This window comes from Mauremys reevesii, linkage group 1, assembly GCF_016161935.1.
Source record: "Mauremys reevesii isolate NIE-2019 linkage group 1, ASM1616193v1, whole genome shotgun sequence".
In the NCBI taxonomy this organism is placed as follows: Eukaryota; Metazoa; Chordata; order Testudines; family Geoemydidae; genus Mauremys; species Mauremys reevesii.
Window position 1 is genome coordinate 64,637,270 of NC_052623.1, and position 120,741 is coordinate 64,758,010.

The window sequence follows — 120,741 nt, forward strand, 5'->3', positions numbered from 1 at the left end:
CTTCAAGGGTTTCCTTATAATATGGAGATATACCTATCTCATAAAACTGCAAAGGACCTTGAATTGAGTCCAGTCCCCTACCTTCATGAGCAGGACCAAAGACTGATTTTGCCCCAGATCCCTAAATGGCCCCCTCAAGGATTGAACTCACAACCCTGGGTTTAGCAGGCCAATGCTCAAACCACTGAGCTATCCCTCACCCCATATGAAATTCTTCCTTAAATGGAAAAGTAAGTCTACTACATGTTACAATAGCAAAAATCAAGGGTTAAAATTTCTAAAGGGCTGAGCTCTGGCCTCTCTTTTTGCAGGTGTAATTTTTGCCTGCAAAATTTGCACTTGCAAAATGAACTGTGGGCACCTATCTCAATATTTGCACCTCGAACTGTGTGATTTACTCTTGCAACTAGTTAGAGGCTTCATTGCTCTGATTTGTGCCTGCAATTCAATTCCAGATGCAAAGTGTATGTGCAAAATGAGAGGCTGACCTTCTGAATATTAGGCCCTAAATTACTCCCAGCTTCTCTTGCATTTAATTTCACATTTATGATAAAATAGATATGGAACTCTGCTCATTACTATAATATATAATCATGGATAACTCACCCCTTTAGATCTCTGAATGAGCTGACACGTAGTCTTTCTGCATTCCAACGAAATGGCATCTCCATCATAATACAAGGAGAGGAAGGGAGAGATGAGTGGAGTAGCCAACCAAATCAGGAAAAGCAAGCTGCTAAATTGAGTGCTTAAATTGAGTAATCTAATGCATTTAAGTCATACTCAATAAAGCTTGCCAACGATCCCTGTCCTTTGTGCTGAAAGACCACAGCAGCATCCAGTTAGAATAATGTGCATCTCCTGAAATCCTGTTTTAGAAAGATGTTCATTCTAAACAACCGGGATCATGTTATGGCTTCTGAAAGGTGCCGTGGGATGTCAATGGCCTCACAGCTGCCCAGGGGGTGTCTCCAAAAGTAATCTACCAGTCTAGAAAACTTACCAAAGTGGCACAGGCAAAAAAAACAAAAACAAAAAACAACAAAAACCCTGATAATTCCTTTATTTTGGTTTATTTTTGAGACATTTTGGAAGCAATCTTTGACTGTGAAACCTCAATGATATGTTGTAAAGTAGGCCCAACTCCTGCAACACATACTCCAATGTGTAATCCTTACTCACACTAGTAGTTCTACTTGCCTCAACAAGGCTGTTTGCCTGAGTAAGTATGAACCACTGACTGCAGGTGTTCAATTGTATTTATTTCCAAGAAGAATCTGGTTTTCTTACCGACTTTAGTAGCTAGTGTCTGTGTCAGTTAGCAATAGTCCGTATTTACAGCTTGGGCAGAGCTAAAATTGCAGAAGCTGTCTGGCAAGATTGCGTGAGTGGCTTAGTCCTTTGCTCTCTTTCCCCATGGCTCGTCAACTCCAATATTGGGGCAAATGAGGTGAGAGGAATCCAGAATAGGGGTTTTGCTCATGCGTTGTATTTTACATATCGTGTGTCATGCTGCTAGAAAGGCCAAGAAACTCAGATCCTTTCAGTCTATGGGAGAAAGTGAGTTCTGGAGTCTAGGGCCCTCCATTGAACAGACCCCACCCACAGCTCCAGCCATGCAAATCTAGGAACAATCAGATCAGGCACCCCAGCTGACAACAACTGCTGAGCTCAGACTTCTTTACAGTAGTGTTGTATTAATTTTAATGGACTAAATGGGCCCAGAGAATCAAAGGTGTTAACATGACCCTGTCACCGCACAACAGTAACAGTTTTAAACCAGATTTGGGGTTCCAAGTCCAGAGACTCAGCCTGCTTAGTACTATAGCAAACACCTTTAAAAATCCTTTTAACCTTTTATTAAAGATGCAGAAAGAGGAGGAAAACCAGTTAAAACATTTGAAATGTACAGTATTAACTAAGGCTTCCATTTTCACAATATCTGTTGCCATTAGCTGTACAGCATTTTTAGACGATACAAGCTCTTTTGACTGGCGTTTAGATGGTATTAAAGATGGTAATAACTCTCCCTTTGCAGTGGGGGCAGAAGAGAAAGAGTTAGTTGAGCTGGGCTGGAGCTGCTGTTGTTAAAGTCTGAGCCCACTTTCCTTAAAGACAAAACAACAAACACACAAAAGTGAAGACAAAAAGAACAGCAAAGAGAGAAAATGCAGTTTCTGTCTCTGGTGTTGACTCGGTCTACACTGCAGAGTTAGGTCGACATAAGACAGCTTATGTCGGCCTAACTCTGTAAGAGTCTACATTACAGTGTTGCTCCTGCCAATGTAAGTTGCCCATTACACCGACCTAATAACTTCACCTTCACAAGAGGCACAGCAATTAAGTCGATGTAGTTAGGGCAACGCAGTGTCTGTGTAGACACTGTGTTACTCACATTGCCTGTTGGCTGTCAGCCCCCACACGTGACGGGGCTGACAGCTCAGGGCAAGGGGCTCCAGCTATGAGCTATGAGGGGATGACAGCTCGGGGGTGGGGCGGCTCCAGATGTGACCCCCCCCTTTCCCTCCCATGCATGGCTGACAGTTCCAGCTGTCAGCCCCAGGGCGGGGGTAGGTCCCAGCTGTGAGCCCTGTGTGCGGCTGACAGCTCAGGCTGTCAGTCCTCCCCCTTAAGTCGGTGCAAGCGCTCGTGGTGTGGACACACACTACCAGCAGAAGGAGAATAGTGTGGACATGAACAGCGGCTGTAGGTTGACCTAACTTAGGTTGACTCAATTTTGTAGTGTAGATAAGGCCTTACTTGCAGCCTCCCCGCTGAAGAAATGCAGGCACAGCATCAGGCAGTTTAGGGCATTGCTTTGTGCTACCTTTCTGGTCACAGGCTTACAGCAGTGTTGCAAAATTTTTTAGTCTTGGCTGGCTAAACCCGAGTCTGATTAGACAGAAGGCAAAAGGAGAAGAAAGAGAAGTGATAAGGTGGGGAAAGATAAGGGGACACATGGGGATGATGGTGACAGAAACCAAAGTCTCACATCCCAGGTGATGTTCAGGATTCAGCAGAGGATAGTGGAGATTTTTATGCAGTCAGAACTGTTTTTTGTTTAGAAAATGTCAAAACAACTATTTGACTTTTCCTTTCAAAGCAATATTTCATTTTGAAATGTAGCTACATATGTTTACAAAAAAAATTTAACATAGTAAAAAAAAACCCACCCAAAACCATAAAAAACCCAAATGTATTTCAAATCAAACAAATTGTTTTGTTCAAAATTATTTTTCTTAAAATGTGTGTGTGTGGAAACTGAAAAGCGACAGTTTTGGTTTGACTCAAAAAAGATTTATTTTTTTTCAGTTCAACCTCTGACCCAAAAACTCAGTTATTTGCTCAGCTCTAATCCTGAATTCTAACCCAATTATGAAAATGACTTGTGTGTGTCCTGGGGCAAATCATTTAACCTCTTTATGCCTCAGTTTCCTCATCTGCAAAATCAGGACAATATTTGTTAGGAATAGTTTGTTAATGTTTTCAAAGCATTGTACAAACATTAGGAGCTAAATACACCATCTAGATTTACTCTATAATTACTGGGGATCAGAATCTAAAACACAGTGTGACATACACTCTTTTGGACCAACAATTATCCCTTATAATGCACACACTTAGTCCTGAAATTGGCCTATTTCAAGTGGTGCTGGTTTGCACAAAGGGCACAGATTTCAAAAAGGGCATGTTCACTATGATTTCAGGCCAGCCACGGCCCACCCACTCCAGCCCCCGACCCCTGAACCCCTCCAGGAGGAAGCCAAAAACCTAGCAAGGAAGCCAGCCTTCCCTGGAGGAAAATTCCTTCTTCCCTCCCCCCTCCTTGGCGGCCCAGCCTGAACCCAGGCCCCAGCAACCCCTCTCCCAAGCACCCCTCCAAACCCTCTGGAACATACCAGGAACATCATCATCATACATACTGACCCTCCATCCAAGCATCTAGCCCATCCTTAAATTCTTATAGTCCTTTCTGTCTTACTGAGGGTCTAACCTCACTGTTTTCCGTATTGCACTCCCTCAGTATTGCACTCTCCTGGGTTAGGCCTGACGCCTAATTTTTCTTCTCTGAATTTTGACTGACAGTTTATATATTGTCACATTAGCATCCGTCATTCCTAGCTGCTTGAATCCTTCTTCTCTCTCCCTCCCTATTATTTATCCCTGTATATTATTTCCTCTAATCCTATATCCTCTCATCCCTCTTCTCTTTAAGGAAAAAAAACCCTTCGAGCTCCTCAACTCCTTTTCCATCTTCATCCATTTCCTTCTTTCATTCTTTTTCTCCTCTCTTCTTCTAGTTTGCCTTTCTTTCCTTCTAAAACTGCACACCAAAGACAAAACACAATACTCCAACCAAAAATGAGGTCTCACCTTATATATATACTTGGACTACCCTCCTCCTCCCCTACCCTCCTAACCCCTACTAATGCCAAGAGACCCAAGACGCTTTTTTTTTAACACCACACACACACATCTACTTCTCACATTGTCATCATCAATCAACCTCCTCTCTCTCTCCCTCCTCTCTCCTCCTTCTAACTCTCCCAGCTTATCCCCAGCTTAAAAGTACTTATAACTAAATTCCCATCCATGCAAAACTTACACTCAATTGAATTTCTCATTGTTACTAATACTCCAGTTTACAAGGTCATCCAAATCTCTCTCTCTCCCTCTCGATCCTCCTTCGAATTGACAACCCCCCTCAACTGTCATCCATGTCAAACAAACTTTATCCCACCTCTCCTCTTGGTTCCCAGGTCAGCAATAATAAGATTGAAAAAAAAATCCCAAAAACGAGCCTGAGGGACTCCCACTGGTAACCTCCCTCCAACCGGACAGTTCCCCCTTCAATACTACCCTCTGCAGTCTCCCCTTTAACCAGCTCCTTATCCACCTCTGGATTTTCACTTCGATCTCCATCTTTTCCAATTTAACCAGATTTTAAGAGGTTTATTTTGAATAGCAGAGCATGGCAAAGTTGTAAGAAAGTCTGATGGTAGCTGATAGAGCTGACAGCTGAAAGAGTCAAAATTTCTTTCCTGGATTGCTCCATCACAGCTATGCGTTGCCTTTCAGGCCTTGTCTATACTACAGAGTTTTGTCAACAAAAGGCAACTGTTGTCAATAAAACTGTGGATGCGTATAAACTACAATGTCACTTTTGGTGACAAAATAAAACCACCCCCATGGGAGACATAAGGCATTATGAGCAAAACTTTGGTTGACAAAGTACCAACGTAGACACTGTGCTTGATTTTATTGCATTAATTGGCCTCCCAGAGGTGCCCCACGATGCCCATCCTGACTGCTCTGGTCAGCAGTTTGAATTCCACTGCCCTGCAGCCAGATAAACAACCATCTGCCTCTCCTGTTTTAAAGCCCCAGGAATTTTAGAAATTCCATTTCCTGTGTGCTCAGTGTGGAGCAGTCTTGTCACATCTTACCAGGTGACCATGGCGGCTTCATGCAGCAAATGCTCTCACACTTGGACCGCTGCGGATCTGCTGAGTATTGGGGAGAGGAGGCTGTGCAGTCCCAGCTGCGCTTGAGCCATAGGAATTTGGATACCTGCAGGCAGATTTCTCGAGGCTTGTGTGAAAAGGGCTATGATTGGGACACACTGCAGTGCAGAGCGAAGATAAAGGAGCTGAAGCAGGTGTACCATAAGGCAAGGGAGGCAAACCAGTGCTCTGGTGCTGCACCCAAGACCTGCCGGTTCTATAAGAAGCTGGATGCTATCCTCAGTGGAGACCCCACCTCCACTGCCAAGAGCCCTGTGGATACTTTGGTGGTCCTGGAAGCAGCAGAAAGACGACCTGACCTGGAGGACAAAGTCATCGATGAAGAGGTGGAGTTAGATGACGATGTTGAGCCGGGTCGCCCGGTGAGGCAGGCAGCCAGGAACTGTTCACCACTCTAGAGGTGTCTAGCCAGTCTCAGCAGTTGCTCTCCAGTGAGCAAAAAGCAGTAGAGGGGACACCTGGTAAGTGGCTGTGGTTTGTGTAGTGCGGAGGTGGGTTCAGAGTATAGAAATGTATAGGACTGGCTGTGTTTCTGTGCATCAGACATTTCTCTGTGCAGTTAATCAGTATGGCGGAACAGGGTGTTGATGCATGCTGAGATCGCACGGGAATCCTCCAGAGAGATCTTTAGGAAACGTTCTTCTGCCGAAGGTTCCTTAGCAGAACTGCTTTGTTCCTCCCACCATTGTAGGAAACTTTCCCGCGCCATTCAGCAATCACTTGTGCAGGGACCAAAGCAGCACACAGGCGAGCAGCATAGGGACCAGAGCGGAATGCACAAGTGTGTAGTAGATGTGCCCTTGCTTCCCTGCTTACCCTCAGCAGTGAGAGATCTACTGCAATGATCCCCGGCTGTGGAAAAATGTGGGAAATTTTTAGAATTTTTTCCCTAGTCAGCTGTACTGCAACCCTTACAGCATGCTCTTTTCCCCATGTAGAGCACACACACACCCACACCCCGAAGCCAACACTCACTATGCTTTGGGTGTTCACCGAGATGTGCATTTGCCAAGGGTCAGTGAGAAAGTGATGTTATGCTACCAGAAGTGTATTTTACTGAAATGTTTCAGTGCTGTGCATGAACTTAACAATCATGCTTCTGTACATTGTTTCTTGTGCTTCTGCAGATGTGATCTTGAGAGACACCCTACACGCACTGAAAGAGTGTCTCTGTCAGAGAAAAAAGTGCTCAAGCAAAGAAGACATGTTCCGGGAGGTACTGGAGTTCTCCAATGCAGAGAAAAGGGAACGCAGAAAGTGGAGAAAAGCCGCAAGGCAGGACAGAAAAGAAAATCAGGAGCTCATTAAGGATGCTACTGTGCGGATGATTAAAGTCATGGAGGAGCAAATGCAGCTGCTGAAGTCCTTAATAATGCTGCAGACTGAGCAGATGCATGCCCTCCCTCCCCTGAAGCACATTCAGAACTCTTTTCTGTGCCCCCCTCCCTCAAATTTCAAATGCACATTCCTTTCCGCTTTCCGGAAGTTCTCGGTTTCCTGTTCACTCCACCCCCCTTGGACAACTTTCAGAATGATAGCTGAACCTACACACAGCTGTGAAAGTCTGCTCCTCCCTGGTATCTCCTTTCCCACCAAGCATGTTTGTGTGTGTGTGCGTTGTTTTTTCTGAAATAAAAGCAACATTTTTGAACTATAACTAATCTTCATTTGTGTCTTACAGATTGAGATAGCAGGCACTACCAAGACACATACAGGCAGTTTAATCATTTGCTAACTGGAATTTAAGACCCCAAATGTCACCATTATTTCCCAGGAAAACTACATGTACTGTAACATTGCAGCACCAATCACAGAGATATACATTACTGGTTCTCATTTTCAAAGTGTTGCCTCAAAGCCTCCCTGATTCATATTGCCCCCCTCTGGGCTCCTGTGATATCGCTGGTATCTGGCTGGAGCAGCCAGATGGTCTACCTCAGCACTCCACCCCTGAGCAAACCTTTCACCTTTAGCTTCACAAAGATTATGCAACATACAACACACAACTATGGCCCTGGGTATATCACCCTCATTGAGGTCTAACCTGCCATAAAGGCGTCACCAGTGCGCCTTTAATCTTCCAAAGGCACATTCCATGGTTGTTGAACTGCTCCTTACTGCTGTCCAGGTGACCCATGTAAGGTTTCATGAGCCATGGTTGTAAGGGGAATGCCAGGTCTCCCAAGATCACTATGGGCATTTCAACATCCCTCACTGTAATCTTCTGGTCTGGAAAGAAAGTCCCTGCTTGCAGCTTTCTATACAGCTTTCTATTCCTGAAGATGCATGCCTCATGCACCTTCCCGGACCACTCCACGTTAATGTCAGTGAAATGCCCACAGTGATCCACAAGCACCTGCAACACCATGGAGAAGTACCCCTTCCTATTGATGTACTCCATCGCAAGGTGGTCTGGTGCCAAAATTGGAATATGTGTGCCATCTATCATCCCTCCACAGTTAGGGAAACCTAATTCTGCAAAGCCATCCACTATTTCACACACATTTCCCAGGCATGGTCCTTCATCGCAGGATGCGATTAATTGCCCTGCAGGTTTGTATTGGTGCAGCCCCAATGGTCGATTTCCCGACTTGAAACTGAATCATGACCGACCAGTAGCAGTCTGGAGTCGCAAGCTTCCACACTGCAATTGCCACACACTTCTCTACTGATAGAGCAGCTCTCATTCTGTTGCCCTTGAGCCGCAGTGCTGGGGCGAGCTCCGCACACTGTTCAAGGAAGGTGGCTTTCCGCATCCAAAAGTTCTATAGCCACTCCTAGTCATCCCAAACCTGCATGACAATGCAATCCCACCATTCAGTGCTTGTTTCCTGAGCCCAAAAGCGACTTGTGCAGCTGTTCAGTGAATGCCAAAAGCAATCTAAAGTTGCTCCTACCCATATCACACACCAGGTCAGGCAACTGTGAGTCTTGTTCATTTAGGATTAACTGCACTCAGCTAGAGCGAATGGCCCAGGATAGAAGACTATGGAGATCTGTTGTTGGCGGCCCATACCCCGGTTGGGGTGACGGGCATGAATGAATGAATGAATGATGCACTGCCATTCACGATGTGTTAATGACAGTTATCAGAGCACAAGAGAGCAGTGCGGGATCCATCCCTTCAGATGCTGAGATGCACAGCAAACAAGGGCCATTGAAATATGCTGCGAAAGAAAGACAGAAAGACAGAAGCCCATGGGACGGAAAACAATGCATCAGGGGTCACTGAGCCAGGTCCCAAGATGCACTGCGATCCGCTTCACCTTCCCACAACACCTAGCGGCAGAAGGTGTCAAGCTGCACTGTGGGATAGGTACCCACAGTGCATTGCTCACAATCGATGATAGTGCCCCAACTGTGGATGCGCTCTGCCGACAGAGGGAGCGAGTGTGAACATGCAATACCGATTTTTATTATAGCGCTTTTTGAGTGTCAACATAACTTTTGCCGACAAAACTCTGTAGTGCAAACAAGGCCTTACTGTGGGCTAGGAGAAATGTCCCAATGTAGGGATGTAGCCCTTGGTAATATCCCTTCTACATTGTATTGGGAACTAAAATAGTACCACTAGATCTTCCCTCATGACATTAAAGTAAATTTAAGAGCCTGTTTCTGATGTAAATTCAGAGTAACTCCACTAAATCAGCGTAAATGGAATCCAGTCTAGCCCAGATGAGCTCCTTTGTCAAATGCTCATTTGTGGTGCCCATGAACTCCTTTGTTATTTAAAATTAAGACAAGAATAGCTTTGGGTTATGAGTACTTGAACCTTTTTTCTTCTCCAAGAGTAGTTTAGGAAACACAACATGTTTTCATCATTTTATTCCTGATCTCTCTAATCTTTTACAATTTTGGCAGTGGAAAGCAAAATAGACCAGAAAATGATTACTATTCAGAAATAAGCTGTTGAAATAAAATGCCATTAAGCAAAAAAGCTTGCAGATAATTTAGTGCTGACCTCATCAGCTGCAGTTTTTTTTTATTTGTAAGTGAATTCATGAACTATAATTATTGATCTGTGACAGCAATCAGAGAACACATTTTGTGCTATACAAACAGCAAGGCCACAAATGGAATCGTTGCCTGTCTTAAAAAATCAGAAAGCTTTTTGTTCAAAATAAATGTTATAGCCTTCTTGCTATTTTAAGAATTTTCTCCACGCTTTGTCCTTTGACAATCTAATACCACCTTCCTTTCACTATTTGTGGTACATTCACATCTGCCACAACAATGTAGTTTTTGAAAATGTCTTACCTGACTTTTAACAGATGGATGTTAATGGGATATTTATTTACAGAATAAAATTAAATCAAAGCTGAATCTTAATGTGTAATTTACATAATCAGCTTTGTTCTGAGCTGATGAGCTGTTTTCCCCAACACTTGGGACCCTTCAGTCACAGCTGCATCAAAGAAACAGCCACTGAGAATGGAGATTAAACAATTTCCTAAAGCTAGAAGTCTTGATGAGAATCTATTATTCCATATTAGAATCCCATAATTTCTCCAGACACTGCCACAGGATCAAAGATGTATGTTAGAGCTCTGGCATAGCCCAGGATCAAAAGAAAGAGATGTTCAATTTGCATTTTGAAAACATTTCTGTCATTTATAATTTTCTAAAAATGGATAGTTCTGAGTGTTTACATTATAACACCCTTGCCCCAACACCAACACCTCCACCCCCTATTAGCCCAGAGGCACGAAAGCTTTAAAAGAGCAAACATGAATATGTTTGCAATTATTTTGACAGATTTGGTTACGATATTTAGGCACATACAAACATGCAGCCCAATCTGTTCCCATTGAAGTCAGAGGGAATTTTGTGATTGCTTTCAATGGGAGCAAGATCAGACCAATAGGTCTGAATATGGAATGGGTTTCAACAAGGCATATCTATAATCCCACAGGTATAGTGGGAGAAATGAGTATATGCAATTTCTATAAACATTTAGAACCAGATTTTTATCTAAATGTGTGGTAACTTCATTAGCTACAGTACGGTTATTCTGAATTTGCACTAGAGTATCTGATATCAGAATCATCAGCCTGTCTGAGGCACACTGAATGCTTGAAGTTCTGGTAAGTTATCTACTAGGGTGGGAAGGATGGTCTAATGGGGTGGGCCCTGGCCTAATCACCATTGAGTCTCAATTTCCCATCTGTAAAATGAGGTTAGTACTTCCCTTCCTCGCAGGGGTTTTGAGAGGCTAAATATTTTAAAGATTGTCAGGTGCTCAAATGCTATGGTAATGGGGCACACATAAGTAGATAGATATCTGTTTAAAACGGTCTCTCTATGTAAATTTTTATACAAATAATTTATAGTTAAGAATTCCCGACTCACCTTCTCTGCATTTCTCTGGACATTACCTATGTATGAGAATAATATCATGAATACCATGGAATAGGGAAGTCTGCTTTAGAACCAGAATGTCACAGACAGAGGAAAGTTACTAGTTACACCCCCCAGTTCAGCAAGGTACTTACGCACATGCATAGCTTTAAGAACATGAATAGTTCCACTGAACTCAATGGGACTATTCACATGCTTAAGTATCTTGTGGAATCAGGGCCTTTATTTGGAGCATTGAAATTGGTGGCTCAGATTCTGAGAGACCCTACAATGGAAGGAGATCGTGGATTGTCTCTAGTGACCTAACAACAGAATTTATTTCATATGGCCTGATGCTGCTCCCATTGAAATCAATGACAAAACTCTCATTTACTTAAATGAGAGCAGAAGCAGGCCGGTCTAAAGGGAGGGCCAAAGAGCCTTGAACATACTTTTAGCTGTCATTTCCCCTCTGCTGCGAGATAGCTGGAAAGAAGATGTATGTGTGTTTTCAGAGAGATGCGTAAAAAGACGACCTGAGTTACATCTGAATGAAGAATCCATAGCAGACCATCCTATAAGAACATGAAAGTCAGGACTCATACCTAGCCCTGCTATTGTCAATAATCTAGTTTACCAAAAGTTGGCCTTTCAAACAGCTAAGAGAGTGATGGTGACCTACTGTCTCTTGGCTTTCCAAAAGTGTTACACAAGATGAACAGTGGAAAAAATAAGATGCTAATCAGCTACAATATGAACAGGCAAACAGATATATTTTCTCTCTGTAAAGAGTACATTGCATAGATAAGTATCATATCAGCACACTTCAGAAAAGGACAGCTTCCAGGAACATTCAAATCAATAAGCAACTTAGGTACCATTAAAATGAAAAAAAAAATTACCCACAATTTTCCCCAAGCCTGCCTTAGTCTTATCAATGAGCTGTTCCTACAAATATCTGTCTCTACGTGAACCTTGCACCATTCTTCCATTCACACGATTAGCAAACTAAAGGCATTGCAGCTCCTGCATTCTCCTCAGCCCTCCCTACCTTATGGTAAACAAGAGGGTAAACAAGATGGAGCCCTGTGGAACACATGTTAGCACCAACAGATGAAGAACAATTGTTCAGCATCACTAGCTGTGAACATTCACCATGGCAATAATGGGTGCCATCCAAGAGTTGCCTCACCCACTCCAGTTGCACTTTGCAGGTAAGTCAGCAAAACCACACAATTAACAAAATTGACGGCAGCTGATAGACTTACTTGCATGAACACTGATCTTTGTCCATCAGCAGGAAGAGACACTCTGTTAAATGTCTGTCCAGGTGTAACGATGCTGGTTCTGGCAGGTCCCAACTGAGAGTACCAGTTCAGGACACATTGCTTAAAACAGGGCAGTTACAGCTCAAGGCTGGGGTTTTTCCACCTCTAAGGCAAACCAAACCAGCCAGACAAAGAGGACTTTGGTCTCACCCCACTGGCTAACCACAAGTCACACAAGCAATTCCCTTAAACACTCCAGTTTCCCAGTTTCACCACCAGTGCGACTCGTTGGGGGGGAAATGGTTATGAAAACCAATACCCCAGTAAAAGAAAGAAGGTTCTCTTGATCCCAAAGGACCAAGCCCCAGACCCAGGTCAATATACAAATCAGATCTTACCCACAAATCACGCTGTTGCCAATCCTTTAGAATCTAAAATCTAAAGGTTTATTCATAAAGGGAAAAAGATATAGATGAGAGCTAGAATTGATTAAATGGAATCAATTACATACAATAATGGCAAAGTCTTGGTTCAGGCTTGTAGCAGAGATAGACTAAACTGCAGGTTCAAATCAAGTCTCTGGAGTACATCCACAGCTGGGATGGTCATTCAGTCTTTGTGTAGAGCTTCCATTTGTAGCAAAGTCCCTCCAGAGGTAAGAAGCAGGATTGAAGACCAGATGGAGATGAGGCATTAGTCTTTTCCAGGTGTAAGAACACCTCTTTGTTCTTACTGTGGAAAATTATAGCAAAACGGAGTCTGGAGTCACATGGGCAAGTCCCTGCATACTTTGCTGAGTTACAAGGCGTATCCGCCTTCTCATAATGGGTCAATTGTATAGTTGATGGTCCTTAATGGGCCATCAAGCAGGCTAGGCAGAGCTGACACCAACTTGTCTGGGATGTCACCCAGAAGCATAGCATAAGTTTGAAATACAGACAGTATAGAGCCAATATGCATAACTTCAACTACAAACATGATACACACATACAGAGAGCATAATCATAACCAGCCAACCATAACCTTGTCTTAGGGCACGTTTACACTTACCTGCTGGGTCGACGCGGCAAGTTCGACTGCTCGGAGTTCGAACTATCACGTCTGATCTAGACGCGATAGTTCGAACCCCGGAAGCGCTAGTTCGAACTCCGGTACTCCACCGCGGCAGGAGGAGTTGCCGGAGTCGACCTTGGAGCCGCGGAGTTCGCTTCCGCGGCGTCTGGACGGGTAAGTGAGTCGAACTAGGGTAGTTCGAATTCAGCTACGTTATTCACGTAGCTGAATTCGCGTACCCTAGTTCGACCCCCGACCTTAGTGTAGACCAGGGCATAGACACCTCATTTGACCCCCTTTATACAAGATTTGGTGCCACTACAGGACCTTGTTTGCAATCATGTTCCATACAGTCCCAGTTCAAATCAATAATGTGACACCAGGTTTTTACCTTGATAGCTGAGGATCAAAGGGTCTTGAGACATCTTGGTACTTGGGGAGCTAGTGCACCACAAACTTCTCTGTAATCTTAACCAAAGAGAGAAGAATAGTCACTGAACAATAGTTATCCAGACTGTCAGAAGCAAGCACTGGTTCCAAGAGCAAAGGCTGCACAACAGCTTCCTTAAAACAAGCTGCCCTCCCTCTTCCCCTGAGTCCCCGCCCCCCGCACCTCTTTACAAAATACACCAATGATTTCCACCAGCAATGGACACAGTTGTTCCCTACAGGCTTTCATCAGCCAAGCAGGACACAGAGCCAAAGAACTGGTCATGGGATGAAAGGGTCCAACACCTCTAATACCTCTATGTAATGGACCAGGGTATAAGCAGTCTAGCCTAGCAGTCACAGCTGGGCTGGTGCCAGTGGTTTCCCCAGGAATTGAAATTAGGGGGGGAGTTCGAATTTACAAGGGGGATGTCAGGACCAATGAGATATATAAAAGAGATATGAATAAAGTAAATGTTTTGTTAGGATTATGCAAATTTAACATAAGGAAAATGCAAGTTACACCAAAACACATAACACATCTAGATTTCTAAAAAAAAATATAATTAAAAAAAAAAGTATTTAATTTAAATTGACTTTTGAAAAGTAAGCCATCATGGGGTAAGAGGAAAGTCCTCTCATGGATCAGTAACTGGTTAAAAGATGGGAAACAAAGGGTAGGAATAAATTATCAGTTTTCAGAACAGAGAGAGATAAATAGTGGTATCCTTGAGGGGTCAGTACTGGGACCAGTCCTATTCAACATATTCATCTGGAAAAATGGGTAAACAGTGAGGTGGCAAAATTTGCAGATGATACAAAACTATTCAAGATAGTTAAGTCCCAGGCAGACTGCGAAGAGCTACAAAGGGATCTCACAAAACTGGGTGACTGGGCAACAAAATGGCAAATTAAATTCAATGTTGATAAATGCAAAGTAATGCACATTGGAAAGCAATCTCAACTATACATACAAAATGATGGCATCTGAATTAGCTGTTAACACTCAAGGAAGAGATCTTGGAGTCATTGTGGATAGTCCACTCCATGTGCAGCAACAGTCACAAAAGCAAACAATGTTGGGAATCATTAAGAAAGGGATAGATAATAAGACAGAAAATATCATATTGCCTCTATATAAATCCATGGTACGTGCACACCTTGAATAGTGTGTGTAGATCTGGTCACCCATCCTAAAAAATATATATTGGAATTGGAAAAGGTACAGAGATGGGCAACTAAAATGATGAGGGGTATGAAACAGGAGGAGAGATTAAAGTAACTGGGAATTTTCAGCTTAGAAAAGAGATGACTAATGGGGATATGATAGAGGTCTACAAAATCTTGACTGGTGTGAAGGAAGTGAATAAGGAAATTTTATTTAATCCTTCACATAAAACAAGAACTAGCAGTCACCCAATGAAATTAATAGGCAGCAGATTTTAAAAAAAACAAAAGGAAGTATTTCTTCACACAATATAAAGTCAACCCAGGGAACTCTTTGCCAGGGGATGCTGTGAAGACCAAAACTATAACAGGATTTTCAAAAGAACTAGATAAATTCCTGGAGAACAGGTCCATCTGTGGCTATTAGCCAGGATGAGAGGGATGCAACGCCATGCTCTGAGTGTCCCTTAGCCTGTTTGCCAGAAGCTGGGAATGGGCAACAGGGGATGGATCACTTGATGATTCCCTGTTCTATTCATTCCCTCTGAAGCACCTGGCCTTCACCACTGTTGTAAGACAAGGTACTGGGCTATATGGACCATGGGTCTGACCCAGTATGGCCATTCTTATGTAAAAATTAATTATAATAAAAATGTTTAGTACAGAAACTCCCCAACATAATGACCTCTCAAGATAGCAACAATGTAGATAACAACCTTGGCAAATACTGCATTTTAAAAATCTTGGCCTACTGGGAAACATATTTATATAAGTTTCCATTCCCAGTCACAAATCTAGCATTCTGGAGCAAAGTGACTAAAATATAGTCCAACAAACAAATGTTTATTTAACATGCCCCTCACTTTTCCCTCCACCACACTCCACTCACCGGTGTTGTCCTTGGTCAGTGGAGACTCAGAGTTCAGAGGTACTTTCACGTGAGTACACCTTCCAGGTGGGGGACAAAAAGGCACAGTTCACTCTGGCCACGGCTGTTCGTTGTGCCACAGTTCACTCCACCACTCTGTTGCTAATGGCCCTGCACAGTCACCTTCTGCTGTCACCTACCACTGTGATCTCTGCAAGTTGGTCTCTTGAGGTTCCACCAGCTCTCAGTGATTTCAGCTGAGCCCTCAGTGCGGGAACCTCGCTGCTAGTGCAGTCTAGGCTGTCTCTTACACAAAAACACTGTACCCACAGGAACACTGTCCCCACAACAGGACTAAGTACTTAGACCTGATTGTCAGTGATTTCAGCTGCAGTGGTCACTTAACAGAACAAAAGACTATCTATGGAGCCTAATCAGCTCTGTCTTTAAACAGTGGAGAGGGACAGGTCCCCACCCTCTCTCGATGCCTTCAAATCATCACAGACTAAGTACAGTTCTACTGCCCTTTACTCATACAATAAGAACAACATTTCATCCCCCTTTCCCCCACATTCAAGTGGTTTGTAACCCAACCCCAGCCAAAATCTATCACTTGGACAACACAGCTCTGTTTGCTGGATACCTACGTAGATTAGGTGTGAATGTAAATATAATCTGGCCCTGAAGCCTTAGCCCCCAGCTCATCACTAGCTGTCAGGGAGAACTCATTTAGACTTTGCTTGCAAATCATTTGAAATTATTTGGTTGGCCAACATCACCGAAATGAATGCACTGACATCATAAAAAACAGCTGTATAAGGAAGCAAGGAAGCTAGTCTATGTTCATACTTTTCAAATCTATTATACTTTTTCAGATACACATATTTTATCATACACTGTATAAGCTTTTAAAGTGTGTATTAATGTTTCAGTTTAAATTCAGATTTCCAAACAGTCACTAAATTGGTATGTAACTAGCTCACAAAACTGGGGGGGGGGGTGTTGGGAAAATTCAGGGGGGGTGTACACCCCCCCTGGGGGGGGTGTAGGGAAATCACTGGCTGGTGCCCACAAGTCAAGGAGGGCCTTGAGGCGGTAGTCAGTAAGCAGGAATCGGAGTAATCACTATAGCCAGGATCACTAAGCAAGAGTCAGACTCAGGCCAAGGTCAGAGAGCAGAGACCAGAAGTAGTTACCAGGCTGGAATCAGGAGACAAGGGTCAGAGTCAGACTGGAGTCACAGACTGGAGATCAGAAAGCAAGCTGCAGTCTGGAGTCACAGCAGGCCAGAAATCTGTGTTGTTGCCAAGATAACTTCCTGGGGTAGCCTCCTGGGTGAAATAATGTGGCTGGCCAATCAGAGGGCCTCAGAGTGCTGTCACTCTTGACCCTTCAGGTGGTACTTCCTGCAGTGCCTAATCTCCTTAGATACAGCTCTGCATGGGCTCAGGTTGGTGATGTGGGAATGTCAGTTGTCTCAGGTTCTAGTCCCATGGATCTTTACACTCTGAGAGCATTGCCAACCTAAACTATCATTTTTCCCTCCTGGTCCTGCCCTGCATCCATGAATACTGACATCCCTGCCTGAATCCACTGTAAAGCTGTTCACCACAAAAAACAAATCCACTGTCTGAGATTTATTGCGTAAGGTAACAAGCTGATCTGAAATCTCCCACCCCTTGTGTTAAGTTTCCTTGCATTTCAGAATCTGATAAAGAGATCCTTCCACTCAAGTCTTTCCATGGACTTATCAAACAAAAAATCTTATGGATATCTGAACTTCAGCATTTTCTTTTCCTTCTGTTTGTTCCATCTCAGAATGAGTCAGCTTCTGACACCCTGGTGTGAGACACATGTCATGAGAAATCACAGAAAGAGTCAATTTTTTTCTAACACTGAACAAAGAACTTTATAAAAATATGAAAAACAATATTAACTTTAAAACTTCTCTGTCTCTGCTTCACTCTAGAGCTTCTGCCTTCAACCTTCCCCAGCCCCCGCTGTGACCTGGCTTCCTGCTAGAGTTTTAAAAAACATTATTCATACTCAGAGACACCAAAATATAAATAATAAAGAAAGAAATAACGAGAGAGAGAGAGAGAGAGAGAGAGAACGAGCAAGCAGAGAGTGAGTGTCTCTGAGGAGACATAGACATAAACATGATCCTCAGCGTGCAAATGAGGTGTTTAGCTACATGCTCCCCTTTTTAGCTATGCTACTGTCACTAGGCAGGAGCAACCTGGTGGCTCATCCTCATTAAAATAGGATGATTTCCCAGTCCCTCCCCTCACTTTTTACCTGGCAATTCTATATGTAATACTGCATACCTGCATTCTGCAGAGCCAAATCCTGTATCTTCAACCATGAGGTAATTTTCCTCTCAACATTTAGATGTCCTAAAAGCAAAAGCTGATGCTCTATCCTTAGTACTTTGAAATAAACAGTTTTTACTGGTATTTGGCCAGGTGTTATCTGAGCAAAATATGAGGTGAAAGATCATTCATCCTTTCAGTAATTTGATGGTTAATCATTTAGAGACTTATAAACTGTAGTGACAAGATGTTTCTCAGGCCGCCCTGCAAGATGTAACTCTTGCTGTGACCTTTCCTTTTCTCTCTAATGACGCTACCTTCAATTACATTGCAGAAACCTTCTTGCTGCTGTCTTGTTAGATTATCTAAAGGTTTCAGTGTTCTGTCTGAAAGATTTTGCCAAATTGCTCTGCATCACAGGAGTCCGAGAGAGAGAGAGAAATACATTTCCAGGTTTTCTAGTCATACCAGTTGTGAGAATAGGTCCAGTTTTCAAACATGGAGGTTTTGTTTGGATGCCCACATCCTGTATGTGGATAACTCAAATTGGCAATTGGATACATAAAATGGGCATTTACACACCTACGTCCTAGTTTGAGATGTGGGATTTGAAATCCAGCTAAACATCTTCTGGAGACTTGGGGTGAAGGAGTTCACACTCCTTGTGGCTGTTCTAGGGCTTAGCTCTTGGCAGGTCTGGCACCCTTTTCCATCAGTTACTCAAGCTGTGACCCCTCTCTTTCGCTTCATAATTCAGGGTGTTCCCTCTTTGTGACTCAACCATATTGTCAGTTCACTCTATAGTCATCCCCTTCAGGGGTTACAAAGTCTCTCCGGACCAGCTCTCTGGTAGGCATCTCCAGTGCTCCTATGCCATTTCCCAGTGGCTGCCAGGGGAACTGAGGCCTGTCCTCTACACTAGGCTCAAGCCCACAGACCCTATAACAAGCAGCCAAGGTCTGCACAGGCCTACCCCTTGCTGCTGTTTCCTTGGACTTCTTCCTACCTAGCCCTCTCAGGCTTCCTTTCCCCACAACTCCTCTGGGGTTGACCCTTCTTCCAGGGCTAGAATCCCAGGGCTTATTCTCCCTCTTAGGTTTTCTCCTCCTGTCCTATCTGGTCTCAGAGAGTGACTACAGACACTCTCCCTGCAGCCCTTTTCTGCAGCAAACTTCCTGGCTTTATAATCCCCGCCCCTCGGGGACTTCTGCAGCTGGCAAGTGTGACTGACCCCAGGGCTGCCTGAGCTTGGGCAGCCCCGGGGCCAGCAGCACCCCCCTCCCACAACAGTGGTGGTCCTGGACCATCCCCCTCACCAGCTGTGGTTGGAGTCCCAGGCCACCCCCCACCAACAGCAGCAGGGCAGTCCCAGGCTGCCCCCCCGACAGCAGCAGCTGCCATGATCCCAGGCTGACGGGGCTGCTCCCTGCCAGTAGCAGCTGCAGCTGCTGCGGTCCTGGGCTGGCAGGGCAGTCCCCTGTCAGCAGCAATGGTGGCAGTCCCATGCCCCCCCCCACCCCTCTCCAGCACCAGCTGGACTCCCAGAGCCCCAAGCACGAATGGACACCTTGAAGCCCCCATCCTGATCACCAGAGGGCACCCTGGAACCCCCCACCCCCAATACCAGCAGGTGCCCCAGAGGCCCCCGCCACCATACCAGCCCGTGCCCCAGAGCTTCCCCTCCAGAACAGCAGCTGCATCCCCGAAGTCCCCCAGAACACCAAAGACTTAGTCAGGGGTATATAGTACAAGTCATGGACAGGTCACTGGGATGTGAATTTTTGTTTATTGCCTGTGACCTGACCATGACTTTTACTAAAAATACGCATGACTAAATCTTAGCCTTAATGATAAGAGGTAGAAATGGCATCCTTGTCATTACAATTGTCATGGCACTTCTCACAAGAAAAGGAATATGAGGTGTGAAGTCTGATTGTATTCCGAATACCTAGATCTCTCTTGTCTCTTTGTTTGTATATGGGAAGAGGTGGAGAAGAATGACTGAAAATTTTCTGCAAACATTTAATTGAATTCTGAATAATTTTTGACTTTATGCATTTGCCAGCCTTTTCTTCACTTTTCCACAAATGTGCGAGTTTTCTGATTATTTTTTGTTGTTGCATAATTTGCTTAAATGTGATGGCTAGCTTGTACACAATGAATAGCTCAGTCAGCTTTAGATATAGATCTTTTTCACTTCTTGTCCTGAACTATTAGGATAGTTTGAGAGCCCTTCTCCTCTAGCTCCTCACAGAAGATTGCATCAGAGACAAGGTTCATTTACCATATCAATTCTTATAAAACTTTTTCCTCTAAAGAATCATAACATCCTGATATACTTGGGATATAGCACTGTTAGTCATTCAGGAACAGAATTATCCATTATCTGTACCTGGTGATTTTAAAATGTCTAACTTCAGTAGCTGCTGTTTAACATCCTCCCAAGATATGAATGGACTGAAAAGAGTGTTATCATCATTATATATTAAGACTATAACATCTGTTTTTTCCTAAAAATGGAACAAATATTTATTGAATACTTGTGCCTTTTCTGCATTATTGATAATTCTGTCACTTCCATTAAGTAATGAACCAATATCATTGTCAGGATTCTTTTTGCTCCTAATACACTTTAAAAATGCCTTCTGATTGTCCTTAAATCTGCAATTGTCCTTAAATCTGCTTGCCACTGATTTCTCCTACTGTCCCTTTGCTTCCCTTATCAATATTTTATAATTCCTAGATTCTGATATATATTCATTACTATCAACATCCTTTTCTTTCATTTTTTTTAGCTGCCTTTACTTCCCCTCTAAACCAGATTTTTTTTTAAACCAGTACAAACTACTTCCTTGATTATGTGATTGTGGCTTTTGGGGTATCTAGTAAAAAGTGTTGTTAAACGATTCTCAATTATAATTCACATTTTTCTGATTAATTTTTTCCTCGCAGCTGATTTGGCTCCTAATTGTTTTCAGCTTTGTGAAAATGGCCCCTTTAGAGCAGTGTGTGTGTGTGTGTGTGTGTGTGTGTGTGTGTGTGTGTGTGTGTGTGTGTGTGTGTGTGTAAAGGTGTTGTGTCAGCCATATTTCCTAGCCTCACATAAGCAAAAATTTCATTCGCGAGGGATTGATAGATTTGAACTCTTAGGAGATCATGGGATTACCAACCAAGTGGTTTTTTAAAAACCGTAATTCTAAGGATAAATAATAAGGCCTAAACGTGGCTTGTGATCCTGGGTGTCTAACATGAGACGCCTTAAAGGGTCTTAAAGGGTCAGAATAAAGCCAAAACCAGCCTCTATATATATACACTTGTACCTATATATAGATATAGATATATATAGAGAGAGAGAGGCTGGTTTTGGCTTTATTCTGTTAGAACATTATAAATATGATCAAGTCATGATCACTTGTACCTCTGTTACCATTCATTTTTAGTTCTGTGATCCATTCTTCAATCAATCAAGATGAGGTCTTAGATAGAATTCCCTTGTGTTGGATGGAACTTGAGTTAGGAAATTATCATCTATAATATATAGAAATTCTTGGAAGGACCCTGATTTTCAGAAAGTGTTGAGCAGTCATCCTCTATAAAACAAGACCCTTTAAGGCGTCTCATGTTAGACACCCAGGATCACAAGCCACGTTTAGGCCTTATTATTTATCCTTAGAATTACGGTTTTAAAAAAACCACTTGGTTGGTAATCCCATGATCTCCTAAGAGTTCAAATCTATCAATCCCTCGCGAATGAAATTTTTGCTTATGTGAGGCTAGGAAATATGGCTGACACAGCAACTTCATGACACACACCAAAATGCATGTTATCACAGGAGGAAACAAAGAAGATAAAATAAAGCAATACATGCAAGTCTCAGAATAAAGCAATATTCCCCCAATCTGTTTTTTTCTGAATCTCCACCAGGACTTTATTAGAAACGAGGAGAGAGCTTTTTCATCAAATGTGATCTAGCAGGTCTTTAGCACCAAGCTGCACATTTCTTCTTGCTGATACTCATTTACCAGCACCTGTCTGGCTTCCTCATCTCATTACACTGCACAGGAGAAAGGGCACTGAGCTCTTTTTGCAGTATTTCCATCCGGGCCATAATCTCTGACACTATGCCTTTCACTACAGTTAGCTGCAGCTTCAACTTATTGTTCTCTTCCCAGAAGACTTTGTTCTCTTCCTGAAGAGCCTGGATTGCCTTTTTCTCTTCCAGAAGAGTCTGGTTCTCTTTTAGCAGGGCCTGGAGGGTTTGGTTTAGCTTCTGGACAGCCTGGAGAGCCACATTTTCCTCCTGGATGCCTGGGGCAGCCTTGTTCTCCTCCTGAACTGGGACAGCTTTGCTTTCTTCCCAGATGTCCTGGACAGAATTACTCTTTTTCTGGAGGGCTGAGCCAGCCTTGCTCTCATCTTGGATTGGGTTAGCTTTACTGTCCTCCTGGAAGGCAGGGACATCATCCTTGCTCTCCTCTTTGATTGGGGTAGCTTTGGTCTCCTTCTGGAAGACTGGGACAGCTTGGGTCTCCTCCCGGAGTACCTGTAAAGCCATATTCTTTTCTCGAACAACCTGAAGGGCCTTGTTCTCTTGGCTGACCTGGAAGCCTATGTTCCTTTCTTGGAAGATTGGGAAGGGCTTGTTCTCCTTCTGGAGAACCTGCTGGAGGGTCTCATCATAAATAACCTGGATGGCTTTGTTCTGTGTCCGGAGGCACTGGAGAGTTTTGTTCTCCTCCCTGAGGGCCTTGTTTTCAATACGGAGGGCCTTGTTCTCTTCCCAGAGTGCTTTGTTCTCCTCCCACAGAGTCCAGTCATTCTGCATCTTCTTGTTGTAATGTTTCTGTTGGGAAGCAAAAGGTGGCTGATTATAGGTCTCACTCACCCATTTGCCATCTACAAAGACAAATGTCTCATCACTTAGCTTGACCCGTGGGGGAATGTAATCCATATCTGGTTCTGCCCGTTGCATCTGGTGATTCATCAGATCAAAAGTAAGCGTGGGCTGACTTAGCGAAGTGAAGAAGTCTGTGTGAAAAGGTTTTCTTCAGTAATTATATAGTAGACTGTTTTCCTTAGCAAGGAGTAGATAGAACAGGGTCTGTGGAAAGGCTCAGTCAGGGCTGCTGGAATATGGAATACAAACAAACAGAATTAGTTATGAAGTTCAAAGACAGAACTGAACTCAGCTGACAAGAAATAAGTGAATTCTCAAAGTCTGTTCATTGATCAGCCTCTATCAGAATGGGTGTGTTGGCTGAAAACAATTTTTCAGGCACTGGCAAAACTAATACTACTATATCGACCAGCTTTTTTGTGCACAATACAGCTTCATCCTGAGCAAAGTTAAGGGGCTAAAAGACAGGACTCTAGCTCCCTATGCTATTTCATCCCCAGCCTATTCACAAGCAAATGAGTTATCAGATGTTATAGGTTTAGGCCCAATTTTCAAAAGTACCTTAGCAGGTTAGATGTCTGACTCCTATTGATATCGGTGGGAGTCAGGCACCTAACTCGCTCAGTGGGCTTTTCAAAAGCAGCTGTCTGCATTTTTATGCACCTAAATACCTTTGAAAATTCAGTCCTTGGTGCAGAAATTACTAGGTGAATTTCTGTGGCCTGTATTATGCAGGAGGTGAGACTGAATCAAAAAATGTATAAATCTCTGAAGATTTAGAGCACAGAATGGTATAACATGCACACAGAAAATGAGAAAAAACAGAACAAAAAAGATGGCACTGAACCACAGCACCGGCTTCTGGTTTTTCATAGATGATCCTCTTGCATGTTCTGCCACCATCTCAAAAATAGTCATTCTAAAAAAGAATTCCTTATGTTTCCTTCCGATCCCTCTTCATTCTGTTCCTTTGTCTGGATCCATTGGCAGTGCTACCGGTCTTCCTGTCCCCCAGACTTACAGTTTCGGTATTATATTTGACTCTTAAGCTTCCCCTCTCCCCAGTTCTTGTTTCTTGCTAATAAGTCCTATTGCTTCCTTCTTTTTCACATAACCAAAACCCATGTTTCCTTACTACTCCCACTGCTTGACCACAACTTAAGCACAGAAACTTGAGACAATCCGCTCCTCCTCTTACTTTTCCTCCTTCACTTGGACCAAATTTTGCTGCTCATGTCACCTTCCTCTTGCAACCCTCCTTGTACCCACCAGCTGGCTTCCTGTCACTTACTGCATCCAATTCCGTCTATTCAGCTTGTGTGCAGGGCCCTTGTCTGCCTCTAAGGTGCTACAAACACTTTTGGCAAAAGATACATAACTCACCTTCAAACCCATATAATATCTCACCTCCCCACACCTCTGTCCTCATTTTCAACTATGACTCCTCCATCTGTGCACTCTTCCCAATCTGCTCAGTCCTTCTCTTCTACTCTCCTTTGCATCTTCTAGCAGGTTATCTCATGTGTTGCCAGACAGCCTCTCTCTTGATTCCTTCAAATTCCTCTGTGAAACCCACTTCTTCTAGGGATACTCCCTACCTTCTTCTAGTCTCCAAAACCTCAACACTTCTTCCTGATGAACTTTTTGTCTTATCTTATAAGCCATTTGGAGCAGGGAACATCTCTGTGTATGTTTGTAAGCCACATATGGAGCAAGGACTCACGCAGTCTGGCTTAAGGCCCATCTGCTGTATCAGTTTACCTTCCATTTCACAAGTGGAGCTCTGTATTGACACAGATTTCACAAAGAATTCTGGCCAAGATTTTCAAAAGTGAAAGCCTAGAATTAGGTGTTTACCTCCATATTTAGGCATCAGATATATAAATGGCCTCATTTTCAGAATTGCTCTACTCTCACAAATGCCACCGAAGTCAGTAGGAGCTAGGACTGCTCGGCACCTCTGAAAACCTGGCCCATTTCTATTTCAGTGCCTGCATGTAGATTCAGGACCTAATGTTAAGCATCCAAGTTTGAAAATGTTGGCCCTGGCTGTGTCCCTTTCCAGGAAGTTTCTAAAAATCACACCTACCGCACTGAGTTCTCTTTGCAATCAAGAAAAAGAAAATATGCTCATTTTTAGCTTTTCAGTGGTCCATACTGCTGCTTCCAGTGGGAATTAAGATCAGCAAAATTACTCCTCCAGCAGCAATACAAACTTGGCATAATTTTTGAGAAAGAGCCCAGAGCGTGTCACCCTGGTCAAACCTGAGCTGTGGGACTAGTCATGTCTGGGTATTGGCAAGAAAATTCCCAGCACAACTTTTCATCATTTTGACTTATGTCTGGGGAGAGTGAGTTAAACCACTTTTTATGGAGAGGTGTTATTGTAGGCTTTAAAAACTTTAGCTCAGCTAATTCTGACATAATTCTACTAGGCTTTACATTGCTTCAGTTAACAACAATATAACTGCTCGTGATGCTGTCTGGGAATCAAAAGATCCTAATAATTTAGCTTCTTTCACATAATCTCTGTTAACTCTTCCCCCCCCCCCCCATTGGTTTCTCCTTCACTAAGACTATCCACAATTACCTCATAAATTACTGGAGTTCCTTTGACTTCTGAGGCTGCACCCTCTTTTTTCTAATAAGTTCCTGAATCTATTACTAATTCATGTCTTTTCTATATATTACTTAATTTTCTTAACTTTGTACACGCCTCAATTTTTTTACTTAACCTCTTGTGTGCCTCAGCTAAGAGTTGAGTCTCTGCTTTTTGTCTAACTGATCATTTAATAAGAATGCAGTGATCTCAACATCAGAGAGCAAAGATAGGGGTCATTGATTCATGGCTAATTATCTCTAGTGTAGCATAAACACGTTACCAAAGTTCAGGGTGGATTCTCCATCTCTGACAATTTTTAAATCAAGATCAGATCTTTTTCTAAAGATCTGATCTAGGAATTATTTGGGGGGTAAATTCTATGGCCTGTATTATACAGGAGGGCATCTTAGATTACGATGGTCCATTCTGGCCTTGGAATCTAAGAATCTACTATATATACACTAAGCCTCCAAGTCAAATTCACTGCTATTCTCTCTGTGTCATTGATTGACATTTTCCAATCTCTTTTCAAATCTCAATCAGTAACTCCATGGAAATCAAGGTAAAACTGGAGTAACACAGTGGTAAATCAGTCCCATGTAAAATGAGATTTGAAAAGAGATTGTCAGAGAAGAGATTGACCAGAAAAATGAGTAATGACCAAAAAAGAGATTGACCAGAGTAATGTCAAGTGATGAACCACACCCATCTTTTCTTTCTTGCAGAGGCCTTTTAATTTCTCTTAATCTCAGTTATTATTTTCATTTAGGTCTGGATTAAGCAATCCTGTAAGCAGTTTGGGGGTACAGTTTGCATGAGCAAAGCTATTTAAAATCAAGTTGAATAGTATTCTTCAGTAGTAGTAGGTGCATCTGCTCACCTCTGTTTAAAAGATAATAAGTTTAGCAATGTCCTGTTTCTTTTCTCTTTATCTTCTCCAAACACACAGTTGGTTTATAACTATAGTGCATCCAATGCTGAGGCCCAATGCCAGAAGCTGCCTCAGCCTCTCCCTCCTCAAAACTGATTTTCAACATGGCCAGAGACAGGACCTGGTTTTCAAACTGAGGCATGTAACAAGAAGGAAATGTGTCAGCTCCATTATGACATAGACACAGTATCAAAGCGCATCCAGAGTAACAGCACAATTGATGTAGGTGAAAAGTATCTGCTCCCCAGGCCTGTTAGACTTCAGTAGGATCTCAAGTGTTTTCCATCAAAAGTTTCCTAATACTGTACTGTATTCTCACAACTTAATCTCTATTGTTCCCACTACAATCTCTGAAGAATATGTTTTTTCCCTCAGATCTGTATGTGAATTTTTTTTAAAATAGAAGATACCTCTTTTTCCTTATAACAAGTAGCTCATTCTCAAGATTCTTCCTGAATCAAGTCCTTCTTCTGTCTTCCATCCTCACGTGTGATCTTAGAAGCAGTTCAAATGAATTCTTTTTCTAGTACTTCGTTTTTAGAGAACATGATTTGTTCCATCCCAGAAATTCTGCTGAACTGATACTGAAATTAACAAAACACCTTCCTCTTATCCGGTATGAGGCCTGGAGTAATTTTCCAAAACTAATGTTGAGGTTGGTGGGTTTTGGGTGGTGGTGGTTGTTTTTTTACTACAAATGAAAAGAGCTAGGATATCACCGAATCCTGTTAATAAAACAATAGACTGCAGAGAGTATCCGGGCATTAAAGCTAATGTCATTATCCAAAGCAGCTATTTGCATTTTCACATCTTTCCATTATTAATGATCTCTTCCTACTTCTTATTTGCTGCATCTTTAAAAGTAGAATAAAGTGTTTTCTAATTCGAGTGTTCCTAAATCACAAACACTACAGTTAATTTCTTCTCAGGTGAAAATATTAAACTTGGCCTTAGCCCTAAGGTAATTGTGATTCTTTTGGGAAGTTCGAGGTAAACCCATTCAGCTATTTTTGAGTTATGCAAGGATGATAAACCTAGGCATACAAATTCTCACTGTAATTTTTCCCCCCACTTCTATTTAATCTCAGACAACACTAAAGCATTACTAGTCACTATGGCAACTCCCTGGAGAGCATTCTGTTTACTTTCTAATTCAAGTATTCTACAGTGGAGAGCAGGAAAATCAGTTTCTTGCAGGGAGTTTGTCCACTGATAGAAGGGGATTGAAGTTTGCTTACTGGTGGAAGGGAGCTTTAGGAAAGGTGATTGTTGAACTGGTGATCCTCCTCAACTCCTGGAGAACCAAGGGGGTGCAATATACTAAAGCAGACTTTGGTAGAAAAGCTTAAGGGCTCAGTAACTTACTGGAGCCAAAGTTAGTGAAGATCAGAACAATCCAGTAATAAATACTGATCAAAAGAGAAAAAAATCTGATTCTTCCAGAGTAAAGTTTGTGGTTTATGTTTATTTTTCTATATCATATTTTCCTGCCTTTATTCATATCTGTACAAACTGGTGTGAATGAATCATCATTCTTTATGCTACCCCAGGATTTAAGGCTTGATCCACACCGGACCAAAGTCTGCGGAAAGACTGATACATACTTCAATGGGCTTTGCATCAGCTTCAGAACTGGTTAATTGAGAGAGGTACAGCAAGGTATTTGTAGCGTATTTTGTCTGTGTTCATGGCATGCTAATTGATCAGAAAGAGTTACCGGGGGATATCAAAGAATTCCTTCTGCTCTGAAAAGGACACAAGTGAATTGGGATGGCAGTGTATAAATTAGGGCTGTAAATTAATTGCAGTTAACTCAGCAATTATCTCAAAACAAATTAATCACGATTAAAATAATCAATCAAGATTAATCGCAGTTTTGATTGCACAGTTAGTACTAAATGTTGTTACCTTTTCTTGAATATTCCATTATTTTGCAACATCCAAGAAATGCTCTACACATGTTTCAGCATACAGTCTCTCTTCAGAATGCTTTACTGTTAAAGCAAACGACTGCAGTGTCCATGTAGCATCAGTCAGGTGTGCCATGACTCCAAGATAGCTGTGATCGCTCAAAGATGTACAGTTAAAGCATCAGCTAGTGCATTTTTCAGATGCTCCAACTTTGTACTCTTCTCATTGTGATCATAGGTGCTGATTTTTGATTTTGCCGATGGGTGCCCCAGCCCAGCTCCACCCCCTCCCCTGAGGCCCTGCCGCACTCTGGCCCCGAGGTCCTGCACCCATTCTGCCACCTCCCCCTAGGCTCTGTCCCCTGAGCACCTCCCACCCACTGCTTGCTCCCTTCTGCCCCTTCCTGCCTTAAGGCAAGATGTGTGTGTTTGGGGGGGCTGCCCACCCACCTGCCCAGTCCCAGCCCCCTATGACTAGCCCAAAGCTGCCCACCCAGACTGTCTCCCCCCAGCCCCCTGCAGCCAGTCCAGAAGCTGCCTGCCTACCCTGTTTCCCCCAGTCCCCTGTGACCAGCTGAGAAGCTGCCTGTGCCTTTACTTGCCCGCCCCTCACCAACTGGGCTCCCTCTGCCCTGGAAAAGGAATCACCTGCTGCAGTGGGAGCTGAGTTGGGAGATGCAGCAGCCACACACGCTGGGAAACAGATCCTGGCTGCATGCATACAGCTGATATGTGGCTTCATGCCAAAGAGCTGATTGGCTGGATGGGAAACAGCTGATTGGCTTCAGTGCAGCAAACAGCTTATAGGGGCTGTGCAAGCAATATATATGATTGGTAGCTGAGCACACATTTTTTTTCCAGGGGTGCTCCAGATCCGAAGCACCCATGGAGTCAGCACCTATGGTTGTGATGGTTTAGTCTTCCTGTATAGGCTCCCCCTTTACCAAAAGTTTCCCCAGTTCCTAATAAATCTAAACCCCTCCTCCCTACACTATCATCTCATCCATGCATTGAGAACCTCCAGTTCTGCCTGTCTAACTGGCCCTGCATGTGGAACTGGAAGTATTTCAGAGAATACTACCATGGAGGTCCTGGACTTCAATCTCTTACCTAGCAGCCTAAATTTGGCCTTCAGGACATCTCTCCTATCCTTCCCTATATCACTGGTACCTACATGTACCATAACCATCAGCTCCTCCCCAGCACTACACATAAGTCTATCTAGATGTCTTGAGAGACCCATAACCTTCATATGAGGCAGGCAAGTTACCATGTGGTTCTTCCAGTCATCACAAACCCAGCTATCTGTGATTCTAAATAGCTGAGGGATAGTTCAGTGGTTTGAGCATTGGTATGCTAAACCCATGGTTATGAGTTCAGTCCTTGAGGGGGCCACTCAGGAATCTGGGGCAAAAATTGGTTCTGCTAGTGAAGGCAGGGGGCTGGACTTGATGACCTTTTGGTCCCTTCCAGTTCTAGGAGATTGGTATATCTCCAATTATTACCTTTTAATAATCGAATCCCCCATAACTATTACTTGTCTCTTCCTAATAACTGGAGTTCCCTCCCTCAGAGAGGTATCCTCAGAGTGAAAGGATACCACATCATCATCTGGAAAGAAGGTCCCAACTCTGTGATCATTTCCCTCTGCTCCTGGTGGATGTTCTCCTACCCTGAGACTTTCATCCTCTGCAAAAGCACAGAGGCTAAAAGATGAGACTTTCCAGGACACTCCCAGTCTATGTACTTCTCTGTCTCCCTTAGCTCCTCCAGTTCAGCCACTCTGGTCTCCAAAGCCCGCACATGATCTCTGAGGGCCAGGAACTCCTTGCCCCAAATGCACACATACACCACCTGCCCATAGGCCAGGTAATCATACATGCTGCAGTGGGTCCAACAAACTGGATAGCCCCCACTCTGTTGCTGGACATCTGCCTGCATCCTCATTTTACTCCTGCAGCTGGTTCCTTTGTCGATGTTTTGTTTGCATCAGAGAGTGTTTTTGGCTTTTATGATCAAGGACTGTTAAGTGTACCCAGCTCCCCCGCAAACACCCCCTCTACAAACTCCTTGCAAAACTCCCCTGTTAGCCACCCCTGTTTCCTAGCTCCTCTGGTCACTTAGGGGTGCCTGCTTTAAAGCCCTGCCTCCTGGTTAAGGGTTGATGGGTGCTAAAGGACATAAGGATCAAAGCCTCTTTAAGAAGCTTTTAGCCTTCCCTAGCACGCCACTAGGCTCAGCACACGGTCCCCCAAACAAACAGACCACACAGTTTATTTCAGTCAAGCAGCAAGCACACCACAAACACACGCATTACTGACAACAAACATGCTCCAAGGGTCAAGTCATCACTCCACCTTCACATTGAGAACTCCTCATAAAACTCAGAGCTCCCCTCTCTCCCTCACATTTATCCATCGGAAGTATTTATAGAGAACAATCATACCTCCACCACAGCCTTCATTTTCTTAGGCTAAACAAGCCAAGATACTTATGTCTCTTCCTGTAAGACAGTTTCTCCATTCCTCTGATGATCCTTGCAGCTCTTCTCTAACCTGTTCCAATTTAAAATCATCTTTCTTAAACTTGGGAGATCACAATTGCCCGTGATATTGCAGATGAGGTGTGGTAATAACACTTCCCCATCTCGACTAGAAGTACCATGGCTGATGCATCCTCTGAGTCAATTAGACTTTTTCACAGCTGTATCACATTCGCAACTTATAGTCATCAACCAATACACCCAGGTTTCACTGAATCTATGCCACTCGCAACTGAGAACTCACCATTACCTTTCACTTTCCACTAGCACTATAAATAGAGGATTAATTCACAGAACAATTGATGTGTTATAATTTAAAAGAGCTAATCCCACTCCAAGACACCAGGAAACTGGAAGCCAGAACCCAAAAATCTCAAGGTGGCAGAAAGGTGGGAAACCCAATGACAGAGTTCTAGTATTTTAAGTGAAGATATGTTAAAAAAAAATAAAAAAACTCACTACTAACTAAGGTACATTCCCATCTTTTTTCCCATCAGGCTCGCAAGAAGAGGAATCTCACAACAGGCCTCAGCGCTACTGGCAAGCGCACAGGCTTTCACTGACACTTCTTCTCCAGCTGGCTTGGGTGCCTGTCTTTGGCTGCCAAAGGACAGCAGGTACCTGGACGTCCTGCTTGCTTGGCTGCAATGGCAAAGCTGTAGGACCCCTCCTCCTCGCTGCCACTCAGAAGGGAACCTTGGTCTTGAGCCTTCTCTTCTTTTTGAGGGGGGTGGGGGTCAGATGACTGAGTTATTGCTCTGGGCCTTTCCTCCCGCTCCCAGGCACCAACGCAAAAGAAGGACCTTACGCGGCCATGGGCCCAGCAGGTTTGCGCCAGCCGGGACTCGAACCTGGCTCACAGGAATGGGAACCCTGCATGATACCTCTACACCACTGGCACGCTGGCAGCCTGCTCTTCCTAAGGCGTCTCATCCTGCGTCGGGCGGCCTGCGTCGGCCGATCAAAGGAGAGCCGGTGTCCCGGGGCGGCCTTTGAGGTGGCCGAGAGGTTAAGGCGATGGACTGCTAATCCATTGTGCTCTGCACGCGTGGCTTCGAATCCCACCTTCGTCGTCGCCCTTCCCTTGCCATTTTGGCTACGGGGTCCTTCCTCCCGGCAACTTCTGCCCGTTGCCGCCCAAGCGACTCCTAGAACGAACAAGAGAAGCCCACCCGCCAGGAAAGCGGATCCTTGTGTCAAAAGAGAAGGGGCTCACTGGTCTGAGGACACAAGTTCCAGACCAGTTCAGCGTAGCCTGACGCGCTATGCTTTCGATCTGGATCTTAACGGTGTCCCGGAACGTTTCCTTGAAAAACTGAGACCTCCCCGATCCTTGCCCGCTGCTGTACGCCCCCGGTGTGTATGAAGAGTTCCGGCTAGAGACCGGAATGATGACTGCAATGTCGTGAAGCAAGGGGAGTCGGGAAAAGAAGTCTGCCCTAGGCAAAGGAAACCGTTTGCTTCTCTGAGCAGCCCGCTCGCCAGGCAGAGAGAATCAAGGGTCATTGACGTAGGAGGTAGAGAAAGCTCTCAAGCTAACAAGCAGAAGAGGAGACGAGAGCATGGCGTCTCCACCCAGCAGGAGAGAGAAGCTTGGTCTGGGTTTTACTTTGCATTGCCAAGGCTGACTGGTCTAGAAAGACGGGGGTCTGAACTTCAAGTCATGAAGAACTGACTCAACTGATTGTATCAGATAGTACTGTAGTCTGAAAGGGTATTGAGCAAGGTCTTTTCTGGAAGCCTCTCGCACACTGGTGATGAATATCCTGGTGAAATGGAGGTCTTACCACTAGCTGAGGAATTAGGAAGACTCCCTGATCTTCTGCTTTACAGCCTGGGAGCAAAGCAAGGGAGAAGCAGGCTTTCCCCCCAAACAGGAGGGAAGGCAGCTAGCTCCCTGTCTCCAAAGAAATGGAGTAAGGGGGGGAGGCAAAGCCAGGGAAGCCTCATTTCCATAGAAATCAGCAGGGGGCTGGGAAGCGCAGAGGAAGGGAAGAAGAGCAGAAGGTCATCCTGCCCCTTGAAAGAAGGTGCTGGAACTTTGGAGGAGAGAAGCCATCTTTGGCATCCATCACTAGACAGCCACAAGGCGCCAGAGCGCTCGCAAGCTGAGCCCTTCAAGCAAGGAAGGCTTGAAGTCTCTGGGAAGTGAAGCTAGGTGAGAAGCCTGGTAAGGCAAAGCTCTTTCACCTAGGAAGAGAAGGGAAAGCCAGCTCCTTGTACTGTTCTGTGGAAGGGCCTGGGCAAGAGGTGACCCAAGCGGGACAACGCCACAGTGCCTCTCGGGCCAGCCGGGTCTCCCGTCAGGCTCGCAAGAAGAGGAATCTCACAACAGGCCTCAGCGCTACTGGCAAGCGCACAGGCTTTCACTGACACTTCTTCTCCAGCTGGCTTGGGTGCCTGTCTTTGGCTGCCAAAGGACAGCAGGTACCTGGACGTCCTGCTTGCTTGGCTGCAATGGCAAAGCTGTAGGACCCCTCCTCCTCGCTGCCACTCAGAAGGGAACCTTGGTCTTGAGCCTTCTCTTTTTTTGAGGGGGGGTGGGGGTCAGATGACTGAGTTATTGCTCTGGGCCTTTCCTCCCGCTCCCAGGCACCAACGCAAGAGAAGGACCTTACGCGGCCATGGGCCCAGCAGGTTTGCGCCAGCCGGGACTCGAACCCGGCTCGCAGGAATGGGAATCCTGCATGATGCCTCTACACCACTGGCGCGCTGGCAGCCTGCTCTTCCTAAGGCGTCTCATCCTGCGTCGGGCGGCCTGCGTCGGCCGATCAAAGGAGAGCCGGTATCCCGGGGCGGCCTTTGAGGTGGCCGAGAGGTTAAGGCAATGGACTGCTAATCCATTGTGCTCTGCACGCGTGGGTTCAAATCCCACCTTCGTCGTCTCCCTTCCCTTGCCATTTTGGCTACGGGGTCCTTCCTCCCGGCAACTTCTGCCCGTTGCCGCCCAAGCGACTCCTAGAACGAACAAGAGAAGCCCACCCGCCAGGAAAGCGGATCCTTGTGCCAAAAGAGAAGGGGCTCACTGGTCTGAGGACACAAGTTCCAGACCAGTTCAGCGTAGCCTGACGCGCTATGCTTTCGATCTGGATCTTAACGGTGTCCCGGAACGTTTCCTTGAAAAACTGAGACCTCCCCGATCCTTGCCCGCTGCTGTACGCCCCCGGTGTGTATGAAGAGTCCCGGCTAGAGGCCGGAATGATGACTGCAATGTCTTGAAGCCAGGCGAGTCGGGAAAAGAGGTCTGCCCTAGGCAAAGGAAACCGTTTGCTTCTCTGAGCAGCCCGCTCGCCAGGCAGAGAGAATCAAGGGTCATTGACGTAGGAGGTAGAGAAAGCTCTCAAGCTAACAAGCAGAAGAGGAGACGAGAGCATGGCGTCTCCACCCAGCAGGAGAGAGAAGCTTGGTCTGGGTTTTACTTTGCATTGCCAAGGCTGACTGGTCTAGAAAGACGGGGGTCTGAACTTCAAGTCATGAAGAACTGACTCAACTGATTGTATCAGATAGTACTGTAGTCTGAAAGGGTATTGAGCAAGGTCTTTTCTGGAAGCCTCTCGCACACTGGTGATGAATATCCTGGTGAAATGGAGGTCTTACCACTAGCTGAGGAATTAGGAAGACTCCCTGATCTTCTGCTTTACAGCCTGGGAGCAAAGCAAGGGAGAAGCAGGCTTTCCCCCCAAACAGGAGGGAAGGCAGCTAGCTCCCTGTCTCCAAAGAAATGGAGTAAGGGGGGGAGGCAAAGCCAGGGAAGCCTCGTTTCCATAGAAATCAGCAGGGGGCTGGGAAGCGCAGAGGAAGGGAAGAAGAGCAGAAGGTCATCCTGCCCCTTGAAAGAAGGTGCTGGAACTTTGGAGGAGAGAAGCCATCTTTGGCATCCATCACTAGACAGCCACAAGGCGCCAGAGCGCTCGCAAGCTGAGCCCTTCAAGCAAGGAAGGCTTGAAGTCTCTGGGAAGTGAAGCTAGGTGAGAAGCCTGGTAAGGCAAAGCTCTTTCACCTAGGAAGAGAAGGGAAAGCCAGCTCCTTGTACTGTTCTGTGGAAGGGCCTGGGCAAGAGGTGACCCAAGCGACAACGCCACAGTGCCTCTCGGGCCAGCCGGGTCTCCGTCAGGCTCGCAAGAAGAGGAATCTCACAACAGGCCTCAGCGCTACTGGCAAGCGCACAGGCTTTCACTGACACTTCTTCTCCAGCTGGCTTGGGTGCCTGTCTTTGGCTGCCAAAGGACAGCAGGTACCTGGACGTCCTGCTTGCTTGGCTGCAATGGCAAAGCTGTAGGACCCCTCCTCGCTGCCACTCAGAAGGGAACCTTGGTCTTGAGCCTTCTCTTCTTTTTGAGGGGGTGGGGTCAGATGACTGAGTTATTGCTCTGGGCCTTTCCTCCCGCCTCCCAGGCACCAACGCAAGAGAAGGACCTTACGCGGCCACGGGCCCAGCAGGTTTGCGCCAGCCGGGACTCGAACCCGGCTCGCAGGAATGGGAATCCTGCATGATGCCTCTACACCACTGGCGCGCTGGCAGCCTGCTCTTCCTAAGGCGTCCTCATCCTGCGCCGGGCGCCCGCGCCGGCCGATCAAAGGAGAGCCGGTGTCCCGGGGCGGCCTTTCAGCTGACGAGGTGGCCGAGAGGTTAAGGCGATGGACTGCTAATCCATTGTGCTCTGCACGCGTGGGTTCGAATCCCACCTTCGTCGCCGCCCTTCCCTTGCCATTTTGGCTACGGGTCCTTCCTCCCGCAACTTCTGCCCGCTGCCGCCCAAGCGACTCCTAGAACGAACAAGAGAAGCCCACCCGCCAGGAAAGCGGATCCTTGTGCCAAAAGAGAAGGGGCTCACTGGTCTGAGGACACAAGTTCCAGACCAGTTCAGCGTAGCCTGACGCGCTATGCTTTCGATCTGGATCTTAACGGTGTCCCGAACGCTTTCCTTGAAAAACTGAGACCTCCCGATCCTTGCCCGCTGCTGTACGCCCCGGTGTGTATGAAGAGTTCGCCAGAGGCCGGAATGATGACTGCAATGTCTTGAAGCCAGGCGAGTCGGGAAAAGAGGTCTGCCCTAGGCAAAGGAAACCGTTTGCTTCTCTGAGCAGCCCGCCGCCAGGCAGAGAGAATCAAGGGTCATTGACGTAGGAGGTAGAGAAAGCTCTCAAGCTAACAAGCAGAAGAGGAGACGAGAGCATGGCGTCTCCACCCAGCAGGAGAGAGAAGCTTGGTCTGGGTTTTACTTTGCATTGCCAAGGCTGACTGGTCTAGAAAGACGGGGGTCTGAACTTCAAGTCATGAAGAACTGACTCAACTGATTGTATCAGATAGTACTGTAGTCTGAAAGGGTATTGAGCAAGGTCTTTTCTGGAAGCCTCTCGCACACTGGTGATGAATATCCTGGTGAAATGGAGGTCTTACCACTAGCTGAGGAATTAGGAAGACTCCCTGATCTTCTGCTTTACAGCCTGGGAGCAAAGCAAGGGAGAAGCAGGCTTTCCCCCCAAACAGGAGGGAAGGCAGCTAGCTCCCTGTCTCCAAAGAAATGGAGTAAGGGGGGGAGGCAAAGCCAGGGAAGCCTCGTTTCCATAGAAATCAGCAGGGGGCTGGGAAGCGCAGAGGAAGGGAAGAAGAGCAGAAGGTCATCCTGCCCCTTGAAAGAAGGTGCTGGAACTTTGGAGGAGAGAAGCCATCTTTGGCATCCATCACTAGACAGCCACAAGGCGCCAGAGCGCTATAAGCTGAGCCCTTCAAGCAAGGAAGGCTTGAAGTCTCTGGGAAGTGAAGCTAGGTGAGAAGCCTGGTAAGGCAAAGCTCTTTCACCTAGGAAGAGAAGGGAAAGCCAGCTCCTTGTACTGTTCTGTGGAAGGGCCTGGGCAAGAGGTGACCCAAGCGGGACAACGCCACAGTGCCTCTCGGGCCAGCCGGGTCTCCCGTCAGGCTCGCAAGAAGAGGAATCTCACAACAGGCCTCAGCGCTACTGGCAAGCGCACAGGCTTTCACTGACACTTCTTCTCCAGCTGGCTTGGGTGCCTGTCTTTGGCTGCCAAAGGACAGCAGGTACCTGGACGTCCTGCTTGCTTGGCTGCAATGGCAAAGCTGTAGGACCCTCCTCCTCGCTGCCACTCAGAAGGGAACCTTGGTCTTGAGCCTTCTCTTCTTTTTGAGGGGGGTGGGGGTCAGATGACTGAGTTATTGCTCTGGGCCTTTCCTCCCGCTCCCAGGCACCAACGCAAGAGAAGGACCTTACGCGGCCACGGGCCCAGCAGGTTTGCGCCAGCCGACTCGAACCCGGCTCGCAGGAATGGGAATCCTGCATGATGCCTCTACACCACTGGCGCGCTGGCAGCCTGCTCTTCCTAAGGCGCCTCATCCTGCGCCGGGCGGCCCGCGCCGGCCGATCAAAGGAGAGCCGGTGTCCCGGGCGGCCTTTCAGCTGACGAGGTGGCCGAGAGGTTAAGGCGATGGACTGCTAATCCATTGTGCTCTGCACGCTGGGTTCGAATCCCACCTTCGTCGTCGCCCTTCCCTTGCCATTTTGGCTACGGGGTCCTTCCTCCCGGCAACTTCTGCCCGTTGCCGCCCAAGCGACTCCTAGAACGAACAAGAGAAGCCCACCCGCCAGGAAAGCGGATCCTTGTGCCAAAAGAGAAGGGGCTCACTGGTCTGAGGACACAAGTTCCAGACCAGTTCAGCGTAGCCTGACGCGCTATGCTTTCGATCTGGATCTTAACGGTGTCCCGGAACGTTTCCTTGAAAAACTGAGACCTCCCCGATCCTTGCCCGCTGCTGTACGCCCCCGGTGTGTATGAAGAGTTCCGGCTAGAGGCCGGAATGATGACTGCAATGTCTTGAAGCCAGGCGAGTCGGGAAAAGAGGTCTGCCCTAGGCAAAGGAAACCGTTTGCTTCTCTGAGCAGCCCGCTCGCCAGGCAGAGAGAATCAAGGGTCATTGACGTAGGAGGTAGAGAAAGCTCTCAAGCTAACAAGCAGAAGAGGAGACGAGAGCATGGCGTCTCCACCCAGCAGGAGAGAGAAGCTTGGTCTGGGTTTTACTTTGCATTGCCAAGGCTGACTGGTCTAGAAAGACGGGGGTCTGAACTTCAAGTCATGAAGAACTGACTCAACTGATTGTATCAGATAGTACTGTAGTCTGAAAGGGTATTGAGCAAGGTCTTTTCTGGAAGCCTCTCGCACACTGGTGATGAATATCCTGGTGAAATGGAGGTCTTACCACTAGCTGAGGAATTAGGAAGACTCCCTGATCTTCTGCTTTACAGCCTGGGAGCAAAGCAAGGGAGAAGCAGGCTTTCCCCCCAAACAGGAGGGAAGGCAGCTAGCTCCCTGTCTCCAAAGAAATGGAGTAAGGGGGGGAGGCAAAGCCAGGGAAGCCTCGTTTCCATAGAAATCAGCAGGGGGCTGGGAAGCGCAGAGGAAGGGAAGAAGAGCAGAAGGTCATCCTGCCCCTTGAAAGAAGGTGCTGGAACTTTGGAGGAGAGAAGCCATCTTTGGCATCCATCACTAGACAGCCACAAGGCGCCAGAGCGCTCGCAAGCTGAGCCCTTCAAGCAAGGAAGGCTTGAAGTCTCTGGGAAGTGAAGCTAGGTGAGAAGCCTGGTAAGGCAAAGCTCTTTCACCTAGGAAGAGAAGGGAAAGCCAGCTCCTTGTACTGTTCTGTGGAAGGGCCTGGGCAAGAGGTGACCCAAGCGGGACAACGCCACAGTGCCTCTCGGGCCAGCCGGGTCTCCCGTCAGGCTCGCAAGAAGAGGAATCTCACAACAGGCCTCAGCGCTACTGGCAAGCGCACAGGCTTTCACTGACACTTCTTCTCCAGCTGGCTTGGGTGCCTGTCTTTGGCTGCCAAAGGACAGCAGGTACCTGGACGTCCTGCTTGCTTGGCTGCAATGGCAAAGCTGTAGGACCCCTCCTCCTCGCTGCCACTCAGAAGGGAACCTTGGTCTTGAGCCTTCTCTTCTTTTTGAGGGGGGTGGGGGTCAGATGACTGAGTTATTGCTCTGGGCCTTTCCTCCCGCTCCCAGGCACCAACGCAAGAGAAGGACCTTACGCGGCCACGGGCCCAGCAGGTTTGCGCCAGCCGACTCGAACCCGGCTCGCAGGAATGGGAATCCTGCATGATGCCTCTACACCACTGGCGCGCTGGCAGCCTGCTCTTCCTAAGGCGCCTCATCCTGCGCCGGGCGGCCCGCGCCGGCCGATCAAAGGAGAGCCGGTGTCCCGGGCAGCCTTTCAGCTGACGAGGTGGCCGAGAGGTTAAGGCGATGGACTGCTAATCCATTGTGCTCTGCACGCGTGGGTTCGAATCCCACCTTCGTCGTCGCCCTTCCCTTGCCATTTTGGCTACGGGGTCCTTCCTCCCGGCAACTTCTGCCCGTTGCCGCCCAAGCGACTCCTAGAACGAACAAGAGAAGCCCACCCGCCAGGAAAGCGGATCCTTGTGCCAAAAGAGAAGGGGCTCACTGGTCTGAGGACACAAGTTCCAGACCAGTTCAGCGTAGCCTGACGCGCTATGCTTTCGATCTGGATCTTAACGGTGTCCCGGAACGTTTCCTTGAAAAACTGAGACCTCCCCGATCCTTGCCCGCTGCTGTACGCCCCCGGTGTGTATGAAGAGTTCCGGCTAGAGGCCGGAATGATGACTGCAATGTCTTGAAGCCAGGCGAGTCGGGAAAAGAGGTCTGCCCTAGGCAAAGGAAACCGTTTGCTTCTCTGAGCAGCCCGCTCGCCAGGCAGAGAGAATCAAGGGTCATTGACGTAGGAGGTAGAGAAAGCTCTCAAGCTAACAAGCAGAAGAGGAGACGAGAGCATGGCGTCTCCACCCAGCAGGAGAGAGAAGCTTGGTCTGGGTTTTACTTTGCATTGCCAAGGCTGACTGGTCTAGAAAGACGGGGGTCTGAACTTCAAGTCATGAAGAACTGACTCAACTGATTGTATCAGATAGTACTGTAGTCTGAAAGGGTATTGAGCAAGGTCTTTTCTGGAAGCCTCTCGCACACTGGTGATGAATATCCTGGTGAAATGGAGGTCTTACCACTAGCTGAGGAATTAGGAAGACTCCCTGATCTTCTGCTTTACAGCCTGGGAGCAAAGCAAGGGAGAAGCAGGCTTTCCCCCCAAACAGGAGGGAAGGCAGCTAGCTCCTGTCTCCAAAGAAATGGAGTAAGGGGGGGAGGCAAAGCCAGGGAAGCCTCGTTTCCATAGAAATCAGCAGGGGGCTGGGAAGCGCAGAGGAAGGGAAGAAGAGCAGAAGGTCATCCTGCCCCTTGAAAGAAGGTGCTGGAACTTTGGAGGAGAGAAGCCATCTTTGGCATCCATCACTAGACAGCCACAAGGCGCCAGAGCGCCATAAGCTGAGCCCTTCAAGCAAGGAAGGCTTGAAGTCTCTGGGAAGTGAAGCTAGGTGAGAAGCCTGGTAAGGCAAAGCTCTTTCACCTAGGAAGAGAAGGGAAAGCCAGCTCCTTGTACTGTTCTGTGGAAGGGCCTGGGCAAGAGGTGACCCAAGCGGGACAACGCCACAGTGCCTCTCGGGCCAGCCGGGTCTCCCGTCAGGCTCGCAAGAAGAGGAATCTCACAACAGGCCTCAGCGCTACTGGCAAGCGCACAGGCTTTCACTGACACTTCTTCTCCAGCTGGCTTGGGTGCCTGTCTTTGGCTGCCAAAGGACAGCAGGTACCTGGACGTCCTGCTTGCTTGGCTGCAATGGCAAAGCTGTAGGACCCCTCCTCCTCGCTGCCACTCAGAAGGGAACCTTGGTCTTGAGCCTTCTCTTCTTTTTGAGGGGGGTGGGGGTCAGATGACTGAGTTATTGCTCTGGGCCTTTCCTCCCGCTCCCAGGCACCAACGCAAGAGAAGGACCTTACGCGGCCACGGGCCCAGCAGGTTTGCGCCAGCCGACTCGAACCCGGCTCGCAGGAATGGGAATCCTGCATGATGCCTCTACACCACTGGCGGGCTGGCAGCCTGCTCTTCCTAAGGCGCCTCATCCTGCGCCGGGCGCCCGCGCCGGCCGATCAAAGGAGAGCCGGTGTCCCGGGCGCCTTTCAGCTGACGAGGTGGCCGAGAGGTTAAGGCGATGGACTGCTAATCCATTGTGCTCTGCACGTGGGTTCGAATCCCACCTTCGTCGCCCTTCCCTTGCCATTTTGGCTACGGGGTCCTTCCTCGGCAACTTCTGCCCGTTGCCGCCAAGCGACTCCTAGAACGAACAAGAGAAGCCCACCCGCCAGGAAAGCGGATCCTTGTGCCAAAAGAGAAGGGCTCACTGGTCTGAGGACACAAGTTCCAGACCAGTTCAGCGTAGCCTGACGCGCTATGCTTTCGATCTGGATCTTAACGGTGTCCCGGAACGTTTCCTTGAAAAACTGAGACCTCCCCGATCCTTGCCCGCTGCTGTACGCCCCCGGTGTGTATGAAGAGTTCCGGCTAGAGGCCGGAATGATGACTGCAATGTCTTGAAGCCAGGCGAGTCGGGAAAAGAGGTCTGCCCTAGGCAAAGGAAACCGTTTGCTTCTCTGAGCAGCCCGCTCGCCAGGCAGAGAGAATCAAGGGTCATTGACGTAGGAGGTAGAGAAAGCTCTCAAGCTAACAAGCAGAAGAGGAGACGAGAGCATGGCGTCTCCACCCAGCAGGAGAGAGAAGCTTGGTCTGGGTTTTACTTTGCATTGCCAAGGCTGACTGGTCTAGAAAGACGGGGGTCTGAACTTCAAGTCATGAAGAACTGACTCAACTGATTGTATCAGATAGTACTGTAGTCTGAAAGGGTATTGAGCAAGGTCTTTTCTGGAAGCCTCTCGCACACTGGTGATGAATATCCTGGTGAAATGGAGGTCTTACCACTAGCTGAGGAATTAGGAAGACTCCCTGATCTTCTGCTTTACAGCCTGGGAGCAAAGCAAGGGAGAAGCAGGCTTTCCCCCCAAACAGGAGGGAAGGCAGCTAGCTCCCTGTCTCCAAAGAAATGGAGTAAGGGGGGGAGGCAAAGCCAGGGAAGCCTCGTTTCCATAGAAATCAGCAGGGGGCTGGGAAGCGCAGAGGAAGGGAAGAAGAGCAGAAGGTCATCCTGCCCCTTGAAAGAAGGTGCTGGAACTTTGGAGGAGAGAAGCCATCTTTGGCATCCATCACTAGACAGCCACAAGGCGCCAGAGCGCTCGCAAGCTGAGCCCTTCAAGCAAGGAAGGCTTGAAGTCTCTGGGAAGTGAAGCTAGGTGAGAAGCCTGGTAAGGCAAAGCTCTTTCACCTAGGAAGAGAAGGAAAGCCAGCTCCTTGTACTGTTCTGTGGAAGGGCCTGGGCAAGAGGTGACCCAAGCGGGACAACCCCCCAGTGCCTCTCGGGCCAGCCGGGTCTCCGTCAGGCTCGCAAGAAGAGGAATCTCACAACAGGCCTCAGCGCTACTGGCAAGCGCACAGGCTTTCACTGACACTTCTTCTCCAGCTGGCTTGGGTGCCTGTCTTTGGCTGCCAAAGGACAGCAGGTACCTGGACGTCCTGCTTGCTTGGCTGCAATGGCAAAGCTGTAGGACCCCTCCTCGCTGCCACTCAGAAGGGAACCTTGGTCTTGAGCCTTCTCTTCTTTTTGAGGGGGGTGGGGGTCAGATGACTGAGTTATTGCTCTGGGCCTTTCCTCCCGCTCCCAGGCACCAACGCAAGAGAAGGACCTTACGCGCCACGGGCCCAGCAGGTTTGCGCCAGCCGACTCGAACCCGGCTCGCAGGAATGGGAATCCTGCATGATGCCTCTACACCACTGGCGCGCTGGCAGCCTGCTCTTCCTAAGGCGTCTCATCCTGCGTCGGGCGGCCTGCGTCGGCCGATCAAAGGAGAGCCGGTGTCCCGGGGCGGCCTTTCAGCTGACGAGGTGGCCGAGAGGTTAAGGCGATGGACTGCTAATCCATTGTGCTCTGCACGCGTGGGTTCGAATCCCACCTTCGTCGTCGCCCTTCCCTTGCCATTTTGGCTACGGGGTCCTTCCTCCCGGCAACTTCTGCCCGTTGCCCAAGCGACTCCTAGAACGAACAAGAGAAGCCCACCCGCCAGGAAAGCGGATCCTTGTGCCAAAAGAGAAGGGGCTCACTGGTCTGAGGACACAAGTTCCAGACCAGTTCAGCGTAGCCTGACGCGCTATGCTTTCGATCTGGATCTTAACGGTGTCCCGAACGTTTCCTTGAAAAACTGAGACCTCCCCGATCCTTGCCCGCTGCTGTACGCCCCCGGTGTGTATGAAGAGTTCCGGCTAGAGGCCGGAATGATGACTGCAATGTCTTGAAGCCAGGCGAGTCGGGAAAAGAGGTCTGCCCTAGGCAAAGGAAACCGTTTGCTTCTCTGAGCAGCCCGCTCGCCAGGCAGAGAGAATCAAGGGTCATTGACGTAGGAGGTAGAGAAAGCTCTCAAGCTAACAAGCAGAAGAGGAGACGAGAGCATGGCGTCTCCACCCAGCAGGAGAGAGAAGCTTGGTCTGGGTTTTACTTTGCATTGCCAAGGCTGACTGGTCTAGAAAGACGGGGGTCTGAACTTCAAGTCATGAAGAACTGACTCAACTGATTGTATCAGATAGTACTGTAGTCTGAAAGGGTATTGAGCAAGGTCTTTTCTGGAAGCCTCTCGCACACTGGTGATGAATATCCTGGTGAAATGGAGGTCTTACCACTAGCTGAGGAATTAGGAAGACTCCCTGATCTTCTGCTTTACAGCCTGGGAGCAAAGCAAGGGAGAAGCAGGCTTTCCCCCCAAACAGGAGGGAAGGCAGCTAGCTCCCTGTCTCCAAAGAAATGGAGTAAGGGGAGGCAAAGCCAGGAAGCCTCGTTTCCATAGAAATCAGCAGGGGCTGGGAAGCGCAGAGGAAGGGAAGAAGAGCAGAAGGTCATCCTGCCCCTTGAAAGAAGGTGCTGGAACTTTGGAGGAGAGAAGCCATCTTTGGCATCCATCACTAGACAGCCACAAGGCGCCAGAGCGCTCCCAAGCTGAGCCCTTCAAGCAAGGAAGGCTTGAAGTCTCTGGGACGGGAACCTAGGTGAGAAGCCTGGTCAGGCCAAGCTCTTTCACCTAGGAAGAGAAGGAAAGCCAGCTCCTTGTACTGTTCTGTGGAAGGGCCTGGGCAAGAGGTGACCCAAGCGGGACAACGCCACAGTGCCTCTCGGGCCAGCCGGGTCTCCCGTCAGGCTCGCAAGAAGAGGAATCTCACAACAGGCCTCAGCGCTACTGGCAAGCGCACAGGCTTTCACTGACACTTCTTCTCCAGCTGGCTTGGGTGCCTGTCTTTGGCTGCCAAAGGACAGCAGGTACCTGGACGTCCTGCTTGCTTGGCTGCAATGGCAAAGCTGTAGGACCCCTCCTCCTCGCTGCCACTCAGAAGGGAACCTTGGTCTTGAGCCTTCTCTTCTTTTTGAGGGGGGTGGGGGTCAGATGACTGAGTTATTGCTCTGGGCCTTTCCTCCCGCCTCCCAGGCACCAACGCAAGAGAAGGACCTTACGCGCCACGGGCCCAGCAGGTTTGCGCCAGCCGACTCGAACCCGGCTCGCAGGAATGGGAATCCTGCATGATGCCTCTACACCACTGGCGCGCTGGCAGCCTGCTCTTCCTAAGGCGTCTCATCCTGCGTCGGGCGGCCTGCGTCGGCCGATCAAAGGAGAGCCGGTGTCCCGGGGCGGCCTTTCAGCTGACGAGGTGGCCGAGAGGTTAAGGCGATGGACTGCTAATCCATTGTGCTCTGCACGCGTGGGTTCGAATCCCACCTTCGTCGTCGCCCTTCCCTTGCCATTTTGGCTACGGGGTCCTTCCTCCCGGCAACTTCTGCCCGTTGCCGCCCAAGCGACTCCTAGAACGAACAAGAGAAGCCCACCCGCCAGGAAAGCGGATCCTTGTGCCAAAAGAGAAGGGGCTCACTGGTCTGAGGACACAAGTTCCAGACCAGTTCAGCGTAGCCTGACGCGCTATGCTTTCGATCTGGATCTTAACGGTGTCCCGGAACGTTTCCTTGAAAAACTGAGACCTCCCCGATCCTTGCCCGCTGCTGTACGCCCCCGGTGTGTATGAAGAGTTCCGGCTAGAGGCCGGAATGATGACTGCAATGTCTTGAAGCCAGGCGAGTCGGGAAAAGAGGTCTGCCCTAGGCAAAGGAAACCGTTTGCTTCTCTGAGCAGCCCGCTCGCCAGGCAGAGAGAATCAAGGGTCATTGACGTAGGAGGTAGAGAAAGCTCTCAAGCTAACAAGCAGAAGAGGAGACGAGAGCATGGCGTCTCCACCCAGCAGGAGAGAGAAGCTTGGTCTGGGTTTTACTTTGCATTGCCAAGGCTGACTGGTCTAGAAAGACGGGGGTCTGAACTTCAAGTCATGAAGAACTGACTCAACTGATTGTATCAGATAGTACTGTAGTCTGAAAGGGTATTGAGCAAGGTCTTTTCTGGAAGCCTCTCGCACACTGGTGATGAATATCCTGGTGAAATGGAGGTCTTACCACTAGCTGAGGAATTAGGAAGACTCCCTGATCTTCTGCTTTACAGCCTGGGAGCAAAGCAAGGGAGAAGCAGGCTTTCCCCAAACAGGAGGGAAGGCAGCTAGCTCCTGTCTCCAAAGAAATGGAGTAAGGGGAGGCAAAGCCAGGAAGCCTCGTTTCCATAGAAATCAGCAGGGGCTGGGAAGCGCAGAGGAAGGGAAGAAGAGCAGAAGGTCATCCTGCCCCTTGAAAGAAGGTGCTGGAACTTTGGAGGAGAGAAGCCATCTTTGGCATCCATCACTAGACAGCCACAAGGCGCCAGAGCGCTCGCAAGCTGAGGCCTTCTAGCAAGGAAGGCTTGAAGTCTCTTGGAAGTGAAGCTAGGTGAGAAGCCTGGTAAGGCAAAGCTCTTTCACCTAGGAAGAGAAGGAAAGCCAGCTCCTTGTACTGTTCTGTGGAAGGGCCTGGGCAAGAGGTGACCCAAGCGGGACAACGCCACAGTGCCTCTCGGGCCAGCCGGGTCTCCCGTCAGGCTCGCAAGAAGAGGAATCTCACAACAGGCCTCAGCGCTACTGGCAAGCGCACAGGCTTTCACTGACACTTCTTCTCCAGCTGGCTTGGGTGCCTGTCTTTGGCTGCCAAAGGACAGCAGGTACCTGGACGTCCTGCTTGCTTGGCTGCAATGGCAAAGCTGTAGGACCCCTCCTCCTCGCTGCCACTCAGAAGGGAACCTTGGTCTTGAGCCTTCTCTTCTTTTTGAGGGGGGTGGGGGTCAGATGACTGAGTTATTGCTCTGGGCCTTTCCTCCCGCTCCCAGGCACCAACGCAAGAGAAGGACCTTACGCGGCCACGGGCCCAGCAGGTTTGCGCCAGCCGGGACTCGAACCCGGCTCGCAGGAATGGGAATCCTGCATGATGCCTCTACACCACTGGCGCGCTGGCAGCCTGCTCTTCCTAAGGCGTCTCATCCTGCGTCGGGCGGCCTGCGTCGGCCGATCAAAGGAGAGCGGTGTCCCGGGGCGGCCTTTCAGCTGACGAGGTGGCCGAGAGGTTAAGGCGATGGACTGCTAATCCATTGTGCTCTGCACGCGTGGGTTCGAATCCCACCTTCGTCGTCGCCCTTCCCTTGCCATTTTGGCTACGGGGTCCTTCCTCGGCAACTTCTGCCCGTTGCCGCCCAAGCGACTCCTAGAACGAACAAGAGAAGCCCACCCGCCAGGAAAGCGGATCCTTGTGCCAAAAGAGAAGGGGCTCACTGGTCTGAGGACACAAGTTCCAGACCAGTTCAGCGTAGCCTGACGCGCTATGCTTTCGATCTGGATCTTAACGGTGTCCCGGAACGTTTCCTTGAAAAACTGAGACCTCCCCGATCCTTGCCCGCTGCTGTACGCCCCCGGTGTGTATGAAGAGTTCCGGCTAGAGGCCGGAATGATGACTGCAATGTCTTGAAGCCAGGCGAGTCGGGAAAAGAGGTCTGCCCTAGGCAAAGGAAACCGTTTGCTTCTCTGAGCAGCCCGCTCGCCAGGCAGAGAGAATCAAGGGTCATTGACGTAGGAGGTAGAGAAAGCTCTCAAGCTAACAAGCAGAAGAGGAGACGAGAGCATGGCGTCTCCACCCAGCAGGAGAGAGAAGCTTGGTCTGGGTTTTACTTTGCATTGCCAAGGCTGACTGGTCTAGAAAGACGGGGGTCTGAACTTCAAGTCATGAAGAACTGACTCAACTGATTGTATCAGATAGTACTGTAGTCTGAAAGGGTATTGAGCAAGGTCTTTTCTGGAAGCCTCTCGCACACTGGTGATGAATATCCTGGTGAAATGGAGGTCTTACCACTAGCTGAGGAATTAGGAAGACTCCCTGATCTTCTGCTTTACAGCCTGGGAGCAAAGCAAGGGAGAAGCAGGCTTTCCCCCCAAACAGGAGGGAAGGCAGCTAGCTCCCTGTCTCCAAAGAAATGGAGTAAGGGGAGGCAAAGCCAGGGAAGCCTCGTTTCCATAGAAATCAGCAGGGGGCTGGGAAGCGCAGAGGAAGGGAAGAAGAGCAGAAGGTCATCCTGCCCCTTGAAAGAAGGTGCTGGAACTTTGGAGGAGAGAAGCCATCTTTGGCATCCATCACTAGACAGCCACAAGGCGCCAGAGCGCTTGCAAGCTGAGCCCTTCAAGCAAGGAAGGCTTGAAGTCTCTGGGAAGTGAAGCTAGGTGAGAAGCCTGGTAAGGCAAAGCTCTTTCACCTAGGAAGAGAAGGGAAAGCCAGCTCCTTGTACTGTTCTGTGGAAGGGCCTGGGCAAGAGGTGACCCAAGCGGGACAACGCCACAGTGCCTCTCGGGCCAGCCGGGTCTCCCGTCAGGCTCGCAAGAAGAGGAATCTCACAACAGGCCTCAGCGCTACTGGCAAGCGCACAGGCTTTCACTGACACTTCTTCTCCAGCTGGCTTGGGTGCCTGTCTTTGGCTGCCAAAGGACAGCAGGTACCTGGACGTCCTGCTTGCTTGGCTGCAATGGCAAAGCTGTAGGACCCCTCCTCCTCGCTGCCACTCAGAAGGGAACCTTGGTCTTGAGCCTTCTCTTCTTTTTGAGGGGGGTGGGGGTCAGATGACTGAGTTATTGCTCTGGGCCTTTCCTCCCGCTCCCAGGCACCAACGCAAGAGAAGGACCTTACGCGGCCACGGGCCCAGCAGGTTTGCGCCAGCCGGGACTCGAACCCGGCTCGCAGGAATGGGAATCCTGCATGATGCCTCTACACCACTGGCGCGCTGGCAGCCTGCTCTTCCTAAGGCGTCTCATCCTGCGTCGGGCGGCCTGCGTCGGCCGATCAAAGGAGAGCCGGTGTCCCGGGGCGGCCTTTCAGCTGACGAGGTGGCCGAGAGGTTAAGGCGATGGACTGCTAATCCATTGTGCTCTGCACGCGTGGGTTCGAATCCCACCTTCGTCGTCGCCCTTCCCTTGCCATTTTGGCTACGGGTCCTTCCTCCCGGCAACTTCTGCCCGTTGCCGCCCAAGCGACTCCTAGAACGAACAAGAGAAGCCCACCCGCCAGGAAAGCGGATCCTTGTGCCAAAAGAGAAGGGGCTCACTGGTCTGAGGACACAAGTTCCAGACCAGTTCAGCGTAGCCTGACGCGCTATGCTTTCGATCTGGATCTTAACGGTGTCCCGGAACGTTTCCTTGAAAAACTGAGACCTCCCCGATCCTTGCCCGCTGCTGTACGCCCCCGGTGTGTATGAAGAGTTCCGGCTAGAGGCCGGAATGATGACTGCAATGTCTTGAAGCCAGGCGAGTCGGGAAAGAGGTCTGCCCTAGGCAAAGAAACCGTTTGCTTCTCTGAGCAGCCCGCTCGCCAGGCAGAGAGAATCAAGGGTCATTGACGTAGGAGGTAGAGAAAGCTCTCAAGCTAACAAGCAGAAGAGGAGACGAGAGCATGGCGTCTCCACCCAGCAGGAGAGAGAAGCTTGGTCTGGGTTTTACTTTGCATTGCCAAGGCTGACTGGTCTAGAAAGACGGGGGTCTGAACTTCAAGTCATGAAGAACTGACTCAACTGATTGTATCAGATAGTACTGTAGTCTGAAAGGGTATTGAGCAAGGTCTTTTCTGGAAGCCTCTCGCACACTGGTGATGAATATCCTGGTGAAATGGAGGTCTTACCACTAGCTGAGGAATTAGGAAGACTCCCTGATCTTCTGCTTTACAGCCTGGGAGCAAAGCAAGGGAGAAGCAGGCTTTCCCCCCAAACAGGAGGGAAGGCAGCTAGCTCCCTGTCTCCAAAGAAATGGAGTAAGGGGAGGCAAAGCCAGGGAAGCCTCGTTTCCATAGAAATCAGCAGGGGCTGGGAAGCGCAGAGGAAGGGAAGAAGAGCAGAAGGTCATCCTGCCCCTTGAAAGAAGGTGCTGGAACTTTGGAGGAGAGAAGCCATCTTTGGCATCCATCACTAGACAGCCACTAGGCGCCAGAGCGCTCACACGCTGAGCCCTTCATGCAAGGAAGGCTTGTAGTCTCTGGGAAGTGAAGCTAGGTGAGAAGCCTGGTAAGGCAAAGCTCTTTCACCTAGGAAGAGAAGGAAAGCCAGCTCCTTGTACTGTTCTGTGGAAGGGCCTGGGCAAGAGGTGACCCAAGCGGGACAACGCCACAGTGCCTCTCGGGCCAGCCGGGTCTCCGTCAGGCTCGCAAGAAGAGGAATCTCACAACAGGCCTCAGCGCTACTGGCAAGCGCACAGGCTTTCACTGACACTTCTTCTCCAGCTGGCTTGGGTGCCTGTCTTTGGCTGCCAAAGGACAGCAGGTACCAGGACGTCCTGCTTGCTTGGCTGCAATGGCAAAGCTGTAGGACCTCCTCCTCGCTGCCACTCAGAAGGAACCTTGGTCTTGAGCCTTCTCTTCTTTTGGCGGGGGGTGGGGGTCAGATGACGGAGTTATTGCTCTGGGCCTTTCCTCCCGCTCCCAGGCACCAACGCAAGAGAAGGACCTTACGCGGCCACGGGCCCAGCAGGTTTGCGCCAGCCGACTCGAACCCGGCTCGCAGGAATGGGAATCCTGCATGATGCCTCTACACCACTGGCGCGCTGGCAGCCTGCTCTTCCTAAGGCGTCTCATCCTGCGTCGGGCGGCCTCGTCGGCCGATCAAAGGAGAGCGGTGTCCCGGGCGGCCTTTCAGCTGACGAGGTGGCCGAGAGGTTAAGGCGATGGACTGCTAATCCATTGTGCTCTGCACGCGTGGGTTCGAATCCCACCTTCGTCGCCCTTCCCTTGCCATTTTGGCTACGGGGTCCTTCCTCCCGGCAACTTCTGCCCGTTGCCGCCCAGCGACTCCTAGAACGAACAAGAGAAGCCCACCCGCCAGGAAAGCGGATCCTTGTGCCAAAAGAAGGCTCACTGGTCTGAGGACACAAGTTCCAGACCAGTTCAGCGTAGCCTGACGCGCTATGCTTTCGATCTGGATCTTAACGGTGTCCCGAACGTTTCCTTGAAAAACTGAGACCTCCCGATCCTTGCCCGCTGCTGTACGCCCGGTGTGTATGAAGAGTTCGGCTAGAGGCCGGAATGATGACTGCAATGTCTTGAAGCCAGGCGAGTCGGGAAAAGAGGTCTGCCCTAGGCAAAGAAACCGTTTGCTTCTCTGAGCAGCCCGCTCGCCAGGCAGAGAGAATCAAGGGTCATTGACGTAGGAGGTAGAGAAAGCTCTCAAGCTAACAAGCAGAAGAGGAGACGAGAGCATGGCGTCTCCACCCAGCAGGAGAGAAGCTTGGTCTGGGTTTTACTTTGCATTGCCAAGGCTGACTGGTCTAGAAAGACGGGGGTCTGAACTTCAAGTCATGAAGAACTGACTCAACTGATTGTATCAGATAGTACTGTAGTCTGAAAGGGTATTGAGCAAGGTCTTTTCTGGAAGCCTCTCGCACACTGGTGATGAATATCCTGGTGAAATGGAGGTCTTACCACTAGCTGAGGAATTAGGAAGACTCCCTGATCTTCTGCTTTACAGCCTGGGAGCAAAGCAAGGGAGAAGCAGGCTTTCCCCAAACAGGAGGGAAGGCAGCTAGCTCCCTGTCTCCAAAGAAATGGAGTAAGGGGAGGCAAAGCCAGGAAGCCTCGTTTCCATAGAAATCAGCAGGGGCTGGGAAGCGCAGAGGAAGGGAAGAAGAGCAGAAGGTCATCCTGCCCCTTGAAAGAAGGTGCTGGAACTTTGGAGGAGAGAAGCCATCTTTGGCATCCATCACTAGACAGCCACAAGGCGCCAGAGCGCTCGCAAGCTGAGCCCTTCAAGCAAGGAAGGCTTGAAGTCTCTGGGAAGTGAAGCTAGGTGAGAAGCCTGGTAAGGCAAAGCTCTTTCACCTAGGAAGAGAAGGGAAAGCCAGCTCCTTGTACTGTTCTGTGGAAGGGCCTGGGCAAGAGGTGACCCAAGCGGGACAACGCCACAGTGCCTCTCGGGCCAGCCGGGTCTCCCGTCAGGCTCGCAAGAAGAGGAATCTCACAACAGGCCTCAGCGCTACTGGCAAGCGCACAGGCTTTCACTGACACTTCTTCTCCAGCTGGCTTGGGTGCCTGTCTTTGGCTGCCAAAGGACAGCAGGTACCTGGACGTCCTGCTTGCTTGGCTGCAATGGCAAAGCTGTAGGACCCCTCCTCCTCGCTGCCACTCAGAAGGGAACCTTGGTCTTGAGCCTTCTCTTCTTTTTGAGGGGGGTGGGGGTCAGATGACTGAGTTATTGCTCTGGGCCTTTCCTCCCGCTCCCAGGCACCAACGCAAGAGAAGGACCTTACGCGGCCACGGGCCCAGCAGGTTTGCGCCAGCCGGGACTCGAACCCGGCTCGCAGGAATGGGAATCCTGCATGATGCCTCTACACCACTGGCGCGCTGGCAGCCTGCTCTTCCTAAGGCGTCTCATCCTGCGTCGGGCGGCCTGCGTCGGCCGATCAAAGGAGAGCCGGTGTCCCGGGGCGGCCTTTCAGCTGACGAGGTGGCCGAGAGGTTAAGGCGATGGACTGCTAATCCATTGTGCTCTGCACGCGTGGGTTCGAATCCCACCTTCGTCGTCGCCCTTCCCTTGCCATTTTGGCTACGGGGTCCTTCCTCGGCAACTTCTGCCCGTTGCCGCCCACGCGCCTCCTCGAACGACCAAGAGAAGCCCACCCGCCCGGAAAGCGGCTCCTGGGGCCAACAGAGCAGGGGCTCACAGGTCTGAGGCCCCACGGTCCAGACCAGTTCAGCGTAGACTGACGCGCTATGCTTTCGATCTGGATCTTAACGGTGTCCCGGAACGTTTCCTTGAAAAACTGAGACCTCCCCGATCCTTGCCCGCTGCTGTACGCCCCCGGTGTGTATGAAGAGTTCCGGCTAGAGGCCGGAATGATGACTGCAATGTCTTGAAGCCAGGCGAGTCGGGAAAGAGGTCTGCCCTAGGCACAGTAAACCGTTTGCTTCTCCGAGCAGCCCGCTCGCCAGGCAGAGAGAATCAAGGGTCATTGACGTCGGAGGTAGAGATAGCTCTCAAGCTAACAAGCAGAAGAGGAGACGTGCGGATGGCGTCTCCACCCAGCAGGAGAGAGAAGCTTGGTCTGGGTTTTACTTTGCATTGCCAAGGCTGACTGGTCTAGAAAGACGGGGGTCTGAACTTCAAGTCATGAAGAACTGACTCAACTGATTGTATCAGATAGTACTGTAGTCTGAAAGGGTATTGAGCAAGGTCTTTTCTGGAAGCCTCTCGCACACTGGTGATGAATATCCTGGTGAAATGGAGGTCTTACCACTAGCTGAGGAATTAGGAAGACTCCCTGATCTTCTGCTTTACAGCCTGGGAGCAAAGCAAGGGAGAAGCAGGCTTTCCCCAAACAGGAGGGAAGGCAGCTAGCTCCCTGTCTCCAAAGAAATGGAGTAAGGGGGGGAGGCAAAGCCAGGGAAGCCTCGTTTCCATAGAAATCAGCAGGGGGCTGGGAAGCGCAGAGGAAGGGAAGAAGAGCAGAAGGTCATCCTGCCCCTTGAAAGAAGGTGCTGGAACTTTGGAGGAGAGAAGCCATCTTTGGCATCCATCACTAGACAGCCACAAGGCGCCAGAGCGCTCGCAAGCTGAGCCCTTCAAGCAAGGAAGGCTTGAAGTCTCTGGGAAGTGAAGCTAGGTGAGAAGCCTGGTAAGGCAAAGCTCTTTCACCTAGGAAGAGAAGGGAAAGCCAGCTCCTTGTACTGTTCTGTGGAAGGGCCTGGGCAAGAGGTGACCCAAGCGGGACAACGCCACAGTGCCTCTCGGGCCAGCCGGGTCTCCCGTCAGGCTCGCAAGAAGAGGAATCTCACAACAGGCCTCAGCGCTACTGGCAAGCGCACAGGCTTTCACTGACACTTCTTCTCCAGCTGGCTTGGGTGCCTGTCTTTGGCTGCCAAAGGACAGCAGGTACCTGGACGTCCTGCTTGCTTGGCTGCAATGGCAAAGCTGTAGGACCCCTCCTCCTCGCTGCCACTCAGAAGGGAACCTTGGTCTTGAGCCTTCTCTTCTTTTTGAGGGGGGTGGGGGTCAGATGACTGAGTTATTGCTCTGGGCCTTTCCTCCCGCTCCCAGGCACCAACGCAAGAGAAGGACCTTTCGCGGCCACGGGCCCAGCAGGTTTGCGCCAGCCGGGACTCGAACCCGGCTCGCAGGAATGGGAATCCTGCATGATGCCTCTACACCACTGGCGCGCTGGCAGCCTGCTCTTCCTAAGGCGTCTCATCCTGCGTCGGGCGGCCTGCGTCGGCCGATCAAAGGAGAGCCGGTGTCCCGGGGCGGCCTTTCAGCTGACGAGGTGGCCGAGAGGTTAAGGCGATGGACTGCTAATCCATTGTGCTCTGCACGCGTGGGTTCGAATCCCACCTTCGTCGTCGCCCTTCCCTTGCCATTTTGGCTACGGGGTCCTTCCTCCCGGCAACTTCTGCCCGTTGCCGCCCAAGCGACTCCTAGAACGAACAAGAGAAGCCCACCCGCCAGGAAAGCGGATCCTTGTGCCAAAAGAGAAGGGGCTCACTGGTCTGAGGACACAAGTTCCAGACCAGTTCAGCGTAGCCTGACGCGCTATGCTTTCGATCTGGATCTTAACGGTGTCCCGGAACGTTTCCTTGAAAAACTGAGACCTCCCCGATCCTTGCCCGCTGCTGTACGCCCCCGGTGTGTATGAAGAGTTCCGGCTAGAGGCCGGAATGATGACTGCAATGTCTTGAAGCCAGGCGAGTCGGGAAAAGAGGTCTGCCCTAGGCAAAGGAAACCGTTTGCTTCTCTGAGCAGCCCGCTCGCCAGGCAGAGAGAATCAAGGGTCATTGACGTAGGAGGTAGAGAAAGCTCTCAAGCTAACAAGCAGAAGAGGAGACGAGAGCATGGCGTCTCCACCCAGCAGGAGAGAGAAGCTTGGTCTGGGTTTTACTTTGCATTGCCAAGGCTGACTGGTCTAGAAAGACGGGGGTCTGAACTTCAAGTCATGAAGAACTGACTCAACTGATTGTATCAGATAGTACTGTAGTCTGAAAGGGTATTGAGCAAGGTCTTTTCTGGAAGCCTCTCGCACACTGGTGATGAATATCCTGGTGAAATGGAGGTCTTACCACTAGCTGAGGAATTAGGAAGACTCCCTGATCTTCTGCTTTACAGCCTGGGAGCAAAGCAAGGGAGAAGCAGGCTTTCCCCCCAAACAGGAGGGAAGGCAGCTAGCTCCCTGTCTCCAAAGAAATGGAGTAAGGGGGGGAGGCAAAGCCAGGGAAGCCTCGTTTCCATAGAAATCAGCAGGGGGCTGGGAAGCGCAGAGGAAGGGAAGAAGAGCAGAAGGTCATCCTGCCCCTTGAAAGAAGGTGCTGGAACTTTGGAGGAGAGAAGCCATCTTTGGCATCCATCACTAGACAGCCACAAGGCGCCAGAGCGCTCGCAAGCTGAGCCCTTCAAGCAAGGAAGGCTTGAAGTCTCTGGGAAGTGAAGCTAGGTGAGAAGCCTGGTAAGGCAAAGCTCTTTCACCTAGGAAGAGAAGGGAAAGCCAGCTCCTTGTACTGTTCTGTGGAAGGGCCTGGGCAAGAGGTGACCCAAGCGGGACAACGCCACAGTGCCTCTCGGGCCAGCCGGGTCTCCCGTCAGGCTCGCAAGAAGAGGAATCTCACAACAGGCCTCAGCGCTACTGGCAAGCGCACAGGCTTTCACTGACACTTCTTCTCCAGCTGGCTTGGGTGCCTGTCTTTGGCTGCCAAAGGACAGCAGGTACCTGGACGTCCTGCTTGCTTGGCTGCAATGGCAAAGCTGTAGGACCCCTCCTCCTCGCTGCCACTCAGAAGGGAACCTTGGTCTTGAGCCTTCTCTTCTTTTTGAGGGGGGTGGGGGTCAGATGACTGAGTTATTGCTCTGGGCCTTTCCTCCCGCTCCCAGGCACCAACGCAAGAGAAGGACCTTACGCGGCCACGGGCCCAGCAGGTTTGCGCCAGCCGGGCTCGAACCCGGCTCGCAGGAATGGGAATCCTGCATGATGCCTCTACACCACTGGCGCGCTGGCAGCCTGCTCTTCCTAAGGCGTCTCATCCTGCGTCGGGCGGCCTGCGTCGGCCGATCAAAGGAGAGCGGTGTCGGGCGGCCTTTCAGCTGACGAGGTGGCCGAGAGGTTAAGGCGATGGACTGCTAATCCATTGTGCTCTGCGCGTGGGTTCGAATCCCACCTTCGTCGTCGCCCTTCCCTTGCCATTTTGGCTACGGGGTCCTTCCTCCCGGCAACTTCTGCCCGTTGCCGCCCAGCGACTCCTAGAACGAACAAGAAGCCCACCCGCCAGGAAAGCGGATCCTTGTGCCAAAGAGAAGGGGCTCACTGGTCTGAGGACACAAGTTCCAGACCAGTTCAGCGTAACCTGACGCGCTATGCTTTCGATCTGGATCTTAACGGTGTCCCGGGCGTTTCCTTGAAAAACTGAGACCTCCCGATCCTTGCCGCTGCTGTACGCCCGGTGTGTATGAAGAGTTCGGCTAGAGGCCGGAATGATGACTGCAATGTCTTGAAGCCAGGCGAGTCGGAAAAGAGGTCTGCCCTAGGCAAAGAAACCGTTTGCTTCTCTGAGCAGCCCGCTCGCCAGGCAGAGAGAATCAAGGGTCATTGACGTAGGAGGTAGAGAAAGCTCTCAAGCTAACAAGCAGAAGAGGAGACGAGAGCATGGCGTCTCCACCCAGCAGGAGAGAGAAGCTTGGTCTGGGTTTTACTTTGCATTGCCAAGGCTGACTGGTCTAGAAAGACGGGGGTCTGAACTTCAAGTCATGAAGAACTGACTCAACTGATTGTATCAGATAGTACTGTAGTCTGAAAGGGTATTGAGCAAGGTCTTTTCTGGAAGCCTCTCGCACACTGGTGATGAATATCCTGGTGAAATGGAGGTCTTACCACTAGCTGAGGAATTAGGAAGACTCCCTGATCTTCTGCTTTACAGCCTGGGAGCAAAGCAAGGGAGAAGCAGGCTTTCCCCCCAAACAGGAGGGAAGGCAGCTAGCTCCCTGTCTCCAAAGAAATGGAGTAAGGGGAGGCAAAGCCAGGAAGCCTCGTTTCCATAGAAATCAGCAGGGGCTGGGAAGCGCAGAGGAAGGGAAGAAGAGCAGAAGGTCATCCTGCCCCTTGAAAGAAGGTGCTGGAACTTTGGAGGAGAGAAGCCATCTTTGGCATCCATCACTAGACAGCCACAAGGCGCCAGGCGCTCATAAGCTGAGCCCTTCAAGCAAGGAAGGCTTGAAGTCTCTGGGAAGTGAAGCTAGGTGAGAAGCCTGGTAAGGCAAAGCTCTTTCACCTAGGAAGAGAAGGAAAGCCAGCTCCTTGTACTGTTCTGTGGAAGGGCCTGGGCAAGAGGTGACCCAAGCGGGACAACGCCACAGTGCCTCTCGGGCCAGCCGGGTCTCCGTCAGGCTCGCAAGAAGAGGAATCTCACAACAGGCCTCAGCGCTACTGGCAAGTGCACAGGCTTTCACTGACACTTCTTCTCCAGCTGGCTTGGGTGCCTGTCTTTGGCTGCCAAAGGACAGCAGGTACCTGGACGTCCTGCTTGCTTGGCTGCAATGGCAAAGCTGTAGGACCCCTCCTCCTCGCTGCCACTCAGAAGGAACCTTGGTCTTGAGCCTTCTCTTCTTTTTGAGGGGTGGGGTCAGATGACTGAGTTATTGCTCTGGGCCTTTCCTCCCGCTCCCAGGCACCAACGCAAGAGAAGGACCTTACGCGCCACGGGCCCAGCAGGTTTGCGCCAGCCGGGACTCGAACCCGGCTCGCAGGAATGGGAATCCTGCATGATGCCTCTACACCACTGGCGCGCTGGCAGCCTGCTCTTCCTAAGGCGTCTCATCCTGCGTCGGGCGGCCTGCGTCGGCCGATCAAAGGAGAGCCGGTGTCCCGGGGCGGCCTTTCAGCTGACGAGGGGGCCGAGAGGTTAAGGCGATGGACTGCTAATCCATTGTGCTCTGCGCGTGGGTTCGAATCCCACCTTCGTCGTCGCCCTTCCCTTGCCATTTTGGCTACGGGGTCCTTCCTCCCGGCAACTTCTGCCCGTTGCCGCCCAAGCGACTCCTAGAACGAACAAGAGAAGCCCACCCGCCAGGAAAGCGGATCCTTGTGCCAAAAGAGAAGGGGCTCACTGGTCTGAGGACACAAGTTCCAGACCAGTTCAGCGTAGCCTGACGCGCTATGCTTTCGATCTGGATCTTAACGGTGTCCCGGAACGTTTCCTTGAAAAACTGAGACCTCCCCGATCCTTGCCCGCTGCTGTACGCCCCCGGTGTGTATGAAGAGTTCCGGCTAGAGGCCGGAATGATGACTGCAATGTCTTGAAGCCAGGCGAGTCGGAAAAGAGGTCTGCCCTAGGCAAAGGAAACCGTTTGCTTCTCTGAGCAGCCCGCTCGCCAGGCAGAGAGAATCAAGGGTCATTGACGTAGGAGGTAGAGAAAGCTCTCAAGCTAACAAGCAGAAGAGGAGGCGAGAGCATGGCGTCTCCACCCAGCAGGAGAGAGAAGCTTGGTCTGGGTTTTACTTTGCATTGCCAAGGCTGACTGGTCTAGAAAGACGGGGGTCTGAACTTCAAGTCATGAAGAACTGACTCAACTGATTGTATCAGATAGTACTGTAGTCTGAAAGGGTATTGAGCAAGGTCTTTTCTGGAAGCCTCTCGCACACTGGTGATGAATATCCTGGTGAAATGGAGGTCTTACCACTAGCTGAGGAATTAGGAAGACTCCCTGATCTTCTGCTTTACAGCCTGGGAGCAAAGCAAGGGAGAAGCAGGCTTTCCCCCCAAACAGGAGGGAAGGCAGCTAGCTCCCTGTCTCCAAAGAAATGGAGTAAGGGGGGGAGGCAAAGCCAGGGAAGCCTCGTTTCCATAGAAATCAGCAGGGGGCTGGGAAGCGCAGAGGAAGGGAAGAAGAGCAGAAGGTCATCCTGCCCCTTGAAAGAAGGTGCTGGAACTTTGGAGGAGAGAAGCCATCTTTGGCATCCATCACTAGACAGCCACAAGGCGCCAGAGCGCTCGCAAGCTGAGCCCTTCAAGCAAGGAAGGCTTGAAGTCTCTGGGAAGTGAAGCTAGGTGAGAAGCCTGGTAAGGCAAAGCTCTTTCACCTAGGAAGAGAAGGGAAAGCCAGCTCCTTGTACTGTTCTGTGGAAGGGCCTGGGCAAGAGGTGACCCAAGCGGGACAACGCCACAGTGCCTCTCGGGCCAGCCGGGTCTCCCGTCAGGCTCGCAAGAAGAGGAATCTCACAACAGGCCTCAGCGCTACTGGCAAGCGCACAGGCTTTCACTGACACTTCTTCTCCAGCTGGCTTGGGTGCCTGTCTTTGGCTGCCAAAGGACAGCAGGTACCTGGACGTCCTGCTTGCTTGGCTGCAATGGCAAAGCTGTAGGACCCCTCCTCCTCGCTGCCACTCAGAAGGAACCTTGGTCTTGAGCCTTCTCTTCTTTTGAGGGGGTGGGGTCAGATGACTGAGTTATTGCTCTGGGCCTTTCCTCCCGCTCCCAGGCACCAACGCAAGAGAAGGACCTTCTGCGGCCACGGGCCCAGCAGGTTTGCGCCAGCCGGGCTCGAACCCGGCTCGCAGGAATGGGAATCCTGCATGATGCCTCTACACCACTGGCGCGCTGGCAGCCTGCTCTTCCTAAGGCGTCTCATCCTGCGTCGGGCGGCCTGCGTCGGCCGATCAAAGGAGAGCGGTGTCCCGGGCGGCCTTTCAGCTGACGAGGTGGCGAGAGGTTAAGGCGATGGACTGCTAATCCATTGTGCTCTGCGCGTGGGTTCGAATCCCACCTTCGTCGTCGCCCTTCCCTTGCCATTTTGGCTACGGGGTCCTTCCTCGGCAACTTCTGCCCGTTGCCGCCCAAGCGACTCCTAGAGCGAACAAGAAGCCCACCCGCCAGGAAAGCGGATCCTTGTGCCAAAGAGAAGGGCTCACTGGTCTGAGGACACAAGTTCCAGACCAGTTCAGCGTAACCTGACGCGCTATGCTTTCGATCTGGATCTTAACGGTGTCCCGGAACGTTTCCTTGAAAAACTGAGACCTCCCCGATCCTTGCCCGCTGCTGTACGCCCCGGTGTGTATGAAGAGTTCGGCTAGAGGCCGGAATGATGACTGCAATGTCTTGAAGCCAGGCGAGTCGGGAAAAGAGGTCTGCCCTAGGCAAAGAAACCGTTTGCTTCTCTGAGCAGCCCGCTCGCCAGGCAGAGAGAATCAAGGGTCATTGACGTAGGAGGTAGAAAGCTCTCAAGCTAACAAGCAGAAGAGGAGACGAGAGCATGGCGTCTCCACCCAGCAGAGAGAGAAGCTTGGTCTGGGTTTTACTTTGCATTGCCAAGGCTGACTGGTCTAGAAAGACGGGGGTCTGAACTTCAAGTCATGAAGAACTGACTCAACTGATTGTATCAGATAGTACTGTAGTCTGAAAGGGTATTGAGCAAGGTCTTTTCTGGAAGCCTCTCGCACACTGGTGATGAATATCCTGGTGAAATGGAGGTCTTACCACTAGCTGAGGAATTAGGAAGACTCCCTGATCTTCTGCTTTACAGCCTGGGAGCAAAGCAAGGGAGAAGCAGGCTTTCCCCCAAACAGGAGGGAAGGCAGCTAGCTCCCTGTCTCCAAAGAAATGGAGTAAGGGGGAGGCAAAGCCAGGAAGCCTCGTTTCCATAGAAATCAGCAGGGGCTGGGACGCGCAGAGGAAGGGAAGAAGAGCAGAAGGTCATCCTGCCCCTTGAAAGAAGGTGCTGGAACTTTGGAGGAGAGAAGCCATCTTTGGCATCCATCACTAGACAGCCACAAGGCGCCAGAGCGCTCGCAAGCTGAGCCCTTCAAGCAAGGAAGGCTTGAAGTCTCTGGGAAGTGAAGCTAGGTGAGAAGCCTGGTAAGGCAAAGCTCTTTCACCTAGGAAGAGAAGGGAAAGCCAGCTCCTTGTACTGTTCTGTGGAAGGGCCTGGGCAAGAGGTGACCCAAGCGGGACAACGCCACAGTGCCTCTCGGGCCAGCCGGGTCTCCGTCAGGCTCGCAAGAAGAGGAATCTCACAACAGGCCTCAGCGCTACTGGCACGCGCACAGGCTTTCACTGACACTTCTTCTCCAGCTGGCTTGGGTGCCTGTCTTTGGCTGCCAAAGGACAGCAGGTACCTGGACGTCCTGCTTGCTTGGCTGCAATGGCAAAGCTGTAGGACCCCTCCTCCTCGCTGCCACTCAGAAGGGAACCTTGGTCTTGAGCCTTCTCTTCTTTTGGAGGGGGGTGGGGGTCAGATGACTGAGTTATTGCTCTGGGCCTTTCCTCCCGCTCCCAGGCACCAACGCAAGAGAAGGACCTTACGCGGCCACGGGCCCAGCAGGTTTGCGCCAGCCGGGACTCGAACCCGGCTCGCAGGAATGGGAATCCTGCATGATGCCTCTACACCACTGGCGCGCTGGCAGCCTGCTCTTCCTAAGGCGTCTCATCCTGCGTCGGGCGGCCTGCGTCGGCCGATCAAAGGAGAGCCGGTGTCCCGGGCGGCCTTTCAGCTGACGAGGTGGCGAGAGGTTAAGGCGATGGACTGCTAATCCATTGTGCTCTGCACGCGTGGGTTCGAATCCCACCTTCGTCGTCGCCCTTCCCTTGCCATTTTGGCTACGGGTCCTTCCTCCCGGCAACTTCTGCCCGTTGCCGCCCAAGCGACTCCTAGAACGAACAAGAAGCCCACCCGCCAGGAAAGCGGATCCTTGTGCCAAAAGAGAAGGGCTCACTGGTCTGAGGACACAAGTTCCAGACCAGTTCAGCGTAACCTGACGCGCTATGCTTTCGATCTGGATCTTAACGGTGTCCCGGGCGTTTCCTTGAAAAACTGAGACCTCCCGATCCTTGCCCGCTGCTGTACGCCCCGGTGTGTATGAAGAGTTCGGCTAGAGGCCGGAATGATGACTACAATGTCTTGAAGCCAGGCGAGTCGGGAAAGAGGTCTGCCCTAGGCAAAGAAACCGTTTGCTTCTCTGAGCAGCCCGCTCGCCAGGCAGAGAGAATCAAGGGTCATTGACGTAGGAGGTAGAGAAAGCTCTCAAGCTAACAAGCAGAAGAGGAGGCGAGGCATGGCGTCTCCACCCAGCAGGAGAGAAGCTTGGTCTGGGTTTTACTTTGCATTGCCAAGGCTGACTGGTCTAGAAAGACGGGGGTCTGAACTTCAAGTCATGAAGAACTGACTCAACTGATTGTATCAGATAGTACTGTAGTCTGAAAGGGTATTGAGCAAGGTCTTTTCTGGAAGCCTCTCGCACACTGGTGATGAATATCCTGGTGAAATGGAGGTCTTACCACTAGCTGAGGAATTAGGAAGACTCCCTGATCTTCTGCTTTACAGCCTGGGAGCAAAGCAAGGGAGAAGCAGGCTTTCCCCCAAACAGGAGGGAAGGCAGCTAGCTCCCTGTCTCCAAAGAAATGGAGTAAGGGGAGGCAAAGCCAGGAAGCCTCGTTTCCATAGAAATCAGCAGGGGCTGGGAAGCGCAGAGGAAGGGAAGAAGAGCAGAAGGTCATCCTGCCCCTTGAAAGAAGGTGCTGGAACTTTGGAGGAGAGAAGCCATCTTTGGCATCCATCACTAGACAGCCACAAGGCGCCAGGCGCTATAAGCTGAGCCCTTCAAGCAAGGAAGGCTTGAAGTCTCTGGGAAGTGAAGCTAGGTGAGAAGCCTGGTAAGGCAAAGCTCTTTCACCTAGGAAGAGAAGGAAAGCCAGCTCCTTGTACTGTTCTGTGGAAGGGCCTGGGCAGAGGTGACCCAAGCGGGACAACGCCACAGTGCCTCTCGGGCCAGCCGGGTCTCCGTCAGGCTCGCAAGAAGAGGAATCTCACAACAGGCCTCAGCGCTACTGGCAGCGCACAGGCTTTCACTGACACTTCTTCTCCAGCTGGCTTGGGTGCCTGTCTTTGGCTGCCAAAGGACAGCAGGTACCTGGACGTCCTGCTTGCTTGGCTGCAATGGCAAAGCTGTAGGACCCCTCCTCCTCGCTGCCACTCAGAAGGAACCTTGGTCTTGAGCCTTCTCTTCTTTTTGAGGGGTGGGGTCAGATGACTGAGTTATTGCTCTGGGCCTTTCCTCCCGCTCCCAGGCACCAACGCAAGAGAAGGACCTTCTGGCCACGGGCCCAGCAGGTTTGCGCCAGCCGGGCTCGAACCCGGCTCGCAGGAATGGGAATCCTGCATGATGCCTCTACACCACTGGCGCTGGCAGCCTGCTCTTCCTAAGGCGTCTCATCCTGCGTCGGGCGGCCTCGTCGGCCGATCAAAGGAAACCGGTGTCCCGGGCGACCTTTCAGCTGACGAGGTGGCCGAGAGGTTAAGGCGATGGACTGCTAATCCATTGTGCTCTGCAGCGTGGGTTCGAATCCCACCTTCGTCGTCGCCCTTCCCTTGCCATTTTGGCTACGGGTCCTACCTCCCGGCAACTTCTGCCCGTTGCAGCCCAAGCTACTACTAGAACGAACAAGAGAAGCCCACCCGACAGGAAAGCGGATCATAGTGCCAAAAGAGAAGGGGCTCACTGGTCTGAGGACACAATTTCCAGACCAGTTCAGCGTAACCTGACGCGCTATGCTTTCGATCTGGATCTTAACGGTGTCCCGGGCGTTTCCTTGAAAAACTGAGACCTCCCGATCCTTGCCCGCTGCTGTACGCCCCGGTGTGTATGAAGAGTTCGGCTAGAGGCGGAATGATGACTGCAATGTCTTGAAGCCAGGCGAGTCGGAAAGAGGTCTGCCCTAGGCAAAGGAAACCGTTTGCTTCTCTGAGCAGCCCGCTCGCCAGGCAGAGAGAATCAAGGGTCATTGACGTAGGAGGTAGAGAAAGCTCTCAAGCTAACAAGCAGAAGAGGAGGCGAGAGCATGGCGTCTCCACCCAGCAGGAGAGAGAAGCTTGGTCTGGGTTTTACTTTGCATTGCCAAGGCTGACTGGTCTAGAAAGACGGGGGTCTGAACTTCAAGTCATGAAGAACTGACTCAACTGATTGTATCAGATAGTACTGTAGTCTGAAAGGGTATTGAGCAAGGTCTTTTCTGGAAGCCTCTCGCACACTGGTGATGAATATCCTGGTGAAATGGAGGTCTTACCACTAGCTGAGGAATTAGGAAGACTCCCTGATCTTCTGCTTTACAGCCTGGGAGCAAAGCAAGGAGAAGCAGGCTTTCCCCCAAACAGGAGGGAAGGCAGCTAGCTCCCTGTCTCCAAAGAAATGGAGTAAGGGGGAGGCAAAGCCAGGAAGCCTCGTTTCCATAGAAATCAGCAGGGGGCTGGGAAGCGCAGAGGAAGGGAAGAAGAGCAGAAGGTCATCCTGCCCCTTGAAAGAAGGTGCTGGAACTTTGGAGGAGAGAAGCCATCTTTGGCATCCATCACTAGACAGCCACAAGGCGCCAGGCGCTCAAGCTGAGCCCTTCAAGCAAGGAAGGCTTGAAGTCTCTGGGAAGTGAAGCTAGGTGAGAAGCCTGGTAAGGCAAAGCTCTTTCACCTAGGAAGAGAAGGAAAGCCAGCTCCTTGTACTGTTCTGTGGAAGGGCCTGGGCAAGAGGTGACCCAAGCGGGACAACGCCACAGTGCCTCTCGGGCCAGCCGGGTCTCCGTCAGGCTCGCAAGAAGAGGAATCTCACAACAGGCCTCAGCGCTACTGGCAAGCGCACAGGCTTTCACTGACACTTCTTCTCCAGCTGGCTTGGGTGCCTGTCTTTGGCTGCCAAAGGACAGCAGGTACCTGGACGTCCTGCTTGCTTGGCTGCAATGGCAAAGCTGTAGGACCCCTCCTCCTCGCTGCCACTCAGAAGGAACCTTGGTCTTGAGCCTTCTCTTCTTTTTGAGGGGTGGGGTCAGATGACTGAGTTATGGCTCTGGGCCTTTCCTCCCGCTCCCAGGCACCAACGCAAGAGAAGGACCTTACGCGGCCACGGGCCCAGCAGGTTTGCGCCAGCCGGGCTCGAACCCGGCTCGCAGGAATTGGAATCCTGCATGATGCCTCTACACCACTGGCGCGCTGGCAGCCTGCTCTTCCTACTGCGTCTCATCATGCGTCGGGAGGCCTTCGTCTGCCGATAAAAGGAGAGCCGGTGTCACGGGGCGGCCTTTCAGCTGACGAGGTGGCCGAGAGGTTAAGGCGATGGACTGCTAATCCATTGTGCTCTGCAGCGTGGGTTCGAATCCCACCTTCGTCGTCGCCCTTCCCTTGCCATTTTGGCTACGGGGTCCTTCCTCCCGGCAACTTCTGCCCGTTGCCGCCAAGCGACTCCTAGAACGAACAAGAGAAGCCCACCCGCCAGGAAAGCGGATCCTTGTGCCAAAGAGAAGGGGCTCACTGGTCTGAGGACACAAGTTCCAGACCAGTTCAGCGTAACCTGACGCGCTATGCTTTCGATCTGGATCTTAACGGTGTCCCGGGCGTTTCCTTGAAAAACTGAGACCTCCCGATCCTTGCCCGCTGCTGTCGCCCGGTGTGTATGAAGAGTTCGGCTAGAGGCCGGAATGATGACTGCAATGTCTTGAAGCCAGGCGAGTCGGGAAAAGAGGTCTGCCCTAGGCAAAGAACCGTTTGCTTCTCTGAGCAGCCCGCTCGCCAGGCAGAGAGAATCAAGGGTCATTGACGTAGGAGGTAGAGAAAGCTCTCAAGCTAACAAGCAGAAGAGGAGGCGAGCATGGCGTCTCCACCCAGCAGGAGAGAGAAGCTTGGTCTGGGTTTTACTTTGCATTGCCAAGGCTGACTGGTCTAGAAAGACGGGGGTCTGAACTTCAAGTCATGAAGAACTGACTCAACTGATTGTATCAGATAGTACTGTAGTCTGAAAGGGTATTGAGCAAGGTCTTTTCTGGAAGCCTCTCGCACACTGGTGATGAATATCCTGGTGAAATGGAGGTCTTACCACTAGCTGAGGAATTAGGAAGACTCCCTGATCTTCTGCTTTACAGCCTGGGAGCAAAGCAAGGGAGAAGCAGGCTTTCCCCAAACAGGAGGGAAGGCAGCTAGCTCCCTGTCTCCAAAGAAATGGAGTAAGGGGAGGCAAAGCCAGGAAGCCTCGTTTCCATAGAAATCAGCAGGGGCTGGGAAGCGCAGAGGAAGGGAAGAAGAGCAGAAGGTCATCCTGCCCCTTGAAAGAAGGTGCTGGAACTTTGGAGGAGAGAAGCCATCTTTGGCATCCATCACTAGACAGCCACAAGGCGCCAGGCGCTCATAAGCTGAGCCCTTCAAGCAAGGAAGGCTTGAAGTCTCTGGGAAGTGAAGCTAGGTGAGAAGCCTGGTAAGGCAAAGCTCTTTCACCTAGGAAGAGAAGGAAAGCCAGCTCCTTGTACTGTTCTGTGGAAGGGCCTGGGCAAGAGGTGACCCAAGCGGGACAACGCCACAGTGCCTCTCGGGCCAGCCGGGTCTCCGTCAGGCTCGCAAGAAGAGGAATCTCACAACAGGCCTCAGCGCTACTGGCAAGCGCACAGGCTTTCACTGACACTTCTTCTCCAGCTGGCTTGGGTGCCTGTCTTTGGCTGCCAAAGGACAGCAGGTACCTGGACGTCCTGCTTGCTTGGCTGCAATGGCAAAGCTGTAGGACCCCTCCTCCTCGCTGCCACTCAGAAGGAACCTTGGTCTTGAGCCTTCTCTTCTTTTTGAGGGTGGGGTCAGATGACTGAGTTATTGCTCTGGGCCTTTCCTCCCGCTCCCAGGCACCAACGCAAGAGAAGGACCTTACGCGGCCACGGCCCAGCAGGTTTGCGCCAGCCGGGACTCGAACCCGGCTCGCAGGAATGGGAATCCTGCATGATGCCTCTACACCACTGGCGCGCTGGCAGCCTGCTCTTCCTAAGGCGTCTCATCCTGCGTCAGGCGGCCTCGTCGGCCGATCAAAGGAAACGGTGTCCCGGGCGACCTTTCAGCTGACGAGGTGGCCGAGAGGTTAAGGCGATGGACTGCTAATCCATTGTGCTCTGCACGCGTGGGTTCGAATCCCACCTTCGTCGTCGCCCTTCCCTTGCCATTTTGGCTACGGGGTCCTTCCTCGGCAACTTCTGCCCGTTGCCGCCCAGCGACTCCTAGAACGAACAAGAAGCCCACCCGCCAGGAAAGCGGATCCTTGTGCCAAAAGAGAAGGGCTCACTGGTCTGAGGACACAAGTTCCAGACCAGTTCAGCGTAACCTGGCGCTATGCTTTCGATCTGGATCTTAACGGTGTCCCGGAACGTTTCCTTGAAAAACTGAGACCTCCCGATCCTTGCCCGCTGCTGTCGCCCCGGTGTGTATGAAGAGTTCGGCTAGAGGCCGGAATGATGACTACAATGTCTTGAAGCCAGGCGAGTCGGGAAAAGAGGTCTGCCCTAGGCAAAGGAAACCGTTTGCTTCTCTGAGCAGCCCGCTCGCCAGGCAGAGAGAATCAAGGGTCATTGACGTAGGAGGTAGAGAAAGCTCTCAAGCTAACAAGCAGAAGAGGAGACGAGCATGGCGTCTCCACCCAGCAGGAGAGAAGCTTGGTCTGGGTTTTACTTTGCATTGCCAAGGCTGACTGGTCTAGAAAGACGGGGGTCTGAACTTCAAGTCATGAAGAACTGACTCAACTGATTGTATCAGATAGTACTGTAGTCTGAAAGGGTATTGAGCAAGGTCTTTTCTGGAAGCCTCTCGCACACTGGTGATGAATATCCTGGTGAAATGGAGGTCTTACCACTAGCTGAGGAATTAGGAAGACTCCCTGATCTTCTGCTTTACAGCCTGGGAGCAAAGCAAGGGAGAAGCAGGCTTTCCCCCCAAACAGGAGGGAAGGCAGCTAGCTCCCTGTCTCCAAAGAAATGGAGTAAGGGGGGGAGGCAAAGCCAGGGAAGCCTCGTTTCCATAGAAATCAGCAGGGGGCTGGGAAGCGCAGAGGAAGGGAAGAAGAGCAGAAGGTCATCCTGCCCCTTGAAAGAAGGTGCTGGAACTTTGGAGGAGAGAAGCCATCTTTGGCATCCATCACTAGACAGCCACAAGGCGCCAGAGCGCTCGCAAGCTGAGCCCTTCAAGCAAGGAAGGCTTGAAGTCTCTGGGAAGTGAAGCTAGGTGAGAAGCCTGGTAAGGCAAAGCTCTTTCACCTAGGAAGAGAAGGGAAAGCCAGCTCCTTGTACTGTTCTGTGGAAGGGCCTGGGCAAGAGGTGACCCAAGCGGGACAACGCCACAGTGCCTCTCGGGCCAGCCGGGTCTCCCGTCAGGCTCGCAAGAAGAGGAATCTCACAACAGGCCTCAGCGCTACTGGCAAGCGCACAGGCTTTCACTGACACTTCTTCTCCAGCTGGCTTGGGTGCCTGTCTTTGGCTGCCAAAGGACAGCAGGTACCTGGACGTCCTGCTTGCTTGGCTGCAATGGCAAAGCTGTAGGACCCCTCCTCCTCGCTGCCACTCAGAAGGAACCTTGGTCTTGAGCCTTCTCTTCTTTTTGAGGGGTGGGGTCAGATGACTGAGTTATTGCTCTGGGCCTTTCCTCCCGCTCCCAGGCACCAACGCAAGAGAAGGACCTTCGCGGCCACGGGCCCAGCAGGTTTGCGCCAGCCGGGGCTCGAACCCGGCTCGCAGGAATGGGAATCCTGCATGATGCCTCTACACCACTGGCGCGCTGGCAGCCTGCTCTTCCTAAGGCGTCTCATCCTGCGTCGGGCGGCCTGCGTCGGCCGATCAAAGGAAACGGTGTCGAGGCGACCTTTCAGCTGACGAGGTGGCCGAGAGGTTAAGGCGATGGACTGCTAATCCATTGTGCTCTGCAGCGTGGGTTCGAATCCCACCTTCGTCGTCGCCCTTCCCTTGCCATTTTGGCTACGGGTCCTTCCTCCCGGCAACTTCTGCCCGTTGCCGCCCAAGCGACTCCTAGAGCGAACAAGAGAAGCCCACCCGCCAGGAAAGCGGATCCTTGTGCCAAAGAGAAGGGGCTCACTGGTCTGAGGACACAAGTTCCAGACCAGTTCAGCGTAACCTGACGCGCTATGCTTTCGATCTGGATCTTAACGGTGTCCCGGGCGTTTCCTTGAAAAACTGAGACCTCCCGATCCTTGCCGCTGCTGTACGCCCCGGTGTGTATGAAGAGTTCGGCTAGAGGCCGGAATGATGACTGCAATGTCTTGAAGCCAGGCGAGTCGGGAAAGAGAGGTCTGCCCTAGGCAAAGAAACCGTTTGCTTCTCTGAGCAGCCCGCTCGCCAGGCAGAGAGAATCAAGGGTCATTGACGTAGGAGGTAGAGAAAGCTCTCAAGCTAACAAGCAGAAGAGGAGGCGAGGCATGGCGTCTCCACCCAGCAGGAGAGAGAAGCTTGGTCTGGGTTTTACTTTGCATTGCCAAGGCTGACTGGTCTAGAAAGACGGGGGTCTGAACTTCAAGTCATGAAGAACTGACTCAACTGATTGTATCAGATAGTACTGTAGTCTGAAAGGGTATTGAGCAAGGTCTTTTCTGGAAGCCTCTCGCACACTGGTGATGAATATCCTGGTGAAATGGAGGTCTTACCACTAGCTGAGGAATTAGGAAGACTCCCTGATCTTCTGCTTTACAGCCTGGGAGCAAAGCAAGGGAGAAGCAGGCTTTCCCCAAACAGGAGGGAAGGCAGCTAGCTCCCTGTCTCCAAAGAAATGGAGTAAGGGGAGGCAAAGCCAGGAAGCCTCGTTTCCATAGAAATCAGCAGGGGCTGGGAAGCGCAGAGGAAGGGAAGAAGAGCAGAAGGTCATCCTGCCCCTTGAAAGAAGGTGCTGGAACTTTGGAGGAGAGAAGCCATCTTTGGCATCCATCACTAGACAGCCACAAGGCGCCAGAGCGCTCGCAAGCTGAGCCCTTCAAGCAAGGAAGGCTTGAAGTCTCTGGGAAGTGAAGCTAGGTGAGAAGCCTGGTAAGGCAAAGCTCTTTCACCTAGGAAGAGAAGGAAAGCCAGCTCCTTGTACTGTTCTGTGGAAGGGCCTGGGCAAGAGGTGACCCAAGCGGGACAACGCCACAGTGCCTCTCGGGCCAGCCGGGTCTCCGTCAGGCTCGCAAGAAGAGGAATCTCACAACAGGCCTCAGCGCTACTGGCAAGCGCACAGGCTTTCACTGACACTTCTTCTCCAGCTGGCTTGGGTGCCTGTCTTTGGCTGCCAAAGGACAGCAGGTACCTGGACGTCCTGCTTGCTTGGCTGCAATGGCAAAGCTGTAGGACCCCTCCTCCTCGCTGCCACTCAGAAGGAACCTTGGTCTTGAGCCTTCTCTTCTTTTTGAGGGGGGTGGGGGTCAGATGACTGAGTTATTGCTCTGGGCCTTTCCTCCCGCTCCCAGGCACCAACGCAAGAGAAGGACCTTACGCGGCCACGGGCCCAGCAGGTTTGCGCCAGCCGGGCCTCGAACCCGGCTCGCAGGAATGGGAATCCTGCATGATGCCTCTACACCACTGGCGCGCTGGCAGCCTGCTCTTCCTAAGGCGTCTCATCCTGCGTCGGGCGGCCTCGTCGGCCGATCAAAGGAGAGCGGTGTCCCGGGCGACCTTTCAGCTGACGAGGTGGCCGAGAGGTTAAGGCGATGGACTGCTAATCCATTGTGCTCTGCGCGTGGGTTCGAATCCCACCTTCGTCGTCGCCCTTCCCTTGCCATTTTGGCTACGGGTCCTTCCTCCCGGCAACTTCTGCCCGTTGCCGCCCAGCGACTCCTAGAGCGAACAAGAGAAGCCCACCCGCCAGGAAAGCGGATCCTTGTGCCAAAAGAGAAGGGCTCACTGGTCTGAGGACACAAGTTCCAGACCAGTTCAGCGTAACCTGACGCGCTATGCTTCGATCTGGATCTTAACGGTGTCGGGCGTTTCCTTGAAAAACTGAGACCTCCCGATCCTTGCCCGCTGCTGTCGCCCGGTGTGTATGAAGAGTTCCGGCTAGAGGCCGGAATGATGACTGCAATGTCTTGAAGCCAGGCGAGTCGGGAAAAGAGGTCTGCCCTAGGCAAAGGAAACCGTTTGCTTCTCTGAGCAGCCCGCTCGCCAGGCAGAGAGAATCAAGGGTCATTGACGTAGGAGGTAGAGAAAGCTCTCAAGCTAACAAGCAGAAGAGGAGACGAGCATGGCGTCTCCACCCAGCAGGAGAGAGAAGCTTGGTCTGGGTTTTACTTTGCATTGCCAAGGCTGACTGGTCTAGAAAGACGGGGGTCTGAACTTCAAGTCATGAAGAACTGACTCAACTGATTGTATCAGATAGTACTGTAGTCTGAAAGGGTATTGAGCAAGGTCTTTTCTGGAAGCCTCTCGCACACTGGTGATGAATATCCTGGTGAAATGGAGGTCTTACCACTAGCTGAGGAATTAGGAAGACTCCCTGATCTTCTGCTTTACAGCCTGGGAGCAAAGCAAGGGAGAAGCAGGCTTTCCCCCCAAACAGGAGGGAAGGCAGCTAGCTCCCTGTCTCCAAAGAAATGGAGTAAGGGGGGGAGGCAAAGCCAGGGAAGCCTCGTTTCCATAGAAATCAGCAGGGGGCTGGGAAGCGCAGAGGAAGGGAAGAAGAGCAGAAGGTCATCCTGCCCCTTGAAAGAAGGTGCTGGAACTTTGGAGGAGAGAAGCCATCTTTGGCATCCATCACTAGACAGCCACAAGGCGCCAGAGCGCTCATAAGCTGAGCCCTTCAAGCAAGGAAGGCTTGAAGTCTCTGGGAAGTGAAGCTAGGTGAGAAGCCTGGTAAGGCAAAGCTCTTTCACCTAGGAAGAGAAGGGAAAGCCAGCTCCTTGTACTGTTCTGTGGAAGGGCCTGGGCAAGAGGTGACCCAAGCGGGACAACGCCACAGTGCCTCTCGGGCCAGCCGGGTCTCCCGTCAGGCTCGCAAGAAGAGGAATCTCACAACAGGCCTCAGCGCTACTGGCAGCGCACAGGCTTTCACTGACACTTCTTCTCCAGCTGGCTTGGGTGCCTGTCTTTGGCTGCCAAAGGACAGCAGGTACCTGGACGTCCTGCTTGCTTGGCTGCAATGGCAAAGCTGTAGGACCCCTCCTCCTCGCTGCCACTCAGAAGGGAACCTTGGTCTTGAGCCTTCTCTTCTTTTTGAGGGGGGTGGGGGTCAGATGACTGAGTTATTGCTCTGGGCCTTTCCTCCCGCTCCCAGGCACCAACGCAAGAGAAGGACCTTACGCGGCCACGGGCCCAGCAGGTTTGCGCCAGCCGGGACTCGAACCCGGCTCGCAGGAATGGGAATCCTGCATGATGCCTCTACACCACTGGCGCGCTGGCAGCCTGCTCTTCCTAAGGCGTCTCATCCTGCGTCGGGCGGCCTGCGTCGGCCGATCAAAGGAAACGGTGTCCCGGGGCGGCCTTTCAGCTGACGAGGTGGCCGAGAGGTTAAGGCGATGGACTGCTAATCCATTGTGCTCTGCACGCGTGGGTTCGAATCCCACCTTCGTCGTCGCCCTTCCCTTGCCATTTTGGCTACGGGGTCCTTCCTCCCGGCAACTTCTGCCCGTTGCCGCCCAAGCGACTCCTAGAACGAACAAGAGAAGCCCACCCGCCAGGAAAGCGGATCCTTGTGCCAAAAGAGAAGGGGCTCACTGGTCTGAGGACACAAGTTCCAGACCAGTTCAGCGTAGCCTGACGCGCTATGCTTTCGATCTGGATCTTAACGGTGTCCCGGGCGTTTCCTTGAAAAACTGAGACCTCCCGATCCTTGCCCGCTGCTGTACGCCCGGTGTGTATGAAGAGTTCCGGCTAGAGGCCGGAATGATGACTGCAATGTCTTGAAGCCAGGCGAGTCGGGAAAAGAGGTCTGCCCTAGGCAAAGGAAACCGTTTGCTTCTCTGAGCAGCCCGCTCGCCAGGCAGAGAGAATCAAGGGTCATTGACGTAGGAGGTAGAGAAAGCTCTCAAGCTAACAAGCAGAAGAGGAGACGAGAGCATGGCGTCTCCACCCAGCAGGAGAGAGAAGCTTGGTCTGGGTTTTACTTTGCATTGCCAAGGCTGACTGGTCTAGAAAGACGGGGGTCTGAACTTCAAGTCATGAAGAACTGACTCAACTGATTGTATCAGATAGTACTGTAGTCTGAAAGGGTATTGAGCAAGGTCTTTTCTGGAAGCCTCTCGCACACTGGTGATGAATATCCTGGTGAAATGGAGGTCTTACCACTAGCTGAGGAATTAGGAAGACTCCCTGATCTTCTGCTTTACAGCCTGGGAGCAAAGCAAGGGAGAAGCAGGCTTTCCCCCCAAACAGGAGGGAAGGCAGCTAGCTCCCTGTCTCCAAAGAAATGGAGTAAGGGGAGGCAAAGCCAGGAAGCCTCGTTTCCATAGAAATCAGCAGGGGCTGGGAAGCGCAGAGGAAGGGAAGAAGAGCAGAAGGTCATCCTGCCCCTTGAAAGAAGGTGCTGGAACTTTGGAGGAGAGAAGCCATCTTTGGCATCCATCACTAGACAGCCACAAGGCGCCAGGCGCTATAAGCTGAGCCCTTCAAGCAAGGAAGGCTTGAAGTCTCTGGGAAGTGAAGCTAGGTGAGAAGCCTGGTAAGGCAAAGCTCTTTCACCTAGGAAGAGAAGGGAAAGCCAGCTCCTTGTACTGTTCTGTGGAAGGGCCTGGGCAAGAGGTGACCCAAGCGGGACAACGCCACAGTGCCTCTCGGGCCAGCCGGGTCTCCGTCAGGCTCGCAAGAAGAGGAATCTCACAACAGGCCTCAGCGCTACTGGCAAGCGCACAGGCTTTCACTGACACTTCTTCTCCAGCTGGCTTGGGTGCCTGTCTTTGGCTGCCAAAGGACAGCAGGTACCTGGACGTCCTGCTTGCTTGGCTGCAATGGCAAAGCTGTAGGACCCCTCCTCCTCGCTGCCACTCAGAAGGAACCTTGGTCTTGAGCCTTCTCTTCTTTTTGAGGGGGGTGGGGGTCAGATGACTGAGTTATTGCTCTGGGCCTTTCCTCCCGCTCCCAGGCACCAACGCAAGAGAAGGACCTTACGCGGCCACGGGCCCAGCAGGTTTGCGCCAGCCGGGACTCGAACCCGGCTCGCAGGAATGGGAATCCTGCATGATGCCTCTACACCACTGGCGCGCTGGCAGCCTGCTCTTCCTAAGGCGTCTCATCCTGCGTCGGGCGGCCTGCGTCGGCCGATCAAAGGAGAGCCGGTGTCCCGGGGCGGCCTTTCAGCTGACGAGGTGGCCGAGAGGTTAAGGCGATGGACTGCTAATCCATTGTGCTCTGCACGCGTGGGTTCGAATCCCACCTTCGTCGCCCTTCCCTTGCCATTTTGGCTACGGGTCCTTCCTCCCGGCAACTTCTGCCCGTTGCCGCCCAGCGACTCCTAGAGCGAACAAGAGAAGCCCACCCGCCAGGAAAGCGGATCCTTGTGCCAAAGAGAAGGGGCTCACTGGTCTGAGGACACAAGTTCCAGACCAGTTCAGCGTAGCCTGACGCGCTATGCTTTCGATCTGGATCTTAACGGTGTCCCGGAACGTTTCCTTGAAAAACTGAGACCTCCCCGATCCTTGCCCGCTGCTGTACGCCCCCGGTGTGTATGAAGAGTTCCGGCTAGAGGCCGGAATGATGACTGCAATGTCTTGAAGCCAGGCGAGTCGGGAAAAGAGGTCTGCCCTAGGCAAAGGAAACCGTTTGCTTCTCTGAGCAGCCCGCTCGCCAGGCAGAGAGAATCAAGGGTCATTGACGTAGGAGGTAGAGAAAGCTCTCAAGCTAACAAGCAGAAGAGGAGACGAGAGCATGGCGTCTCCACCCAGCAGGAGAGAGAAGCTTGGTCTGGGTTTTACTTTGCATTGCCAAGGCTGACTGGTCTAGAAAGACGGGGGTCTGAACTTCAAGTCATGAAGAACTGACTCAACTGATTGTATCAGATAGTACTGTAGTCTGAAAGGGTATTGAGCAAGGTCTTTTCTGGAAGCCTCTCGCACACTGGTGATGAATATCCTGGTGAAATGGAGGTCTTACCACTAGCTGAGGAATTAGGAAGACTCCCTGATCTTCTGCTTTACAGCCTGGGAGCAAAGCAAGGGAGAAGCAGGCTTTCCCCCAAACAGGAGGGAAGGCAGCTAGCTCCCTGTCTCCAAAGAAATGGAGTAAGGGGAGGCAAAGCCAGGGAAGCCTCGTTTCCATAGAAATCAGCAGGGGGCTGGGACGCGCAGAGGAAGGGAAGAAGAGCAGAAGGTCATCCTGCCCCTTGAAAGAAGGTGCTGGAACTTTGGAGGAGAGAAGCCATCTTTGGCATCCATCACTAGACAGCCACAAGGCGCCAGAGCGCTATAAGCTGAGCCCTTCAAGCAAGGAAGGCTTGAAGTCTCTGGGAAGTGAAGCTAGGTGAGAAGCCTGGTAAGGCAAAGCTCTTTCACCTAGGAAGAGAAGGGAAAGCCAGCTCCTTGTACTGTTCTGTGGAAGGGCCTGGGCAAGAGGTGACCCAAGCGGGACAACGCCACAGTGCCTCTCGGGCCAGCCGGGTCTCCGTCAGGCTCGCAAGAAGAGGAATCTCACAACAGGCCTCAGCGCTACTGGCAAGCGCACAGGCTTTCACTGACACTTCTTCTCCAGCTGGCTTGGGTGCCTGTCTTTGGCTGCCAAAGGACAGCAGGTACCTGGACGTCCTGCTTGCTTGGCTGCAATGGCAAAGCTGTAGGACCCCTCCTCCTCGCTGCCACTCAGAAGGGAACCTTGGTCTTGAGCCTTCTCTTCTTTTTGAGGGGGGTGGGGGTCAGATGACTGAGTTATTGCTCTGGGCCTTTCCTCCCGCTCCCAGGCACCAACGCAAGAGAAGGACCTTACGCGGCCACGGGCCCAGCAGGTTTGCGCCAGCCGGGCTCGAACCCGGCTCGCAGGAATGGGAATCCTGCATGATGCCTCTACACCACTGGCGCGCTGGCAGCCTGCTCTTCCTAAGGCGTCTCATCCTGCGTCGGGCGGCCTCGTCGGCCGATCAAAGGAGAGCCGGTGTCCCGGCGACCTTTCAGCTGACGAGGTGGCCGAGAGGTTAAGGCGATGGACTGCTAATCCATTGTGCTCTGCAGCGTGGGTTCGAATCCCACCTTCGTCGTCGCCCTTCCCTTGCCATTTTGGCTACGGGTCCTTCCTCCCGGCAACTTCTGCCCGTTGCCGCCCAGCGACTCCTAGAACGAACAAGAGAAGCCCACCCGCCAGGAAAGCGGATCCTTGTGCCAAAAGAGAAGGGGCTCACTGGTCTGAGGACACAAGTTCCAGACCAGTTCAGCGTAGCCTGACGCGCTATGCTTTCGATCTGGATCTTAACGGTGTCCCGGAACGTTTCCTTGAAAAACTGAGACCTCCCCGATCCTTGCCCGCTGCTGTACGCCCGGTGTGTATGAAGAGTTCGGCTAGAGGCCGGAATGATGACTACAATGTCTTGAAGCCAGGCGAGTCGTGAACAGAGGTCTGCCCTAGGCAAAGGAAACCGTTTGCTTCTCTGAGCAGCCCGCTCGCCAGGCAGAGAGAATCAAGGGTCATTGACGTAGGAGGTAGAGAAAGCTCTCAAGCTAACAAGCAGAAGAGGAGACGAGAGCATGGCGTCTCCACCCAGCAGGAGAGAAGCTTGGTCTGGGTTTTACTTTGCATTGCCAAGGCTGACTGGTCTAGAAAGACGGGGGTCTGAACTTCAAGTCATGAAGAACTGACTCAACTGATTGTATCAGATAGTACTGTAGTCTGAAAGGGTATTGAGCAAGGTCTTTTCTGGAAGCCTCTCGCACACTGGTGATGAATATCCTGGTGAAATGGAGGTCTTACCACTAGCTGAGGAATTAGGAAGACTCCCTGATCTTCTGCTTTACAGCCTGGGAGCAAAGCAAGGGAGAAGCAGGCTTTCCCCCCAAACAGGAGGGAAGGCAGCTAGCTCCCTGTCTCCAAAGAAATGGAGTAAGGGGGGGAGGCAAAGCCAGGAAGCCTCGTTTCCATAGAAATCAGCAGGGGCTGGGAAGCGCAGAGGAAGGGAAGAAGAGCAGAAGGTCATCCTGCCCCTTGAAAGAAGGTGCTGGAACTTTGGAGGAGAGAAGCCATCTTTGGCATCCATCACTAGACAGCCACAAGGCGCCAGAGCGCTCGCAAGCTGAGCCCTTCAAGCAAGGAAGGCTTGAAGTCTCTGGGAAGTGAAGCTAGGTGAGAAGCCTGGTAAGGCAAAGCTCTTTCACCTAGGAAGAGAAGGGAAAGCCAGCTCCTTGTACTGTTCTGTGGAAGGGCCTGGGCAAGAGGTGACCCAAGCGGGACAACGCCACAGTGCCTCTCGGGCCAGCCGGGTCTCCCGTCAGGCTCGCAAGAAGAGGAATCTCACAACAGGCCTCAGCGCTACTGGCAAGCGCACAGGCTTTCACTGACACTTCTTCTCCAGCTGGCTTGGGTGCCTGTCTTTGGCTGCCAAAGGACAGCAGGTACCTGGACGTCCTGCTTGCTTGGCTGCAATGGCAAAGCTGTAGGACCCCTCCTCCTCGCTGCCACTCAGAAGGGAACCTTGGTCTTGAGCCTTCTCTTCTTTTTGAGGGGGGTGGGGGTCAGATGACTGAGTTATTGCTCTGGGCCTTTCCTCCCGCTCCCAGGCACCAACGCAAGAGAAGGACCTTACGCGCCACGGGCCCAGCAGGTTTGCGCCAGCCGGGACTCGAACCCGGCTCGCAGGAATGGGAATCCTGCATGATGCCTCTACACCACTGGCGCGCTGGCAGCCTGCTCTTCCTAAGGCGTCTCATCCTGCGTCGGGCGGCCTGCGTCGGCCGATCAAAGGAGAGCCGGTGTCCCGGCGACCTTTCAGCTGACGAGGTGGCCGAGAGGTTAAGGCGATGGACTGCTAATCCATTGTGCTCTGCACGCGTGGGTTCGAATCCCACCTTCGTCGCCCTTCCCTTGCCATTTTGGCTACGGGTCCTTCCTCCCGGCAACTTCTGCCCGTTGCCGTAGCGACTCCTAGAACGAACAAGAGAAGCCCACCCGCCAGGAAAGCGGATCCTTGTGCCAAAAGAGAAGGGGCTCACTGGTCTGAGGACACAAGTTCCAGACCAGTTCAGCGTAGCCTGACGCGCTATGCTTTCGATCTGGATCTTAACGGTGTCCCGGAACGTTTCCTTGAAAAACTGAGACCTCCCCGATCCTTGCCCGCTGCTGTACGCCCCCGGTGTGTATGAAGAGTTCCGGCTAGAGGCCGGAATGATGACTGCAATGTCTTGAAGCCAGGCGAGTCGGGAAAAGAGGTCTGCCCTAGGCAAAGGAAACCGTTTGCTTCTCTGAGCATTTACCTTTTGCAGCACTTTTCTGTGCCTCTTTCCTCACCTTTGCAATGGGTATATGTACTATTGGGTTATCCGGGAGAGGGGGTGGGCGGAAGCCCGCCCCATGCTAACGGATCCCCCCCCAGCCTAAGGGGAGGATCCACAGGGCCACGGAAACCCACTAAGTGCGGGGGACAACTAATAAAAGAACAGGGGCAGGAGTGAGGTCAAAGGGTCAGAAGGAGGGAGCCTGATGGGGACACCGAGCAGAGAACCCCGGACAGCGCCCACTGCTCCTCGAAGGCGTCAAGGGAGCCAGCGGACGCCGCCCAGAGGAACTCCGCCCGGAGACGTGAGCGGACAAGGGACCGGAAACAAGCCCCACAGTCGCAGGAGTCTCCGTCGGCCAACCTCCTCTCCCTGGTCGCGTGGATGGCCTTTTTAGCCAGGGCGAGGAGGAGGTTGACCAGGAGGTCCCGCGACTTTGTGGGGCCACGGATAGGGAGTGCATGGATAAGGAGGTGGGGGGAAAAGTGCAACCAGAAACGCAAGAGGGTATTAGTGAGGAGCCGGTATAGGGGCTGCAACCTGGCGCACTCCAGGTAAACATGCGCCAGGGTCTCCCTCACGCCGCAGAAGGGGCAGGTGTCCGGGACAGGGGTGAACCGCGCCAAGTACACGCCCGTGCTCACGGCCCCGTGAAGGAGCCGCCAGCTGATATCCCGGGCCTCGGGACCAGGGTGGAGTACAGGCTGGCCCACGGGCTCCTCACCCTCCACAGGTGGCAAGAGGTCCCGCCACTTGGTGTCGGGGCGGGACACGAGGTGAGAAGTGAGCGGTATGGAGCACGGCGCGTAGAGTTGTTTCCTTGGCGCGGTTTGGAAGCGGACCGGCTGCAGATCGTGCAGCCGGCTGGCGGAGAAAGGCGGGGGCGGTCGGGTCCACGGGGCAGGGGCCCGATGAAGAGGTCCGGAGGGCTCGGGGTGGGGTGGGCGGGCGTGCCCTCACGCAGGACCCGGTCGAGGTAAGCCCGAGCAGCGGCGGCAAGCGGCCTTCACCTCCTGTAATGCGCCGGGAGTACAAGGTCTGGAGAGCCCCATCCGCCGGCGGCGTCAGGGGATCCAGCCAGTCTCCCGGTCGTAGTCCAGGAGGTCTCCGACCCTGGTGGCTTCTGCCAGGACCAACCTCTGGCGCACGCGGGACTCCGCCACCTGCACACGGAGCTGAGGTTGTGTAGCAGGGGCTCCGAGGAGGTCTGCCCCTCGGTGGCCGCCACGGACCTGGTGCAGAGAACAGCTTCCAGGTTCGGAGGAGGTCCTGGTAGAAGACCGGCAGCCCAGAGAGGTCTCGCGGAAGGCCCCTCGGGTCGAGATAAAGGAGCTGCCGGTCGTATCGGAGCCCTCGGGCGCGGGAAGGCGTGCGCCAGGGCTCTCCATGCCGGACTACCCGCACCAGAAAGGAGCCTCTGCAGTGCCTGGAGGCGGAAGACGTGGACCTGAGTGCGGAGGCACTTCAGGCCCTGCCCTCCCTCCTCCAGGGGCAGGTGGAGTACCCCTGCAGGGACCCAGTGCAGTCCTGGCCAAAGAACTCCAGCACCACCCTCCGGAGGTCGGTCAGGAACACCGGGGCCGGGACCAGGGTGTTGAGCGGTACCAGAGCATGGACAGGACCAGTTGATTGAGCACCAGTGCCCTCCTCGGAGGAAAGGCACCGGAGGAGTCCTGTCCATTTCGGGCCGCTCCGCCACCCTGCCCAGCAAACCTTGCCAGTTCTCCGGCGGAGAGGGATGCGTGGCAGAAAGGTACGCCGAGATAGAGCAGCGGACCCGCGCTCCACCGGATGGCCTGAAGCGCGGGTGGGAGGGAGCTCGCCTGCCACCCGTCCCGACCACCAGGCCAGAGCTCTTGACCCAGTTGACCCGGGCGGAGGAGGCCGCCGAGTACACGGCTTGGCAGGCCTCCACCGCGCCAAGTCGCCCGGGTCCTGGACCACGAGGAGCACATCGTCGGCGCGCCGACAGGACCAACCGCAGCTCCGGCTCCCGAAGCACCAACCCGTCAACCTCCTGCGGAGGAGACAGAGGAAGGGCTCGATCGCCAGGGCGTACAGCTGGCCGAGAGGGGCACCCTGCCGCACTCCCCGCCCGAAGCTGACCAGCTCGGTCAGGGTCCAGTTGAGCCTGACCAGACACTCTGCGGAAGCATACAGCACCTGGAGAAAGCCCACAAACTGGGGTCCGAAGCCTAACGCCTGCAGAGTGCCCAGGAGATACCCGTGGTCCACCCTGTCGAACGCCTTCTCCTGATCCAGGGACAGGAGGCGAGCGACAGACCATCCCTGCACCCAAGCTCCAAGAGATCCCGGACCAGATACAGGTTATCGAAGATGGTACGGCCCGGGACGGTGTAGGTCTGGTCTGGGTGGATCACGTCCTCCAGCACGGACCCTAGCCGAATCGAAATGGCCTTCGCAACAATTTTATAGTCCGTACTGAGGAGCGAGATGGGACGCCAATTCCGTAAATCGCGGAGGTCCCCCCTCTTCGGCAATAAGGCGAGCACGGCTCGCCTGCACGAGAGAGGGAGGACCCCGCTCCGCAAGGACTCGGCCCAGACGGTGACTAGGTCTGGGCCGAGGACGTCCCAGAACACGCGGTAGAACTCCACGGTCAGCCCGTCCATGCCCGGGGATTTATTGGTGGGCATGCGACGGAGGGCTTCCGAGAACTCGGCCAGAGTGAGAGGCAGCTCTAGCCGGTCCCGGTCGCCCGCGCTGACCATCGGGAGTCCGTCCCAGAGCACTTTGCAAGCGGCAGGATCGGTCGGGTCCGGGGAGAAAAGGCGTGCGTAGAAGGTCCGGGCCCTCTCGCACATCTCCGCCGGATCCGTGAGGAGCCGTCCTCCGCCAGGAGGCAGGTGACGTGCTTCTTGGCCCCCTCCGTTTCTCAGGGCGTAGAAGAAGCGGGAGCCGCGATCCATCTCCCGAAGGAGGCGGATGCGGGATCGAACACCGGCGCCCCGGGCCCGAGGGTCTTCGAGGACCCGGAGCTCCTCCCGGCACGCGCCGCAAAGGGATGGATCCTCGGGGCTGGCGGCCAGACGCCTCCAGCTCTAAGACCTCCGCTCCAACTGCCCTATCGCCGCATCCCTCCGTCGGCTGGCGCCCGGGTGTAGTCACGGCAGAAGAGCCGGGCGCGCACCTTCCCACGTCCCACCACCGCGCGCCGAGGAAAGCGCGCGCTGCCCTCGCCAGGCCAGCCAGAACTCCCGGAAGGACGCCACGAAGCCCCATCCTCCAGCAAGCTGTTGTTGAAGTGCCAATAGGCGGCCCGGCCTCTCCGCGCAGAGAGGCCGTCACGGTGACGAGGTGGTGGTCGAAAAAGGGGGCGGCCGGACGCTGGAGGACTGGGCCCGTGAGAGATGGAACCGGGACAGATAGATGCGGTCCAACCGGGAGTGGCACGACCGATGGGCTCCCACCGGACATAGGTGCGTGGAGGCGTCGTCCGGGTGGTGGTCGCGCCAGGCGTCCACCAGGGAGTGATGGGCGACGATCTCCCTGAGGACGTCGCGGCGGCGGGCTCTGCTCGGTCCCGAGCGGTCCCGCTCCTCGAGGACGGTGTTAAAGTCCCCGCCCAGGACCAGGCACTCGCGAGGATCCAGGGAGCCGAGGAAGGCGGACGCCTGCCGATAGAACTGCAGCCACTCCGGGGCAAAGGCCGGGGCATCGTTGTTGATGAGGTTGACCACAAGCCCGCCATGCGGACCCGGAGGTGCAGCAGGCGGCCCGGCACAGCCTCGGCGACCCCCAGCACCTCTGGCCGTAGGTCGGGGGAGAACAGGGTAGCCACTCCAGCCTGATGGGTGGTGAGATGGCTGAAGTAGACCCTGTCCCCACTCCAGCCGCCAGTTAGCTGGGCGGCCGGATCCGTGGGTCTCCTGCAGGAAAACCACGGAGTACCCCCCCTCCCGAAGGAAGGAGAGCACCTGGCTCCTGCGGAAACCCACCCTACAGCTCCGGGCGTTTAGTGTGGCAAAGGTGATGACTGCCATGAGGAGGGCTGGGGGGGATCCACGGCAGCAGGGGCGCTCACGGCCCCCGTTGGGCCACGCAGCAAACCGTGGCCCACCCCGAAGGCGAGCAGGGAGTCACGGAAGCCGCGCGCCCGGTGGTAAGCCGCGACATTCTGCTTCCCGGTCCCCTTGCCCTCCCCTATGAGGGCCCGCGTGGCCAGGAGGATCCGGTGGAAGTCCCCCCAGCGCTGGAGAGCAAGCACGACCTTGTTGCGGGAGCCCCGGACGTCCTCCAAGAACTCCCGCAACTCCTCTCGCAGCGTATCGGGGGGCGGGGTCGCTGGCCTCCGGGGGTCCACCGGTGGGGCCTCTGGTGCAGCCCCGTGGCCCACCGGGACGGGCAGGCAAGGGGCGGGCCCTGGCTCAGTGGGGGGCGGCGGAGGGAAGAGTACAGCCCCGAGTGGGTCGGGACTATGAAATTCAAAAGCCGCTCCCTGGGAGTCATCCTCCGGGAAAGGGAAGGAGACAGACCCAGGGGCGGCAATAACATTACAGGAGGTGGAGGGGGCAGGGCTGGGGTCAGGAGCAGGGGTGGGGGGAGGGACAGAGATGGGACCCTGGGCCGCAGGAGCTGAACCATCAGTAAGTGGCTCCTCGCGGCCAGGTACGGGAGTTGGAGGGGTAGGGAGGGGGTCCCCAGTGACACCGGGCTCAGGCTCAACGGCAGGTAGAGCAGCCTCGGCGCGGGGAGATGCCGAACCCTCGGGGGGGCCCCCACCCGGGAAGGAACTCGATCGCCCCGCACCACCGAGGGACACCCCCAGTAGCGAGGAGTCCAGGGGACCCGCGGAGGCGGGAGCGGACGTAGCAGGAGGGATGGTGGAGCATGGGGAAGGGGGGGCTGGGGTGAGGTCTGCCAGGTCAAGGCCCGTCGGCAGAGGGTCGTCCTCCCCCGGGGTGACCGGGGTCAGACCCAGGGCCTCGATCTCTGCAAAGATGGAGGGGAGCTCACCACCCACCATCCCAGAGTCCTCCCCGCTTGCGCCCGAGGCGACGCCACCTCGGGTATTGCGGGGGCACAGGAGGCAAGGGAACAGGAGGGGCTCCATCGGGGCCTCCGCGAGGGACTGCGGAGGAGGGATGGCGGTACCCTCCGGTGCTGCCACGTCTTCCCTAGCCGTCATCGGCAGATGGGGTATCCCCGTGGGCATGGCGGAAGGCTCGGTGCCTGCGGCCCCCTTCCTGGTCTTACGGGGGGCTTCCACGGCAGAAGGCACGAGTTGAGCCCGAGCCTTCCGCTTACCCCGCTTACCCTCCACCCGGGTCCAGCCCTCCATGGCATCGCCTGCGGGCTGGTCAACAGGATTGGGTCAGGGGCAGGGAAGACGGTTTGGGGGCTGGGAGAGGCACTGGTGGAACAACAGGAAGGAGGATGAGTCCCCTGGGAGAGCCCTCTCCCATGCCCCGAAGTATCCCTGCCGCACCCTCCTCCACAGGCCCCGCCAGAGTGCAGGTAGCGGAGGCGGGGCTCTCCCGCTCATCAGGGCGCCCTGGAGGACGACCCCCTGAGGCCCGAGCGGGAGCAGTGATGGACTGAGGAGGAGGAGGCGGCTCTGGGTACCGGGCGGCCAGGGCGCCCGGCGATGACAGGGCCGGTGCTGTGCCGGGGCTCGGGGTCCCGAGCTCCTCGAGCCGGGCCAAAGGCAGTCCTCGGACGTGCCCGTCGCCCGGCAGAGGTAGCACCGGGCCTCCCGTGGAGTAGTGCACCGGTACTGGGCCCCTGAAAGGGGACCAGGAAGGACCTCAGCGCCTCTCCGCCACGTGCTGCGGCAGCTGAAGCTGCACCTGCCGGCGGGCGAGAGGACGTGACGGAGGGCGGGGTCCTTGCAGCCCAAGGGGAGAGGGCTCACAATGGAAATGGGCTTCCCCAGGGTCGAGAGGGCGGGTAACAGGGCGGCATTGGGCAGGAAGGGAGGGACGGAGGTCAGGACGACACGGACCCCCAGGTCCTCCAGCGGCTCCAGGGGGACGAACACGCCCCCCACCGCCAGGCCCTTCTCCACCGCCTCCTGGGCGGCGGCCTCCGAGGCAAGGAAGAAGACCACCTTGCCGTACATTTTGGAGGCCGCCACGATGGCCGTGGGCCCCACCACCCTCGCCAACGCCCGCACGTAGGTCTCCACGTGGGGCGAGGCGGGCACCAGGAGGCAACGGATGCCGTGCTTCCGGGTCAAGGTGGGGAAGGGGCCCCGGCCGCTGTAGATGGTAGCGGAGGCGGCGGTTGGGGAAGATGACGTAGCGGCGGGCGGGGGGGCCGCCGCCACCTGGGCGTACGCTCTGGGGGCCGAGGGAGGGGCACCCGCAGAGCTGGTGGAGGGAACAGCGGGGAGGGACGCCGCGGCCGGTGGCGGGGCCGCAGCAGCGGTGGCAGGCCCCGCCATGGAGGGCTTAGCCTTTCTAGCGGGGCCCTTCCCCTTCTTTTTGCCCTGGCCCTTCCCGCCGGCTGGGGGGGCTCCCCCAGAGGCAGAAGGGGCGAGGGACGTGGCAGCAGCAGAGGGCACCCCGTCGGTCGCTGCTGCCGGCGCCTCGGCGGGAGCGGTGGCAGGTGGTCCGGCAGCCGCGGTTGAAGTTGAGACCGGGAGGCGTTTGGGGGGAGCAGGCGAGGGAGGGGGGACAGACGTCGTCCCGGGAATCCCACCCGCCGCGCCTCCCGCCATGCTGAATGGGGAGGGAGGGCAAACACCGGAGAAAGGGGGCGGGTGGGAGGAACAGGTCACCCACTCCTCCCTGCTAGGCTGTGGGCAGGGAGGAGGGTGCCAACAATAGAGGGGGGGGCAGATACGGGGACTATCGAGGACTTTGGGGGGGGGGTCAGGTACCGACACAGGAGCAAAATCCGGCTCCTCTAGCTGCACTAAGGGAGGCGGGGAAACAAGAGCAATGGGGGTGCAGTGCAGGAGGGGCAACAAACAGGGAGAGGCACAAGCGCACTGATGGGACTATGGGCGCACGAGGCAGGGGCTAATCAGGCGAGGGGCCGCGGAGGAGGAGCAACCAGGCTGGGAGTGGGGCAGAGGGACCAAGGGGCTGGCTTCAGGGCCGGGGCAGGACAAACAAAGCTGCAAAGGGAAACGGGCGGGGCAGGCAAACAAACTGAAGCTGGGCGGGCCAGGGGAGGGGAGGCCACAAGGGGCGAACGGGGCAGGCAACAAGGGGCAAGGCTAGGGGGCCTGTTGCAGAGGGGAAGGGGTCAGTCCAGGGGAAGGGGGGGGTGCGTGCACCCACAAGCACTTGCGCACAGTCAATGGCTAGCTGGCTGCCGCTGGAGGCCCAAACGGTGGCAATAGGGCGTGGCAGGCCAGGCGAGCAGCTGAGTCCCAGAGGCAGGAACTGAGGCAGATGGTAAAGGCCAGCAGGGGTGGTGGAGGGGGCAGCGGTGGTGGTGGGGGCTGGGGGGGGACACAGATGGACCAGGGGGCAGGCTCCACGCCACGCCCCCGCGTCCCCACAAACACAGTCTAAACCCCCACCACTAGAGCACAGTCATAAAGTTACTCAGTTTGTAAGGCCCCCTCCACAGTGGTCTTCAGATTCCTGTGCACTTCCCAGCAGCCGGTGGTCTTCCCAGTCCTCCTCCAGGCTCCAGCAGCTCCCCGGGACAAACACAGCTCCAGCAGCAGCAGCAGCTCCTCCTTCTCCAGCAGCCCTGGTGGCTAGGCAGGAAGGACCCCCCACAGGTGGTAGCTGTAGTGGTGGTGGTGGTGGGGTCCTGGCTTCTCCCTCCAGAGGTGGGGGAGTGGGGGCTGGCCAGCAAGGCCCCCCCCCACCCCGCACTCACTCAGCAGCAGCAGCAGTCCAGGAAGGAGTCCTCCAGCCAGCAGCAGCAGCCCAGGAAGGGAGAAGGGGCTCCAGCCAGCAAGGCAGCCAGAGAAGGGGGAGCACTCCAGCCAGCAGGGCAGCCCAAGCAGACAGAGCGCTCCCTGGAGCAGGGTGGATCCTGCTCCAGCCCTGAGGGCTTGGAAAAGCAGCCTGGCAGGGCTTGAGAACTGCTACTCTAAAAGCTTGGCTGATTGGGATAGTGGCTGCAGCTGGGCCACACCCCAATCAGGCCACAGCTGGCCCTATAAAGGCCAGGGAAGCCACAAGCACAGATCTTCTCTCTTTGCCTTCAGAGAGAGAAGGGCTTGTTTGCAGGGAGGTAGAGACTAGATACCTGAGTGAAGCAGTGCTGGAGAAAGGCTGGGGAGCTCCAGCCTGGAAAGCCCCAGACTGTGGCCTAGCATTGGGCTAACAGGTACTGGGGGTTGCAGAGGGCAGCGCAGGGGTAGGCCAAGGCAGCAGGTCCAAACCCTCCTTGCCACTGATGAGTAGGCTGATACTGCAGTCTGCCCCGGGACATGGGGCTAGACAATGACTGGCAGTAGCCATAGACTGAGGCAAGGTGGGGATAGAGGGTGGGGGTTCCCTGTGGAGGGGAGACCCAGAGAGAAAGGGGTTACTGCCAGGGGGCAGCACCCCATGTGAAAGGGCACTGGGGTCTAGCGAGGGACTCAGGCCAGAGGACAGGCAGATCACTGGCCTGCAGAGGGTGCTCCAGTGCTGGAATGAGCTAATTCCCCAGAGTCACCAGCAGGAGGCACTGCAGGGGTGAGTCTGGCCTGTCTACAGTATGATAATATTTATTCATCAGAAACGTTGTGACTTATTTAGTTCACATTTTTAAAGTGCTTAGGGAATGCTAATCACTATGATAGATAAGTGTTACATGCTTTTTTTTTTTATCCTCTCAGGTGTGAAATATACTGTGTTCGCAAACTGAAGGAAAAGGTGTGATGTCTACTATGGCATGACATATCTTTCAGAAATTTCAGTGTTTGTGTTACATCCCACATCTTGTACTGAAAGCAACAAATACATGGCTGTGCTATCATGTGTATATAAGTAAGACATGAAAATGAAACTCCTTAGAGTTTCTGCCTCTTCAATTGGGAATGACTTTTACTACCTAGCAAGTTGGCCTTGGTTAATATTTCTTTCAGTCACTGATCTTTATTTTAATCATGACTGGGGAAAATAGATAAATAGATTTATGTTTAATATTGTCCAATACCCTTAGCACCTCTTGAGTGGTGACTTGTCTCACCTCCTGCCTGCTCCACCACAGCCCCTTTTGAGGGCTGGGTGCCCCCAGGAGACTAGAGATGGAGCAGCCCCTGTACATCCTGAGGTAGGGGTTGCAGTTCTGTCTGGACTGCACAGAGGCTGCACAAGGTGCCTGACACCTGAATGCTGTTCTTTGTTACTTAAATTAGGTCCTATCATAGGTCTCACCCCCACTTGGAGCTGTTGGGTTCACAAGATGGGGACCTGCATGGATCCTTCTAAACTTAAATCCTAGTTTAGATCTGGTAAAAGCTGCCACCACCCAATAATGTATGTGTATTGGGACACAGTCCTTCCCCAAAATCCTTGGGGATCCCAAGAGCCCCAAATCCATGGAGTTCTTACAGCTAGGAGAAATAAACCATTCCCCCTGCTTCCTCCCCCCTCCCTTTTCCTAGGAGAGATACTGGGATCCAACTACAGAGGGATGTCTTCCTTTTCCCTCCTCCCCTTTCCCTGAGAATTTACCCAAGGAAAGATCAACCAAGTCCTTTAACAGAAAAGATTTATTAAAGAATAAAAAGAAAGTAACTGTCTCTGTATTACCAGGATGCAAAAATACAGGGTCTAAACTTATCCATCTCTGGAGAGAATTCCCCCTCCCTTCTTTCTCAGTAAAAGCAATAACAGTACAGAAGTAAAGAAATTCTATAGCAAACACACAATTGCAAATGTAGAAATCAAATTATAAGACTAATCCACCTTTTTAATTAATACTCACTATTGGATAGTAGGAACTACTCCAGGAGAACTTGGAGACATGACTGGCCTCTCTTAGATCCAAAGAGAGCACAAACACTTACACAAAGAACACAGACAAAGGCTTCCCTCCACAGAGATTTGAAATTATCCTGTCCCTTGATTGGTCCTCTGGTCAGGTTTTTCTCAGGTTACTGAGCTTGTTAACCCTTTCCAGGTAAAAGAGACCTTAACCCTGATCTGTTTATTTATGACAGGTCCTCTGGCCAGAACTGTGAAAATTGTGATCAGAAGGAAGTAGCTGAGATTCTCTGAGATCAAGGCAGGCAATGCACATACAAGGTCTAACTGAGATATGCCTGAACCTCACTGAAGCACACCCACTTACAGCAGGTCTGAATTTGGCCCACATTCTGAATACAGGGATTCTTCCTAAGAAGCAACCAGGGCTGGTGGAACAGGTATCAGTGGGTTGATGAGGAATGTCATCAGTTCCAGTTTTGATTGACATTGAGAAAATTGAGGTTTCAGCTTGTTAAAAAACCCCTAATAGTGATTTATGTGAGCCTCTACATTCTAAATTTTAAAATCATCAAATTAGCTTGGTGTGTAATCCTCTCTAATTATCCATTAGCTACTTCTTAATTAAAATGGAACACTTATCAAACAACATGTGATGGCCACACAGTACTAATTTAATTCATTATCAAACCAGTTCCAGAAATAATAAGGACCAGGTTTACTAAAATCTAACAATTTAGTTTTATCCAAGCTATAAAGCTGACTGAGCTAAAGAGGCCTTAAAATTTACTCACTAGGATTTACTAGACAACATACTATAAACAGTGCTACTTCTAATATTGTTAAGCAAAGAAACATGAAGAGAAACATTACAAACCTATGGAAGTACTGATTTAGCACAGTTAAATGAGAACACATGATGGAAACCTCTCAAAGAGACTCCTGTTATTTAGATGAACAGGCACTCTTAATTCTAGTATCTCCTGATTTTTGAGTTTGACTTTGCAACCTTAACATGCTTTTAAAGTAGGGTTTGTTTTGGTTTTTTAAATATAATTTCCTACATTTGGGGGAAAGCAAAATGAAAAAACAGATATTCCATCATATGACACCCACATAGGTTTAGACCCTTTAGAACCACAGCCAAACCTCTACCACATCCAGTACCAGGGTAGCTGGTAGCAATAGTAGACTGTTGTCCTTTATGTGAAATAGCATTATAGAGGAAGGCGATAACAGTGTACCAATGGGTTTCACAGCTATTTGCTAACCGCAGAGGAATGTTTAGACTCAGGAATCAGTTGGGTTCAATTTCAAGTTCTGGAAGGGAGTGTTCTCCAGTAGATATAGACCCTGCTGCTCTGTCCCCATGGCCTGTCCCCCTCATCACCACCACCACCCCAGTGCCTATCCTCATTCTCTTCCTCCAGCTTCTGTCCCCTTCGATGCATCTACTCATCTTCCATCCCCTATTCCTGTTCTGTCACCTCACCCCTCTGCTCTTCACCCCTCTACATTTGAGTCAGGCCACATGGAGTGCCTGGCATACCTGCTGTGCAGAGGGAGCAGTTAGAACACCAGGGAAACAGCCTCCCTACTCTCAGTTGCAGTGACTGGTACCACAGCTTGAGCATTCTGCCTCCTAGAGGGACAACGGCAGGGGCAATCCTGCTCAGTGCCTACAGCTTGAGAATGGAGCATGCTTGGAAGCTCTGTGGGGATGGTACATGACAAATCTAGTCAGTATGTAGGAGCTGTGTGGGGCTGGAGCATCCTCTGTACAGATGGAATCTTCAGAAAAATGTAGAGACCAAACTCGAATAAACCTCTACTGAGCATGTGCTAAATAAGAGTTTCAAAGGCGTATACCTTGGACAGATTTTCACATACCTAATAACAATTACATCTCTGACACTAGGGCAACCCCCCACCAAATTATAAATCCCTGCTCCAGGATATGGAGATGCTAAAGCATCTCAATGGAACAGCTGAAAATTTTTTAGCATGGTTAAAACAACATATTGTTCTCTAACATCATGCTTGGAAGTGGCTGAGCTATTTTAGTTGATACGGAAAAAAAAAATCAACCTGAGGCAGACTTCAGGCCTGGTAAATCTCAGCCCAAATGATTAAAGTTTTTGGCAAAGTTTTAAGCAATTGAACACAGAGTTATGATGGAAATTGTTAGGCAATCTGATCTATAGATGACACTACCAGCTCCACCTACACTAAAATGAATTGCCCATGATTTCAGTTCTCTTTAACTTACATGAGAATATGAACATATCCCCCTAGTCTCATTTGGTTTTTGTTCTGTGTCCATCTCCTTGTTGAAATAAATTGCCAAAATGGAGGTATATTAATTTCTTACAGGTATTGTTATTAAAGTATGGAGAGTGATACATGCTCACCGGTGCCTTTTGAAACACTGTTGTATTGTGACAATACTGAAAAACATGGTGTTTCTTCCATAGTTCACAAGATGCTGGTACATTTCATGGCCATAATCACTTCCACTGTCTGGGGCACTCCATATTATGGGGGTATATGTGGAGGAGGGTCCCTCTTTCTCTGTTTTCATCTCCTTCAACCTCTGCCTTAGGATCTGACCCAGGGGCGGCTCCAGGCCCCAGCACGCAACACGTGTGCTTGGGGCGGCAAGCCGTGGGGGGCGCTCTGCCCCTCCTCGGGAGGGCGGCAGGCAGCCAGCCTTCAGTGGCATGCCTGCGGAGGGTCCTCTGGTCCTGCAGCTTCGGTGGAGCCACGGGACCAGCGGATCCTCCGCAGGCATGCCTGCAGGAGGCCCACCAGAGCCGTGGGACCGACAACCAATGGAGCACTCCCCGCAGCATGCTGCCGTGCTTGGAGCAGCAAAATGTCTAGAGCCGCCCCTGATCTGACCTATGTAGGATCTGATTCCTCGTTGCCTCATTTATCACCTTGTCCTTCCCCCGACTCCACATTTCTCTCCATTCTGTCTCATACTCCTCGAATAGCTTATTTATACTGCACAGGCCAAATGCCTACTATCTTATCTTTCAACAAATTACTGAACAGCCTCTTATTCTGAGACGCATTCATGCTGCAATGGGCACTTCCCATTCTGTAATATTCCATTCTGTTTTGTAACGTTCTTGAAACACCATCATTATCATAGTCTCTGAAGCCTTCCAGAATTTCCCCATCTGTTTTTCACTATACCTGTGTGGGTCAGATATTCAGAAGACCTCAAGTGCCATATAAGCAGGGAAATCTCTAATAAGTGGTCACAGACAATCCTGGCAGTGCCAACAGTGTGTAGTAGAGCAGCAGGTGGCATTGCTGCCTCTATAAAATGCTACAGTTGCCTAAAGACATGGCAAATGTAGGCCTCCATCAAAAAAGCCTGTACCCAACTACAACCTATAAGGGCAGGCAATTCCCCTTACAGAAGTAACTCTGGAAAGGCAGAGAAACCATTCCATTCCATCCACATCTGTTGCCCTTCTCATTGCAATTTCTGCACTGAATGTAGCGCATGGTTTTCCTGGATGAGAGAATAGGACTGGAACCACACACATCTTTCCTGCTAATCCAATCACGGTGCAGGTGATTCAGCAATGCAACATGTGTACAGTTGGCCCTGATCCTTAACTGAGGCTGCTAGGTGCTAGTACAATATAAATTAATCATTAATAATAAGAGTATAGGTCCTTTGGGGCAGATAACAATTGCCTACTGCTAGATGGTATCATGTATGTTTGCAGTGCCAGATACATGAATAATAACACAGTAAAAATGAATATAGAATCACAACAAAAATCAAATTATGGGGTGGAGCTAATGTGAGATGATTCCAAACTCTTCAGCTGTCATCAGTTTACCCCTTGATTGCCTTTTTAATACTTGCATTGGTTTCATGAGGCCAAAGTATACCTTGCTCCAATGAATGCAGTTCTAACACCTGTTCAGCCCATGCTTCAAACTGCTTGAAAATTCTTTCTTAAATCCCATGGTGGTGCTTTTTTAATGGCATGCAGGAAAAATAGAGAGATTTCAACAATATGAGAATAAACATTTGGTCCCCCGTTACCATTGTCAGCAGTCACACAAGCAATTTTGGACATATTATCTAATCCTGAAGAAGGCTTTGCAGCCAGAAAAGCTGCTGTTCTTAGTCATTTCCTTCGATCTTTAATTTATTACATTTAACCATTGATGCCTATGGCCCAGATCCCCAAAAGTATATATGCTCCTAACTTCCATTGATTTTATCTTTCATTTACCTTTGAGGATCTTGGCCTATGTAACTAGAGGTTGCAAAAGGAATATTTTATAAATGGAATGTAGTAATTGCAACTCCTACTAAACTACCTATAGAACATCTATACAAAATACCCATCCCACTTGGGTGACACTCAGAAAAACAACTGGAGCTTGAATAACAGGAGGCAAACTATACAATGATCTAGAAATAGGTTAAATAGTTTTCACATGCAGCAGGAGGAAATCATTAACATTAATATAGTCATAAAGCAACATCTGCTGGCATAATCTAGCAAACCTTCACTTACTGCCAATTAACACTCAAATAATAAAAAATTTCCCACTTCCCTCCCCACAAGCAATAACAAGTTTTCTGCTAAGCATTATTAATTATAATGGGCCTGATTCTGCTACCCTTTCTCACCTTACTCCATGAGCAGCCTCATCAGTGGGACTTTTTGCAGTCAGATATATCTCAACATGAGTAAAGGTGGAAGAAGTGACCCCTATAATCTACTGTCCTTGTTGTTTCTTACCCCTCCAATAGAGAAACTGCACATACAACATCTACAAAACCAAAATCTCATTGTGATAAATAAAAACAATTCACTGAAGAAGTTTCATTATTTTTTCCTTTGATGACTCAGGCCCAATTCCTGACCAGGCAAGCAAAGGTTAAGGAAAAGTTTGCATGAGGAAACTATGTGAGGGGTTGGAAGAGAGAATCCTCACTTCCCCAGCCAGTGTGACCAGCCAGCAAGTGTGAAAAATCAGGACAGGGGGTGGGGGCTAATAGGCATCTATATAACATAAAACCCTAAATATCGGGAGTGTCCCTATAAAATCAGGATATCTAGTTACCCTCCCCTCAGCTAGCACTGTAACTTCTCTTTCACTTGTCCAGTAATGAAGCTGGGACGTGACCGCTACTAGAGTATATGGAGTGAGTAATAGAGCTGACCTGCTGTAGCTCCTAAGCTCTGTGGCCAAATGGATTCATGCTGTGCAGGACCCACTGGCCACCCTTGACATTCCCACATTGTTTCCTCTGCACAAACTATGGAGTCCCATCATGGTGATCTTCTCCACGGCATGCAAGCTATGCCAAGAGACCCTGTGCAGGGATTTCTGTTGCTTTGGCCCTAGGCTGACCAGATGTCCCGCTTTTACAGGGACAGTCCCGATTTTTGGGTCTTTTTCTTATATAGGCTCCTATTACCCCCTACCCCCGTCCTGATTTTTCACATGTTCTGTCTGGTCACCCTATTTGGCCCCCTAGTGCAGCAGACCCATAACTGTGAAGCTCCTTTTAGCCATGGAAGTGTGCTCAGGATTTGGACTTTAGCTTTAGTGTGCAATGGAAAGAGACAGTGCTGTGATTGAATGCACCCTGTATTCACACCCTACACACTATTGTAATAATCTTTGTACAAAATATGCCTTGTGAGGTATCATTTGAAAACTAATATCTTACTTGTCAATAATAGCATGATGAAATGTGTGTAGTGACATTATATGTAAAGTTATAAATGTAAGCGAAAATTAGGTCTGAAATGGGCTAACCAGACAAGTCTGGGTAAACTAGTTTTTCAAAGACAAAGGACAATTTGATGCCTCTAGCAGGTGTCATCAAAGCTGATGGGCAATCACCTTTCAAATGGCCATTCTTTTTGACAAAGAAGGGGAGCAGGAACAGATCTGCATCTTAGCAAAACATTGTGAGGCACTCCAGGTTGCAGGGCAAGAGTGACACAGCCCCTCACTGGTCCGGGGTGCAATCCGGAAGCTCTGCCAAGTCCCTCTGTGCAGGGGCCTCCATTGCTTTGGCCCCCTACCAGAACTCTGAAGCTGCTTTTAGCCACAGAAGTGTCCTCAGGATTTGGACTTTAGTATGCAATGGAAAGAGACAGTGCTATGTGGATTAGTGCTACATGGATTAAAAAAGTGGGCCTTAAATGTCCGGAATATCAAAGCAAAGTGTGTTTGTAGCCTCAACACAGACACTAGCAGATTGTCCACATTAGAAACCATCAGACATTACTTATCAACAAAATTAGTAACCTGTACCAATCAGAACAGGCTGTGACAGAAATAGATCTAATCACCTTTCACCTGAAAACAATGCTACTTTATCTCATACAGTTTTGTAGGAAGAAGCAAAGCAATAGGAATATATTGGGTCACAGTGGTCATGAAAATAATGTAAATGATCATTCTTATTACTATTGAACATTGATATTGTGATAGTGCCTAGAGGCCAGCCAGGTCAGGGACCCACTGTGGTAGACGTTGTATAAACATCTAGTAAATGATAGTTTTTCATGATCCATGTGGAACCTTGCCATTTCCTATCTTCTAAGTGGAAAATTATGTCTGCACAAACATGGATTTTTGTATGAACAGTTTATTATTGATGGACTATTTTTATTGCAGTAGTTCCTGGGAGCCTCTGCATGGACCAGGACCCTATTGTGCTAGATGGTGGATAACACAGAGAAAAAAGACAGTCCCTGTCCCAGAGAGCTTACACAGAATAATAAGTTAGCATCCAAAGTCACACAGAATGCATTGTTACCAACATTTTTCTTCTGAAAGGATGTACAACTACTTACATGTGTGCGTTGCTTTCCTATTTATAGACATGGCTAAACTGATTCGCAAATAGTGGTTGCCAAAACTTCAGCAGTTTTGGCAGGGCACCTTCATCTTTGTTGCCATGCCTGATAGATCAAAAATATCATTATCATCTGTACTGTACAGTCTCATTGTCAGAGTTCAGTATTGCTGACCCCAAGCACAATCATGAGTCAGCCTGCCCCAAAATCATGAAATTGTGATAAATAAAGAAAACATTGATTCTTTTTATTTGTCTTCTGGTTTCTGAGTCATATTTTCAAGCTTTTCTTCACAACTATGAAGGGTAGAAACTTACATTTTTTTATGATTTTCTTACAACCACATGATTCCAGGATCTGGGGCTTCAAATAAATCACCATGAGAGTTGTCGAGAGATAAAGTCAGAAGAGTTGACAGTACTGAAAGTTGTACTGGAAGGTATGTGAAGATGTAGAAAATGATTGTCTCTGTCTTGCATGTCAGATTTATAATTTTGGTATGAATTGATGAGCCTGTTTTTTGTAACTTTCCTTCTAAAATGGTACTTTACTTTATAAGGGAGCTAAAAGCCATTGATATATTAATGGAAAATTCCTTCCAGCAAGAAAGCAAAGTGTTGTCCTGTTTTGAAAAGGACTCTGTAAAAGTGTCACCATGGACTTCCACATTCCCTGTGTCTCAATGGGTCATGTATTAAATTTGCTCCATTTGCAAGTAAAAGAGAAAAAAAATTGCAATTTTTTTCTTTTGAAAAACATTTATTTTTATTTTCTCTATTTCATCAGGAATAAAAATATGACTGGTTAAATGACAAGCTTCAGGGAATACAAACAAGCATTTGGGGAGAGTTGTAACAGAGGAGAGAAATTGGTGAGCAATTGGAATTTGTTAACAGTTCTGTTGATGACGCAGAATGGAATCCAACTCACTCTTCCAAACGCCACACTCTCAGGAAAAGGGACTGACAGCTGTCTGTATGCCAGCTCTGTGTATGGGAGACGGGTGCAGACACGTTCTGGAACAGTGGTAAAGAGTGGCTGGGGAGACCTATCACGGCAAGGCCTAATTGGCAGATACAAAGTGGTTCACAGTGTCTTTTGACTAGCCCCCAAATTAGAGTCTATTCGGCAACGTGCTGAGCCCCTTCACCTCTCATTAAAGTGAACAGAAGTTGAAGGTGTTCTGCACTTCAAAGGATCAGCCCCCCTGAGTAATTTGCAGACACGAAGGAAAGCAACTCAAGCTGATGTTCAGGGGCATTCATCAAGGAAAAGGATCAGGCCCTTGTAGTGAGGCCTGGAGGACATTTTCCAAGAGGAAATTAATTGGTGAAATCTGGCACATTCCAAAACAAACAAACTGCACAAAAGAAAATGCTTCACAAGTATCTTTAAGGTAGATTCTCTTCCTCCTTCTCTTCCTGCCTTGAAAACTCTCACCACAAAAATTCCATATCATTCATCATCCTCCCAAAAGTCCACCTTCCCCTCCTCACAAAAACTTCAGTCTTTCATTCCCCTTCCCCCCAAATCCCACCACTACACCTTTCAGCTCTCAAACGTCGCTCACTTTCTCTCTTCCCCAAGAAAGATTTTTGTCTGTCTCGCCTCCCAGAGCACGCGCTCGCTCGCGCTCTCTCTCTCACACACACACTTTCACACACACACACACACACACACACTCACAGTAATATTTCCTTTTGTTGACTCTTTCATATATATTTGAAAATAAAGCAACAAGCATTTATTTATATATATATATATAGATAGATAGATAGATATATAATGCTTGTTGCTTTATTTTCAAATATATATATAAAAAATATATTGCTAACAGTATACATAATTCCCAGATAGCAGGTTTAACAGCACAGCTTCCGAACTCCTCGTTCACCATCAATGACGTTGAGAAAATTTCCTTGCTAAAACTCCTAAACGGCTCCCTTACAAAGCGGGGAGGGACAGCTCAGTGGTTTGAGCATAGGCTTGCTAAACCCAGGCTTGTGAGCTCAATCTCTTAGGGGGTCATCTGGGGCAAAATCAGTACTTGGTCCTGCTTGTGAAGGCAGGGACCTGGACTTGATGACCCTTCAGAGTCCCTTCCAGCTCTGTGAGATAGGTATACTTCCATATATTAGATTTTATATTCCCATTTAAAAACAGCAACATTTTCTGCTTCAGCTCTGCTTAGGAAGTCGGTCTACAACAAATATTAAAAATCATGCCTTTCTCACAAGGGCCTGTGATCTGCTGCAATATTATGAAATTGCTCAGCATTTGGCCAGATGTGCCATTTACGATGCACAGTTGAAGCCAAGAGAGTTCGTGTACTCGTTGATCACCAAGGCCATGATGCAGATCTCTTGGTAGGTACCGTGATTGAAAAGGAAACTGCTTCCAACTGGAAAATACAAGTAAACATTAATGGCGAGCAAAATTGTGCCCTTTCAACTCCAAACTTGAATCCAGTCTGTTTAAAGGAAAATACATAATACTGTAGCTAAGGCCACTTACAGTAATCTAAACCAAAGCTTGGTTCATATTCAACATATATAATATCAGTAAATAGCAAGGGACACAACTTTTTCTTAAAAACAATAGTAACACTAAGGAACTTTCCAGATATTAAAGGCAAATGTGCCACCTGTGGCTGAACTGAAACCCTGCCTAGCCATAAGGTTTGTTTAAAAAGTGCTTTGATGTAAATGCCCATAGTAGCATACATATATAAAATAACTGGTACAGATAGTTATATTTCACTATAAAGGCCTCTATTCATATGATTTTATGGAAAACATAAATACAACATTGCACAAGTATATCTGCGCAAACTACATTGTGCTAATCGTTTTCACCGGGAAGAAATGAAGCACCTGCAACATCTCATATTTTATGTCAGAACTTGTGGTAATGCCCCCATCAATCAGGTTGTCAAAGCCTTTTATTGCCTTTTCAGGGATATTTCGAACTTGAGACCTCTGTTACCTCAAGGAGAAACAGAATCCTTGATCCGTAATTTTGTCACTCTCTTTCTCAACTACTGCTCTTTTCTTGTCTTTGATCTTCCCGCTAACTATATCATTTTCAGCTGCTTCAGAATCCCACAGCAGGGCTACTCATTAGAGGTGTCAAGATTATATTATACCTCTTCTGAGAGACTTCCACTGGTTTCCAAATGATCTTTAAAATCTTTAAGGTGTTTCACCTACAAGTTTCCTTTTAGTTAGGCGACTCCAGTATCTTTGTATATCCTACATCAAGCTCCATACATTTTTGTCTCATTCAGAGAACATACTGGTCTGATCTTTGCATTTAACACTTGAATGTTTGAGGAGCCCTCTTTTGCTATTTATGTTCATTGTCTCTTCTGAGTCTCTGGCAACAAGCCTAACATTTATTAATTATTTCTGGGGGGAGGAGAGAGGCAAGGGCTGCCATATTACAAGGATTTTTAGTTTTATTGTTGTGACAATAGACAATGGCTGGAGTTTAAGGTTAACACTATATTGACAATTCCAGGGGCAGCTCCAGGCCCCAGCATGCTGAGAGCGTGCCTGGGGCGGCAAGCCACGGGGGGGCGCTCTGCCGTTCGCCGTGAGGGCAGCAGGCAGGCTGCCTTCGGCGGCATGCCTGCAGGAGGTCCGCTGAAGCCACAGGACCAGAGGACCCTCCGCAGGCATACCGCCGAAGGCAGCCTGCCTACCGTGCTTGGGGCGGCTAAATGCCTAGAGCCGCCCCTGGCTAACTCCATATGGCAGAAAGTCACCAGACCAACCTTGAAAAGTCACTACATGTAACTATTTAAGCACTCAAAAGGAGTAAAAAATGTCACTAAACAAAATTTCCAGAGAATTCAACAGAGAATTATATATACATATGTTTGCGCGTGCACAAAATCATTCACAAGCAGCTCAATAGTGTTAATAAAATATTTTCCCTGCTCTTCTTTTTTTATAAGAACGGATATAAAAAATTTTATAATGTTAAAAAAAGTATATAATATGTAGGTTGGGAAAAGAGTGTCTGTACATCTGGGTATCGTGCTTAGGAGAGGAAAAGAAGTTTGTGGAGGCTAATTAAATACCTTTATAAAGCCAGGCGCACTTTGGAGAGAGCAGCAATTTAGCCAGGGCTTGTTTTTAGCCAAATGTGTTCTTTCTCGCTAGTCTGTAGTAGTTAGCACACCCTATGATGCAGGGAAAGATGGCTAATGAAGCGGGCAAGGCCAGGGAGGCAGGTTAGCCAGAGAGGAGAGCTGCACGGATGGAAGGTGGGGTGGGATGAGACAGGGCCATGTGCCTCCATGGGGCAGGGGCACTGTGCCTCCATGGGGAAGTGGCACTGTGCCTCCAGGGAGGAAGCCCAAAGTGTTCATGGCTTTAGCAAAGTATTTAATTAGACTCAACTAACTTCTTTTTCTCACCTGCAGATTATAGTGATCTCAGCCTAAGAAGCCCTGGAATGTAATTCCTTTCCAAGATGTGCTCAGTTGAGACGTAATGACATTGACTTGGCGTGCAAAAGAAAGTAGTAAGAAGAGCATGGAATGGATTTTTTTAACACTATCGAGCTGCACACGTATGACTTTGTGACTACACATATTGGTGACTTCTTTCTCTGAATGTCACTGTAATTGGCAGTGAAAGTTGCTAGATTTGTCACTGGTCACTTTGACACTTATTTTCTCACTAGGGAAACCAAAAAGTTGCCAAATCTAATAGCTAAACTGGCAACACAATTTTTAAATGCAACTGTAATTTGGATTGGATTGAATAAGGACAGAAGCTGACTGAGAGAGACTGGTGGAGTCTACTGCCCCCTCAAAAGGTCATTATCCATGATGTGAGTTCTACAGATTCATTTGAAAGAGATGTGATGGCCTTGCCTGCACTGAAATTTGTAAAGAAACCTCCAACCATTTCTTTGAGCAGGATTACATGACCCGAGGACTAAAAAATTAGCAGTCAGTTTAAGCAGTGCCCCTACTACTGCAATGGTGGGAGATGTCCCTAAAAATCTCATCCGTCTAGACAATGCTTTAGATGATGGAGTGCTGTCTGTACTGACATAAAGTGAGATCTCAGGCTGAGACATGTTGTGGAATGTTCTTGTAAGAATTTTGTAGAACTTTGAATTATAAAATACCCATGGTGTTTGTATGAAGAACATTATGTACACAACAGATATTGTATAAAGATGTCCATAACCCACTCTAAGTTTAGTTTCAGCAAAAGCTACAAAAAGAGATTCCAATGTCTTCTGAATCTCACTGCAAACAGGCTCCCAGAGTGGTTGTAATGGGACAAAAATTACATGAATTCCAACAGATTCTATTTGTTTAGTCAATGTAGTGAATTTTTGAAATGCCTCATCATTTTTTTCCCCTATGCAAACTGCAGGCCTGTCAGTTCTCACACTCTTCACTAATACAAGCCCAGTAATTCTATATCTGTCCTTCACAATCATCACTAGAGTTTTCTGTTCATAACTAGAAAGATTAAAAGGAAAACCACCCAAGAATATAGGAAGGAACTGTCAGCTGTTTAATATGATTGGTTAGTTGTTACATAATTAACAGAAAAGAACAGTGCTTTAATCTCTATAATGACAGGTTTCAGAGTAGCAGCTGTGTTAGTCTGTATCCGCAAAAAGAACAGGCGTACTTGTGGCACCCTAGAGACTAACAAATTTATTTGAGCATAAGTTTTCGTGGGCTACAGCCCACTTCATTGGATGCATAGACTGGAACATACAGCTGACTTGAAGGTATATATTGTCCCCAAATGTGAAATAGTTGTGGGTGAGGACAAAGTCAGGGGCACTGCTATGGGTATGCGCATGGTCCCACAGTATGCCAACATTTTTATGGCTGACTTAGAACAACACTTCCTTAGCTCTCTAATGCCCCTACTCTACTTGCACTACATTGATGACATCTTCATCATCTGGACCCATGGAAAAGAAGCCCTCGAAGAATTCCACCATGATTTTAACAATTTCCATCCCCCCATCAACCTCAGCCTAGACCAATCCATACAAGCGGTCCATTTCCTAGATACTATTGCGCTAATAAGCGATGGTCACATAAACACCACCCTATATCGGAAACCTACTGACTGCTATACTTACCTACATGCCTCCAGCTTCCATCCAGGACACACCACACGATCCATTGTCTACAGCCAAGCTCTAAGATACAATCGCATTTGCTCCAATCCCTCAGACAGAGACAAACACCTACAAGATCTCTGTCAAGCATTCTTAAAACTATAATACCCACCTGCTGAGGTGAAAAAACAGATTGACAGAGCCAGAAGAGTACCCAGAAGTCAGGACAGGCCTAACAAAGAAAATAACAGAACACCACTAGCCATCACCTTCAGCCCTCAACTAAAACCTCTCCAGTGCATCATCAAAGATCTACAACCTATCCTGAAAGATGATCCCTCATTCTCACAGATCTTGGGAGACAGACCAGTCCTCACTTACAGACAGCCCCACAACCTGAAGCAAATACTCACCAGCAACCACACACTATACAACATAACCACTAACCTAGGAACCTATCCTTGCAACAAAGCCCGATGCCAAGTCTGTCCACATATCTATTCAAATGACACCATCATAGGACCTAATCACATCAGTCACACCATCAGGGGCTTGTTCACCTGCACATCTACCAATGTGATATGTCATCATGTGCCAGCAACGCCCCTCTGCCATATACATTGGCCAAACCGGATAGACTCTCTGCAAAATAATAAATGGACACAAATCTGACATCAGGAATCATCACATTCAAAAGCCAGCGGAAGAACACTTCAACCTCTCTAACCACTCAGTGACAGATTTGAAGGTGGCAATTTTACAACAAAAAAACTTCAAAAACAGACTCCAAAGAAAGACTGCTGAACTTTAATTAATATGCAAATTAGACACAATTAGCTTAGGTTTGAACAGAGACTGGGAATGGTTGGGCCATTACACTAATTGAATCTATTTCCCCGTGTTAAGTATCCTCACACCTTCTATGGGTCATCTTGATTATCACTTCAAAAGTTTTTTTTCTCCTGCTGATGATAGCTCATCTCAATTGATTGGCTTCTTACAGTTGGTATGGCTACTTCCACCTTTTCATGTCTTCTGTATGTATAAATATCTTCTTGCTGTATGTTCCAGTCTATGCATCCGATGAAGTGGGCTGTAGCCCATGAAAGCTTATGCTCAAATAAATTTGTTAGTCTCTATGGTGCCACAAGTACTCCTGTTCTTTAATCTGTATATGTAGTGTGCTAATAAAAATACTCTAGTTCATTTGTCTCTTTGAATGAATCCAGCTTAAGTTTTTGATTCAAATTCATGTTCTGAATCTGTGGTAGCTAATAATATGCGACCCCTGATTTCTTCCTTCCACATATCCATGAGCTGTTTGGTTCTTCTGAATGGTTGAGTCACAAATTGTTACTATTCATTAGAGATGGCCAGATTTTTTTTTAAGGGTTTGACATTTCAGTGAAATATAGAAAGAAATTTTTTTCTAGGATTTTTTTGTTTTAACCTTTTTGCAACCAGTTGTACCCACACATATGTGAATGCAAACTAGTTAAATGTGTACACAATTTGCAGTTTTCCTTTGTTTGATTTGCAATTTGAATACTCTTGTTACCAGCAAATAATACAGCTCGGTAGCTCAAAGTTTCAGAAAGTTATGAGCAACTGGAGATCAGGTGTTAGGGTAAAATCCTGGCCCCATTGCAGTCAATGACAAAACTCCTATTGACTTCAATGGAGCCAGGATTTCACACACAGAGTGGAAACATTTTGGCAACCTCTACTATACTTGTTACTATGCATTCAAAGAAATGCAAAGAGGATTTCACTTGTGTGCAGTCTAATGATGAGAGGCAAAATTCTGCTGTCCATTATGCAGCAGTGTAAATCTTGAGTAAATCCATAAACAGCTCCAGTGCAGTTACTCTAGACTCACCCTGGTGTTCATGAGAACCAAATTTTGCCCAAGAAATTATATTTGACTACATTTTGCAATAAATTCCATCCTGATACAGAGTCCAATTCTTCACTCAAGCTAAACTCCCTCGTGAAAGAGCAATGATAAGATTTCAGAGGTAATCTGCTGTTCAGTACTTAAGCAACATTATTTTCACCTCTGAGGTTTCAAAAGCCATGGGGGTTATTTTCAGGGCCTCGTATATTAAATTAATGCTAAACCAAAAGTCCTGCCCGCCATGGAACTTGATTGGATTTGGACAAAGAATGTAGCTTTTTGGAGTCATCCAGGCTGTAGATCATTTTTTCCCCATGTAATCATGACTGTGAGGATGTAAATCATGAGAATTACAATAGAGAGACTGATGAATGTGCACCACAGGAACTCACACTTCAATCCACTCTTGGATCATCACTGCAGAAAGTCATTTCCCTTAGTTGTGTTTCCCCTCTTACAGACCCACTGGAGTGTGCTGTCTGTGATGAGATGTTAATGTGCCCCATTTTTCTTTGTTTTGTATCAAAAAATGCTTTTTTTCCTTTTAACTGTAAAATAATGCCATCTAATTGTCTTCGCTTTAAAGTTTTCCTATCAGTTTTCTATTCACTTAAGATCGTGCTCTTAATAATTGGATGTGAAGCAAGATCTGGTGTGTAAGTGTAAAGTCTACAAGGGCCTGGGAATTCAATTCTCTCAATATTTATGTTTAGCATTAAACACTTAATGCAAAAATAATGACTTTGACTCCAGGGGTTTCCCTCCATTATCTCAAAAACTGTCCTTACCATGCTCCAGGACCTCTATCTAAATATAAAAGGGGATTAGGGTGTAGGTGCAGTAAACTCTGTTTTAGATCAAATAGGAGAAGCTGAGATCTCTCTGATCTCTTTGCCTGCTTACTGAATAGTCTTAAGGTTTCCTCCTCTCAGTTATCAATGGAAGATAAGAACTGACCTTTTTCTAAAGGGAAATTGAAGTCAATTATACATATTAAAAAAAACTATATCAGGGAGCCCTAAACTCTTCTCTCCCCAAAACCACATCTTGAACTGAAATTCCAAGCCCTCTCAACCTTGTTAAAAGTACATCATCATCTTTTCTAACAATTTTGCTATACATAACTTGATGGTCTAGGAGTTTGACTTTAACAAGTCCTCCAGGATGTCAGATTAAAATCTTCAATTGGCATGGGGGAAGAAGTCCTGGTTGCTGGAGTAGGTAAAGGGATGCAAGCTATTCCAGCACTACACTGTATCCAACTGTCCTCTTATCAATTTTAACTCCTTCAGACTTGCAAAGGTCAAATCCACTGACATTTTGTTCAATTTCTATTGCCATTTCACAAAGAGAAAAGCAAGGATGTGCTGGCAAGCCGAAGGGCACGTAGAGCACGGGGCTTTGCTGCCAACATGGCATTATGGCCATTGACCTTATCACATTTAGTTATTGTCATTTTTCTCATTTCAACACCCTGAATAACAGAACATAAGAGAAATTCTTCCTCGTGAATTACTTAAGGTCACCCTATTGGGCCACCCCATAAGAATAATAGCAAAGATGAAAAATACCCTTCTAAGTAACATATAGGGCTCAGGACCAATGAAATGGTCTATAAAAGACAAAGCCAGAGCTGCCAGTGAGATCGATGAAGCAAAAGACTCCAAGAAAGTGCAAAAGAGTTCTTAGTCACACCTGCCCGCATCAGCACTAGACTCTAAAATAGCTGTCTCTTTAAATGTGGTTTATAGAATCATAGAATATCAGGGTTGGAAGGGACCTCAGGAGCTCATCTAGTCCAACCCCCTGCTCAAAGCAGGATCAACCCCAACTAAATCATCCCAGCCAGGGCTTTGTCAAGCCTGACCTTAAAAACCTCTAAGGATGGTGTGACAAGGTGGTTCTGGCGGGACCCAATTGAGAGTGCCAAATCAGGACAAATCGCTCAAACAGGGCAGTCACAGCCCAAGGCTGGGGTTTTTCCACCTCTAAGGCAAACCAAACCAGCCAGACAAAAAGGACTTTGGTTTCACCCCACTGGCTAACCACAAGTCACACAAGCAATTTCCTTAGACACTCCAGTCTCCCAGTATCACCACCGGTGCACTCGTCCTGGGGAGGAATGGTTATGAAAACCAACACCCCAATAAAAGTAAAAGGTTCTCTCAATCCCAAAGAATCAAGCCCCAGATCCAGGTCAATATACACATCAGATCTTACCCACAAATCACGCTGTTGCCAATCCTTTAGAATCTAAAATCTAAAGGTTTATTTACAAAGGGAAAAAGGTAGAGATGAGAGCTAGAATTGGTTAAATGGAATCAATTACATACAGTAATGGCAAAGTTCTTAGTTCAGGCTTGCAGCATAAACTGCAGGTTCAAATCAAGTCTCTGGAACATCCCCCGCTGGGATGGGTCATTCAGTCCTTTGTGCAGAGCTTCAGGTTGTAGCAAAGTCCCTCCAGAGGTAAGAAGCAGGACTGAAGACAAGATGGAGATGATGCATCAGCCTTATATAGGCTTTTTCAGGTGTAAGAACCTCTTTGTCCTTACTGTGGAAAATTACAGCAAAATGGAGTCTGGAGTCACATGGGCCAGTCCCTGCATACTTTGCTGAGTCATAAGGCGTGTTTGCCTTCTCTCCATGGGTCAATTGTGTAGCTGATGGTCCTTAATGGGCCATCAAGCAGGCTAAGCAGAGCTAACACCAACTTGTCTGGGATATCACCCAGAAGCACATCACCAACTTGAAATACAGACAGTATAGAGCCAATATACATAACTTCAACTAAAAATGATACATGCACACCGACAGCATAATCATAACCAGCAACCCATAACCTGGTCTTAGACACCTTATATGACCCCCTTTACCTAAGATTTGGTGCCACTACAGGACCTTGGTTGCAACCCATGTTCTATATGGTCCCAATTTATATCAATAATGTCATAGATGGAGATTCCACCACCTCCCTAGATATCCCATTCCAGTGCTTCACCACCCTCCTAGTGAAATAGTGTTTCCTGATATCCAACCTAAACATCCCCCACTGCAACTTGAGACCATTGCTCCTTGTTCTATCTGCCACCACTCCAAACAGCCTAGCTCCATTCTCTTGGGAACTCCTCTTCAGGTAGTTGAAGGCTGCTATCAAATCCCCCCTGACTCGTCTCTTCTGCAGACTAAATAAGCCCAGTTCCCTCAGCCTCTCCTCATAAGTCATGTGTCCCAGACCCCTAATCATTTTGTTGCCCTTCACTGGACTCTCTCCAATTTGTCCACACCCTTCTGTAGTGGGAGGCCCAAAACTAGATGCAATACTCCAGGTGTGGCCTCACCAGTGCCGAATAGAGGGGAATAATCACTTCCCTCAATCTGCTGGCAGTGCTCTTACTAATACAACTCAATATGCCTTTGGCCTTCTATGGCAGCAAGGGCACACTGTTGACTCATATCCAGCTTCTTGTCCACTGTAATCCCCAGGTCCTTTTCTGCAGAGCTGCCGCTTAGCCTGTAGCGGTGCATGGGATTTTTCCATCCTAAGTGCAGGACTCTGCACTTGTCCTTGTTGAACCTCATCAGAGTTCTTTTGGCCCAATCCTCCAATTTGTCTAGGTCACTCTGGACCCTATCCCTACCCTCCAGTGTATCTGTTTCTCCCCCCAGCTCAGTATCATCTGCAAACTTGCTGAGGGTGCAACCCCTCCCATCATCCTGATCATTAATGAAGATGTTGAACAAAACCGGCCCCAGGACCAATCCCTGGGGCACTCCGCTTGATACCGGCTGCCAGCTAGAGAGTTTCCCTCTTCTTTATGAAGAAACATCTGAGTGATGCATAGATCCAGCCTTTGCGTATTTCCAAGACATTCCAAACACAGAGGCACTGTACACTCAGCTGCTCAGATGTCATGCTAATGGGCAACCGTATAAAAACCTGGGTCGATAAATAGATCTGCAAGAGGGATGTGGCATGTCAAGGATATATGGGAACATATCACTCACCACTGAATTGTAGCACACTTTTGTGTGGAAACAGAGCTATTGGTTAACAGCGCAGAACAACAAAGCACCCCAGAAATTTTTCACATGGTACTGTCCACTGCACCTCTCCCAGCAGCCTTTCCAGTGCGGACATTCACTGCAGCTCCCCATACTTGCAGCAGGTCTTCAGGCTGTTGCTGAGTGAGTCCTGCAGCCCGGGCACAACAACAGGGATAGGAGCTGTGTGACGTTATTGATATAAATGGGAACCATATAGAACATGGGTTGCAACCAAGGTCCTGTGGTGGCACCAAATCCTAAGTAAAGGGGGTCATATAAGGTGTCTAAGACCAGGTTCTGGGTTGCTGGTTATGATTATGCTGTCTGTATGTCTGTGTATCATTTTGTAGTTGAAGTTATAAGTATTGGCTCTGTAATGTCTATATTTTGTATTATGCTCTGCCTCTGGGAAGTGTCCCAGACAAGCTGATGTCAGCCCTGCATAGCTGGCTTGATGGCCCATTAAGGGCCATCGGCTACACAATTGACCCATGGAGAGAAGGCAGACACGCCTTGTGACTCAGCAAAGTATGCAGGGACTGGCCCATGTGACTCCAGGCTCCATTTTGCTGTGAAGACAAAGGGATTCTTACACCTGGAAAAGTCTATATAAGGCTAATGCCTCATCTCCATCTTGTCTTCAATCCTGCTTTTGACCTCTGGAGGAATTTTGCTACAAACTGAAGCTCTACACCAGGGACTGAGGACCCATCCCAGCGGGGGATGCATTCCAGAGACTTAAACTGAACCTGCAGTTTACTCCATCACTGCTGCAAGCCTGAACTAAGAACTTTGCCATTACTGTATGTAATTGATGCCATTTAACCAATTCTACCTCTCTTCTCTACCTTTTTCCCTTTGTAAATAAACCTTTAGATTTTAGATTCTAAAGGATTGGCAACAGCGTGATTTGTGGGTAAGATCTGATGTGTATATTGACCTGGGTCTGGGGCTTGGTCCTTTGGGATTGAGAGAACCTTTTTCTTTTATTGGGGTGTTGGTTTTCATAACCATTTATCCCCAGGACGAGTGCACTGGTGGTGATACTGGGAGACTGGAGTGTCTAAGGAAATTGCTTGTGTGACTTGTGGTTAGCCAGTGGGGTGAGACCAAAGTCCTTTTTGTCTGGCTGGTTTGGTTTGCCTTAGAGGTGGAAAAACCCCAGCCTAGGGCTGTGACTGCCCTGTTTAAGCAATTGGTCCTGATTTGGCACTCTCAGTTGGGTCCCGCGAGAACCGCTCCGTCACAAGCTGCTGTCAGCAGGGCAAGGTTAGGCTGGCCCGGGGAAAGCCCTAGTGCAGGAACCAGCCCCACAGCAGCAGCAAGGAGGAGCAGCATTGTTCACCACACCGCCCACCCACATTTGGCCCTGCTGTCCCACTATCGTGACAACTGGTGGTAGGGCCAAAACTGAGTGAGTGGCACTGCAACCTGATGCATGGGGGTTGCAGTGTTGCTCCCCTCTGTCATGATGAAGGGGGCACAAGGCAAAACTTGCTCCTCCTTACCACTGCTGTTGGGAGTGGCCAACACTGATGAGTTGGTACCCTTGACAGGGAGTATGTACCATGAATAACATGCATGGCTGGGGGCACCACTGCACTGCACAACTGTTTAGGCCAGAAAGGGAAGCGGGATTCCTTGTTCTGGGGAAAATCAGGGGGCAGAAAGCCGTATTTAGTTGGAAATGGACCAGGATATAGGCGCCTAACATCTTGACTCTGAAGAAAGGTGTCTCTGAACTCTTCCTGACCAGAGGACTTTAGCTTCCAGGAACACAGTATCTCCCAAGACCCCATCCCTCTCCAGTCTATGCCTATTTCAGTCCAGGTATATAAAGGAATGAGATTTAAGTCTGTGCCAGGCCATTAGCACAGGATGCCTAAGGAATTTCCCCAGCCAGAAAGAAGATGAGTAAGCTGCAAGCAATCCCCCATTCAGGGTATCTTCTCTCTTGACCGAGCATCCCTCAGGGCAAGGCAGCGGTGCTCGGGTTGCCATGAGAGTAGAAAGCAAAACACACTAACAGCTGTGGGCCGGCTGAGGGTGGGGCAAGCTTAAACTGGGTTCGAGGCAAGCTCTGGGCACGTGGGGGCTTGCTCGTCCCGGCAGCTGAGAGAATGTTAGGACAATGTTTTCTGAATGTTGGAGGCGTGAGGATTCGAAAGGAAGGTCTGAGCGTCGGGGTGCGGAATGCTGAGCGCTGTGATGGTATCCGGGCTAAAAATTGATCAGGTGCGGGACTGGCTGGTCAGGAGAGGTGGGACAGAAGAGAGGAATGAATTGCAGAATGAGTGCATTTCATTTCTCACAAGCACTAATTAGTTCTTGATGTCACTGAAAGGCAGAACATGTTGCAAAACTAGGGAAGTAAGTTTCCAGGGTGGGAGACAGAGAGAGGAAAATCTGGGTGCGCAGGGAGAGAGGTTTTTCTGGTGTTGGGCTTTTTGTCTGTTTTGTTTTTGAGCTGTTGCTAAGGTGACCATATTTCCCAAAGGGAAGATGGGACACCAGAGTGAGCTGGCCCAAGCCCTCCACCCCCCAAGTGGGGCAGGCCCAAGTCCCCCTCCTCACGCGGGGGGAGGCAGAACTGGTGAGCAGAGATGCACGTGCGAGGCTGACTTTGTTGAGGGGTCTGTGTGTTTGGCAAGTCTTTGAGGGGTTTGACTCAGGAAGAGGGTGGGTCTCACTCACTCAAATGTTTCTTCAGAAAGAAGAGGTAAAAATTGCACTTTGTTGAGACAGCTCTCTGAGATTTTATTACTAGAAGAGGTTTAGGAGAATCCAGCTGTGAATATTAAACACTGTGGCTGCCTTAATATTGCTTAATATTTTATACGTTTTCTAGTTTGTATTGACCTCCAAATTTTCCCCTCTGCAATCTGGATTAAAAACAAAACCTTCCCAAAATACTGGCAGTAGGCCTGAAAACAGGTGAGGGTTTCTCCAAGGGCAAACCATTTTTGAAGCAGGTATATAGATGAGAACATAGGTACTGGACATAGGTACAGAACATAGGTACTGGAGTGCTAGCGATTTCTGGACGTGTTTCCCGCTCCCCCCTGGAGAGCTACCCATAATGCTAGAATTCTAGATGCTTATTTTGGGGACTATATGAATAATTCGGTGACTCATTTATTCCAGTGTAAATCTGGAGTAACTATATTTACCTCTTTGGTGTTACTGCAGATTTGCCCAGTATAAATGAGACTGGAATCTGGTGTCTTAAATTTGGTCCTTATCCTGGTATATTTTAGCTTAGCACCTAAATTATATCCCAGCCCTTTATAAGGTACATGGTGAAATTTACTTTTAGCCCTGTGTTTAGGGCCACTAGGGCCTATATATGGACCTAAGGGACTAATGTCTTATTTGCCATGTGTAAAGGTTGCAGAACTGGGCCCTCTTAAAATACTTTCCCTCTGTAAAGGAAAGGGCCTCATGCACTGTTACATGGACTTAATTCTTCTCTCACACGGCTAAATCAGGAGTAACTCCACTGAAGTCAATGGAGTTACACTGGTGTGAAACACACCTAAGTGACTAGAGAACCAGGTCCTGTATATAGAAATGGATCAAAAATATTTCTGCCTGAAACCTACTGCCATGTTGGAAATCAAAACTCTACTACTGTTTCTGACTCAAACTAGAAATATTACTTAAAGCTAAATATAATAATTCTTCTGTGGTATCATCAGAGCAATCATTTCTATTTTCAAAGCATGAAGGAACCAGTATAACTGGAAATATTATGTTCTGGGAATTCTTTGCATTCAGACTATCTAGCAACACTTTATCTCTGTTCTTTTATGACAAGAATCCATAAATACTCCCCAATAACTGCAATTTATGTACTGACCCATTCTTTTTTATTATGTCGTATAACTGCTTTCCTGTTGAACGATGAAGCTTTTTAGAGAGTATTTCAGAAACGTAAGTTCCTCAACTGTTAATAGAATATGTGCCCAGCCTGCCCTGGGATGCACTGGTGCAACTTGCCATTTAAATACCAATATGATAGATGAGTTGAAAACACCAAAGACAGAGACTTATGGCCTTATTCTTACCTCCTCTGAACCTGGTATAGCCAGTTACACCTGTACAACATGGATGCAGAGAAGTAACTATTCTCGTTTACTAGCATTTTACAGCTGTAAATGACTGCACATGGTGCCAGGTGATGGAGAATCAGGCCCAGCGATAGAAACTTCCACTGAGCTAAGGTCTTCTCTGAGTAACATTGGTCTTATTTTTGTACAGAGGCCTGATTCTGATACCTTTACTCATATTGATTCCATGTATGGTGCCTGTCATTGACTTCGGTAGGAATGGTCATGAAGTCAGGTGCCACTCAGCATGAGTAATGCTATGAGAATCTGGTCCAGAAGGGATCGAGACACTATGGGTTAGATGGGCTGCTAAGCAAGGCAATGGCAGAGTAGCTGGCTGGGTGCCTAGACGAGAGTAAACTGCTGCACTAAAGGGAATGAAGGAGTTTATTCCCCAACCCACAGCATAGGGGAGAGCAGAGAAGGTATTTTGGCTGAGAGTCATAGTTAGCTCTGCCATCCTAAGAGCAGACCAGAGCACAATGCTGCCCCCTTACGCAGAGCAGATTGTAACTTTATAGTCTAGCCCAGTTCTGCCACCCTTTAGTTTACACTGAGGTGCACTACCATGAGTACTGCTATTGACTCCGATAGAGCTATTGGTACTTATCTGAGTAAGTGCTACTCAGCGTCAGTAAGGACGTCAGAATTGGACCCTGTGTAGAATTGTGTTTTACTTGCAATAGTTGATTGTTGTACAAACACCTAGAGCAGTGCCGAATGGAGCTCTTTTAGCTGGTTGCCATAACATCAGCTGTGGTAGGGAAAGCGCAGCTCTGGGCAGGAATGTGATGGAGGAACTGTGTGGGATTGTTTTGTTTTAAAATGTGTCTGCAATTTTTAAGCCTGCATACTAGGACTTGGTGCTCCATTCTGTTACACCACATCTGTGTTGCTGTATCTCTCTTGATACCAATGGGAGTACACAGGTCTAAAATTAGTGTCACGGAGGGAAGAACTGGCCTACATACATGAATGGTTTAGAATTTTTACAGCACTTTTAAATTTTTTCTTTACAAAAGCTTTTCTGATTACTTCTACCAGGTATGCCACCCCCATGAGAAGTGTGGGGTCCTTGTCTGTGGGTATTGATGACAAGGGTGTTCATTAGGATAGCAGCCTGAAAGTGCTGCATTACAGAGAGAGGTCCCCATGGGTTATACTGGCTTCCTGAACTGCTTGACCTCTCAAGCAAGAGACAAAAAGGACCAGCGACACATCTGTTGATTTTTTTCCCCTTCCCCACCCCTTCTGGCATTTTGTCCTTTGGCAGAAAAATGTAGCTCTGCATTCTATTCTCAATGGAGAGAGGGAACAAGCCCAATTAAGGATGGGGCCTGAAAGGGAGCAGAATAACGTACTGGGATTTGCCCTTGTGACTGAACTCGTAAGGGGCTTGTCTACACAAGCATTTAGTTTGTGGCAATCTGAGATGTGAATCTACACTCCACTAACCTGCCACATGCTAACTGTCCACGTGGACTCTGATGACATGATCTATCCTGCTTTAGAACAGAAGTGGATTAAAGTGCTCTAACAAACTGTTAATGCACATCAGCAGGGCCCACCCGGACACTTAGTGTGTGGTGGGTTAGTGCAGGGTAGAATCAAACTGCAGATTGCTGCAAATTAAGTGCTCATGCAGACAAGCCCTTATTCTTCAACTTTCTTTCTTCAAGAAGGCCTTACACACGGGGAAATTTACCAAGAAGCTGAGGAGAAATCAAGTGTGTCCAAATGATTAAGGGATTTATTAATTCTTCTTATCAATTTTGTTAATTGTCAAAGATATTAGGGCCTAATTCCCCTCTTGCACCAGTGTAACTTTGCTATGCTCAACCCTGCTGTCATTACTCCAGTGAATCTCAAGAAACTCCACTGAAGCCAGTTCAATTACTCCAGATTTACACCTGAGTAACTGAGAGCAGAACCTGGCCTGGTGGAATTGACTTTGATTCATACCGGTGTCTGTTAGAGAAGAAGTGGGCCCATTTACTGTTTGCTCCCTCACAGCAAATCCTGCCTCTCTGCCTGTTTTTCAGTAAAATCACAATTCTGCATTTGAGGCCCTTCCTCTGGGTCTCTCAATGCATTTTGTATTGTCCACCTGTTGTAGTCTGTAAGCTCCTCCGAGCAGGGACAGTGCCTTCGTGATCAGATCTGTACCTGTCAGGGCTTTCCAAATGGCAATCACCATTATATGCATTTCCATAGCAATAGACTATGGAAGTAGAGGATTATGAATACTGTGGGATCAAGCAGTCACTGCTTGGAAGGAAAGATCACCTATGCAAGAACAACTATCTTTAAATATAACAAAGGAAAATGCAGGCTGAGTAAAATTCTTTTGACAGAGTATTATTTCCAGGCTTACTGCTGTGTGAAAATTCTCCTTTAGAGCCTAAGTTGCTGTATACAAAAGTCTCTTTAGCATTGCATACATATTAGTTCTCTATCTTTCGGGACATATATAGGGAGTTTACAATTAGAAATAATTCTGCTGGCAGTTCTCAGTATGATACTTTGTGTTTAACCTCATTTAAGAGGATTACATTTTCCTCCTCCTGCAGCTGGCTTGGGATGTGCAGTAGTACAAATAATAAACATCAAATAATAAGATTCCCTCCCCTATCCTTTGTTAATCCCAGAGGGAGGGAGTCTTCTCTGTGTACTCACAGCATGCACTGGATCCTGATGCAGTTTCATTCAGCTCTGATGCCTGCTAGGGATTCTCTCTGAGAAATGCTTCCAAGTACATTCATTACCCACAAACAACACGCAAGGTTCCCAAGGTTGGCACCCAGGCTCAACTGACTAAAGAGCTTATTGCCAGAGACTCTGGGCCTAATTATTCTCCCCAACTGGTGTAAATCAGGAATATCTTAGAGGAGGTTGGGGAGGGATAGCTCAGTAGTTTGAGCATTGGTCTACTAAAGCCACAGCTGTGAGTTCAATCCTTGAGGGGGCCATTTAGGGATCTGGGGCAAAAATTGCCAGGGATGGTACTTGGTCCTACTAGTGAAGGCAGAGGGCTGGACTTGATGACCTTTCAAGGTCCCTTCCACCTCTGTGAGATAAGTATATATCAATATAAGACTGGTGTGAGGGGAGAATCAGGCCTGACCTACAGTCAGGAATAGCTCTGATTCAACAATCTGTGTAGCTACATCACCACTGACCCCTGTGTGTAGGAAAATGAAGCTGGAGTTTTTCAAATGACTTAATCAGGGTTTATCCTGGTTGCACCAAGGGGTGAATCTCAATTGGCTCAGTCAGAGTAAACCTCAGGCATAATGTTGTCTATAGGGGTCAGTGCTAGTACCAAATCAAGGCTATGCCTGAGTATACACAAGCCCTCAGGGACTCTTCACTTTTCTCCCCATGAAAGCTAAGGTAGGAAGGTCATCGGGGGAGCATCAGCACATGTGAGAGAGCCATGCACTCACCCCATCCCTGAACATAAAGACCCACTTTCAGCCTTCCTTCTTGGATCATTCTCTAAGGCCCATAGCACTTACCCCCACTGTAACCTGAAAGTTTCTGATTCGCAAATGATGATTTCCTCCAAGCCCAAATCATGAGGATGCATGAACTGGAATGAATACAGCTTGATTTTTATAAGCTATGATTGAAGTGCTCGGAGTAAGGGAAACATGTTTTTAATCGTGAACCAAGTGGATGTGACCTGAATGTATATTATGCCAACAGTAGGCCATGCTAAGTCACTTGCTTCACCAGGGGGACTCCGAGCTCACTTGAGTGGTCAATTTTATCTGGGCGAGATTGTCAGTGACCAGATGTTTTGTTTTTAATGAGGGAAGGCTGCTCTGACACTCACTTCACTGCCTGGAGGCCCTGGATCAAACAAGGTCCTCCTGCTGCTTCCAGCAAATATGTCAGTTCTGATTGCCACGGAGAATTGAAGTGCACTGGTGGTGAGACAGAAGATGAAACTAAGGAAGAAATAAATGCAAGGGGCAACTGTGCCAGCTAGACGAGTCCCCTTTTATTAAAATGAATATAATCATCTCTTTTCCTATGTCCCCTGATGAATCAAAGGAGATTGCCTCATAAGCCTGCAATCTTCAGTCCACTTCAGATGTGTTTATTTCCTTAAGATTCAAGTGTTCGGATTAGATTTCAGCATAGAAGAGCTGCAAGGAGTGTGAAGCTGTGTAAAGGAAATAGCAAACAAGCATCACTTTTGCTTACTTTTCTAAATACAACTGTGATGTCTGGGTGCCCTGGCACAGCTTGATTTGGTTCAGCTTAGAGCGTTGCAGGAGAGGAATAGCTGCATGCAAACATTTGTATATTCTAAACAGGGGATCCCTTGTGATATTTTTAATGGCAATTTAACATTCTGTAGTTTATTTTCTAGGCTGTAATTTTAATGAGACTGGATTATGATTTGATATTTTATTTCATGGCTTCCTAGACCATGAGCTCTGCAGGGCAGAGACTGTCTTATATGTTTGTAGGGAACAACAGGGACTAGATCCTTTATCGGGCCCCCTAGAAACTATTGCAATATAAATTGTATTAATAGCGGTACTGTCCAGATGCTTGGATCAGGATGAAAGCCCCATTATGGCAGATGTTGTACAAACACAGAGGTAGACACAGTCCCCTGCTCTACAGTATAGGATGTGAGATTTGCACTTGTGCGGCACGGGGAAAAATACATTGGAAATGACTTCCCACCATTAGTTCTTTGTGAAAGTGTGGCACTCTGTCCCGCTCTAGTAGTGGGTAAGTCAACTAGGAATTGATGAGTCAGCTGCAGCACCAGCTAACAGAGAGGGTTGTGTTAGTTCAGGTAGTAAAAGCTCATGTACTAGGTTCCAAGTGTGATCTCTGCTGCCAACAACCCACCAAAGGGCGTTTGGTGTTACATTTGCACCTGGTTTGTAAGCTGATTTTGACATTTCATTTTAAGAACATCAGGGTATGGAGGGTGAGAGGTCAGGCTAACACGCTGTATATTAGGGAGTGGATACTGCCACGAAGCTCTCCTATTGTATAAAGCTAGTCAAAAAAAAAAAAGAAAATCCGCTTTGTATGAAAATTAAGAACTGTCTCTGTTTTGCAGGGTTCAAAATGGGCCTATTTTCCATTTCACTAAAGTTTCTGTGCAATTTTTTATTTTGTTAATGATTTTTTAAACACAAGCAAACATATTCAGTAAAAAATGGATGATAAATATCAATAAGAATGTCACTGAAATGTTCAAGAAGAAAAAGATTCAAATTTTTTTTGCGAAAAGTCCCATAGGTTGAAAAAAGGCCATTTTTAATCAGAAAAAAACATTGACTAGCTCTAGTGTAGTAGCCTTGGTCAGAGCTGCAGAAGGGCAGGGATGGGTTGGTTAGAAGAATCCTCTTCCTCTCCAACAAACGAAAGAACAATTATTTGTATTGTGGTAGGCCCCAATCAAGGTTGGGGTCACAGGTGTTGCACAGTACACGTTACATAAAGTAAGAGACAGTCCCTGCCCTGCAGAGTTTATATTCTAAAGGCTAAATGAGATCTGTCAAACGGATCTGCCTGGGCTCGCGCCTGAGTCTGTGTAGATCCCATTGGCAGGAGCCAGTCCTATCATGAGAAAAGACATAACAGGGTATAACAAATGGATGGAAGGGATGAAGGAGGGAGAAAGAAGGGAGAGGAAATGTATGGTTGCAAAGGGTAGGTCCATACTTACCGCGCGGGTCGACGCGGTGAGTTCAACTTCTCGGAGTTCGAACTATCGCATCTAATCAAGACGTGATAGTTCGAACTCCCCACGCGCTCCGGTCGACTCCAGAACTCCACCACCGCGAACGGCGGTGGTGGAGTTGACCTTGGAGCCGCGGAGTTCGACCCCGCAGCGTCTGGACGGGTAAGTCAGTCAAACTAAGGTAGTTCGACTTCAGCTACGCTATTCGCGTAGCTGAAGTCGCGTACCTTAGTTCGACACACACACACACACACACCCGTAGTGTAGACCAGGCCAAAGACTAGCCATATACAACGCTTAGATGGTTTTGAGACTTAATATTTTAAATAAATAATACAATATCAATAAGCAACTAAATAAAATACCAGAAGTCCCAGCAGACTCTTTATCTCACTCTTGTCTCACACACAAAACTTCTCAACTTCCTCCACAACAACTGGTACTGGGAACTCCTTGAAGAGAAAGTGAGCTGGGAAGTCCTCTTTTTGGCCCAGCTAGGGGCCGCAGCAGCAGCAGTAGAAAATTTGAGCAGCAATATGTGCTGGTGGACTGGTACTGAGCTGGAAGTCAGAAAGCCTGATTTCTAGTCCCTGCTTGGCCACAGACATACTGTGTGACCCTGGGTAAGTCACTTCAGATCGCTGCCTGTGTTTGTCCTCCCACCCTTAGTTTGTCTTGTCTATTTAGATTGTAAATAGACAAGACAATTAGACACGGACAGTCTCTTATTGTGTAAGTAAGTACAACATCTACCACAATGGGACACTTTACAAAAGATGTTACCATAATCATTACTATTAATTTTTCCCTTCTTCTACTTGTTTTAATTTATTTTATATTTATTATATAATATAAAATATTATCTATATCTATCTAGATAGATAATAAAAACAAATGGAAGAAGGGGGAAATTAATAGTAATGATTATGAATCAGAAGTTATGAATTGTAGAAAATTGATAAGGGAAGCAAAGGGATACAAACAGAAATCTATGGCCAGCAGAGTTAAGGACAGTAAAAAGGAGTTTTAAAATATATTAGGAACAAAAAGAATCCTGACAGTTGTCTCAATCTATCACTATATGGAAATGCTAGCCTTATCAATAATAATGCAGAAAAGGCAGACGTGTTCAATAAATATTTCTGATCTGTATTTGGAGATGATATAGTCTTATCATATGGCAATTCCAGTAGTATCTCTGGAGGATGTTAAACAGAAACTATGAAAGTTAGATTCTTTAAAATCAGCAGATCCAGATGACTTGCATCCAAGAGTTTTAAAAGAGCAGGCAGAGGAGCTCTCTGGACTTTTAATGTTGATTTTCAATAAGTCTTGGAGTACAGTACTGGGGACGTTCCAGAAGAAAGCTACTGTTGTACCAATATTTTAAAAGGGTAAATGGTATGATATTGATCCTGGGCAATATAATGAAGCGGCTGATATAGGACACAATTAATAAAGAATTAGAGGAGGGTAATGTAATTAATGAAAATCAACATAGGTTTATGGAAAATAGATCCTGTCAAACTAACTTGATATACATATTTTGGATAAATTACAGGTTTGGTTGATAAAAGTAATAGTGTTGATGTAATATACATAGACTTCTCTAAGGCATTTGATTTGGTACCACATGATATTTTGTATAGAAAACTAGTGACACAAAATTAATATGGAACCTATTAAAAGGATTAAAAACTGGCTAACTGATAGGTCTCACAATGTAATTCTAAAGGGACAATCATCACTGAGCAGGTGTGTTTCTAGTTGGGTCCTGCAAGGATCAGTTCTTGGCCCTATGTTATTTAAAATTTTGATCAATGACTTGGAAGAAAACATAAAATCATCACTGATAAAGTTTGTAGATGACACAAAAATTGGGGGAGTGGTAAACAATAAAGAGGATAGGTCACTGATTCAGAGCGATCTGGATTGTTTGGTAAACTGGGTGCATTTTAATATGGCTAAATGTAAAACGTATACATCTAGGAACAAAGAATGTGTGCCATACTTGCAGGATGAGGGACTATCCAGGGAAACAGTGACTGTGAAAAAGATTTTGGGGTTATGGTTCATAATCAGGTGAACAGGAGCTCTGAGTGTGCTGCTGTAGCCAAAAAAGCTAATGCAATCCTAGGGTGCATAAACAGGGGGGTCTCTGTTAGGAGTAGAGAGGTATTTTACCTCTATATTTGACACTGGTGTGACCACTGCTGGAATAGCATGTCCAGTTCTGGTGTCCATAACTCAAGGAGGATGTTAATAAATAGGAGAGAGTTTAGAGAAGAGCCACAAGGATGGTTAAAGGTTATAAAACATGCCTTATAGAGATAGATTGACCCCCTTGAGTCTATTTAGCTCAACAAAGAGAAGGTTAATGGATGACTTGATCACGGTGTATAAGTATCTGCACGGTGAACAAATACTTAATCATGTGCTCTTCAATCTAGCAGTGACTGGTGTAACACAATCCAATGGCTGGAGGATGAAGCTAGACAAATTCAGACTGGAAATAAAGTCTAAATTTTTAACAGTGATGGTAATTAACCACTGGAACAATTAGCCAAGGGTCATGGTGGATTCTCCATTGCTGACAATTATTTTAAAATCAAGATTGGATATTTTTACTAAAAGATCTGGTCTAGGAATTACGTTGGGGAAGTTCTATGGCCTGTGTTACACAGGAGGTCAGCCTCGATCATCATCATCATGGTAAATGGTCCCTTCTAGCCTGGGAATCTATGGATCAGTGAATCTATTCTCTAGTGCTTATTATTATTAATTAGTAGCCACTACTGGACCAAATTGTGATCAGGCCTTACTTATATTAATAGATTTTAATAATGGACCATAGCATTCATCTAATTTAACCTCCAACATAACACAGGCCATAGAATTTCACCAAGTGATTTCCAGAATCACACCCCTAAACTTCTTCTAGAGCTACAACGTATCTTTTAAAAACACATTCACTCTTGATTTAAAGCCTTCAAGTGATAGTGTCCATCACAACCTTAGGTAAGTTGTTCCAATGGTTAAATTCCCTCATTGTTAAGAGTTTGCTCCTTATTTCTAGCATGAATTTGTCTAGCTTCAGCTTCCACCCATTGGATCTTGATGCCTACGTCTGCTAAATTAAAGAGTCCTCTACTATAAAAATTTCTTCCCCTGGAGGTACTTGTAGATGGTGAGCCAAGTCGCCTTTTAACCTTCTCTTGGATAAACTAAATAGACTGAGTTTTTTCAGTGTCAATGCACGGCAGGGTGTCTAGATCTTAAATCATTCTTGTAGCTCATTTCTAAACCCTTTCCAATTTGTCAACATATATATCTTATATTACTTTTTATAGCTGCCTTCTCTTCCCCTCCAAACCAGTTGTTTTTTTAATCAGCACAGATTTCTTCATCAATTGTGGGATTGTGGCTTTTGGGGCATCTTGTAAGGTGTTCTTAAATGACTCCCAATTATCATTCATATTTTTTTATTAAATTCTTCTTTCCAGTTGATTTAGCTCATAATTGTTTTCAGCTTTTTGAAACTGGCCATATTAAAGCATCGAGTATATATATTATGGGCTTGGACTTTATTCTGTTTGCACTTTATAAATGTGATCAAGTCATGATCACTTGTACCTAAGCTATCGTTAATTTTTAGTTCTGTGTTCAGTTCCTCCTTATCCATTAGGACAAGATATCATAAAGAATTCCCCCATGCTGACTGCAACACTTCTTGGGTTGGGAAAATGTCATCTCTGATGTTTTTTAGAAATTCAAGGATGTTTTAGTATTGACAGCATGTGTCCTCCAGCATATATCACTCAAATTGAAGCCCCCCATGATCACTCAGGTTTTTTTCTACACATTATAGATAGGTGCATAAGGAGGTGGTCATACTGTTCCCTAGTGTGATCTGTAACAGAGACTAACTAATACTCCAGTTTGTGCTTTATCTGTTAGGACAGTGATTCATAAGCATTCCAGATAATTTTCTTTCAAGTTGTCAGTGACTTGGAAACAGGTAATGCCATTTTTGACATAGAGTGCTACTCCCTCTCCCCCTTTATGCACTTGATCCTTCCTAAATAGGTTATAACCATTTATTTTAACATTCCAGTTGTGCACATCATCCCACCAGGGTTCAATAACACCAGCTAGATCTAATTTATCCTCATAAATGAGCAATTCCAATTCCTCTTGTGTGTTACCCTGGCTACTAGCATTGGTGTTGAGGCAATTCAAGAATTTTTTCTCTTCATGCCCTTTGATGCCTTGATTAATTTTGTTCTCATCTTAATTTTGTGCTGAGTGCTCAGATCTTCCCTCTTTTTACACTCCTGTTTTGCTATTGGTTTACCCCCTCCTGACTACTCTAGCCAGTCTGTCCCTGGGTAGATTGATCCCCCTTCTTCTGAGGTGGAGGCCATCCAAACTAAACAACCAGCTCTCTGACAAAAGGTGGATCAGTGTTCCACAAAGCCAAAACTCTCCAGAACTTGTAGAGATGTAATGTAGGGCCCCAAAGAAACTATCTGAGAATATAGCAGAGCTACAGCAAGGATAATATTTGGCACCAGTGTGATCACTGCTGCAATACTGGGTCCAGTTCTGGTGTCCACAATTCAAGAAGAAAGTAAATAAATTTGAGTGGGCTCCGAGAAGAGCCAGGAGAATGCTCAAAGGATTAGAAAACATGCTTATAAGTACAGACTCATGGAGCTCAATCTATTTAGCTTAACAAAGAGAAGGTTAAGGGGTGACTTGAT

At 49.6% G+C, this 120,741-nt stretch overlaps 1 protein-coding gene, 1 long non-coding RNA gene and 38 other non-coding genes across 41 annotated transcripts; 26 read left to right on the forward strand and 14 right to left on the reverse strand.

Annotated features, from left to right (window-relative positions):
* Positions 1-21,860: 21,860 nt before the first annotated feature.
* On the reverse strand, positions 21,861-28,424 carry CBY2 (chibby family member 2). Of its 2 annotated transcripts, none has more exons than XM_039497827.1 (2): positions 28,299-28,424; positions 21,861-23,086 (listed from the first exon to the last, which is right to left on the reverse strand). In XM_039497827.1, exon 2 carries the CDS (start codon positions 22,942-22,944, stop codon positions 21,979-21,981), a length of 966 nt encoding a protein of 321 aa, XP_039353761.1. In that variant the 5' UTR covers positions 22,945-23,086; positions 28,299-28,424; the 3' UTR covers positions 21,861-21,978. The 2 variants fall into 2 exon arrangements, with proteins under 2 accessions (XP_039353761.1, XP_039353755.1); XM_039497821.1 differs by lacking the exon at positions 28,299-28,424 and adding an exon at positions 26,340-26,538.
* Positions 28,425-31,826: 3,402 nt separating this feature from the next.
* TRNAS-GCU lies at positions 31,827-31,915 on the forward strand. Its single transcript has one exon. It is a non-coding gene; the product is annotated as a tRNA-Ser (tRNA).
* A 1,567-nt stretch (positions 31,916-33,482) lies between these two features.
* TRNAG-CCC lies at positions 33,483-33,553 on the reverse strand. The gene has a single exon. It is a non-coding gene; the product is annotated as a tRNA-Gly (tRNA).
* An 83-nt stretch (positions 33,554-33,636) lies between these two features.
* On the forward strand, positions 33,637-33,725 carry TRNAS-GCU. The gene has a single exon. It is a non-coding gene; the product is annotated as a tRNA-Ser (tRNA).
* A 1,560-nt stretch (positions 33,726-35,285) lies between these two features.
* On the reverse strand, positions 35,286-35,356 carry TRNAG-CCC. The gene has a single exon. It is a non-coding gene; the product is annotated as a tRNA-Gly (tRNA).
* Positions 35,357-35,454: 98 nt separating this feature from the next.
* TRNAS-GCU lies at positions 35,455-35,536 on the forward strand. Its single transcript has one exon. It is a non-coding gene; the product is annotated as a tRNA-Ser (tRNA).
* Positions 35,537-37,260: 1,724 nt separating this feature from the next.
* On the forward strand, positions 37,261-37,341 carry TRNAS-GCU. Its single transcript has one exon. It is a non-coding gene; the product is annotated as a tRNA-Ser (tRNA).
* Positions 37,342-39,074: 1,733 nt separating this feature from the next.
* On the forward strand, positions 39,075-39,156 carry TRNAS-GCU. Its single transcript has one exon. It is a non-coding gene; the product is annotated as a tRNA-Ser (tRNA).
* Positions 39,157-40,885: 1,729 nt separating this feature from the next.
* On the forward strand, positions 40,886-40,965 carry TRNAS-GCU. The gene has a single exon. It is a non-coding gene; the product is annotated as a tRNA-Ser (tRNA).
* A 1,721-nt stretch (positions 40,966-42,686) lies between these two features.
* TRNAS-GCU lies at positions 42,687-42,768 on the forward strand. Its single transcript has one exon. It is a non-coding gene; the product is annotated as a tRNA-Ser (tRNA).
* Positions 42,769-44,492: 1,724 nt separating this feature from the next.
* Positions 44,493-44,574, forward strand: TRNAS-GCU. The gene has a single exon. It is a non-coding gene; the product is annotated as a tRNA-Ser (tRNA).
* A 1,558-nt stretch (positions 44,575-46,132) lies between these two features.
* On the reverse strand, positions 46,133-46,203 carry TRNAG-CCC. Its single transcript has one exon. It is a non-coding gene; the product is annotated as a tRNA-Gly (tRNA).
* A 97-nt stretch (positions 46,204-46,300) lies between these two features.
* On the forward strand, positions 46,301-46,382 carry TRNAS-GCU. Its single transcript has one exon. It is a non-coding gene; the product is annotated as a tRNA-Ser (tRNA).
* Positions 46,383-47,944: 1,562 nt separating this feature from the next.
* TRNAG-CCC lies at positions 47,945-48,015 on the reverse strand. The gene has a single exon. It is a non-coding gene; the product is annotated as a tRNA-Gly (tRNA).
* Positions 48,016-48,113: 98 nt separating this feature from the next.
* On the forward strand, positions 48,114-48,195 carry TRNAS-GCU. Its single transcript has one exon. It is a non-coding gene; the product is annotated as a tRNA-Ser (tRNA).
* Positions 48,196-49,914: 1,719 nt separating this feature from the next.
* On the forward strand, positions 49,915-49,996 carry TRNAS-GCU. The gene has a single exon. It is a non-coding gene; the product is annotated as a tRNA-Ser (tRNA).
* Positions 49,997-51,540: 1,544 nt separating this feature from the next.
* On the reverse strand, positions 51,541-51,611 carry TRNAG-CCC. The gene has a single exon. It is a non-coding gene; the product is annotated as a tRNA-Gly (tRNA).
* A 98-nt stretch (positions 51,612-51,709) lies between these two features.
* Positions 51,710-51,791, forward strand: TRNAS-GCU. The gene has a single exon. It is a non-coding gene; the product is annotated as a tRNA-Ser (tRNA).
* Positions 51,792-53,353: 1,562 nt separating this feature from the next.
* On the reverse strand, positions 53,354-53,424 carry TRNAG-CCC. Its single transcript has one exon. It is a non-coding gene; the product is annotated as a tRNA-Gly (tRNA).
* Positions 53,425-53,522: 98 nt separating this feature from the next.
* On the forward strand, positions 53,523-53,604 carry TRNAS-GCU. Its single transcript has one exon. It is a non-coding gene; the product is annotated as a tRNA-Ser (tRNA).
* Positions 53,605-55,335: 1,731 nt separating this feature from the next.
* Positions 55,336-55,415, forward strand: TRNAS-GCU. Its single transcript has one exon. It is a non-coding gene; the product is annotated as a tRNA-Ser (tRNA).
* Positions 55,416-56,957: 1,542 nt separating this feature from the next.
* Positions 56,958-57,028, reverse strand: TRNAG-CCC. The gene has a single exon. It is a non-coding gene; the product is annotated as a tRNA-Gly (tRNA).
* Positions 57,029-57,126: 98 nt separating this feature from the next.
* TRNAS-GCU lies at positions 57,127-57,206 on the forward strand. The gene has a single exon. It is a non-coding gene; the product is annotated as a tRNA-Ser (tRNA).
* Positions 57,207-60,562: 3,356 nt separating this feature from the next.
* Positions 60,563-60,633, reverse strand: TRNAG-CCC. Its single transcript has one exon. It is a non-coding gene; the product is annotated as a tRNA-Gly (tRNA).
* Positions 60,634-60,730: 97 nt separating this feature from the next.
* TRNAS-GCU lies at positions 60,731-60,811 on the forward strand. The gene has a single exon. It is a non-coding gene; the product is annotated as a tRNA-Ser (tRNA).
* A 1,699-nt stretch (positions 60,812-62,510) lies between these two features.
* Positions 62,511-62,591, forward strand: TRNAS-GCU. Its single transcript has one exon. It is a non-coding gene; the product is annotated as a tRNA-Ser (tRNA).
* A 1,713-nt stretch (positions 62,592-64,304) lies between these two features.
* Positions 64,305-64,385, forward strand: TRNAS-GCU. Its single transcript has one exon. It is a non-coding gene; the product is annotated as a tRNA-Ser (tRNA).
* A 1,539-nt stretch (positions 64,386-65,924) lies between these two features.
* TRNAG-CCC lies at positions 65,925-65,995 on the reverse strand. Its single transcript has one exon. It is a non-coding gene; the product is annotated as a tRNA-Gly (tRNA).
* Positions 65,996-66,089: 94 nt separating this feature from the next.
* Positions 66,090-66,171, forward strand: TRNAS-GCU. The gene has a single exon. It is a non-coding gene; the product is annotated as a tRNA-Ser (tRNA).
* Positions 66,172-67,717: 1,546 nt separating this feature from the next.
* Positions 67,718-67,788, reverse strand: TRNAG-CCC. The gene has a single exon. It is a non-coding gene; the product is annotated as a tRNA-Gly (tRNA).
* A 94-nt stretch (positions 67,789-67,882) lies between these two features.
* TRNAS-GCU lies at positions 67,883-67,963 on the forward strand. The gene has a single exon. It is a non-coding gene; the product is annotated as a tRNA-Ser (tRNA).
* A 1,715-nt stretch (positions 67,964-69,678) lies between these two features.
* TRNAS-GCU lies at positions 69,679-69,758 on the forward strand. Its single transcript has one exon. It is a non-coding gene; the product is annotated as a tRNA-Ser (tRNA).
* Positions 69,759-71,311: 1,553 nt separating this feature from the next.
* Positions 71,312-71,382, reverse strand: TRNAG-CCC. Its single transcript has one exon. It is a non-coding gene; the product is annotated as a tRNA-Gly (tRNA).
* Positions 71,383-71,478: 96 nt separating this feature from the next.
* TRNAS-GCU lies at positions 71,479-71,560 on the forward strand. The gene has a single exon. It is a non-coding gene; the product is annotated as a tRNA-Ser (tRNA).
* Positions 71,561-73,114: 1,554 nt separating this feature from the next.
* Positions 73,115-73,185, reverse strand: TRNAG-CCC. Its single transcript has one exon. It is a non-coding gene; the product is annotated as a tRNA-Gly (tRNA).
* Positions 73,186-73,283: 98 nt separating this feature from the next.
* Positions 73,284-73,365, forward strand: TRNAS-GCU. Its single transcript has one exon. It is a non-coding gene; the product is annotated as a tRNA-Ser (tRNA).
* A 1,720-nt stretch (positions 73,366-75,085) lies between these two features.
* Positions 75,086-75,166, forward strand: TRNAS-GCU. The gene has a single exon. It is a non-coding gene; the product is annotated as a tRNA-Ser (tRNA).
* A 1,557-nt stretch (positions 75,167-76,723) lies between these two features.
* Positions 76,724-76,794, reverse strand: TRNAG-CCC. Its single transcript has one exon. It is a non-coding gene; the product is annotated as a tRNA-Gly (tRNA).
* Positions 76,795-76,890: 96 nt separating this feature from the next.
* Positions 76,891-76,972, forward strand: TRNAS-GCU. Its single transcript has one exon. It is a non-coding gene; the product is annotated as a tRNA-Ser (tRNA).
* Positions 76,973-85,593: 8,621 nt separating this feature from the next.
* LOC120397116 lies at positions 85,594-99,340 on the forward strand. The gene is made up of 5 exons (XR_005593678.1): positions 85,594-85,649; positions 87,475-87,678; positions 94,453-94,537; positions 94,885-94,969; positions 98,528-99,340. It is a non-coding gene; the product is annotated as an uncharacterized LOC120397116 (long non-coding RNA).
* Positions 99,341-120,741: the final 21,401 nt, after the last annotated feature.

Excerpts from the sequence above, each read along its gene's own strand:
- CBY2 (XM_039497827.1), bottom strand. The coding sequence starts at position 22,944 with ATGAATCACCAGATGCAACGGGCAGAACCAGATATGGATTACATTCCC.